At 39.9% G+C, this 144,179-nt stretch overlaps 1 protein-coding gene across 1 annotated transcript; it reads left to right on the forward strand.

Moving 5' to 3' along the window:
* Window positions 1-2,505: 2,505 nt before the first annotated feature.
* CENPC (centromere protein C) lies at window positions 2,506-90,443 on the forward strand. The gene is made up of 13 exons (XM_083377155.1): window positions 2,506-2,565; window positions 4,307-4,353; window positions 8,138-8,202; window positions 11,506-11,641; window positions 31,698-31,768; window positions 37,517-37,582; window positions 46,354-46,458; window positions 53,841-53,933; window positions 56,054-56,143; window positions 74,750-74,904; window positions 82,746-82,836; window positions 85,060-85,131; window positions 90,058-90,443. The coding sequence occupies exons 1-13, from the start codon at window positions 2,554-2,556 to the stop codon at window positions 90,063-90,065; spliced, it is 1,011 nt and encodes a 336-aa protein (XP_083233281.1). The 5' UTR covers window positions 2,506-2,553; the 3' UTR covers window positions 90,066-90,443.
* The last annotated feature ends 53,736 nt before the right edge of the window (window positions 90,444-144,179 follow it).

Here is a 144,179-nt window from a genome sequence, read left to right on the forward strand (position 1 = left end):
ATTATTTTTGAGCAATTAAACTCCTTTCCAGCAGCTCGTCTTGTTTTCTTGTGGTCTTTTTCCCTGCTCGGAGGAGGGGGAACCCTGGGAAAATCTTCCAATACCCCCAAATAACAAAAGAGGCCATCTAAAAAGATTGAGATAAAGCATCAATTATCCTCTTCAGTATTACCCTAATACTTTTATGCTGATTAGGAGAGTAGCTAGTATGACTTCCTCAGCAGAGTAACGGAAAAACAACTTTTAATATTTCTTCTGAAAAAGTATTTCAGAAAAATCTGAAATCTGAAAAATCTGGTAGTATGGGACAATTAACAAAATGAAAAAAAACATTTTGCATAACAATTATATATTTAAGAATTTGTGTATGCCCTTTTTATGAGCCTTCTGTTAATCTATTGCAATTATAATTACCATTTTCTGTAATAGCTTTGTATCATGTAGTATCAATCTTGCTAACTCTTGAAAGAAGTAAATGAAAAGTCTTCAAATTTTAATATTGAAAGAGATATTTAAAACTGAATTTGCTGCAGTGGAAATTTACTGAATAGAGAAGCAACTATAATATATGGGAACTGGGAAAGGATAGCACAAAGAAAGGATGTAAGTGAAATATGTAGGAAAAAATTAGCTAGGTCTTAGAGTGGGAAAGGAAGAAGACAAGCTATAAAACATCTGTAAGAGAAGATAACTAGCAAAACAGGAAAGAACCTATTTTTTTCTAAGAGGTCATAAAAAGGGCCAGAACTGAGGCAACTGAGCATGTGCAATTAGTTGATTAATAATAACTGGCACACCTTGCATAAATTATCTCTTAATTTTAATGTACATGTGATGTATAATTTAGTATGTAGCAGGAAATATGTAGGAGGCAGTCTGAAAGAGTGTAACCTCATAGTACCTCAGCCAATGGGGAAAGAGGAGGGATGTGCAGCCGGGACAGACCTGTATAAAGAAGGGAATATTTTGGGTTGGAACTTTGAAAAGAACCGAGCTTTGATAGCTTCTCTCCCCACTTATTGCAATAAACAAAACAAAAGGCCTTCACTGTGTCTTGGCTGGTTATTGGTCAGGCGAGCTTGCTTCTGGTCATGAAGGAAAATAGCCAGGAGCGCATAACACTCTCAAGACTCTTCCCCCCCCTGCTATGTATTCAAAATGGACTGTGATGTATATAGCATATATTTATGTGTGTGCATGTTTGTGTGTAGGTATATGCTTATTTTCTTTTGAGAGCAAGCATCAGGATTTAATTTTTAATGTGTCAGTGTATTCACAGAAAAATGTGACAATAAGTTATCTTTTCTTTTGTGGAATCTAAGGTAGCCACCTGAGTATAGCTTAGACAGGCTACCTTGTTTGTTAGACTTGTATCCTAATTTAGTAGTCTATTTTGTCCAGCTTTTTCTTTGAGGAACACACTTATAGGAGGTAGATTTGGCTAAGCCAGTTGTTATCAACCATGGCAACTTTAAGAAGCGTGGACTTCAATTCTCAGAATTGCCAGCATAATTATGTGCTATCTCTAAAATAAACTTCCGTGGCCAAAAACGGACTTTATGCCGCAGTTCTCCGCTCCCCGTTCACGTCCTGGCCCAGTCATTAATTCAGTGACTATTCTCAGTCTATTTCCAGCTGTAACCATGTTTCTTACCCCGTTGTATTTCATAATCAGGTCACTGCAAAACTTGGGGAAGGCGCCCAGAAAATCTTAGTTTCCTCCATGAGTTCATAGACTACGAGGTCAAACTGAGCAAAAGCTCAATTCAGGGATAAAAGCTCCCTCCTGGATAGCTCCTTCCCTTTCTTCCAGGGGCGGAAAACGGTATACAAGAGAACACTAAGAGGAAAAAACTGGGTCTTTGAGGGTTTCCCCCCCCTTAATGCCCAATGTCTAGCCTCGTTTTTAAACTGTACAATGAAAAGACTAGGATTTGAACGGCAGAAATAGGTCTTACTCATCACATGATAACATTTGTTAAATGCTCTGAAAATATACTTTATTTTTCCGCAAATAGCGGAAGCTAGCAACTTTCCTTCGAGATTTATTCCAGGGGTACAAACTAGCATAGGCTTTTTCTTCAAATAGTTCTCTCAGACGTTCGTTTTTTCTGAATTGTAGACTATTGGACTCCTAAATTGCGTCCTGCTCTTTAAGTTTCCTCTATGGACACGAAACCTTCTAACGCTTCACAAGTTTTAGTAGTATAATTGATACGGAAAACTAAAACATAAATATATTTATTCATGTTTTATTAGAGGGGCAAAACAAAAATTGTAACTACGAGCCTCTTATCTTTTAAAGTCATGGCAATTTCTAACAGGTGATCCAAATGTCTCAACTGTAAACTCGCAAGCTGATCTTCTCTATGTGAGTCTAATTACAAATTTTGCATAGATCTATAAAAATGCTGATTGAGTTCGCTTTCTTCATCCGCCCTCATCTTTTGTGACGTATCGAAGGCCTGACCAACGAACTGTTCTGTGGTGCGCTTGCGTTGTGAGATACGTCGACGTTTTCAAAACGAGAGGAGCGGGACAAATTTCGGTATTATGAATTCGCTGGTGAGAGAAATGCGGAAAGCCCGCTTCGGTAGTTTCTCGAAGTTTTTGTGCCAAGATTTCGTTTGGGGGACCGGGTTTAAGAATTTCTAATCTCTTCCCCTTCTCCGTCTTTGGGTCTGAAATAAGGCGTATTGAATTATATTGTAATCAAAACATGGAGCTCTTAATAAGGTCAAACTCGATCGCGTCACATAACGTATCGTTGCGTATCGCGACGATTTTTGCCTTTGCGGAGCTGGGGTGGGCGTGACCTGAGCGTGACGTATTCGGCCCGCGGGCCACCAGTTTTTAACACTACAACGGAGACTATTTTATTACGTTTAGGTTGCTGGAATTGGGTATGTCTAGTTTAATGAAGACAAGGTCTAGGTCATGATTGCAATGTTCCAATAATCTAAGGGGCTGCCACAAAAAAGGTGGAGTCAGGCTCTTCTCCAAAGCACCTGAAGGCAGGACAAGAAGCAATAGATGGAACCTAATCAAGGAGAGAAGCAACCTAGAAACAAGGAGAAATTTCCTGACAGAACAATTAATCAGTGGAATAACACCCAGAAGTTAAGGGTGCTCCAACACTGGAGGCTTTTAAGAAAGGACTGGACAACCATTTAAACTGAAATGGTACAGATTTCCTGCCTGAGCAGGGGGTTGGACTAGAAGACTTCTAAAATTCCTTCCAATTTTGTTATTCTATCTTGTTTTCTATCTTCTAGTGGGCACCAGTTTAAAGCTCTAGGAGTCTCTTAAGCTAGTGTTGGTATAGCTAGTTCTAGTCTTCCACTGTTCATTTATCATTGGGTAGTGGAAGAAAAAAGGTTGTGACACTTATGTGAGTTGGGCAGCTACAAACATTTGTTTAAGGGTCATTCCATGTCAAGTGGTCTGGGGGTTCCTGCTTGACAATCACGGATTTTGATGAAATTTTGTGTGAACATGCACACATGTCCCCAATGAACATTGGTAAAGTGTTATGTTTGCCAATGCAATACTTGCAGAGATATAGTCATTTGTTTGACCACATACTGCAGCCTTCTACAGTATGGCTGAGGTTCCAGCAACTTTGAGACATATATCTCTGGCGATATTTTGTTGAGAGAAACAAAACTTGGCCATCTTGTACAACTTTTTTTTGCTCTATGAAACAAAAATAACATATTAAATGCTTAGCTTAACAATGTAATTTTATTCTCTCCTTAATACATTATACTGTGTAAGGTTGCTAATATATTTAGAAGAATTTCATTTCAGAACAACTTTCTTAAGGATGAATACTGTGTGCTTCTTTAATGTAAAAAATAGTGGGATGTTGTTAATAGAAGATGATATATGTTGTATTGATTGCATTTATACCATATTGATGGGATGAGCAAATGTATAGTTTTGTAGTCTAAGGTGGCATAGAACAGTTCACTGTTTTTGCCACAAAAGAGTAACAGAATGTTGCAGATTAAAGGGTTTTTTAAATTTCATCATCACTAATCCACCTTCAAGTGAAAATAGCTAATCTCAATTATAAATTATATTTAGTGGGTGATGGATATACATAACTCTAATCAGCAAGTAATTGAAAATTATGGTTTATAAGAGGAATAATTGTGTACAAATAGTTTATCAGTAGAAAATGAAAGCTCCTTCCTGATATTAAAGCAATATGTGGTTATCCAGACTAATCTGTAATCCTACTGTGCTGTATTGAACTTTTATTTTTCTTTTCAAAAAGCATTATATTTTCTCTTTTTAACAGAATCACTTAAAGAACACATATAGGCTAAGATTCTTCAATGGACTACGGTAATTAAACATTAATGTTTAATTATGTTTATTTAATAATGTTTATTTCCTAAAGTATATTGAAATAGATAAAAAGAGGTTTAATAAAATAAGAAACAATGTATCTTATAGTAAAGTATTTTATATTGATAAAATTAAGAGAAATATGCAGATGCTTCTAAACTTCTAGGTTTAATACCTTTGAGCATTTTTAATGTAAATTCTACCACAATAAATAGTAGGCTGTTTTTGAAATAAAGCAGATTCTTAGAAAAACTTTGTAACATGACATATATAGATAGCCCTTGATATATGACCATAAAGGAGTGTACCCATTACAGTCGCATGTTGTGATGGCTGTTAAGTGAAGCATCTTACTTAATAATCTCCCAATCATTGCTTTCCCAATGCAATCGATAATAATAAAAAAGCTTTGCATTTTTCAGAAGCTTTCTGCCACAATTATCAACCTTGTTAAGGCAGCAAAATAAAGCAGTTTGTCCTGTGGTAAAATGATGGCCGTTTCTAGGTTGCCACCACATTTCCAGGTTCAAATCATTCCGTTTTCTTGCCTTAATGTGGTTTGCATAGTAATACACAAACCTTCTGCAGCTTTCCATAGTACTGTGCAACCTTGTTAAGGAGGCAAAATTGAGTGATTTTGTCCCTTGCCCACGCAGCACAATTCCAGAATCATACCATGCAGCCGAGAAAAAAACTAACTCATTCGAGCACTATGGAAGGCTGCAGAACTGTTCAAAAGATGAGGAGGAGTATGTGGGACTGCTGGGGTGGGAGCCAGGTCCAAAGCCAGCAGAGAGCCATTAAGTTGGGGATGCTTGCAGGGACTCAGTTGGATGGGGAAGAAAAGTAGGGGTCATTGCAGCATCCCTGCTGTTGGTTGTAAAGATGAATGAATATGGGGGTGCTGTAGATTGAGTCATAAGTAGTTTTGGGGTTGTCATAACTTCAGATGCCCATTAAGCTATCAATTGTATGTCGAGGACTACCTGTAAATATTAGTGGTTAAAAAAGAGATAAAATTACTCTCAATGTGCACATCACTTTTTCAATTTTAATCATGTTGATTATCTTTTATCTCTTGTCCTGTTGGAGGTTTTAATTATTATTCAAACTTCGTTTACATATACAGGATGCCTTGTTTTATTGTACTTTGTTTTATTGTGCCTTGCAGATTTTTTTTCCTGTAAGTCTGTGTCACATTTTGGCATTTTTTTTAATAAATTGATGGGTTTGTGGCAACTTGCATTAAGCAAGTTCGTATATTTTTTCAACAGCATGTACTCAATTCATTGGTAATTCTCAAGTTTGGCAATATTTTACACTTTTTCATTATTAATAAGATCATGATTAGCGTTTTAAGAGTAAAGTATTTTTAATTAATGTACTAATTGTATTTTAAAAAATAACGCTATTGCACACTTATTAGACTATAGGTAATCCTCAACTTACAACCATTTATTTAGTGACTGAAGTTACAATGGCACTGAAAAAAGTGGCTTATGACCAGTTTTCCTATTTACTACCATTGCCCCATCCTCATGGTCATGTGATCAAAATACAGGCACTTGACAACTAGCATGTATTTATGACGGTTGCACTGGGTCATGTGATAACCATTTGTAACCTTTTCAGCCAGCTTCTGACAAGGAAAATCAATGGGAGAAGCCAGATTCACTTAATAACTGTGTCAACGCTGCAAACATTGGATGTTTTTGCTCAGACAATATAAGAGGCAGCCTTTTCCTTTAAACTGTTTTGCTTTGAATCAATTAAGCGGGGGGAGGGGAGAAGGAGAAGGTTGACCCGTGCGCTACAGAAAGGAAGTGAAACTTTGCATGTTAAACTCATTGGAGAATGTGATTCATGACGTGTAATTAAGGGAGGGAATTGTGTATGATACGATGTGTTCAGGGGAGGAGAATTCAGATTCTGGCATCCATCTATGAGTGCTGATGCTTCGTTCTCATTATTATAGACTTTTTAGAAAAACTGCCTGAATGTTCTTTGATCTGTTTCATTAATCGGAACCATGACAAACTACATGATTTGTTTAACAATTGTGGCAAAAAGGTCATAAATTGGGTCACAACTCACTTAACAACTATCTTGCTTAGCAATGGAACTTTTGAGTTCAATTGTGGTCATAAGTCAAGGATTACATGTATAGTCTGATAAATATAACCTTTACAGGCAATGAGAAACAAAATGTGTTATTTGTGTGATTTTTTGTGATATTCATTTTATTATGGTTGGAACTGAACCTGCAAAATCATCATGGTATACTTGTAATTTCATTCAAAACTATTTCAAAGGGCTAAAATTAGCTTCACTCCAAACTTGTGATTTATTAAATATACTTTATGTTGAAAAAATTTATGTTCTTTCAGATCTGTTTTTTCTTTCTGTAGAAATGGAATTACTCCATTTATTTATTTATTTTATTAGTGATTTCCTATAAATACAGGATACATGTATGCATTACAGTCTACCCAGGGTTACAACCTGTGTGTGGGTGTGTGTATTTTGGTCTTATTCACAGTGATCTCGATATTTATTTATTTTATTATATTTACCGCCCTTTCCCGAAGGACTCAGGGCAGTTTACAGGGTAATTAAAACAAAAAATACAAAAGTTAAAAACAGATTTAAAAAATTATATCCGTCCCTGAACAAATAAAACCCCAGTTAAAATTAAAATTAAAATTAAAATTCTCAGCCTGGGCCAGAGAGCTCGAAGAGCCAGGTCTTCAGGTCCAGGCGGAACGAACGGAGGTCGGGGGTGGTCCTAAGCTCCACTGGCAGCTGGTTCCAAAGGGCAGGCGCACCCACTGAGAAGGCCCTATCCCTTGGTGTTGTCCGCTGGCAGTCTCTTACCGGCAGTACGCTGAGAAGACCCTCCCTGTGGGAGTGCACTGTACGAAGGGAGCTTGATGCCGGCAGCAGGTGTTCCCTCAGATAACCCGGACCCAAGCCGGGTCGACAGACTACAGCAACAGGCCCTATCCAGTAAGATGAAGTTCAGTGGGTTTTGGCAGCAAAAAACAAATGCATGGTTACAGAATAGGTGGTCCTTGTCTCAGCAATAGTAACTTTGAGAGAATCTAGCTGTCCTAGTGGACTACCACTTTAATCTGATCCAGTTGTTTGTTGCAGTTATCAAAAGGCCAATGCAGTCCTAGGCTGCATCGCAAGGATAGCATCAAAATCACAATAAGAGATAATATCACTTTGTGCTGCCCAAGTGAGGCCACACTTGGAATATTGCATCCAATTCTGGTCACAGAGACAAAAAAGATGCTGAGAAAGAGTGCAGAGAAGAGCAACAAAGATGATAAAGCATCTGGAAGCTAAATTTTAGGATGAACAGTTAGGGAACTAAGTATGTCTAGCCTAATGAATTGAAGGATTAGAGTGACATGGTAGCTGTCTTCCAGTACTTGAGGGAAAGTCATAGAGATGTGGAGGTTGACTTACTCTCCAAAACATCTTAAGGTAGGACAAGAAGCAATGGCTGGAAGCTCTCAACGAGAGATCTAACCTGGAACTAAGGAGAAATTTCCTGACAGTGAGAGCACTTAACCATTGGAGGAACTTGCTTCCCATAGTTGAGAGTGCTCCATCACTGGAGGTTTTCAAGAAGAAACTGGACAGTCATTTATCCAGGATGGCTTGATTTGCTGCAATGCTGTACTGTAGTTTGACCTATTTTTGCCAATAATGCAGAGTTTGCAGATTAGAAATACTTTATAATTGGCTAACCTTGTTTTTTTTTCTATGCCAGTAAAAAAAATGCTACTGATATACAAAGAGAAAGTGTATTGGAATGTGTTGAAGACTGTTTTGAACGTAAGTTCAATGGATGAATGTAAAGTATTTTAATGAAATGAAGAGAAAATTATTGAGAAAATTATCTTATCTGAACTATGGTCCTATCACAATATTATAATTGATATTATTTCAATTCGAATCATGGGTGAATGGAAGTAATTTTCTGTAGTTAAGACTTTGAATAAAGGTGACAAAATATTTCAAGCTTGCAATGTTTGAAGTTCAGATGGATTGTAATAGGTTGAACAACCTGCTTAAAGTGCAGTTTTGACTTTAAGATGTTTTGGATAGCCCCGTTTAAGATCCATAAGTGTTGCTTAGACTGCTGCACAGTATCGCACTTGACTGGAAAAGGTACAAGTCCAAGTACCATGGGAAAGTTCAACAGGATTCTTTTTAAAATAATTTTATTAAAATGCAACAAAAAAAATCAAGAAAAAAGTATGAAGACCCCTCCATCGCCAAGAAACAACTTTCACCATCAACATAGCAAATATAAGCAATTGCACAGTCTTCATCTGCTCTTAGTTAAAACTCTTCATCCCATACCCATTTCTTCATAAAAGAGAAATCAAGTATCATTGTTTTCAATATAGTTACCAGCAAAAAATTAAAAGCTCTAAAATGTTAACATTAATTTAACATATATAAAATGCAACATTCCACATCTATTATCTATAGCAAATCCCATTTAAAAGGCATTAAATGGTCTCAATATCCTAACAATTAAAACTCTTTGGTAACATGACAAATAGAGACCATTTCTCCATTACTAAAGACAAGCTCCAGTATTCAATGTTCCAAATAACAATTTATCGTATTCAAATATGCATTCTATATCTGTCAGGACCCACCCCAATCCACATCTTAGGAAAGAAAGAACTCTTGAACCAGAAATTGTCCAAAAGGAGCTTTTACTAAAACATGTTTGGAGATGGAAATACTAGACAGGATCTGAAACTGTGTTACAGTTTGGTACTTTTTAAAGAGTCCCCGGTCGAACCCCCTCCCTTCAAGCCATCTGGTTTGTCCCAGATCAATTAAAATTCAGGTGTCAAATCCTTCCATGGGAAAGAGGGAACTCTCATGTCTTTACAACAATTACTCCCTTTAGAGATTTAAATCTGAGATACAAACCAGATCTCTTCCCCCCCCCTTCCTTTGTTGTTTTAGTTCAAAGGTTCTCCCCCTTGCTTCTTGTCCTGCGTTCAGGTGCTTTGGAGAATAGCTTGGCTCCCTCTTTATGTGGCAGCCCCTGAGATATTGGAACACTGCTATCATGTCACCCCTCACCCCTCTCTTCGTTAAACTACACATACCCAATTCCAGCAACCGTTCCCTATTTTCCTAATTCACTTTTTCACTTTTCCTAATTCACTCTAAAGCTTTCCCTGCGCAGAGCCTTAAGTAACACCAGCTGCCTGCAATTAGTGCAGGTTCGCATCCCACCAGGCTCAAGGTTGACTCAGCCTTCCATCCTTCTGAGGTAGGTAAAATGAGGACTCAGATTGTTGGGAGCAATAAGCTGACTTTGTAATAATGCTGCTTGTGGGGGTGTGTGTGTGAAAGCCCTAATAAGCAGGCATATACATAGAATGAAGGCTATTGCTAAGCACATTGATTTGTGCTTTAAATTGTAAGCCGCCCTGAGTCTTCGGAGAAGGGCGAGATATAAATGGGATTTTTAAAAAAAAGACCAAATGGGAGATCCGCTCCAGGTTTTCCAGCCAGCCTGCCCAGTTCCTGAGTCAAATGTGTCCTTAGAGCTAAGCAGCTGCTCTGACTGCACCACTCTTTCTGGAGGGAGGGCTAAAATCCCCCTTACCTCACCGTAGGAGGGAAAATGCTTAGCAGCTTAAGGTATAGAAAGTAATTAGGGTGTAAAAGAGGTAGATCTTACCCAGTCTCTTCTGTGCTGCTTTAAAAGTTGCCTGGTGGAAAATGTGACTTCGGCTGTTCAGAGCCTAGAGATGAGCCATAATGGCCGGTCCTTTCGTCCAACGGTTTGGAGGGATCGCCAGGTCTAACGGGAGAGTTGCGGCTCTCCCGCGATCCAGCGAGCACCCCTCCTTGCTGGTTGCCTCTTCAGGGCGACTTTCGGCCCTTTTCAGGTCCCCCCAGCGATGCGAAACTGGACGGGGGAGAAAGAGCAAGTCTCCCAACTGTCCATTGTGGCTGCGTGGCAAATCGGAAGCCAGAACCTTACTTTTTTCACCATTGAATTTCATTTTGTTAGATAGTGCCCAATGCCACCCCATGGATATAGGGGAGTATGGTCCAAGTGGTAGTGGTTGGAAGCCTGTCATCTGCAGCACATGGCACCCGTTGTTGATGGTGGCGTCAAAATCAGTGGAATAGCTGTTTTCACTTGCTGTGCTGCAGTGTGTGTTTACAAGCTCAAAATCTGGGCCAGATATGTGGACACATTTGTGGTCATCAGTAACAGCAACAGTAAGCATCCTACCACCCACAAAATCGGCTGTATCGGCACCCTTTTCAGCAGAGTAAACACACACTACAGCACAGCAAGTGAAAAAGCCAAGAAAGAGTGCTTTCTCCACACAAGCAGGGTAGGAGGAGAGCAGCAGCATGCCAAAATTCAAACAGCTGTCAATAAGCGTAACGGAAGCAGCAGTTGAGCAGTTGATTGCAGCAGGATGTGAGCTGAATGTGTAACTGAGAGACTAGATGCCAAATTGTGATTTTAATATAGATTTTATCTGTTATTTATTATTTTACTTTAGAACCTTTTACTAGATATTCATTGAGTGTTTTTATTTGTTTGGGTCTCTGCTCTTTGACTGTAATAAACTTGAACTTGAAAGCTGTCTTCCAGTACTTGAAGCATCTGTCACCAAGCCGAGGGGATTGACTTATTCTCTAGGGTACCTGAGAGCAGGACAAGAAGTAATGGGTGGTAGCTTCTAAAAATGAGGTCCAACCTAGAAGAAGAAATTTTCTGTCAGTGAATAATCAATAGAATAACTTGCTTCTAGGGATTGTGGGTGCCCCATTAATGAAGGATTTCAAGAATAGACTGGAAAAACCATTTGAGTGGGATTGTATAAGGCTCCTGCCTGAAGCAGCAGGTTGGACTAAAAGATTCCTAGGGTTCTTTCCAAGCTTATAATCCTATGTTTCCATATGTATAGTAAGAAAGCTATGGTTTTAAGTTAGATTGTAAGAAAATAAATCTGTCCTAAGAAAAATGTACTAATAAATTTGTTAGTTATAATTTAAGGTAATACCAGGAGAAGGTTGTTTTTCTTATCTCAAAAAGAATGATAATGTTGCACGTATTTCTCTGTCTTATCCATAAAGTAGACAACAAGGTCTCAGAAGAAATTCAGGAAAACGATATTGAGGTGTGGTCCTTAGGATCACCAATCCTTCTTGAAGAAGATGGAGAAAAAGGAGAAAGAGAAGAAGAAGATGGAGAGAAATCATGTGCAAAGGAGTAAGTTATTTCATATGACTATTAAATATTTCGTGAAAGTATTTTATTCATGTCCAAGTTAGTGTAGATAAATGATCAATTGTTGAGAGAAGATTGTTTTTTCCCATGTTTTGGTAATTAATGTGGGATGAGCCTGGGACATGCCTTTATCACACAAAGTATCTTACAACAGAAAAAGAAGAAAAAATCATTTTTTTAAAAAAAATCTAATTCTAGCTTTCTTCTTGTGCCAGGCAGGCTTCCATATCATTGCCTTTAGCTTCTCAAATATGTCTCCCTTTCTTCCTACGTACGTTGTTTGAATCCAGGGAGACCATCCAGTTATCAATTTTTCATTGAGAGTGACCCCTTTGTAGTCATTAAATTTTCGTTCCAGTAAATCCAATCTCCATGTTTAGCATAGTGCAGTTGTCATTAATTCAATCTGGTCTTCTTCTTCTTCTTTCAAATCCATCTGGCTTAGGTAAGAGGTCATGTCTAGTGTTGTAGTTGTTGTTTGTTTGGTTGAAGTCTTGGTGTACTGTATTTGAAGGCCTTTGGCATCCTCCATCCTAGTATTGCTTTCTTCAGCTTCTGTTGCTTGTTAAATTGTAGGTTTTATAGTTAAAGTCAAAGTTTGGGCATCAAGGTTCTCAGTAGATTGTACTTGTACTTTAAAGTCCTCTGTTTTGTTGTTAAATTCCTCATCTTCTGTTTGTTTTTGGATTGTCAGATCATCAATTGAAGTAAGAGTCTCATTTGGTGAGTTTGTGCTGTCAGATTTGTCTTTAGGTCTGGCTTTTATTTCTGCAGTCATTGCCAAAATTGTATCACGTATACGTTTATAGTCAAGTGGTGGAATATATTATTCCATTTCTTTAGTATTTTGCAAATAGGCCTTTAGTGGAGGCTATTTTAATAAAAGTCAATAAATGTCCACCTCCACTATTCCTAAAGGTTGTTTTCAGTCCCAGGTGTTCCCAATTTTTATCTTTAAAGATAATGTCAAGGACAAGTCTGTTAGAGCCAGATCTCAGAGTAAAAAAAAGGTTTACTTGCTATACCAGGTTTTGCCACAATATGTCCTCAATAGCTTGTACAATCATTTTGCAGACTAATATAATATAAGTCTTTTTATCCAATTAATTCATTTTAGTAGTAAATAGGGTAGTAGGTCCCCCTAAAAATAAGCAATAAAAACTTTTCAGTGGCCCAAAAATTTCACAGGTACAGATAGGGTTGCTTAGTTATTTAGCTTAGTCATTTAATTTCTTTTGAGGCTTTAAGGTTGTAAATCTGCAAGTAAGCAGTTGCCGATCTTTCAAGAAGGGGGAAAAAGATTTTCAAGTAAGTCCCACAGGAAAGTAATTAGGGAAGTAAGAAGGGTAAGGTCTCACCCAAATCCTCCAGATTCATTGTGCTTGATAATGATTTTGGCTTTTGGCAGGGAACGGCTTAGTGATCGGCCATATTAATGGCCGATCTCTTGTTCTTCAGGCCAGAGGAGCAACTCCAGATCAAACGGAGGGCTGCTGCCCTTCTGTGATCGCAGAGAGATAGTCTCACAGTGGTCACCCCTCCAGGGTGACTTTTAACCTTTTGCAGGGTCCTCCGAGTAAGAAAGACCAGACTGCGTGGAGGGAGCTTCTCCCGGAACGTCTGCCAGCACTGCATGTGCAAACCGGAAACTGGTCAGTCTATAATTTTAGTGGCAGGTTTATTTTAACAGTGAGAGAGAGAATAACAACAACAAAAATCCAGAAAAATGCATTTCAAAAAAGTTATGAATTGATTTGCATTTTAATGAGTGAAATAAATATTTGCTCCCTTATCAATCAGCAAGATTTCTGGCTTCCAGGTGTCTTTTATACAGTTAATGAGTTGAAATTAGGAGCATGTTCTTAAAGAGAGTGCTCTGAATCTCAGCTTGTTATCTGTATAAAAGACACCTGTCCACAGAAGCAATTGATCAATGAGATTCCAAACTTTCCATCGTGGCTAAGACCAAAGAGTTATCCAAGGATGTCAGGGATAAGATTGTAGACCTACACAAGACTGGAATGGGCTACAAGATATTGCCAAGCAGCTTGGTGTGATTATTCGCAAATGGAAGAAACACAAAATAACTGTTAATCTCCCTCGGTCTGGGGCTCAGTGCAAGATCTCACCTCTTAAAGTTTCAATGATCATGAGAACATTTAATTAGAATGTGCAGAATCTTAGAATGTGCAGGAATGGATAGATTAACGTTAGAGATCAAAGAAAATTCAGTTTATTATAGAACATGGGATAATTTTTACCAATGGATAGAAAAATGAACTAGTGAAAAATGAATGTGATTTGTTATTTTGAATATATATAGCAAGAAGAATGACATACAGTATATTGATGAACTGATACTGTTTTTGATTATTGTTTATTACATTTTCTACAGTTATCTATTACTATAATAACTATTGTTAATTGAACATATGTACCCGGACAATAGTCTGTTTGCTAAAGAACGAAAGTGTTATTGGGGGATAATCCCAATGTTGATCCCAACACTGTCCTAATCCCAACCCCAATCCTGATCCCAACCCCACCCTAAACCCTAATCCCTAACCTGATCCTATTTTATCCCTAACCCTATAAAATTCAATAAAATCCTTTAAAAATAAAATAAAATAAAATAAAATAGAGAAATGGTTACTAACGCTAGTTTTCATCAAGAAATATTTTGTAAAATATCTAAGTTTATTTTGAAAATGAAGTTCCTTGGACTGACCTTTTGTGATGTGTGAAAATCCAGTTGCCTGTCTTTCTTCCCTAGAAATTCAGCTACTGTAAAGCCTGAAGAATTTGAATTTTTGACAGATGAATCTTTTGAGTTGTCTTCTACATCTTGTATTTCAATTTCTCGAAAAAAACAAAAACCACAGAAAAAGAGAACATCTGCATCATTTGAAGGAAACAAGGAAGCTCAGCATAATGAAAGAGGAAAAAATAAAAGGGTATTGGAGAAAACAATTATGCCAATTCCATTGAAGGAAATCAAGACAACAACATGTAATGTTGGTGAAAGAAGTTTTGATGGATTTCAAAATGCTTCAAGAATTAAACAAGTAATGGCTGTGGAGAATGATAAATCGCAATTCGTTAGGTCTGTTGTTACCATCCAAGAAACAAGGAAGCAAATGCAGTCTAAAAATAAATATAAAGATTCAGCAGAAATACATAAAAGAAGTCACTCAATATGTGGAAAGCAATCACAAGGCCTCATACCTTCATTCGAAGCAGATCAAAAATTATCAGTCCAGATACAACCTGTAGAAACTATAAAACAAAGCTCATCTCAGAATAAACTGACCACACTTACAAAACTGCAATATGAAACTCAGCAGGAGTGCACAGTATTGGCTCTATCATCAAAGGATTGCACACAATCTAAGCATACAGATATTTATTCTGAAAATTCAGGTTCTATGCCAAGCTTTGTTCCTGTAGCTCAGCAGTCATGCCATAATACACTGGTTAAAAAGCCACAGTTACCATCCAAAAAACAATTGGGGACTCAAAAGAAAAAGAAAAGACCCCCTGTTGGACCTATGGAGATGAAGAACAGGCAATTGGTTTCAAAGAAGAGCCTTGAAGATGATCATGAAGAGCAACAGTTAGATAAAAAGAACAATCTTCATCCTTTTAAGCTAAGAGCTGAGCTAAATAGAGCAACATCTCCAATAGTAAAAGAGACTTCTGTAGCAAAGCCTCAGAGTAATATAGTACATCAAGAGGATTCTTGTGAGCAGCATGTGGCAAAAAAACACTCAAATGTTTCAGTAACACAACAAAACAGTGAAGGAGTTTTATCACAGTAAGTTATTATTGTAAAAGTATGTTTTAATTCTACCTTTTCTTAATGCAATGCAATTTTGTACATTGGGATTATTGATCAACCATGAATACTCAACCCAAGTGATTTAAATCTCTTCTGAGGTATGGACGTCTTAGATTGCTATGGAGCTTTGATAATTCCTTGAGTACACATACCAATTACCATACTTTGTTCTCTTATTATTTAAAATACTTACCGTATTTTCCGGCGTATAAGACGACTGGACGTATATGACGACCCCCTACATTTCCTGTTAAATTATAGGGTTTGGGCTATACTCGCCATATAAGACTACCCCTCTTCCAACGCACACCAAATAAAAATTAAAAAACATCAGATTTGATTTTAATATGGTAATTTTAATTCAAATGCTTATGACATGCAGGTACTTAGTAGGAAAACTGTCATAAACATAAGGCTGTTTGTCATCAAACATGTAAACATAAAACAGTGCAAGTGGATTAAACTTAATAATATAATAATAATAATAGTAATAATAATAATAATAATAATAATAATAATAATAATAATAATAATGTTGGAAGGGACCTTGGAGGTCATGTAGTCCAACCCCCTGCTAAGGCAGGAAACCCTATACCATTTCAGACAAATGGCTGTCCAGTCTCTTCTTAAAAACTTCCAGTGTTGGAGCATTCACCACTTCTGGAGGCAGGTTGTTCCACTGGTTAATTGTTCTAACTGTCAGGAAGTTTCTCCTTAGTTCTAGGTTGCTTCTCTCCTTGACTAGTTTCCATCCATTGCTTCTTGTCCTGCTTTCAGGTGCTTTGGAGAATAGCTTGGCTCCCTCTTCTTTGTGGCAGCCCCTGAGATATTGGAACACTGCTATCATGTCACCCCTCACCCCTCTCTTCGTTAAACTACACGTACCCAATTCCAGCAACCCTTTTCCTATTTTCCTAATTCACTTTTTCACTTTTCCTAATTCACTCTAAAGCTTTCCCTGCGCAGAGCCTTAAGTAACACCAGCTGCCTGCAATTAGTGCAGGTTCTCATCCCACCAGGCTCAAGGTTGAGTCAGCCTTCCATCATTCCGAGGTAGGTAAAATGAGGACTCAGATTGTTGGGAGCAATAAGCTGACTTTGTAATAATGCTGCTTGTGGGGGGGGGGTGAAAGCTCTAATAGGCAGGCATATACACAGTATGAAGGCTATTGCTAAGCACATTGATTTGTGCTTTAAATTGTAAGCCACCCTGAGTCTTCGGAGAAGGGTGGGATATAAATGGGATTAAAAAAAAAAGACCAAATGGGAGATCCGCTCCAGGTTTTCCAGCCAGCCCGCCCAGTTCCTGAGTCAAATGTGTCCTTAGAGCTAAGCTGCTGCTCTGGCTATGCATTCCCCACCTGCCTTTCAAGTTGCTCTTGCATTCCCCACCTGCCTACAGCTGCTCTTCAACTTTAGAAGGAAAAAAGCCCAGACCCCAGCCTGTAAAAAATCACAGACAGCAGCTTCTACTCCAATTGGTCCCGCTTTCCCTGCACAGACTAAATGGAAGATCCACTCCAGGTTTTCCAGCCAGCCCTGTCCCTAAAGTTTCAGCACCCCTGACTTTTGAGAAGATTTTCATGGGTTAAAAAGTAGTCTTATACGCCGGAATCTACGGTATATGCTTGTATTTATCCCTAGGAATCCTTAGGCATTTTATAACAGTTGTAGACAGTTCTAAGATAAGCTAAATTAAATAAAAGGAGAAATGGCTGGAAAATGGTAAGAAAAAGGGAATATATAAAATATACCTGAAAAACAAAATAACAGAATTGGAAGGGACCTTGGAGATCTTTTAGTCCAACCCCCTGCTCAAGCAGCAAAACCAATACCATTTCAAGCAAATGGTTGGTTCTCTCCTTGATTAGTTTCCATCAATTGCTTCTTGTTCTGCCTTTGGGTGCTTTGGAGCAGGGCTTTTCAACCATGGTACTTGTGGTACATTGGCACCTGGCAGGTGGTATGCGACCATCCTAGAAAAGTGGTAGCGGGGGAGGGGAATGAGCTGAACCAGTGGCAGCACTGCACAAGCCTGAGCGAGATGGCTGAAGCTGTAGGGCTGTCAGGGCTCAGCAGAAGCACCAGGATCAGCGCCAGGCTCCAGCTGGATCTCAGCGCTGATCCTGGTGCTTTGCTAAGCCCAGAAGAAGTGCCAGTCAGGCTGGAATATTGCAGCGTCTCCAGGGTCTTGTGATTTACATTCATATGCTTGGCAACTGATTCATATTTATGACTGTCACAGTGTCCCAGGTCATGTGAAGTGACCAAAACCTGCTGCAACTACCCAGCAAATGGGGGTTGGGGGAAATAAAAACCAAACACCTCCCCACCTCTCCCCCACTGCCAATCCTCAACAGAAATGCTCACAACAATGAAAACCTTGAGCAGGAGGAAGAGCACCGCCGGGCGGGCAGGTGCTTTGCTCGGCTGTGGCTTGGGGGGCACTTTTTTCAGTGCCGTTGTAACTTAGAACAGTCACCAAGTGAACTGTTGTAAGCTGAGGACTACCTGTACTTCATCACATTTTTCCTTTTTTTTTTTTTGGTCATCAAGTTTTTGACACCTTGCTAGGCGACTGGTGGTCCTTGGATGTTGCCATATCCTAAAAGTGGTACAATGCGTGAAAAGGTTGAAAAGCCCTGCTTTGGAGAATCATTGACTCCCTCTTCTTTGTGGCAGCACTTCAGATATTGGTACACTGCTATGATATCACCCCTAGTCCTTTTCACTGAAGTAAACACCTAATTCCTACAACTGTTCTTTGTATATTTTATCCTCCAGTCCCCTAATCATCTTTGTTGCTCTTCTGTGCACTCTTTACACTACAAACATCAGCACTGGATTTGGAGTATTGTAATGGGTGCCATTGGAAAAGCCCTATATATTGCAGGCTTTGGAAAACAAAAATATTTTTGAAGTAGCCTACTACCTAAAGGCTTTGTAGATTAAGCCTTAAAGATGGCTTGGCCATAGACTGGCAAGCAGTGCAGATCGTTTAGCAAGATTTAATATCTATAAGATATTATGTCATGTAATCTAACTGCATCAATTCTAGCTAGCTATAGCTTTTAAACCAGTCAGCAGTATAGGGCAGTGATGGCGAACCGTTTAGAGATCAAGTGCCCAAACTGCAACCCAAAACCCACTTATGTATCATCAGGGGTCAGGGGACGTGACCCATTGGGTGGGTGTGGCCCATTGGGTGGGCATGGGTGCGGTGGTAACGGCAGACTGGGTAGGACTAAAAAGTTCAATCAATCAATTCCAAATTTGTGAATCTTTTTTTTCCTGCAAGAAGTTGAAATTGATTGATTGATTGAACCTCCCCCCCCCCCCACAAAAAGCGAAAAGGTTTTATAAAACCCAGCTGAAGGCCTAGGACTGGGCGACGGCGCGTGTGCCCATAGAGAGGGCTCTGCGTGCCACTTGTGGCACGTGCCATAGGTTCGCCACCAAAATTTCTGTTGCTAAGTGAGACAGTTGTTAACTGAATCACTGCATTTTTAAAAAATAATATTTTATTAACTTTCCAATTTTACATTAAATATTTAGAAAGCAACGTGGTGGCTGGGTTAATCAATAGTTCAATAAGATACAAAAATCTTTAGTACAAATCTCAGGTTACAACATCAAATATTTCCTCTCTTTTTCCCTTAATATCTACTGTTTCATATTTAAGCTAATACAGTTCTTATTATATCAACTAAGTAGAAACAACATTATTACATTTATCAATAATTTTTAGCTTATACATATCTTAATTACTTTTACATTAAATCTTTATAGATAATCAATGTCTTGTTATTGATTTTTTCCCCAATTTTTAGTTTCCCATCAATATACAAATTTAACATTTGATATTTATAATTTTCAGGCTTTAGGTAATCAAAGTTTCCCTCGTCTCAATTCATAACATAATCTAATATTCATAATACATATCTTACTTATTTGAATATAGTCTTGTTCTATTTCCCCAAAGTTATCTATTTCCCACCATATTAATAATACAATATCCTCTTTAATAAATCAAAATCATTATATATGTTGTCTGGGTTAATAAATCAAAAATATTCATATTTTTTTCTTTTGGGTCTAATTTTCAAATATTAAACAAATAGAATCCTTATTTTCAACTAGTTTCCAAATATTTTAAATTTAATGACCAAAATTCCCCTTATCTGAACTTCTCTGTTTAACCCTTTAATTAGTAATATGACATCCCCTCTAATAAATCAAAACCCCAATTTCCTTCTGCCTTATTCTGGCTTTCTTCCTTTGCCAACTAGCCTTCCATGTGAGTGCTTTTAGATCAGGGGTGTCAAACTCAATTTCATTGAGGGCTGCATCAGCGTTGAGGTTGCCCTCAAGGGGCCGGGTGGGCGTGGCCTGGGTGGGCGTGGCCTATTGGGTGGGTGTGGCTAGAGTGCATATGGCCTACTGGGTGGGCATGGCCAGCTCTACATCGTTCGCATCAAGGGTGCCTATGGGGGCCTGGGCAGGAGTGGGGCAGATCTGAGGGTCTCTGGCAGAAGGAGGGTCTCTGGGCCAGGGCCAAGGCAGTAGGGGCCATTCCCTCACTTCTTTCCAGGATGGCTTCGCGGGCCACATGAAACCACTTCGTGGGCCGGATCCGGCCCCCGGGCCTTGTGTTTGACATCTCTGTTTTAGATCATCAAATAGATCTCACTCTATTATTACATATGTTATCTGAAATAAAGGAGACCATTTGATTGCATTTTTTTAGAAGGAGTACCCCATTTGTATTCATTAAGTTGTCTCCCTATTCCAATTCCCCATGATTGCCCTTGTATGTTTATCTTCCATTCAATCTGTTCTTCTTCTTTCTCAAATTTCTTCTGATTTATATAGAAAATCTTTCCCATTTTCAGTGTTGTCACTCCCTTTTCTGGATTTTCCATTAACTGTATTTGTTGGCCAATTGAGTCCTCTGTCTTAGTATTTGATCGTTCCACTTCTTCTGTTAGCTTCTGCGTTGTTAGCTCTTTGATTGTGTCAAAATTTGGGTTTGTGTATCTAGGCTGGCATCTTGTTCTTTTATACTGGGTCTTATTTTGTCACAAGCTGAAAGAATGGTTTCATGTATTGCTTTCTTTTTTTTTATTAAAGAGTTTTACAAAAACAAAATTTTATATATCCCCAAATCCCTCCCACCCCAAACCCGCCCACTTCCCCCCCCCACTTCCCCGAGCTAAATACAGGATTATAGTTATAATAATCATATTCTAAATAAAAATTATGCATAATATACAATTAACCAAATTCATAATGTGCTTTAACTCCCCTTTAACATAACTACAAACAAAGTACCAATAACAATATCCCACTAAAATCTACTCATAAGCTAAATGGAACTTTTTAGTCCCATATTTGTTCTGAATATAATTTATCCATCTCCTCCAAACCGAAATATATCTTTCCTGTGGATGATCTTTCAAATAAGCAGAAATCTTAGACATTTCTGCAAGATTCGAAACTTTAAACACCCATTCTTCTATAGTGGGCAAACTATCCTTCTTCCAATATTGTCCCACCAGTATTGCTTTCAACCTGGAAAGGATCTTTTCCTGGTTTTCATTCATATTGAGGACTTTAAAATCAGATGTTAAAAATAATTTTATAACCAGATATGGGACTGCTATTTCACATATTTATAGGTAGACTTTATAGTAGAAGTTGTTTGTCAAGTAAAATTGTATAGTCCAAGGTATTTCATCATCATCATACAATAACCAATGTTTCTCAAATAAAGAGATAGGAAATCAATTCTCCACATATAACTCTGAAAGTCAGTAAAGGTTTACATTCATAGTTCAAGCAGGCCAGTTATGTCACCTAAAGGTTCTCTTTACAGCTGAGTTTCTCACAGTGGTCTCTATCAAAAGTCGAAAGGGAAAAACAATAGTTTTTCAAAGTTTATTTCTTTTCTTTTTAGATAAAAATTAGCATATCCAGTAGAAATAGGAATAAGAAAACTTTTAGGAAAACTTTTTAGTCCCCAAATTTCAAAAATATATGCATCCAATTAGATTAAAGTTGTTTGTATAATTGCTTTGTTTCCCTTGGATAGTCAGTCGCCGCTGTTCTTAGAGGGTGGGGCAGGAATTCCCTTCCCTCTCTCCTCACAGGGGAAAAAATACTTAGCGCATCATTTGCAGGAAAGATATTTAGAGTCTTAAAGAGAAGATCAGATCTCACCCAGTTTCATCTGCGTTGCTTTAAAGGTGCTTGATAGTAATTTTGACTTCAGCTGTCAACAGCTTAATGACGAGCCATATTGCTATGGCCGGTCTTTCCCCTGCTGGTTTGGAGAGCAGCCCTGGATCAAGCAGAAGGACTGCCATTTCCCGCGATCAAGCGGGGATCCCTTCCTCACTTATCGTCCTTACAGGGTGACTTTCAACACTTTCCAGGGTCCGCCAGTGGGATGAAATTGGACGCTGAAGATGGAGTTCGCCTCCATGTGTCCAAAGGGGCCAATGGCAAACCAGAAGTCCAACAATACGTTCTTGTCTATGATTTCAGGGAGAGCCCAAATTTGCAGGACTTTTCATTGCCTGAACTTAAAGATATTAAATGTACATTAAGAAAGCTTCATCCATATATCCATGTGTCTGGAGTCGCTGATGGCAAATTGGAATCACTGCGTTTGTTAAGTTAGTAAATTAATCTGGTTTCTCCATTGACTTGCTTATCAGAAGATTGTCAAAGTTATATTATATGACACTAAGACACTGCAACCATCACAAATATGAGTCAATAGCCAATATCTGAACTTTGATCATGTGACCATGGAGATGTTTCAACATTCATAAGTGTGAAAAGTAGTCACAAGTCACTTTTTTCAGTACCATTGTAACTTTGAACAATCATTAAAAGAAATTGAGGACTACCTGTATTACAGTAAAAATATATGTGAGGGCAGCTGTCAAGAATTTTTGTAAAAGTAGGCTTCCTCCCTAGCAGTTTTTGAAAATATATGTGTTATTTCAGTGGCGTGTAGGATGATTGTACAGAAGGCAAAGAAAAGCTGTACTTTCCAAATGGCTATTCGGGAAAAAATAACTTCCTGTCACTTCAAGCCCACATCTTAAGAAAGCAGAACTCTTGGAAACAATTTCTTTCAAGCAGGAACTTTTATTAAGAATAGGAGATAGCAGGCATAAAAAACAGGATCTGAGATTTACCATGCAAAGCAGTAGATTATAGTGTCCCCAAGCAGGACCCCACTCCATAGATCGACACCCCCTCCCGTGTGGGGTAGCCAATCCCCAAGTGTTAAGTCCGTTGTGGGAACCGAGGAGATAATATCAGCCCGGCTCCAACTCACAGGAGGGTCGGCAGCTTTTTCACACCTTTCTCTGGGAGCGTCAACAAAATCCTCCTTTGTTCTATCTCCTCCTTTGTTCTTAATTGACAGTTTAAAAGATAGAGTTCAGAGACAGAGATAATGCAGGAAACAGGATACAGGCCCAAAAAACAAAATAAGGGATTACATTGTAGTGAAGGGAAGAAATGAAAGCAATGCCCTGCAGGCACATCCCCCTCCCCCTTGGAAGCATGGTAAAACTGCAGAGAGGTGGAATGAAATTGAATTGAAATGAAATGAAATAGGAATGGGTTTTGACATCCTGCCCCCCTTAAAAATAGAGATCCACCTGTAGAGAAAAAAAACAGGTATAGAGGTTAGTCTGGCTTTTGGGGATAATTCTGTATGAAATGTCTTTAACAGTTTGGGTGCTCTGACGTGACGTTTGAGGACCCACTCGTTTTGTGAGGAGGGAACGTGTTTCCAGGCTACTAGGTTTTGTGTTGCCCTTCAACCATGATTGGAGGTGGTGGGAGGGAAGTTTAAGTTTTAAGGGCGACTGTTCTCTTTTCAGCAAGCTGCAGAGAAAAATTGGGTGTATTTCCTTGAGGTTTTGGATAGTTCTAATTCTACTGTTACTGGGTTTATGATTCTTTGATTGGACCAAGTTTTTTACAGGGCTGTAGGGATTTTAGGTATTTTGTAGACAAATATACCATTTCTCCTACAATGAATGGTTTAGGTTTGACTCTCCTTTTATCCGCTTGTTCTTTGTATGCTTGTCTAGCTTTGTCCAGGGCTTTCCTAACTACTGGCCAGGTGTTTTGTAATTTGTGCTATCAATTCTTTCAGTGATGGGATTTCCGGTTTGTTTGGGGTTAGTTCTGGCATAGGTTGAAACTTTGACCAGTGGCTACCTGAAAGGGAGTGTAGCCTGTGCTAGAGTGGACTGCGTTATTGTAGGCAACTTCTGCAAAAGGGAGTAGGTCTGTCAGGTTCGTTTGCTGGAAATTAATAAAGCATCTTAAGTATTGCTCAAGTACTGAGTTGGACCATTCAGTTTGGCCGTTACATTGAGGATGATGACTAGATGACAGTCCCTGAGTGGTTCCTAAGAGGGATAAAAACTCTTTCCAGAATTCTGATGTAAATTGCACTCCCCTATCTGATATGATGAGTTGGGGTGCCCCATGCAGTCTGTACATGTGCTGCATGAAAGGTTTCACTAAGGCTTTTGAGGTGGGAATCTTTTGGCAAGGGATGAAGTGCACCTGTTTGGAGAACAAGTCCGTGACCGTCCAGATTACAGTATTCCCATTGCTTTCTGGTAATTCCACTATGAAATCAATGGCTATTTCTTTCCAGGGGGCTGAGGGATTTGCCACTGTTTGTAACAGTCTGGGCGATCTCCCTTGCAACCTCTTTGCAGTTGCGCAAGTTGGGCAGCTGGCCACGTAGCTTTCTATGTCCTTTTTCATGGATGGCCACCAAAATTGCCTTTTAATTAAATGTAAAGTTTTTACAAATCCAAAATGCCCTGCTGATTTTGTATCATGGCACAGCTGCATGAAATTGACCCTCAGGGTGGCTGATATATATATAACCTCTCCCCCACCCATGGCAGCCCATCCTTGATTATGCACATGTCTGTTTTTCTACAACCATTCATCTGTTTCTAAAGTCTTCTGGAATTCGATTCCGGTTTGGCTATTCAGCTGTGGCTTTATTTTGGCTTGGCTCTGGTGGTTACTGGCACTGCCAGTTGTGGTTCGGGCATGAGTGATTTAGAATCGATGGCTCACTTGCTGTTATATTGGGGCATGCGACACAGTGCATCTGCCAGGAAGTTCTTTCCCCCCGGCAAGTGTTTGAGCATGAAATGGAATTCGTGAAAGTGCTGAGACCAGCGGGCTTGCTTAGCAGTGAGTTTTCTGGGTGTTTTTAGTGCTTCCAAGTTTTTGTGGTCTGTCCAGATCTGGAAGAGGATTTTATTCTCTTCAAGGAAATAACGTCATGTAAGTAATGACCACCTCACAGCATACGCTTCCTTCTCCCACACAGCCCAGCGTTGTTCTGTCTCATTGAGTTTCCTGGACATATACGCACATCGTTGCAGTGCCCCATTGTCATTTTCCTGTAATAATACAGCCCACATCGCTTGCGTCCAGCTGTATTACGAAAATTCTATCCAGGTCCAGGTGCCTCACTACGGGTTCGGCAGAAAAAAAGTCTCTTTAACCTCTTGAATGCTGCTTGGCATTCCATTGTTAAGTTCAGTGGCTGGCTGGGTTTCATTGAGCCCTCCCCCCCCCCGTTTTTAACAAGTTCGTAAGGGGCAGGTCTATTTTTTTAAAAATTCCATTTATATCCTGCCCTTCTCCAAAGGCTCAGGGCGGCTTACAAGCTTAGCAGTAGCCTTCATTCTATGTATATGCCTGCTTATTAGGGCTTTCATACACCCCCCAAGCGGCATTTGGGTGAATGAAGGGATGAACAGGCGGTAGAAATTTGCAAAACCCAGGAAACTTTGTAATTTCTTTCTTGTGTGGGGTGGTGCCCATTCTAGTACTGCCTTGACCTTCTCGGGGTCCATTTCGATGCCTTGTGGGGATACGTGATACCCCAGGTAGTCTACTCTTTCCTAGTGGAATTCACATTTCGTTAACTTGACATATAGATGGGCAGCTCGCAGTTTTTTAAAAAACAGCTCTGACTAGGTTGACATGCTCCTCTTTGGACTCGGTGAAGATAAGGATGTCATCTAAATAAACCAGGACCCCCTTAAATAGGTGCTCCCTTAGCACTTCATTGAATAATTGCATAAATACTGCAGGGGGCCCTTGCAGTCTGAATGCCAAAACTTTGAATTGGTAGCACCCCATTGGACAATTAAATGCGGTCTTCCATTCGTCCACTTCCTTGATCTTAATGCGGTAGTACACTTTTCTTAGATCTAGTTTGGTAAAAATCCTTCCTTTCGATAGGTGGGATAACATGTCCTTCATGAGGCATAGGGGATATACAGCTGAAACTCGAAAAATAAGAATATCGTGCAAAAATTCATTTATTTCAGTAATGCAACTTAAAAGGGGAAACTAATATATGAGATAGACTCATTACATGCAAAGCAAGATAGTTCAAGCTGTGATTTGTCATAATTGTGATGATTATGGCGTAAAAAGGTAAAGGTTCCCCCACACTTGCATGCTAGTCATTTCCGACTCTAGGGGCCGGTGCTCATCTCCGTTTCAAAGCCGAAGAGCCAGCGCTTGTCCAAGGACGTCTCCGTGGTCATGTGGCTGGCATCACTGGACACCAAAGGCGCACGGAACACTGTTACCTTCCCACTGTAGTGGTCCCTATTTTTCTACTTGCATTTTTACGTGCTTTCGAACTGCTAGGTTGGCAGAAGCTGGGACGAGTAACAGGCGCTCACTCTTGTTATGTGGCACTCGGGATTCGACCCGCCAAACTGCCGACCTTCTGATCGACAGGCTCAGCGTCCTAACCCACTGAGCCACCGCATGAAAACCCCAAATCCACAATCTCAGAAAATTAGAATATTACATGCAATCAATAAAACAAGGACCTCTGAAAAGTATAAGCAGGCATATGTACTCAGTACTTGGTTTGGGCCCCTTTTGCAGCAATTACTGCCTCAAAGCGGTGTGGCATGGAAGCTATCAACCTGTGGCACTGCTGAGGTGTTATGGAAGACCAGGATGCTTCAATAGCGGCCTTCAGCTCTTCTGCATTGTTCGGTCTCATGTGTCTCATCTTTCTCTTGGCAATGCCCCATAGATTCTCTATGGGGTTCAGGTCAGGCGAGTTTGCTGGCCAATCAAGCACAGTAATCCCATGGTCATTAAACCAGGTTTTGGTGCTTTTGGCAGTGTGGGCAGGTGCCAAATCCTGCTGGAAAATGAAGTCAGCATCCCCATAAAGCTCGTCTGCGGAAGGAAGCATGAAGTGCTCCAAAATCTCCTGGTAGACGGCTGCGTTGACCCTGGACTTAATAAAGCACAGTGGACCAACACCAGCAGATGACATGGCTCCCCAAATCAACACAGACTGTGGAAACTTCACACTGGACTTCAAGCATCTTGCAGTGTGTGTCTCTCCATTCTTCCTCCAGACTCCGGGTCCTTAGTTTCCAAATGAGATGCAAAAGTTTGTCTCATCAGAAAAGAGGACTTTGGACCAATGAGCAACAGACCAGGTCTGTTTTTCTTTAGCCCAGGTAAGACGTTTCTGACGTTGTTTGTTGTTCAGGAGCAGCTTGACAAGAGGAATATGACATTTGAAGCCCATGTCCAGGATCCGTGTGGTGGCTCTTGATGCACTGACTCCAGCCTCAGTCCACTCCTTGTGAAAGTCCTGAACACTTTTGAATGGCCTTTTCCTGACAATCCTCTCCAGGCTGCGGTCATCCCTGCTGCTTGTGCAGCTTTTTCTTCCACACTTTTCCCTTCCACATAACTTTCTATTAATGTGCTTTGATACAGCACTTTGGGAACATCCAACTTCTTTTGCAATTACCTTTTGAGGCTTTCCCTCCTTATGGAGGGTGTCAATGATGGTTTTCTGCACAACTGTCAGGTCAGCAGTCTTCCCCATGATTGTGATTCCTACTGAACCAGACTGAGAGACCATTTAAAGGCTCAGGAACCCTTTGCAGGTGTTATGGCTTAATTAGCGTGGGACACTTTGAGCCTAGAATATTGGACCTTTTCACAATATTCTAATTTTCTGAGATTGTGGATTTGGGGTTTTCATCAGCTGTACGCCATAATCATCACAATTATGACAAATCACGGCTTGAACTATCTTGCTTTGCATGTAATGAGTCTATCTCATATATTAGTTTCCCCTTTTAAGTTGCATTACTGAACTTTTGCATGATACTCTAATTTTTTGAGTTTCACCTGTAGGTTACTTTAACTGATAGCATTCAAGGCGTGGTAATCCATGCACAAATTGAAAGTGCCATCCTTCTTTTTCCTTAAGAGAACCAGGGCGGCCACTTTGGGTTTGGCAAGTTCAATGAATCCCCTTTCTAGATTTTTATTTATGAATTTTTCCATCTCCTCAATCTCTTTAGGGCTCATGGAGTACAGTCTGGGCTTCGGGAGTTTTACCCCGGATTTGATTTCTATAGCACAGTCAGTGAGGAGGGAGCTCATCTTCCCGTTCCTCTCTGAAGACTTCAGCAAGGCCCTGGTATTCCCTTGGTATTTCTGGTAACCCCTTCTCTTCTCCCACTGATGCTTTCTCCTCTCCTAGGGTTGGTGGTGGCCTTTGGGGTGTTAGGTTTGCATGATCCCCCTCCATGAAATTGAGCCCTGCCTTTCTCCAATTTACCCAGGGGTTCCATCTCTTTAGCCACTCCAACCCCAGGATCATTGAGCATTCCATGCCTGGGATCACTACAAATATTATGTCTTCTTCGTGGTCCCCCAGGAATAGATGCATTGGTAATGTGGCTAGGGTAGCTGGTACCCCTCCTGCTATGGACCCATCTAACTGGCTGAATGAGATCGGTTGTCTCAGCCTCCTCACCGGCATGCCCAAGTTCCCCACTAGCGTTGGGCTAATGAGGCAGGGGGAGCAGCCAGAGTCTATTAAGATTTTTACTTTGACAACTTTGGGCATGGAGGGAGCTAATATACTCACTGTCTTGAGGATAGGGGCAATGGGTCCACTTACCAGGGGTTCAGCTTCTGAGTTGTTGTCCGAGGTATCTGCCACTCATGCGGTATAGGGCGGAGTTCCCTGCCCATGCGTGGCAGACGGTGGGGACTCTACAGCTCTGTTGTCTTCATGGCAGGCTCTCTTGGCTTGGCTGGAGACTTCCCCGACTTCCTGGCAGGTGATTGGCCTGGGTTGCATGGAGGGACTTTCGAGCGGCACTCTAAGGCGCGATACCCCTCTCTCACGCATTTGAAACAGCCTGTTGATTTCTTGGCCATGGCCGGTGGTTTTGCTGGTTTGTGCGACAGCTCAGGAGGCAAGCGGCCCCATGGTCTTCTCGGTGGTGTCTCGTCAGTAGATCGATTTCTGCTTCCTCCGCTAGGACATACCATTCGTTGAGTCATCATGAGTCATAATTTAGCCCGAATAACAGAATAACAGAGTTGGAAGAGACCCTGGATTTCTTCTAGTCCAACCCCCTGCTCAAGCAGGAAATCCTATACCAGCAAGTCCCCAACCTTTTGGGCACCAGGGACCAGTTCCATGGAGAAAGGGTCTTCCACGAACCAGAGAGTGCATGGTCTTGTGTGCTGCCTGCATCCCAAGGATTGTGCTTTGCTTGTTTGTGCGGACCAGTTGCTGGCATGCTGAGGCCCAGTACCGGTCCACAGACTGGGGGTTAGGGACCCCTGCCCTATACCATTTCAGACAAATGTTTGTCTAATCTCTTCTTAAAAACCTCCAGTATTGAAGCATCCAATTGGAGGCAAGTCATTCAATTGATTAATTGTTCTAACTATCAGAAAATTTCTTCATAGTTTTAGGTTGCTTCTCTCCTTGATTAGTTTCCATCCATTGCTTCTTGTCCTGCCTTCTGGTGCTTTGGAGAATAGGTTGACACTCTCTTCTTTGTGACAGCCCCTGAGATATTGGAACACTGCTATCATGTCACCCCAGTCCTTTTTTTCATTATACTAGACATACCCAATTCCTGCAAGAGTTCTTTGTATGTTTTAGCCTCCAGTCCCCTAATCAACTTTGTTGCTGCCCCAAAGGTATTGAAACTTCCTGAAGCAGCCTAAAGCAGATAGAAAAAAATATTGTGTTGTAGCAGTAGGTCTCACAAGGAGCAGTAGTTGGAGGAATAATAGGAGGTATAGTAAAAATAGGAAAGAATGGAGTAATGAGCAGTGATACTAGCTTTGGAGTGCTTGTGTTCTGTCCCAGCCTACATGAATACTGCTCAACCACTTACTTGCAAGGAAAACACCTTTTCATTGAACAAGGCATGACTTTATAAGAAAAAACACCTTTTATTTTGACACAGCTTTTATGTAACAAACTCCAACCCATCCTTTAGCTGTTAAAACAAACAAGATCAGTCTCTGAGTTCTCAGCTGAAATGCTCAAGGTTCAAGTCACTCAAACACACAGAAATCTGACAAACCTGGTTAATGTCCAAGAATCCTGAGGCAAGAAATCCAACAACAGAAACAAGAAGCCATACCTTTGGCAATCAGCACCTCCCACACCTCTCCTCTTTATAATCCAGCCAGGATGTGGCTTTTTAGTGACTTACTTTGCCTATGGAGCCACCCCACTGCCTTCTGTTGTCTTGCTTGCCTCTCCTCTCTGTGTATTCGTGCATCCGGCCCCAGCTCTTCCTCCTTGTCACTTAGTTCAAGCCCCAAAACAGCTGTGTCTTTGCCTGAGTGTGAGTAGATGGGCTAGGCTCCATGTCTGACTCTAAGTCTTCTTGCTCCTCCGAGCCTTCTACAGACTCCAATGTGAACCCAGGCACTTCCTCTTCCTCATCTGATTCCTTGGATTTGGCTGCTGGATCTGCTAGCGGGGAAAAGCTTGTGTGTATGTTGACTATGTACCTGTGTTGTGTTGGTTCTCTTGGGTTTCGAAGCCCACTGACTTGGATATGCCTAAAAGAATCCATAATGGTCTTATTCTTTTTATTTATAATTCTTAATAAAATTATTTGGAAAAAAATGCATCTAGACTGTTGTTTTGATATGTAGGGGTATCATAGAATTCTTTCTAGAATGACTTGCTTACAGAATATTTTAGCTGTTAAGCATATCTAATAGGGCAGGTGCTCTGTAGCTAAATATTTGTTGGCTTTAATTCATATATAGGGTATGAGCCAGGATATTGAAGACCCAAGCTGACAAAATTGCCCTCATTTCTTCTAACTATAAAATATATGACCAATTGTGGATGATAATGAATTTAAGCTAAGTCCATATGCTACAAATCCAGTTGAGTAGTGACATCTAGTAAATTGATAATAACATCAGTTGCTTTTGCATGTAACCCCTTATATTTAATAATTATAAAAAATCTTACAAATTCAACTGTTATTTTTTTATTTTTTTTCCAGATCTTGTGCATCATGAAAATATGAATAACATCAGATAATTTTTTGAAATATTTCCAGTTTGGCCTGCCTTCCTTCCTTCCTTCCTTCCTTCCTTCCTTCCTTCCTTCCTTCCTTCCTTCCTTCCTTCCTTCCTTCCTTCCTGCCTTCCTGCCTTCCTGCCTTCCTGCCTACCTACCTACCTACCTGATATGTTTGATTGAAGAAGCTATTTTATTCTGACTGAATTAAAAATATTTGTCTGAGATACTATTATGTGTACAGTAAATATGTGCAGATCGTCTATGGAAAGTATTAGTTTCTGAATATTATGCCCAATGTCTGATTCATAGTAATACAAGCATATTCAATAAGGTAGGATGAAAAAATTGTGAATGTGCCACATAATAATACAGGTAAATTTTTCCTTTAATTAAACTGTTTCATGCTAGTTGTGGAATTTGTAGAGTTGAAATCCCACATCTTAGAGTTGCTAAGTTTGAAAAACACTGGTTTAGAATAATATGGAACATTCTGGAGTAATTTTGGGGGGAAACCATGAAATGATGTTAGAGAAATAGGTTTAGTATTGCACTGTCCTCTTAGGACATAAGTTTTCTGATGACATTTTTAGACTTTAGTTTTGTATTGTCCTTTTAAAAGAAAAACAGCTTGGGAAGATAAACATTTATCAGCTCCATAAATATAGAATATTATACTTGGAGATGTTATGTCCCCTGATTTATGGCTACATCAGATGGTATAATTTATTAATATGATTTAATCTGATCTAAACATTTTTTTATTCTAGTGGCCCACTTTGTAGTAATGAAGTGTTTAGAAGAGAATGGAATCCATTTAATACGGATGATTCTGATTCAGGTAACTTGTCAAAGTTAATATTTATGTTCTGCTTCTTTTTCTCTGTAGGTGTGGATACCACTGTGGTTCACCCAAATTGTTAAGACATTGTGTAGTTTCATATGGGGTGTGATCTATGCATTATAGCTTACTATTATATTGTGGGAAGTCAGCCCCCCCCGAGAAAGAAATATTTTTGGGAATATTAAAAGGTAGAATATTATATTTTCCCAAAGGATCTTAAAGGCAGAAAACCTTCCCCCCAAGTCTCTCTGCCCCAAACAAAAACCAGGTCTGCAGAAATGCAGATGTGATAGTCTTGTCAGAAAGATTGGAGTCAGGAAGCTGGGATCAGAAACAAAGATCCCTAAAATCAACAATACCTCACACCAAAAAATCCCACAGCCCAGGGAAGCAGGATATGACCTTTGGGACATAATAGGTTTAACCCACCACCATCAGTATACCAGAAAGGCAAACTCAGGTCAAAGTTCATGCTACAGGAACAATTCCAAACAAAAGCCCATGAAGGTATAAAAACCCACTCCCTACTACAGTTTTTCCAGAGCCATCTTTCTGTCTGGCTCTCCTCTTCAATAAACTGCAACCTTCTCTCTGAAGCAGTCTCCATTTTGATTATTCCCAGCTTGGACTGGACCCTGATGAAGATTTTTCTTTCAACAAGATGTAGACCAAGTACAGTTGCAAGAAAAAGTATGTGAACCCTTTGGGATTACGTGGAGTTTTGCATGAATTGGCCATAAAATGCGCTCTAAACGTCATGTAAGTCACAATAATAGAAAAACACAGTCTGCTTAAAATAATACTACACAAACATTAGCTGTTGTCATGTTTTAATTGAACATAAGATGGAAACATTCACAGTGCAGGATGGAAAAAGTATGTGAACCTTTGGACTTAATAACTGGTTGACCCTCCTTTGACAGCAATAACCTCAACCAAACGTTTCCTGTTGTTGCAGATCAGACCTGTACAACGATCTGGAGTAATTTTGGACCACTCCTCTTCACAAAACTGTTTCAGTGTAGCAATATTCTTGGGATGTCTGGTGTGAATCACTCTCTTAAGGTCATGCCACAGTATTTCAATCGAAGGCGTATTCTGTTCTGTTGAAGTCATTGTTTTGTTGAATTACTTGTATGCTTTGGGTCATTGTCCTGTTGCATCACCCATCCTCTGCGGAGCTTCAGTTGGCGGACAGATGGTCGTATGTTTTCCTGCAAAATGTCCTGATAAACTCTGGAATTCATTTTCCCATCAATGACAACAATTCGTCCAGGCCCTGAGGCAGCAAAGCAGCCCCAAACCATGATGCTCCCTCCACCATGTTTTACAGTGGGGATGAGGTTTTGAAGTTGGTGTGCTGTGCCTTTTTTTCTCCACACATAGTGTTGTGTGTTTTTCCCAAACAACTCAATTTTGGTTTCATCTGTCCACAGTATATTTTGCCAGTAGTGCTGTGGAACATCCAGGTGCTCTTTTGCAAACTTCAAACGTGCTGCAATATTTTTTTGGACAGCAATGGCTTCCTCCGTGGTATCCTCCCATGTACTCCATTCTTGTTTAATGTTTTCCTTATTGTAGATGTGTCAACAAAAATGTTAGAATGTGCCAGAGATTTCTGTAGGTCTTTAGCTGACACTCTAGGATTGTTCTTTACCTCATTAAGCATTATGCGCTGTGCTTTTGCAGTCATTTTTACAGGATGACCACGCCTAGGGAGAGTAGCAACAGTGCTAAACTTTCTCCATTTGTAGACAGTCTGTCACCGTGGACACATGAACATCAAGGCTTTTGGAGATACTTTTGTAACCCTTTCCAGCTTCATGCAAGTCAACAATTCTTGATCGTAGGTCTTCTGAGAGCTTTTTTCTGCAAGGCATGGTTCACATCAGACAGTGCTTCTTGAGACCAGTAAACCCAAAACAGGTGTGTGTTTTTAAAGGGAAGGACGGCTGTCAGCAACACATCCAATATCATCACACTGGTTGGAGTCAAGGTTGGCTCACTCCTGGCTCCAATTAGCTCTTGGAGAAGTCATTAGGCTAGGGGTTCACATACTTTTTCCACCCTGCACTGTGAATGTTTCCATCTTATGTTCAATTAAAACATGACAACAGCTAATGTTTGTGTAGTATTATTTTAAGCAGACTGTGTTTTTCTATTGTTGTGACTTACATGACGTTTAGAGCGCATTTTATGGCCAATTCATGCAAAACTCCACGTAATCCCAAAGGGTTCACATACTTTTTCTTGCAACTGTAAATATGGTCTATTCCTTGTCTATGGAGATTTTCACTCATAGGCATAGGTGCCTTTTCAAGAGGCAACCAGACTTTCTTGTTTTTCTTTGAAGACGTTTTTCTTCTCGTCCAAGAAGCTTCTTCACTGGATGGTGGGGAATCAAAGGATTTATATTCCTTGCAGAAAACTGATCATTTGCATTCTTTTAGAGCAGGGGTAGGCAACCTCGGCTCTTTCATGACTCATGGACTTCAACTCCCAGAATTCCTGAGTCAGCTATGCTGACTCAGGAATTCTGGGAGTTGAAGTCCATGAGTCGTAAAAGAGTCGAGGTTGCCTACCCCTGTTTTAGAGAGTTGTTGAGGCCACTTAGTTTATCTGTGTCCTCAAGGTCACCTGAGTGGTGCAAATGGGTCTGGAGTCTTATTGGAACTGCTGAAAGGACTGTATTGTGGACTGGAGATAAATTGTGTTGTATCCCTCCCCGTCAGTTGAGAGAGAGCTGTTCAGTTTTGACATAGATGGCCTCTTTGACCCTTCTTTCAAACCAGCTCTGTCCAAAATGTGGACTTGGCTGTCTTCAAAAGAATGGCCTTTGTCTTTTAAATGTAGATGGACTGCTGAATCTATGAAGTGGTTGTTTTGTTTCCCCAATTTACAGATCTGCACATGTCTTATTTCATTGCTCAGTTTGTGTGTGTGTGTTTTATCCTTGGGGTGGACAAGTTTCTGCCTTATGTATTCTTGGGTTTAAAGTGTGCATGTATGTTGTGTTTGTTGAAGATCTCCTGAGCTTTTTAGATATTCCTGCAATGGCATTCTATTCCTGCAATGGAATGACAACATTGTTTCATTTATTTTCTTCTATTATGAAGGAGCTCCTGGTGGGATTTTTTTGGGATTTGATGAAGGCCTAGTTGGGATAGTCACATGTTCTGAGGGGTTCCTTGAGTGTTTTAATTCTTTTTCTTTATGTTTGCTGGTAGGCAGGCCTGCAGCTTGGTGGTGTAGAGTTCTGATAACTCCCATTTTGTGCTCTAGTGGGTTGTGAGAATGAAAATGTAAACATTGTTCTCTGTATGTGGGTTTTCTGTAAACTTTAATGTTAAGGCTTCTGTCTTCCTTAATGTGTATTGCAGAGTCCATGAAGCCTAGACTATTTTCCTTAACATCTTTCCATGTGAATTTGATGTATCTGTTCAGAGTTGATATGACTTGGATGACAGAATATCCATAGAAACTTTCAGGCAAATGGTGTTTCTTGCAGATCTTCCAGTGAACCATTATTACTACTTTGTTATGTCATTTTTTGTAGTCAGTGCAATCTTCTTGCAGCCGCAAACTAAGAAGTCCACTGTTTCTTAAGCTCCTTTGCGGGAATGGCTTTTGCAATCAATTCTGGCTTTATTGTATATGCGTTCATAATATATAGAAATATGTGAAATTACAGCTGCCAGTTCTTTAGCCTGTATTGGTTTTCAAGTTCTACCCAAGAACCTAGGATTTCAAAATAGTATATGTGTATATGCAGATGGCCTTTTGAACTGAAATTTTGTAAGTCACTTGATGTATTTTCTAAATGCTTTTTTGGGGTATGATATCAATTGTTCCAATAATCACTGAGATCACCACAGTTGGTTTATGCTGTAGTTTTTCAATTTCCAGATCTTGACAGTTCATTATCTCCAGTTCTTTGTCTTCTATTCTACTGTACCTTGCTATTGCGAAGTTAGTTTTCCATTTTTTCCTCTTTTCAACTACCGTTAAAATTTGGTGTGTTAGGAGCTAGTTTGTGTCCACAAATCCCATATTTCATCTTGCTTATTTTGAGTACCTTTTCAATTTTGTGTTCCCACTGATTTTTTATTATTGACACATAATAATTTTTATAAAAATTATAAAAAATCCCAGTGAGTCATTTTGATGACTGTGTTATGTTATTATTTATAATCAATTTGTTATCTAACGTATATGGGCCAGATATTGGTGGCTTTAATTAGGTTTTCACAATTCAATTTTGTCTTAGCCACTTTTCTCACTTCTTAGATGTATTCTCTACTAAACACATTTTTAACTTGTTCATGCTTAATGTTATCCAATTAGGATTGCTCCTAATGATTTGGCCATTCAGTATTTCAGTTCTTCACACTTCATGATTTTACCCTGATTTATTGCTATTGTAGCACATATAATATAGTTAATGTATATAAATAACAAACTTCTTTTGTTTTTAAAATATTTTTTATTATCTCTTGTGGTCCATATTACTAGCTGTGCAGGGCCAACACACTTGCTCTAGGCCAAAATCCATTGCTATATCCATCGCTAAAAATTCTTATAATATTGTCGATGACTGGATATCAATTACTGAATTTCTATAAAGCGTTAGATCATCCATATAAAGCAAACAAGAAATTTTATTAACAATTTTTGAGGCTTGGTAGCCAAAAATTTGTTTTCTTCAAATTCACTGAATAGGATCATAGCAATGACAAATAAGGGTAATAATGAATCTTTCTTAATGTTGTTCTTAATATTGTCAATCTCATATTTTTATTTCCAACCAACCATTCTCTTTTAGATTTCAGTATTTTTTAAATATTTTTATTGAGGCTGATTGTTTCCAAATGTTTGATGATTATGTGATTATGCGGTAATGAATCAAACATCTTTTTATAATCCATACAGTATGGTTTATTAACTGCAATTCTCAAACCATTTTATCAATCAGGATTTGATCTTTTGTATCTCTCCTTTTTCTTTCATTTTCTTTCTGTTCTACTGGGAAGATGCGATTTTCTTCTAAGTAATCTTGGAAGTTGTCTGCTCTTATGCCTGAGAGTAATTTAAATATTGTGGGAAAGATGTTATTGGCCTATAGTTTCCTAGTATTTTCCCTTTCACTAGGTGTTTTTGAATCAAATATATTTTGCCAACTATTAACCAGCTTTATCAATACTTTATTGCTTAAGCTATAAATGGAGGTTAAGGTATTTGAGCTAAATCCAAGCATCTGATCATTTCCAAAAGATGTCCAAATCTTAATCGGTTTCATTCAATTTTTAATCATCTCTGTTATTTTTGCAATTGATTTTTACTAAATTCATCTTAAACTTTTATCCATCTGGCATTTTTAATACAAGTAATCCTCAACTAACAACTATTTGTTTAGTGACAGTATAAAGTTAACAATGGCACTAAAAACAATGACTTACAAGTGTTTTTTACATTCCACCAGGCTTCCAAATTATTTTATCCACTCATAACAATTAAAGTTACTGTTTTGTCCAAGGGGGGGGGGTTAATAAAAAAGTAAAGTGCAAGACAATTACCCAAATTCTCAGGGTAATTTGAAACATTATATTTCAAATTTTGAATGGGACACTGAACAGTTTTTCCAAGCTCAGACTAATTTACACTTAAGTACATCCATAGTAATATTGCATCTGGCACTCTTCTAATTTTTTCCTCTTTATATTTTTTTATATTCTTTATTATTTTCAGATAAATCTGCAGATTTGGAAGAGAATCTACATCGCTCTGTATCAAATTCATTAAAGCATAAACTAAGTAAGTTTTAATATTGTAGCTCAGGGTTGAAATGAAAGATACTTAGTGCTCTCTGAGCTTGATTGTTTTCTTGCAGACATTTCATTACCCAAACTAAGTAACATCATCAGTGGTAGTAAGGAGCGGGGTAATAACCTATTCTCCCACAAGAGAAGCTGTGTAAGAATTCTATTTAGACAAGCACACACTGCAGTAAGTCTGAACAGCAGTAAAAGGAAACAGATCATCTATACAACATCTTCCAATAAAATGGATTTCCAGGCAATTTCATTAAAAAGTGCCTGACCGCTTAACCCAATATAGCACAACCAACATGAGCCATAAAAAGGATAACAAAATGCATCGAAAACATCTCAGAAACCACCAAAAGACTATTATAACCACATGGAATTGGTGTAACATGCAAACCATAGTCCTCCAAAACATCCTAAGTAAACCAAAAGACCCAAAAGCCACAGAAGAAAAAATGAGAATCATCTACAGCATACAATGTAAAGAGTGCAACAGGCAGAAGACTAACAGAATGCATCCATGAATGTCAGCTAAAAGTCAAAATGTGATAAAAACATGATAAAATTTCTTTAATTTTACAACATAGAAAATCATAGTTTTAACTAAAAAACTGATCATCTTAGACCAACTCAAGTCCAAAAAAGCTAGAGAATTCCTGAAAACTTGGCATGCTGATAAATTGACCATCAATAGACACATAGACATAAGTAACATCTACATACTTTGCAAAAGAGAGAATTAAGAAGCCAAAAAGTGAACAAAAAGAAAAAAATATCTTCCCATCAGCAATCAGCACTCAGATGAACACAGATTAACAAGATTAACAGACCAACAATCAAGAAGTAAACAATACCCCAATCAAAGAACTGCCAAACAAGCTAACAGTAAACAGCCCAACCAAAGAATCTCCAAGACACTTCCACCAATACTGTCTGAACAAGTCTCTAGAATATAATTTGAGAACAAACCCCACTCTTTAGTAACCCAGCTGGTCCATTGGCATTGGAAAGAAAGATGATTGGGAAGGGAGGACTAAAGGAATAATTCTCATCTGAGGCAGCCGACAATGTGAATGGCAAGAGGATCTGGAAGAGCTCAGATATGAAGAGGAAAAAAGTGGCAAAGTCGATCACACTGACTTCCTCATGAGGCAAAACATACGCACCATGATGGAAGTATTTCAAAGCCTCAAGGCACGTGAGACTCTAGCCACAACGATATCTGGGGATGCTCGTCAAGCCCGAGAGGAGGAGGATGGTGGGAGAGCCTCACCATTAGATACCATAGCAGGAATCTCAGCAACCCCTGCTGGGGCAGTGGCAGCTGCAGGGGCAAATCAGAGGAGTCCTATCAGAGCCACCGCACTGAAGGGTGCTGGAACTGAAGCTCACAAAAAAGGAAAGCCCCACCGCTGGGTGTGAGATTTGATGGGAAAGCCCAGCAACTGGGATTTTCCTGGCTCACGTCCTAACCTATATGCAGGAGTATGGGCCAGAAATCATTACCAAAGGTGCCAAAGTGAGGAGTGTCATGTTGGCATTGGATGGGACAGTCACTTGCTGGATGGTGACCCTCCATAACACTAACCCTCCTGAACTGAGGAACTTTGACCGTTTTATGATTGTGCTCTGCCACCAGTTCGAGGAACCTCTTGCTGATCTAGAAGCCAGAGATTGCATTAAAACTATGAGGGAAGGGCGCAGAGCTGTAGTGGAGTACACCAAAAAGTTCCACAATCTGGCATGCTTACTTGACTGGTCAAAAGACATCCTTGTCAGCTGTTTTAAAGATGGGCTGAATGATGATCTTTACAATGCTTGTGTGGCCCGAGGAGCCCCTGCAACCCAACACAACCAGTGTGTGTTTGCTGAGGAAGTAGAGATCGATCAAACCCTGTATAAGTACCGAGCAGTGAAATCCTGCATTCGGAAGTAATGAGGTTCATAGTGGCACCTGGAATGGAAAGGCCCCTCCCTAATCCTAGGGTTGGCTGGCTGAAAAAGTGGAACCCTTATGTGAACTTGAGGAATGGACTACTAAAGTTTCAAATAAACTCCTCCTCCCAAATCCAACAGAAGCATAGTAAGGCGATTACCCCAAAACATGAATTAGGGGCTGTCATGCAGGGAAGCGATCTCCCTGTTATCACTAAAGAATATCTAGACCTCCAAGAAGTATTTAGCAAAAGGGGCTCGGATGAACTCTTCATAGACCGATGGACTGTGCTATAGAACAGGGCTTTTCAACCTTTTCACAGATTGTATCACTTTTAGGACATGACAATATTTGAGTACCACCAGTGCTTAGCAAGGTGTCAAAAACTTAATGACTTAAAAAAGGGGGGGGGATTTTGGCTTTTACTGATTAGATTCATTTGTTGTTATAGAAATGGTTAGTTTATAATATGGAAAAGTGAAAAGCTGAGGTTCAATGTTAATGTTTCCTTCTACTGCAAGAGAGGAAGTCTGTTCTTTTTCCCTTCTTCCCCTCACTTTTTCCCCCTTCCCCCCACTGTATCCTACTATTTGCTTTTGTATTTTTGTATTTTATTCTATAATAAAATGTTAGAAACTGTAGAAAAAAGTTAAAAAGTACCGGTTTTAATTTCTTCGGTGGCTGTTCCTTTGCTGAATCACTTTCCCTTAACATTGACAAATGTATGATGAATTTATCCATGTTTATTAATATGCACCACTACCAGCTAGCTCAGGGGTCTTCAAACTTGGCACTTTTAAGACTTGTGGACTTCAGCTCCCAGAATTCCTCAGCCAATATGGCTGGTTGAGGAATTCTGGTAGTTGAAGTCCACAGGTCTTAAAGTTGCTAAGTTTGTAGATCCCTGAGCTAGCTGGTTGGTCCTTCTCCCTCCCTCCCTTTCCTCTTCTTCCTCCCTGCCTTCTGAGCTCTACTTACACAGTGTAGTAGGAATGCACTCCCCCCCCCCTCAGTCCCTTCCCTGTACCCTTAAAGACACAGCAATCAAGCGCAAAGCAAGAAAGGCTCACAAAAGCCTACCCAGAAACACTGAGTACGTTTTTTTTTCTTTCTTTAAGCTGCCCCAGCTGTGTCGGTTTAAACAATGTAGCAAACTGGCTCAGCAGTTGCAAAAAGTGATAACCTTAAATTAAGCCTGTTTAACTACAAAGAAAACTTGCTAAAAGTCATAGACAGACTCAAGATAAGGAAGTAAAACTAATTACGTTTGTTTAAAGGGATTAAACATACGAAGCCAACACTTTGGACTCATTGCTAGCCTTTGTGAAACAGACTAAAATATTCCACTAACCAAAGCACACAAACTGAGCCTCTGAATTACAAGATGCTGTAAAAACTGTAAAAAAATCCTTATGGTAATCTATTCAAGTTGCCAGTTGACCAAGAACCCACTGGCTTCCGAAATAAACTCACCTCCTTTACGACATGCTCATCTGCCTGCTTTTTATTTCATTAGTGCTGATTGCATTCTCCTGGCTGGAGAAAACAAACCAGGGGATGTTTTCTTCCAGCAACAGCTGCTTCTTCTTCCCTGTCTCTTTTTCCTTTCTGCCTGCTGAGCTCTCCTTCCACAGCTTCTTCTCTATCCTCTTCTCTTTCCCTGTTGTCTTTTTCCCCCTTTCCTGCCAAAACCAGCTCCCTTTATAGCCTCTTCTTCCCCCCCCCCCTTTTCTTCAGTTCACCTCCAGCTCTGCGCTGCTTGTGGAAGTGCCAATCATCTGGAGCCCTGCTGGTGCTCCTGGGGCTTCTGCTCCAGCTGCCTCTCCCTGGGACGCTTCAGCTCATTCCCCTCCCCTGCTACACTTCTCTAGGATGGTTGAATACCATGTGCCAAAGTACCACAGGTGGTATGCATACCACTGGTTGAAAAGTCCTGCTATAGAGATCTGGCCAAGCCTGGTGCCAAATTGCCAAAACCAGAACTGTCATCAATGAGCCCTAGAGAGCTGGAAGAACTCCAGTTGCTCATTGATAAAAATCTGGCCTAAGGCTTCATTCAGCCAGTGCGACCCAGGGTGATGGCAACATTCCTATTCTGGGAAAAGAAAGATGGGACCATTTGTCTATGTATGGACTATAGAGGGTTAAACATTGTGTATGTTTACTTCCTACCTCTGATGAAAGACATGCTAGTCCACCTTGCCAAGATCAAGATCTTTACTAAACTGGACTTTCAGGAGTTGGATTACTGCATGAGGATCAGAGAGGGGATGAATGGAAAACTGCTTTTTATTGCTTGCTGGGCTGTTTCTAATTTAAAATGCTCCCTTTCGGACTACAGAGGACCCCAGTTGTGTTTATGCAATTGATTAATGAAGCCCTGCATCTATACAAGGGGGTGCTTGTGTATTTGGGTGACATTTTAATCTACAATGAAACCAAAGCAGAACATGTGAAGCTCATGAAAACAGTCCTCCAAAAACTACAAGATGCCAAGGTGTATGCCAAACTCTCTAAATGCAAGTGCCATTGAAGTAAGATAGACTATGTAGGCTACCATTTCTCGCATGAAGGGATTGAAATGGACCTGGAAAAAGTCAGGCATGCTGGATTCGGTACTACCCCACACTAGGAAGCAGCTACAAAGCTTCCTAGGATTTGCAAACTTGCAAACTTTTACTGACAATTCATTCCTTCATTTGCCCAAATAGCTCTCCCCATTACGAATTTACTTAAAAGGAGGGGACAAATCTAAACCTAATCAACTGCTTAAATGGTTGATGGAATGCCAAGCTGCTTTTGAGAAAAGATAATCAAACAATGAATCAGCAAACACTTAGAGGCAAACAAAATCATTACTAAAAGCCAACATGGGTTTGTCAAAAACAGATCATGCCAGACAAATCTTATTGCATTTTTTGACCAAGTGACAAAATTAGTGGATCAGAGGAATGCTGTGGATATAATTTACTTGGACTTCAGTAAGGCATTTGATAAAGTAGATCACAACCTACTACTTGATAAGATAGAAAAATATGGGTTAGACAGCATCACCACCAGATGGATTCGTAGCTGGCTGACTGGCCATACTCAGTTCATGGTCCTCAATGGAGCCGCATCTACATGGAGGGAAGTGTGTAGTGGGCTGCCTCAGGACTCTGTTCTGGGCCCAGTGCTCTTCAACATCTTCATCAACGATTTGGACAAGGGGATAGATGGGGAACTTATCAAATTTACAGATGACACCAAGCTGGCAGTAATAGCCAATACTCCAGAACACAGGCTTAAGATACAGGAGGATCTGGACAGACTTGAACACTGGGCGCTATCTAACAAAATGAAATTCAATAGTGAAAAAGTAAGGTTCTACTTTTAGGCAAGAAAAAACAAATGTACCGGTATAGTATAGGGTGTACCTTGCTCAATAGTAGTAACTGTGAGAGGGATCTCAGAGTCCTAGTGGACAATCACTTAAATATAAGTCAGCAGTGTGCTGCAGCTGCCGAAAAAGCCAACACAGTGCTGGGCTGCATTAACAGAGGGATAGAATCAAGATCACGTGAAGTATTAATACCATTTTACAATGCCTTGGTAAGGCCACACTTGGAATACTGCAAGTATTTAATTTAATGAAGAGAAGGACGAGGGGGGACATGATAGCAGTATTCCAATATCTCAGGGGCTGCCACAAAGAGGGAGTCAAGCTATTTTCCAAAGGTCCTGAAGGCAGGACAAGAAGCAACGGATGGAAATTAATCAAGGAGAGAAGCAACCTAGAACTAAGGAGAAATTTCCTGACAGTTAGAACAATTAATCAGTGGAACAACCTGCCTCCAGAAGTGGTGAATGCTCCAACACTGGAAGTTTTTAAGAAGAGACTGGACAGCCATTTTTCTGAAATGGTATAGGGTTTCCTGCCTAAGCAGGGGGTTGGACTACATGACCTCCAAGGTCGCTTCCAACTTTATTATTTATTATTAGCTTAAGTGCTTGTTTGTGGCTGAGCCAGTGTTAAAGCCTTGACCAGGTGTAACCATTTGTTATACAAGCTAATGCAAGTGATATGGCTGTGGGAGCAGTACTACTAAGGAAAATGAAAATGGACAACTACAGTTTTGCGCTTACGCTTTGAGATGGGCACTTCTGACCTGGAGACACTTCTTAGAGCTGAATAAAATACCTTTTGAAGTATGGACTGATCACAAGAATTTAGAGGCACTAGAAACTCTTCACAAGCTTTCTCCTAAACAAGCATGATGGACACAGTGTCTTAACCGCTTTGACTTCATTCTGCGCTATCTTCCTGAGGGGAAGAATTTTTTGGCAGACACACTGTCAACGGATGCCACAATACAGTTCCTCCAGAGCAGAAATAATTAAACCAGTGGTCCTCCCCCATCAGTTGGCCACTCAAGTGACCACCCAAGCCCAAGGGAGAGAAAAAGGTCCAGTACCCAAAGATGTGACTTCTACCCTAAAAGTCACCCTGAAGGATGATAAGTGGTTTTAAATTCACAGCAATGTTTGTTCAATCCGAGACGGAGTAGCCTGGGTGGGGGCAAAACTTCATGCTCCAGAGAGTCAGAAACTCATGGTTTTGAGGAGCTGCCATGAGTTAAAAATGGTGGGATATTTTGGGTTTGTGAAAAAACTGCACTTAGTCAAGAGACAGTTTTGGGGGTCATCCCTCAAGAAAGACATTGAGGGCTATGTTGTGCAGTTCGGCAAAGAGGCGATAAGGGAAAGCTCCAGGACTCCTTCAAACAGTAGCTGAGCCATCAGCACCTTGGAGAGAGATTTCTATGGATTTTGTTATACAACTCCCTGAAAATGCAGGAAATACAGTAATTTGGGTTGTGACTGATTTATTCTCCAAACATGTGCATTTTATCCCTTGCCAAAAGATCTCTTCCTCTCGAGGTCTTACAAAACCATATTTATCGACTACATGGAGCACCTCAACACATTATTTCAGATAGGGGGAGCAGTTCACCTCCAAGCTCTGGTGAGCCTTCTGGGAGATATTGCGGACTAATCAAGGACTTAGTTCTAGTCATCACCCCCAAATGAATGGGGTATGTGAACAAACCAACTCAATATTGGAACAATACCTTAGATGCTTTATTAATTGTAAACAAAATAACTGGAATGACCTTGCCATTTACAGAAGTGGCATACAATTATTGTGTATTCAGCAGTACTGGTTTCACCCCTTTCCGAGTGGCTACTGGTCAAGATTTCAAGTCTATGCCTGAGCTCCCTGTTGATGACCCTGGGGTGCTGTCTTTGAAGGAATGGGTCTCCCAACTTCAGAACAACTGCCCATCGTACAAAAAGCACTTGCAGAGGCTCACAATGCTTATAAAACACAATCTGATAAAAAAAGAACCGAACCAAAATCTTTTAAAGTGTTTACCTATCTACTCATCTGCACTCACTTCAGTCCTCTAAGAAATTGGGACCTAAGTTTGTGTGGCCTTTCCTCATTAAGCGCCTTTTACCATGGAACTAGACTTGCCAAAGTCACTTTGCCGAGTTCATCTGATTTTTCATTGCACTTTATAAAACCTGAAGTTTCCTCACCCCTTAGACCAATTCCTTCCCGTCTTTGAATAATGATAGAGGGTGAACAACATTTTGAAGTGAAGGCGATTTTGGACTCTCGCAAACATAGGGGAATCTCCACTATTTAGTGGCATGGAAAGAATTTCCTACCAGTCAGAAGGAGTAGGTTGATTATAGACCTGTTAAAGCCCCTAGATTAGTGAAATGTTTTCATAATCAATATCCTGATATACCTAAGTGATCTAATTTTCTTTTTTCTACCCTGTTTTCTGCAGGTTTAATCCCTCTCTTTTGAAGTGGCACCATATCATGTTGGCTTCTTAGGTGCCCTACTATTCTGATGAAGGGGGGAGGAGGATGCTTTGGGGCCACATTCTTTGCACACTTTCACTTTTGCAGTAACTGCATGGAAATTAGAGAGGGGGATCATTTTTGAAGAAGATGTAGACTTCTTCCCAATCAGTTCCACTTCACCCTGAGGATGACCCATTATATAGTTTGTACCTCAGCACTCTCAAAACAACCTTGCGGCATTGTATTGGCTGCCGATGGACTGGTCAAGGGGTTGGGTTTCAAAGTGGGAAGAATAGCTTGGTGCCTTGTGCCGGAATGTTAGATTTTATTTGACTTTATTGCATCTACTGTTTCTCAGTAGAAATTCTTTTGATTAACCACATGATGTTAAGTTGTGCTTTCCTGACTGGGACAGCTGTGTTAGGTCCTTACATGTATATTTTGAGAAGTGGCAAAAATTGCCAAATTGAGACTCCTGAGGTATTTCATCAGTTTTAGCATCTGATGAAATAAGCTATAACGCATAAGAGCTTACGGCTTTTTATAAAATTTCTTAGTCTGAAAATATATCTGTATTTTTTGCCCTTTAATATTAAAACATGCTTGAGGACTTGCAAAATATTTGCTAAATTCCAAATACATCAGACAAATATAAAATTACTACTATATCACAACGTGTTGAATCTTAAATTTAGCTACAAGGGTGATGGAATGATTGAGCTATTAAGACAGATTAAACAGGTTGCAATGGAAACTTGTATATATAGTGTGAAGGAAAGAAACATTGAAAAAAATATTGATGTAAACCTTACAATTAAAAACAACATGGAATTATGAACCATGTTGCATAAGAATGACTTAACAAAATTTTGTGTATATGTGTGTGTACATATATGTGTGTGTATGTATGCATGTATGAATGATTTACCTGAAATGCATATTTTTATATATTTCCTTTCTATTAGTATTGCCGACAAACACACCCAATGTTCGTCGGTCCAAAAGAACACGTATTAAACCATTGCAATATTGGCGAGGAGAACGTATTGATTATAAGATAAGTCCTTCAGGTATGTAATTCAAGGGGTTTGAATGGGGAAACTGTTATTATTTTTGATGAAACACTAATATTTTTAGAAATGCAAACTGAAAAATCTAAAAGATGGCTTTATACTTACTTTGAACCTAAGTATTCTGTTTCAGCCAAATGCATACTGCATAGAGGTTCAAGTTATCTAAATTGTTGCTATATACATTTTTCTGAAACTCATATATCTCTAAATCTCTACAATGCAAAGATCCAACATTGCTTTCATGCTGGAGCTACATGGTAAATATATGTATTTATATAGATATACTAGATAATCAAGCTGAGAGAGAATGGGCCAGGTCAAACAGCTGTTTTTTCATACCTAAAATGGGACTAGAACTCATAGTCTTCTGGTTTCTATGCCTTAACCACTACACCAACCTGGTAAAATTTGGATTAGAAGGACTTGGATTATATTTTGTATTTTTAATACAAAAATTTTAAAAAATTAGAACCCATAATTGTCTGAATAACAATGAAATCCCATGAGACCGTTTGCTTAAAGCACAAAGATTTCTACTCCAGATTCCATTCCAATTAAGAAATGGATTCATTTTCTTTTTCAATCACATTATTCAGGAATGTTGTAATAGGAAGTCTATGTACACCTACAATGATGGGGAAAAAATATTTGATCCCCTGCCGATTTTGTACATTTGGCCACTGACAAAGAAATGATCAGTCTATAATTTTAATGGTAGGTTTATTTTAACAGTGAGAGAAGAATAACAGCAAAAAAAAATTCAGGAAAAGGCATTTCAAAAAAGTTATAAATTGATTTGCATTTTAATGAGTGAAAGAAGTATTTGACCCCCTTCACAAAACATATCTTAGTATTTGGTGGCAAAATACTTGTTGGCAATCACAGAAGTCAAGACGTATCTTGTAGTTGGCACTAGGTTTGCACACATATCAGGTAGGATATTGTCCCACTCTTTTTTTTTTTACAAATTTTATTGATTTCCTTTCACAATTGTTGTTTCAAAATTTTCAAGGTTATGTGTCTTATCTATTTCTCTGGGCTATCAGCCAGGCCCCTGAAGAATAACCGATTAAAATAACAAATTTGACCACACAGTGTCGCCTCTACCTTTTAAAGTTTCCCTTTGAGTCCCAAGGTTTTTGACCCTCCTGCGCATGTCCAAGATGGCTTTCCACTGGCTTTGAGCTTTTTAGTACGGTACAGTTTTCGGCTCTGCTGGGTGGCCATGGGGCTTTCTGCTATCATTTTGGCCCTCTTCGGTTGGCTGAATTTCTGGTGGAGCATTGGCACCCTCCCCCGTCTGGCTACAGCTTAGAATGACAAAGGACGGAGGAGGAGAAGCCGACCATTTAACACTTCGGTGAGAGGACGATGGCGGGGCCTCCTGACTGCTTCCTTGTTGTGCTGAGCGGAGCTGGACCGAGTGAATTTGAGCCGGAATTTGGGCTCTGCTCTTGCTTGTTTGCTCTATTGTGAGCCCCAGGTTATGGCTGGGGGGAAGGGGGCTTCGATGTCGTGTTCCCCCCCTCTGCCACTCGGCGAGATTGGCTCTGTGAGCGCAGTGGACCTGGTGGTGCTGTGGTGGCTGTGGGGTCTGCCACTGCTGCTGTTCCTTCTTGCCACCGCGGAGGTCGCAGCTGTCCCTGTCGTGCTTGAACCTGTTGGCTTGGGTCCGTCGGCATTGTCATCGGGCTGCCCCCCCCTTCTGGACTTGTCATCTTTATTTCATTATGACTTTTGCTGACGCCGCCATTGATTACTTCATTATCATCATGATTGTGGCTTTGGGACCCGCCACTGGCTGACTGAACTTTTCATCGATTCCATCTACTGCCACCCTCCATTGCCCGATGTCACCGTTACTGTTTCACTTTATATGCCAGCGTATACCTCTGGAGAACTTTACTCACTGCGAGATTCCCCCCTCTCGCAGGAGCGTCCATCTATTTTAAAGAAGATCTTTCTTGATGACGGGTTATGGGACCCTGAAAGATGGCATGCTGCAAAGAGGAGTTTGAGGGGGTTTTATTGAGATTTTTAAACAAAATTTTAAGGGGATCCAGGAGGGGGGAGGCCCAAAGGATCCGGAATGAACTTGGGGGAGTTCAATCTGGACAGCAGTCCAGACCATCAGAGGGTTGCGGGGGGAGTAGGGGCTTGGGGGGGGACTCAGCTCCGAGTGAAGAGGGTCTTCCCTTCCCAACGGTGATTGGGAGGGGCAGAGAGTGTGGGAGCAGAGGGCTTTATCGTAACTGGGGAACAGGCCACCACTGTCTTCAAGCGGTTGCCTGTTCCCGCCCTCGTGGCTCTTCTTGCTCCCCCAGGGGCATAGGATTGCAGGACCATGGGCTCAGGTTGGTTTATTTCAATGCTAGGTCCGTGATGAACAAAGCTTCCCTCATACATGATCTCATTGAGGAGAACACAGACCTGGCCTGCATCACGGAGACCTGGTTGGGCCAAGAGGGGGGTGTCCCCCTCTCGGAGCTATGCCCACCGGACTTCCGGGTGCTTCACCAGCCACGGGCCCAGGGCAGTGGGGGGTTGGCGGTTATTAGGGAGAGTCTTTGTCCATGAGTGGCCACTGTCCCTCAGATAGGCGGGTGTGAGTCTCTCCTTTTGAAGTTGGGTCCTAGAGTTCAGTTGGGCCTATTGATTACGTACCTGTCTCCCAGCTGCGTGTCATCGGCCCTGCCCAAGCTCCTCGACATCTTGCCCGGGTTGGCGATTGAGTTCCCCAGGCTTATAGTTCTGGGGGATTTCAATCTGCCTTCCATGGGTGAGGTGTCTGAGTTGGCTCGGGAGTTCATGGCCTCCATGACAGCCATGAACCTGAATCAAATAATTCAGGACCTGACCCATAATGGAGGGCACACACTCAACCTGGTTTTTATCTCTGGGCAGTAGATTAATGATCTGGGTAGGGGGGATTTAACTATCCATCCCCTGTCATGGTCCAGTCATTTCCTTCTCTGGCTAGACTTTCAGTACGCCACACCCCGCCGCTGGGAGGCGGAACCAACCAGGTGGTTCCGCCCCAGGCGCCTGATGGACCCTGAGAGGTTCAAGATGGAGCTTGGGACATTTCCTGCTTCCCTTGCTCACGACTCTGCCGAGGCCCTAGTGGTAGCCTGGGAGAGGGCTGCTGCTGGGGCCTTGGATTGAGTTGTGCCTTTGTGGCCTCTGAACCAGCGCAGATCCTGGGTGGCCCCCTGGTTTACTGAGGGACTCTGAGAGATAAAGCGCCAGAAAAGACGCCTAGAGAGCTGTTGGTGGTCCAGCAGATCCGAATTTGATTGAACACAGCTAAGAACTTGTCTTAGATCTTACCTAGTGGCAATGGAAGTGGCAAAGCGTGTTTAGTTTTCCGCTCTCATTGCATCCGCAGATAATCACCCTGCCACCCTGTTTAGAGTGACCCGCTCACTGCTTAACCAGTGACCGAGGGATGACCCCTTGCAGGGTAGGGCTGAGGAATTTGATCAGTATCTTCAGGACAAAATCGCTCAGATCCAGACTGGTTTGGACTCCGACTGGGCGGAATCTGACGGAGTGGAGAGGGCAGGTCTTGGTTATACCATTTTGGGTGAGTTTGACCCTGTGATTTTGGATGATGTGGACAGGATTATCCGTAGGCTGAGCGCTGCAACTTGTTTATTGGACCCATGTCCCTCCTGGCTGGTTTCGGCCGCCGGGGCGGTGACGGGGCTGGCTCCAGGCAGTTGTCAATGCTTCATTGACAGAGGGTGTCTTCCCCTCCGCCTTAAAAGAGGTGGTGGTAAGGCCCCTCCTCAAGAAGCCTGCTCTGGACCCGGCCTCGTTGAATAACTATCGTCCTGTCTCCAACCTTTGCTTTGTAGCGAAGGTTGTCGGGAGTGTTGTGGTGCGTCAGCTTCTGCAATTCCTGGATGAAGCGGACTATCTGGACCTATACCAGTCCAGTTTCATACCCGGTTACAGCACGGAAACGGCATTGGTTGCACTGGTAGATGATCTCTGGCAGGCCCGGGACAGGGGTTGCTCCTCTGTCCTGGTCCTACTTGACCTCTCAGCAGGTTTTGATACCATCGACCATGGTATCCTGCTGCGATGGCTCGAGGGGTTGGGAGTGGGAGGCACTGTTTTACGGTGGTTCTCCTCCTACCTCTGGGGCCGTTCGCAGTTTGTGGTGGCAGGGGGGCAGAGATCTACCCCGAGGCCCCTTGTGGGGTACCTCGGGTCGGTTCTCTCCCCCCTCCTGTTCAACATCTATATGAAGCCGCTGGGTGAGATCATCCGTGGCTTTGGGGTGAGGTATCACCAATATGCTGATGATACCCAGTTGTTTATCTCCACCCCGAGCCAACCCAGTGATTCCTTTGACGTGATGTCCCGGTGCCTGGAGGCGGTGCGAGTCTGAATGGGAAGGAACGCTCAGGCTGAACCCCTCCAAGACCGAGTGGCTGTGGAAATCGGCATCTCATACTGTTCAACAGGTTCCATCTCTTCTTATGGGGGGAGCTATTGCCCCCCTTAGAAAGGGCCCACAACTTGGGTGTCCTCCTGGATTCACGGCTTAATTTGGAAGATCATCTAACTGCCGTGACCAGGGGGGCTTTTGCACAGGTTCGCCTGGTACGCCAGTTGCGCCCCTTTTTGAACCGAGATGCCCTGTGCACGGTCACCCATGCCCTTGTCACTGCTCGCCTGGATTACTGCAATGCTCTCTACATGGGGCTGCCCTTGAAGTGCGCCCGGATGCTTCAACTGGTGCAAAATGCGGTCACACGGGTGCTTATGGGAGTATATAGATACTCCCATGTTACACCACTCCTGCGCGAGCTGCATTGGCTTCTGGTTGTCCTCTGGGTGCAATTCAAGGTGCTTATAATCACCTTTAAAGCCCTACATGGCTTAGGCCCGGGGTACTTGCGAGACCACCTGCCAATGTCAACCTCCCATCGCCTGGTTCGCTCCCACAGAGTTGGCCTCCTCAGGGTGCCGTTGGCCAGGCGTTGCCGGCTGGCAACCCCCAGGGGGAGAGCCTTCTCTGGGCGCACCAACCCTCTGGAACGAACTGCCGCCAGAGCTGCAGATGGCCCCTGACCTTCAGTCCTTCCGCCGTGACCTAAAGACCTGGTTATTCCAACAAGCGGGCCTGGACTGATCATGGTTTTTAAATTTGATTTTTTTATTGGTTTAAATTGTTCTTATTTCTTACATTGTTTAATCCTCTTTTAATTTTTGTATTTATATCTTTTAACTTTTTATTGTTGTGAGCCGCCCTGAGTCCTCAGGGAGAAGGGCGGCATATAAATTTAATAAACCTTTAGACCTTTAAAGTTATTTTAATCTTTTCAGTTTTTCTTCTTTTTTATGAGGAAAAACTCAGATTTTCAACAGAAGTAGATAATGAAAAATAAAAAGTAAAAAGTCTTTCAGTCCACAAGCTTTAAGAAATAAAATTTCAATTGGGATTCAGTTACTTTTTCAACTTTTTAAACTCTCCTGGGTGGTTGGTCGCCACTCTTTCTGGAAGAAAGGTTAAAATCCCCCTTCCCTCACCACAGGGGGGAAAATGCTTAGCAGCTTAATGAGGTACAGAAAATAATTAGGGTGTAAAAAAAGTAGATATCACCCAGTCTCTTCTGCGGTGCTTTAAGAGTTGCCTGGTAGAAAATGTGACTTTGGTTGTTTGCAGCCTAGGGACGAGCCATAATGGCCAGTCCTTTCATCCGTTTGTTTGGGGGGATTGCCAGGTCTAATGGGAGAGTTGCAGCTCTCCCGCGATCCAGCGAACACCGCTCCTTGTTGGTCACCTCTTCGGAGTGACTTTTAGCTCTTTTCAGGGGAGAGAGAGCCAGTTTCCCAGCTGTCCATGGCGGCCGCATGGCAAACCGGAAATCTCCTCTTTGTAGATCCTTTCCAAGTTATTAAGGTTTTGAGGCTGTCATTTGACAGCTCGAACCTTCAGCTCCCTCCACATATTTTCTATGAGATTAATGTCTGGAGACTGGCTGGGTCACTACAGGAGCTTAATGTGCTTCTTCTTGAGCCACTCCTTTGTGGTCTTGGCCATGTGTTTTGGGTCATTGCCATGCTGGAATACCTATCCATGACCCTGAGGGAAGGAGGTTCTCACCCAAGATTTGACAGTACATGTTCCCATCTATCGTCCCTATGATGCAAGGAAGTAGTCCTGTCCTCCAAAGAATAATGTTTTCACCTCCTTGTTTGAAGGTGGGGATGTTGTTCTTAGGGTCACAGGCCTCCTCCTCCTCCAAACATGGCAAGTTGAATTGATGCCAAAGAGATCAATTTTGGTCTCATCCGACCACAACACTTTCACCCAGTTCTTCTCTGAATCATTCAGATGTTCATTGGCAAATTTTAGACGGGCCTGTACATGTTCTTTCTTGAGCAGGGGGACCTTGTGGGCACTGCAGGATTTCAATCCTTTACGGCGTAGTATGTTACCAATTGTTTTCTTGGTGATTATTGTCCCAGCTGCCTTGAGATCATTGACAAGATCCTCCCGTGTAGTTCTGGGCTGATTCCTCACCATTCTCATGATCCTTGAAACTCCACAAGATGAGAACTTGCATGAAGCTCCAGACCGAGGGAGATTATGTTTCTTCCATTTGCAAATAATCGTATCAACTGTTGTCAACCTTCTCACCAAGCTGCTTGGCGATAGTCTTGTAGACCATTCCAGCCTTGTGTAGGTCTAGAATCTTGTCCCTGACATCCTTGGACAGCTCTTTGATTTTGGACATGGTGGAGAGTTTAGAATCTGATTGAATGATTGCTTCTGTGGACAGGTGTATTTTATACAGGTAATAAGCTGAGATTAGGAGCACTCCTAATTTCAGCTCATTACCTATATAAAAAGACACCTGGGAGTTATAAGTCTTGCTGATTGATAGGGGATCAAATACTTATTTCACTCATTAAAATTCAAATCATTTTATAACTTTTTTGAAATGCGTTTTTCTGGATTTTTGTTGTTGTTATTCTGTCTCTCACTGTTAAAATAAACCTACCATTAAAATTATAGACTGGCCATTTCTTTGTCAGTGGGCAAATGTACAAAATCAAGAGGGGATCAAATAATTTTTTTCCTCACTGTACGTTATCACCTAAATACTGGTGACTTCGATAGCCTATATTTCGCCTTATGTTGCCTCTCCATTATGGAACTTTTAATGAAATAATCTCAAAATTCTCTTCATTTGAGAATGCCATTATGAAATTATGGGTGAAAACAATCATTACATTATAGACTTGGTAGTAATTTGCTATAGATAACCCAATTATTCCAGTAATTCCATCCCATTTTGAGTAAAACAATTTATAATTAGTATTATATAGAATACAATTAATTTTTTTTATTGTTTCAGGAGGCTTTGTAATTGGTGGAATAATATCACCTGAACAAAGAGAATCTAGGAAACCTAAAGCGAAAGTTGCTATGAAATCTGTTTCAGAGATGGGTATGGTCATCAGAGCATTATATGTGTAGATCAGACAGTCTTTCTAAATTACATGTGGTTCTTGAAGTTCTGGACATCCCAGCATTCTAATAATTGTGTCTAATCTGGCAACCATCTTACATTAGCATGACATGCTCTCACATGCTCTATTACAGGCACCCTAAGTCCTACTGTGCTCATGCTTGCTTCTGTTACAGTCTCCTGCATCCTGTAGTAGCCACTGCAATCTGAACCACTGTGATCCTTGCACATTCTCCCCACCCTGCAGCAGCTACTCTAAGGTCATTTGCATCACATATGCCCCCATGAACTTTCCTCAAGTTGTACCTGCCCTTGTGTGCCCTCCACCACCGCTCAGCAGCCATTCCAAGCCCTGCTGTGCACATCTGTCCCTGCCCCTCATATGCCCTCCTGCAACCTGCATCAGCTAGCCTATGCCCCCCACACTTGCACCAAACCTTCCCCTCATTCGCCCTCCTGCAGTAGTCCCAAAGCCCCATTATGCTTATGCCTGCTAGCCTGCTTGTGTACTGCCTGGGATTCCTGTCGTCTTTTCCACTGACTTTAGTTGTTGAAAACTGGGAGAAGATTGCAAGGAGGTCCTTGGTTAATGAAATAGGGACTGCTGACATTTCGGTTGCTAAATAATGTGGTATCTGGATATCACACTTTTCCAGGAATGTAAATAAATTTCCACATAGAATACTACCACCCATTTTACTTTGTAAAATGCTTATAGGAATATAGGAATAAAGTAATGCTGGAGAATAATGCTTTGTTCCTCAGCCCTTTATAAATTATTATTTTAAATGTAAAAAATTAAGTATACAGCTTGGAAGATATCAAGAAAAAAACATATTAGTGTAGAGACAGACTAATTGATATGGTTTATTCAAAATACATGATGTATAAATATATTATCTTTTTGATCAGTAAAAATAATCTCAGCACTTGCTGTGCATCTGCTACAATCACCAGAATTGCAGCAATGAGTTTCTGTTAACAAGATACAATGGAACTTTTCTGCAATCATCCTGAGTTTCGGAATACCTCTGAAATTCAGAAAAATCTAAAAGACCATTTTCCCGGAACATATTTAGTATGAATTTCAAAGTTAATCAAAATTTATGAGCTCTGCTGAATTTGAAGTAGAAAAATAACAGGAGATCTTCCAAATCTACCTATTAACCGTGGAAACAGCAGTGTTGGCAGTTAAATAAAGCAGGATATTTCAGAGTATTTCTATTTATCCACTATTATTAGTTGTAAGACATTGGCAATCCTGATTAGAGGCTGAGGGGTATGTAGGGGAAGATTAATGATCAAATACTTTTTCCATTCCAGCAGTCATATAAGAAAGTTGTGTTATATAGACAGCACCACTGTTTTCTCTTTCTCAGTAATCAAGACTCACATGCATTTATAATATGAACCTTGGGAAGTGCCGACAGGTAGTTAGATATGTCATGATGATATAATATCTATATAGATCTGGAAATTATTCAGAACCTATGTTCCTTGAATTGGGCAATGAGTTTAAGAGACTGGGGACTTAATTATTTGCATTTTGTAGCAATATTGTTTGCATCAGAATAATCGAGAATAAGCTCAAATTAATTTTGCAAATGTTTTATGGCTGATTTTTCCTGATGGATATATAGTGTATGACTTCATTTGTGTTTTATATAAACAGAAGTTACAAAGTAGTTGGGCCTCACCATTGTTTGAACAATCTCCTATGATTTTTGCTTAAATTTGAGCTAGTAAAATTTCTAGGCCTGTTTTTCAATAGAAGCTAAAGGTAGTCCTTGCTTAGCACTTAAGGAAAGATTTGTGATTTGGACTAATAAATGATTTCCTGTCGACTTCCCCGTTGACTTTGCTTGTGGAAGCAGTAGGAAGTCACAAATCAAGGGCAAGTGAGAACCTCATTTAACAACCCATAATCCTCATTTAATGAAGCAATGGGGATTGCTGAGATTGCTGTTGCTAAGCTATGTGGTTACATGACATTGCATTACACAATTGCATCACTTAGCAATGGAAATTCTGTTCCCAGTTAGGGACTACTTGTAACTATGTCTGCCCTTCGGCCTAGTCCTCTGTATTTTGTTTTGCAGAGAATTTACATAATAACTCAATTTTCATGGAAGATTTTTCTCAGCCAGCTGTTGTTTTTGATAAAGCATCTAATCAACAAATTCTTCTAGGTGAGTGACGCAACATAGTTTTATGATAAATATGAGATTTATTTAGTGTATGGTATAAAATACATACAGTGATGTGTCGTTAATTTTGTAAGATATAAGAAATTCTATAAGAAGTTATACATTAAGTTACAAGATAAATTTTAAAATAAGTTAATTCATAAAATAAGTGTTCTGTATATTAATATCTGGGCCATTTATCAAATTAAGCATGGTATTTATTAATTGGAGGAAGTGTACTTTTCCCCTGTATAAGCTCTCAGACAGCAGTTAGTCACTATATGATCCAGTGTTTTCTGAGCAGCACCTTGTATAAATATGAGAAATTGTGCTTTATTCTAATACAAGTCATTCAAAAACTACACTCGTTTTCTTATGTGGGTACTCATATTTTATGTTCTTTTGCTTGGGTCCCCCTGATTTTTATCAGCACGTACATTGATCATTTCCAATACTATTTGTAACATTTTTCCTGAAGGTATACCTATCTGGGCTCTGAAGATTCTCTCCCAGCTAAAAAAAAAAGAAAAATATTTACTTTTAGCTGATCTTTTTTTTAATAATATTTTATTAGTTTTTTAATTTTACAATTAAGTATTTAAAAAGCAATGTGGTGACTGGGTTAATCAATAGTTCAATAACATACATAAATCTTTAGTATAAGTCTCAAGTTACAACATCAGATATTCCCTCTCTTTTTCCCTTAATATCTGCTATCTTATATTAGGCTAATACAGTTATTATTATCAACTAAATAAAAACATCTTTGTTACATTTACCAATCACTTTCAGCTTATACATATCTTAATTGTGTTGGCATTCAATCCTTGTATATAATCAATGTCCTTTTATTGCTTTGTTTTCAAGCTTTAATTTCCCATCAATATTCAAATTAGCATTTGGTATTTATAATTTCCAAGCTTCAGGTAACCAAAGTTTTCCTTATCTCAATTTCTTCCTTTTTCCCTTTTCATCACAAAATCTAATATTATAAATATACATCTTACCTATTTCAATATAGTCTTCTTTTGTTTTCTAAAAGTTCTCTATTTTCCACCATATTAAGCCATCTAATTAATAATACAGTATCCCCTCTAATAATTCAAAACCATTACATGTATCGTCTGGGTTACCCAATAAATCAGTAATATACATAAATTTTTTGTTTAGGTCTAATTTTTAAAAGCTCAAATACTCCCTCAAGGTTCTCAAGGAACTGGCAGATGTGATCTCAGAACCATTGAACTATATTTTTCAAAGATCCTGGAGCACTGGGGAACTACCAGAGGACTTCAAAAAAGGGGGAAAAATGGATCCAGAAAATTACAGACCTATCAGCCTGACCTCAATACCTGGGAAGATTCTGGAAAAGATAATCATACAACGAATCAGCGAGCACCTAGAGGCAAACAAAGTCATTACTAAAAGCCAACATGAGTTTGTCAAAAATAGATCATGCCAGACAAATCTTATTGCATTCTTTGACCAAGTGACAAAATTAGTGGATCAGAGGAGTGCTGTGGATATAATTTACTTGGACTTCAGTAAGGCATTTAATAAAGTAGATCACAACCTACTACTTCAGGGCTTTTCAACCTTTTCACCCATTGTACCACTTTTAGGATATGGCAACATCTGAGTACCACCAGTCGCCTAGCAAGGTGTCAAAAACTTAATGACCAAAAAATAAAAAAGGAAAAAAGTGATGAAGTACAGGTAGTCCTCGACTTACAACAGTTTGCTTAGTGACTGTTCAAAGTTACAATGGCACTGAAAAAAGTGCCCCCCAAGCCACAGCCTGCCTGCCTGGGGGTGGGATAGTGTGTGTTTGATTTTTATTTCCTCCCCCCCAATCTGTTGGGTAGATGCAGCAGTTTTAGGTCACTTCAATGACCCTGGGACACTGTGACCATCATAAATATGAATCAGTTGCCAAGCGCTGAATGTAAATCACAAGACCCTGGAGATGCTGCAAAATTCCAGCTGATCGGCACTTCTTCTGGGCTCAGAAGCACCAGGATCAGCACCAAGCTCCAGTTGGAGACTGGCGCTGATCCTGGCGCTTCCACTGAGCCCTGACAGCCCTGCAGCTCCAGCCGTCTCTTACTCAGGCTTGTGCAGTGCTGCCACCGGTTCAGCTCATTCCCCTCCCCCGCTACCACTTTTCTATGATGGTCGCATACCAGCTGCCAGGTGCCAATATACCATAGATGGTACCCATACCACTGCTTGAAAAGCCCTGTACTACTTGACAAGATAGAAAAATGTGGGTTAGACAGCATCACCACCAGATGGATTCGTAGCTGGCTGACCAGCAGTACTCTGTGTGTGGTCCTCAGTGGAACTGCATCTACATGGAGGGAAGTGTGTAGTGTGGTGCCCCTGGGCTTTGTTCTGGGCCCAGTGCTCTTCAATGTCTTCATCAACAATTTGGACAAGGGGATAGATGGGGAACTCATCAAATTTGCAGACGACATCAGGCTGGCAGGAATAGCCAACACTCCAGAAGACAGGCTTAAGATACAGGACAGACTTGAACACTGGGCGCTATCTAACAAAATGAAATTCAATAGTGAAAAAAGTAAGGTTATACATTTAGGCAAGAAAAACCAAATGTACAGGTATAGTATGGGGGGTACCTTGCTCAATAGTAGTAACTGTGAGAGGGATCTCGGAGTCCTAGTGGATAATTACTTAAATATGAACCAGCAGTGTGCTGCAGCTGCTGAAAAAGCCAACACAGTGCTGGGCTGCATTAACAGAGGGATAGAATCAAGATCACGTGAAATAATACCACTTTACAATGCCTTGGTAAGGCCACACTTGGAATACTGCATCCAGTTTAGGTCACCACCATGTAAAAAAGATGTAGAGATTCTAGAAAGAGTACAGAGAAGAGCAACAAGGATGATTGGAGGGACTGGAGGCTAAAACATATAAGGAACGGCTGCTGGAATTGGGTATGTCTACTTTAATGAGAAGGACGAGGGGGGACATGATAGCAGTGTTCCAATATCTCAGGGGCTGCCAGAAAGAAGAGGGAGTCAAGCTATTCTCCAAACTGCCCAAAGGCAGGACAACAAGCAACAGATGGAAACTAATCAAGCAGAGAAGCAACCTAGAACTAAGGAGAAACTTCCTGACAGAACAATTAACCAGTGGAGCAACCTGCCTCCAGAATTGGTAAATGCTCCAACACTGGAAGTTTTTAAGAAGAGACTGGACAGCCATTTTTCCAAAATGATATAGGGATTCCTGCCTGAGCAGGGGGTTGGACTAGATGACCTCCAAGGTCCCTTCCAACTTATTATGACTATTATTATTATGACTATTATTATTATCATTATCATTATTATTATTAAACTTTTATTCATAAAATAGGAAACTCAGTCAACTGAACACTCAAATTGACAGGCACTAATGGTTGACACTGGAGAAGGAAATGGCAACCCACTCCAGTATCTTTGCCATGAAAACCCCATGGACAGTACCAAAAGGAAAAAAGATGACGCTGGAAGATGAGCCCCTCAGGTCAGAAGGTATCCAATATGCTACTGGGGAAGAGCAGAGGGCTAGTACTAGTAGCACCAGAAAAAATGAAGCGACTGGGCCAAAGCCGAAAGAATGCTCAGCTGTGGATGTATCTGGTGGTGAAAGTAAAGTCCGATGCTGTAAAGATTTTTTCTCCATAGGAACCTGGAATGTAAGATCCATGAATCAAGGAAAGCTGGAGGTGGTCAAACAAGAGATGACAAGACTGAACATCGACATCTTAGGAATCAGCGAACTAAAATGGACAGGAATGGGTGAATTTAATTCAGATGACCCTCAGGTATACTACTGCGGGCAAGAATCCCTCAGAAGAAATGGAGTAGCCTTCATAGTCAATAAAAAGTAGGAAAAGCAATACTAGGATACAATCCTCAAAATGACACAATGATCTCAGTTCGAATCCAAGGCAAACCATTCAATATCACAGTAGTCCAAGTCTATGCCCCAACCACCAGTGCTGAAGAGGATGAAATTGACCAGTTCTATAAAGCCCTACAGCACCTTATAGAACTAACACCAAAAAAATGATGTCCTTATCATCATGGGGGATGGAATGCTAAAGTAGGAAGCCAAAAGATAACCAGAATAACAGGTAAGTTTGGCCTTGGAGTAAAAAATGAAGCAGGGCTCAGGCTGATAGAATTTTGTCAAGAGAATATGATGATCATAGCAAACTCTCTTTTCCAACAACCCAAGAGACGGCTCTACACATGGACATCACCAGACGGTTAACAGAAATGAGATTGACTATGTACTCTGCAGCCAAAGATGGAGAAGCTCTATACAGTCAGTAAAAACAAGACCAGGAGCTGACTATGACTCAGACCATGAGCTTCTCGTTGCAAAATTTAGGCTTAAACTGAAGAAAGTAGGAAAAAGCACTAGACCACTAAGGAATGAACTAAATCATATCCCTGATGAATATACAGTAGAGGTGACAAATAGATTTAGGGAATTAGATCTGATAGACAGAGTGCCTGAAGAACTATGGGTGGAGGTTCGCAAAATTGTACAAGAAGTAGCAGCTAAAAGCATCCCAAAGAAAAAGAAATGCAAGAAAACAAAACGGCTGTCTGAGGAAGCTTTGCAAATAGCTGAGGACAAAAGGGAAGTGAAAGGCAAGGGAGAAAAAGATAGATACACCCAATTGAATGCAGAATTCCAGAGAATAGCTAGAAGAGATAAGAATGCCTTCTTAAATGAACAGTGCAAAGAAATAGAAGAAAATAATAAAATAGGGAGGACTAGAGATCTTTTCAAGAAAATTGCAGAGATGAAAGGAACGTTTCATGCAGAAATGGGCATGATAAAGGACCAAAATGGCAGGGACCTAACAGAGGCAGAAGAGATTAAGAAGAGGTGGCAAAATTACACAGAAGAACTATACAAGAATGAGCTTAATGTCCCTGATAATCACAGTGAGGTGGTCACTGACCTCGAGCCAGACATCCTAGAATGTGAAGTGAAGTGGGCCTTAGAAAAGCTGAGCAACAACAAAGCTAGTGGAGGTGACAGTATTCCAGCTGAGCTATTCAAAATCTTAAAAGATGATGCAGTAGAAGTGCTACACTCAATTTGCCAGCAAATTTGGAAAACTCAACAGTGGCCACAGGATTGGAAAAGAACAGTTTACATTCCAATTCCAAAGAAAGGCAGTGCCAAAGAATGTTCAAACTATCGCACCATTTCTCATGCTAGTAAAGTTATGCTTAAAATCCTACAAGCTAGACTCCAGCAGTATGTGGATCGAGAACTACCAGAAGTACAGGCAGGATTTCGAAGAGGCAGAGGAACTAGAGATCAAATTGCTAACATACGCTGGATCATGCAGAAAGCTAGGGAGTTCCAGAAAAATCATCTACTTCTGCTTCATTGACTATGCTAAAGCATTTGATTGTGTGGATCACAAAAAAAAATGTGGCAAGTTCTGAAAGAGATGGGCATACCAGACCATCTTGTTTGTCTCTTGAGAAACCTAAATGCAGGTGAAGAAGCAACAGTGAGAACTGGACACGAAACCACTGATTGGTTCAAAATTGGGAAAGGAGTCCAGCAAGGCTGTATAGTGTCACCCTGCCTATTTAACTTATATGCAGAGCACATCATGAGAAAGGCAGGGCTAGATGAATCAAAAGTTGGAATTAAGATTGCCGGGAGAAACATCAACAACCTAAGATATGCAGATGATACCACTCTAATTGCAGAAAGTGAAGAGGAACTAAAGAGCCTCTTGTTGCGAGTGAAGAAGGAGAGTGTAAAACTTGGGTTGAAACTAAACATTAAGAAATCCAAGATCATGGCATCCGGCCCTCTCAATTCCTGGCAGATAGATGGGGAAGAAATTGAGGTAGTGACAGATTTTTATTTTCCTGGGCTCCGAGATCACCAGGCAAGGACTGCAGCCAAGAAATTAAAAGACGCTTGCTCGTGGGGAGGAAAGCCATGGCAAATCTAGACAGCACACTAAAAAGCAGAGACATCACCCTGCCAACAAAGTGCATATAATCAAGGCTATGGTCTTCCCAGTTGCAATGTATGGCTGTGAAAGTTGGATCATAAGAAAGGCTGAATTGAAGTCTTTGAACTATGGTGCTGGAGAAGACTCCTGCGAGTCCCTTGGACTGCAAGTCGATCCAACCGGTCAGTCATAGAGTAGATCAACCTGACTGATCTTTAGAAGGCCAGATCGTAAAGTTGAAACTCAAATACTTTGGCCACCTAATGAGAAGGAAGGTCTCACTGGAGAAGAGCCTAATGCTGGGAAAGGTTGAGGGCAATAGAAGAAGGGGACGACAGAGAATGAGGTGGCTGGATGGAGTCACTGAAGCAGAAGGTGCGAGCCTAAATGAACTCCAGAAGATGGTATAGGACAGGAAGGCCTGGAGGAACATTGTCCATGGGATTGTAATTGGTCAGACATGACTTTGCAACTAACAACAACAACAACAATGGTTGACACGGGTTGCTTCCAGCATCCTAGGTATCAACCTGGTATCTCCTTAAAATGTAAGATGTTCCGAGTAGTGCAGTTTTTTGTAGCTTTGCTGGAGTTATTGCAGGAAGGTGCAATTTCTTGATGTATTTTGCAAAGTTTTTGGACATAGTTGCCAGTGCGTAATAATAATAATAATAATAATAATAATAATAATAATAATAATAATAATAATAATAATAATAATAATAATAATAATAAAAATATTATTATTGTTAAACAGAATTCTTTTTTTTTTATTGAAAAGTTTTAACATACATTTTTTCTTTAACAGTCCCCCCTCCCCCACCCCTACTCCTCCCTCCCTGCCCCTCTCCCCCTCCCCCCCGACTTCCCAGAGCTAAGTACAAGGTATAAAAGCAAAAAAAACCCAATCATAAGCATCCATATGTTAACAACCATAAACTCTAAAATCTATCACTCTCTAGCTCGTATAGGATAACTACAAACACTATTAATATTAAATATATATATATAAAAGGAAAAAAGAAAAAGGAAAGGAAGACTTATTCAAATGCTACATGAAACTTTTTAGTCCCATATTTGTTCTGGATATACTCAATCCATTTTCTCCACTCCATAATATAACGTTCTTGCGAGTGATCTTTCAAATAAGCCGAAATCTTTGCCATCTCTGCCAGGTCAGAAACCTTTAAAGTCCATTCTTCTATAGTCGGCAGTTCCTCCTTCTTCCAATACTGACCTATTAAGAGTCTTGCTGCCGTAATTAAATTCAACATCAACTTAGTGTCCACAACCGTAGCATCTGTAATTATTTCCAACAAAAAAAGTTGCGGACAAAACTTTATCCTTTGCTTGAAAATCTTCTGCATATTCCACCAAATTTTTATCCAAAAGGCCTTAACCTTTTTACAAGTCCACCATATGTGAAAATATGTTGCGTCTTCATCGCCACACCTCCAGCATTTGGGCTGATAATTCGGGTACATACTTGCAAGCTTTTTAGGATCTAGATGCCATCTATAAAACATTTTATAAAAGTTCTCAAGTTTTGAGCTTGTGTAAATTTTACGTTCCTCACCCAAATCTTTTCCCACGTGTCCATTGTAATAACTTCTTGGATGTTTTGGGCCCATTTTATCATACAATCTTTAACAAGTTCTGTTTCTGAATCAATTTCTATCAATGCAAGATATATCCGTTTAGTATGTGCTGGACCCTGATTTCTAATTTGCTTTATCAAATTTTCATCAGTCATTGTAAAACCAGTTTTCTGATCTTCTTTCCACCTGGCCCGTAGCTGAATATATTGAAACCAAGTTTGAACAATCTTCTCATCTCGCAAGACGCTGTATGGTTTCAGACACCAGACATTTCTTTCCAAGCTTAAAATCCCCTTATACGTAGTCACATCATGTTTAAAACCAACATTTATATTTTCTATTGCGTGTTTTGGAATTGCCCACAATGGTATCTTACAGTCTAACTTATGTCTATACTTCTTCCAAACTCTCAACAATGCCTGTCTTAAAATATGCACTCTAAACACATTATCTACCTTCTTATCATACAACAAATATGCATGCCAGCCAAACAAGTCGTGGCCCTCAAGATTTAATAATCTCTCTTGTGTCAAATTAATCCAATCACTTATTCCTGCTAACGCAGCAGCTTCATAATATAATTTAAGATTGGGCATTTTAAGACCACCTCTTTCACGAGTATCCTGCATAATCTTAAGTTTAATTCGTGGCCTTTTCCCTGCTCAAACAAATTTATTGATACCTCGCTGCCATTCCTCCAAATTAGAATCTTTCTTAAGAACCGGTATCATTTGAAATAAGAATAAAAATTTAGGCAGGACATTCATTTTCACTGCTGCGATTAGCCCCAACAAAGACAATTGCAATTTTTCCCAACTCTCCATTTCTTTTTGAATTTTTCCCCATAATTTTTCATAGTTATTTTTATATAACTTTGTATTAGAGGGCGACAGAAGCACCCCCAAATATTTGACCCTTTTAACAATCTCAAATCCAGTTAATCCTTCTAAAAGAGCCTTTTGCGATACTGTCATATTTTTGGCCAGAATTTTAGTTTTTTGTGCATTAACTTTAAATCCAGAAACCTTCCCATATTGCATTATTATCTCCATCAGGTCCACAACAGAGTTCTCCGGCTGGGTCACTGTAACAACCAGATCGTCTGCGAACGCTCTCAATCTATAATTCTGATCTCTAATTTGTATACCCTTAATTCTTTCCGAGTTCTGTAATTTTACCAATAATATCTCCAATGTTAACACAAATAACAAAGGCGATAACGGGCACCCTTGCCTTGTGCCCTTCTCAATATTACATGCTTCTGTCTGTTCTGAACCAGCCCTCTTCTGGCCTTGTAAAGGCAAACCCCTATTTAGGAAGAAGAGACTGGAGAGCTTCCAAGGCTAAAAGGCATCTGCCAAGATTTAATTACGCAGTTAACAAAAACACAAGAGCTTGTCTTCTCAAGCGGAAAAGTTGCTTTCAGCAACCAGCCCCTCCCCAAACACTCCTTTTATAGAGAGCTCAGGGCGTGGTCTCCCTGTGCCTCCTCCCGAGGAGTCCCATAGCCTTTCTTTGTTTGTTCCTGCTCGACTGCCTCCTGCGTCGGGCGTCCTTGAACAGGGCCAGCTGTGGGTCATCATCCTCCGCACTCTCGGGCTCACGCAGCTGAGAAGAGGTCCCCGGCTGAGGACTCTGCAAAGCCTCCAAACCATCATCAGCCGGTTCGTCTCCCTCCTCCCCCTCATCTGAGTCCTCCGATACATCGGACCCGGCTGTCGGACCCACAGGCTGGCCCTGAGTCACAACACTGTCAAGCTATTGTTAACTATTATTCGGGCTGTTTGTTTTTGATATAATGCCCTAATTGGTTGCAAAAATTTATCCCCAAAATTCATTTTATCTAAAACTTTCATCAAAAATTGCCAGTTCAATTGATCAAAGGCTTTTTCAGCATCTAAAAAAATTAGCGCCGCAGGGATCTGGTTGTTCCTTTCCAAAAACTCTAACACATCAACTATATGCCTCACGTTATTTTTCATTTGCCTACCACTAATAAACCCAGTTTGGTCCCCATGAATCACCTGTTGCAGAACCCTCATTAATCTATTAGCCAACACCTTAGCAAATATCTTGTAATCTGTATTTAAAAGTGATATCGGTCTATAGTTTTTTACTTGAGTAGCATCTTGGTCTTCCTTCGGAATCAAAGAGATAAAAACAGTTCTCCAAGACGGAGGCACCTTTCCCCCTCTCTGAATTATCTGGAACAGTTCCTTTAACGGTTTTATCAACTCTAATTGTAAATTTTTGTAGTAAGCCGCAGTCAAAGCATCCGTACCTGGTGCTTTATCCACCTTTAATTCCTTAATTGCTGTAAGAATTTCTTCTTCTGTAATCAATTGATTAATCTCCTCTTTTTGTGCTTGCGTAAGAACCGGGATGCTAGCATTCTCCAAATATACATCAATGTCTTTTTCATTAATCTTCTCCTTAGCATATAATTTAGAATAAAAATCCACAAAGGCTTCCTTAATATGATCCTGTTGAAACACAACCTTTCCCTTATGCTCAATTTTGTCTATATTAGAAGCCCTTTGCTTTTTCCTTAGTCTGTAAGCTAGCCATCTACCTGGCTTATTAGCATTGCAAAAAGTATTATGCCTGGCAAACCGCAAATTGGTTGCCACCTAGTCAGCCATTAGTTTATCGAATTGTCCTCTTAATAGCTTAATAACCTCCTTAGTCTTCACATCCAATGGGTTCAAAACAAGGCCTTTTCTTTTTCCTTAATTTCATTCTCCAATTCTTTCCTTCTGGCTTCCAAAGTACGTCTGTGTTTATTATTCATATATATCAACGCCCCTCTCATATAGGCCTTGCTAGCATCCCAAACCATGTCCATAGAAGTATCCTTATTCATATTAATTTCAAAAAAATCCTTCATCCGCTGTTTACATTCTTCCACATTTTTCTGATTTCTAAACAAATTCTCATTTACGCGCCACGAGCGCCTATCTCTATTGTCCTTATTGATCTCTAACCAAACTGGACTATGGTCAGAAATAGCTCTTGCACAGATCTTTACCTTCTTAATCCTAGAAAAAAAGTCATTAGTCAACAAAATGAAATCAATCCTGGAAAAAGATTGATGTCTATCAGAAAAAAAAGTATAATCCTTTTCATGCAGGTGTGTGTCACGCCAAATATCTCGCGGTTCCAAATCATCCTTCATTTCAAAAAAAGATTTAGGCAATCTGGCATGACTCGGAGCACGCTTAAAAAAACCAGCCTTATCCATCTGTACATCCAAAACACCATTCCAGTCTCCCATAAAAATAAACGATTTGTAATCCAACCGAGTAAGCTTTGTATGAAGTAAACTAAAAAAGTCAGCTTGTTGTTGATTAGGAGCATACAGTCCAACTAAAAGCGTTTTTTTGCCTTCTAGCAACAAATCTATCATAACATATCTTCCATGCTTATCTGCTTCAATTAAGTCCGCTGTTAAAGCACTTTTAACATAAACAACCACTCCATTTTTCTTATTCATTGCAGAGGCAACAAATTGCGTGCCCAACCTTGAGTTCGATAAATACTTTTGGTCCATAACCCTAATATGCGTTTCTTGCAAACATATAACATCAATCTTGAATTGTTTTAAATATTGAAAAACTTTCTTTCTCTTCTGTGGTGAGTTTAATCCATTAACGTTCCAGGTTAGAAATTTAGTCGCCATACGTGCCATCCCGAAGCTGTTGGAGCACATCTTTAATAGCCCCTCTATCTCCTTTGGGCCACGCTCCTCCCACTGCTTCGCTGTAAGTACGCTTTGAAGGTTCCATAAACTTCTGCTGGTCTTGTTCTTTTATTTGTTTTGCTCGTTTTAAAGCGGCACGCGTCACCCTCTGCTCTCCAGCAACAACCAACGAAGCTATAATTTGATCCCCTCCAGCACCATTCTCCTCTGTCTGTCCATCTTCGGTCTCTTGAGATTTCCCTTCTCCAAATCCCTTTGCAGCTTCCAGAAGTGATAGTGGGGTTGCTTTTAAAACATTATTGTAGAAATCACGCGCCTGTGTCACAGTAACCAGACGGTATCTTTTTCCTTCATGCATCACCACCAATCCGACTGGAATCTGCCATCTGAACTTTATATCACGTTGCTTAAGTTCCTGCACAAGAAATGCAAAATCCTTCCTTCTCCTTAAAATCTTTGGAGGAATTTCTTTTAAAACCAAAACTTCTTGGTCAGCAACCACAACTTTAGTATCATAGGCGGCTTGAATAACTTCATCTCTAGTTTCTCTCTTTGTAAAATAAACCACCACATCTCTAGGTAGCTTTCTCTGTCTAGCAATCCATGAGTTTACACGAAAAACTTTATCCATGCATCCCTTTATTTCAGATGCTGGCTGACCCAATACTGCTTCCAGAGCCTCAGAAATCAGCTGCTTTAGGTCTTCTTTAGTATTCTCTTTTAAGCCTCTAATTCTAACAGCATACTGCATCTGATGATACTGGACAAGACTCAATTCTCTGTCCATTTTGTCCCTTAAATCTTCATTCTCCAGTACCTTTACTTCTAATATAGCATTCTTTTGACTCAGGTCCTCCACTTTTTCGTCCAAACCTTGCACACATTCAGCCACACTTTCCACTGTAGACAAAATGTCTACCCTCATCGCACTGAACTTCTCTTCTATCCTCTCCTCCAGTTTCTCCTCCACCTTTGCCAACTTATCACCCAGCATTTCTGATATTACCTGGGATTGTTTTTCAAGAGCATCTTGTAAGTCCTTCGATGTCAATGCAGCAAGAGGAAGCAAAGCTTGCAACGATGTCTGTTGCACCGGGGAAGTTCCCGCACTCCGAAGAGTTTTTGAGGGAGGTTTAGCCGCCATCTTTTTACTTTCACTTGTTGCGCACTTTCACTTTAAGTTTATAAAGTCCATTAAGCTAGAGAGTAAGAATAAAAGTCCTCTTCACCTTGTCCTCCTGTACCGCTCTGCCTGCTCTTTTTATTCCAGGGTCTTTCCTTCTGGCAGGGGTGGTCGCAAACGCCTGGCTCTGCTCCAAAAATCCCGGAGCAGAGACGCTGAACAGCTGGGAGCAACCCAGGCTACGGGGGAGTTCAATCCTTCAGCCGCCCAAGCTTTAAGCTCAGGCGGCCCCGGAGAACTCAACCCCTACCTGGGGCCTCACCCCCTCCTCTTCTCCCGAGGAGGGGGCTTCAAATCCACCCGAACAGCTGATCGGCGCTGTTTCGGGTGAAAACAACTCAGCTGAGCAGCGGGCAGACCGAAACGGCTGTCTCCGGCGCCGCGCCACCACCGGAAGTCCTCTGTTAAACAGAATTCTTATTTTAACTGATTTCCAAATATTTTATATTAGGTGACCAAAATTTCCCTTATCTCAACTTGTCCCTTTTTCCCTTTTCATACCAAAGTCTATTAATTTTATTACCCATCTTACCTATTCAATTATAACTATTTTCTAAAAATTCCAACATATTCAACCCTCTAGTTAGTAATATGAAATCCCCTCTAATAAATCAAACCCCTTATTTTCTTAAGCCTTACTCTGGCTTTCTTCCTTTGCCAACTAACCTTCCATGTTAGTGCTTTTGAATCATCAAATAGTTCTCCCTCTATTATATATATATTATTTAGAATAAGAAAGACCATTTGGTTGCAGGTTTTTTGGAAGAACTAGCCCATTTGTGTTCATTAGATCGCCTCCCTATTACTCCAGTTTCCCACAGTTGTCCTGATAGGTTTATCTTCCATTCAGTCTGTTCTTCCTTTTTCTCAAATTTCTTCTGATTTTGTAAAAAGTCTTTTCCATTTTCAGTGTTATCACTCCCTTTTCTGATTTTTCATTAGCTGGATCTGCTGGTCAATTGAGTCCTTTGTCTTAGTGTTTAGTTGTTCCACTTCTTTTATTTTCTGCATTGTTAGTTCTTTGTTTGTAGTCAAGATCTGGGTTTGTATATTTAAGCTGGCATCTTGTTCCTTTATGTTGCATCTTATTTTGTCACAAGCTGAAAGAATGGTTTTGTGTATTGATTTCAACATGGGAAGTATTTTTCCTGATCTTCATCCATATTCTCTTGATAGTATGTTAAGTTGAAGACTTTAGAATCAAACGTTAAAAATAGTTTTTTGTTTTTATAGCTAGGTATGGAACATCTATTTCATGTATTATAGGTTGTCTTTATAGTAAAAATTGTTTGTCAAGTAAAAGTTTATATTCCAATCTATTCCATCATCTCGTATAATAACATATGCGTCTCATGTAAAGAAATAGGAAAGCAGTTCCCCATGTATAGATCTGAAAGTCAGTAAAAGTTTACATTCATAGTTCAAACTGGCCAGATATGCTGTCCAGAAGTTCTTTCTTTGCAGCTGAAGTTTTCACAGATGGTATCTGTCAAGGTCATAAAAGTTTTTTCTGGATTCTGGGCTTCAAGCCAAGTCTCTTTTAGGCAGTAAGTTGTAATACCATACTTCACCACAAGATGTCACCAATGCCATTTAAACCTTTTTAAGTCCAAAGTTTTTATGATAGTTTTTCGGGTCTTATTTCTTTTTTTTAGATAAAAACAAACATCTCCCCAAGTTTCAAAAGCATATACATCTAATTAGATTAAAATTGTTCTTATAGCTGCTCTGTTTTCCCTGGGTAGTTAGTCATCGCTTTTCCGGTTTGCCATCACAGCGCTGCGGATGCTGGAAGACGAGCTCCGTCTTTTGCGTCCAAATTCGTCCCACTGGGGGACCCTGAGAAGGTTTGAAAGTCGCCCTGTAGGGGTGATGAGCAAGGAGGGGACCCCCATTTGATCGCGGGAGGGTGGGAGCCCTTCTTTTTGATCCGGGGAAGCCCTCCAAACTGGCAGGGGAAAGACTGGCCATAGCAATATGGCTCATCACTAAGCTGCTGACAGCCGAAGTCAAAATCACCACCAAGCACCTTTAAAGCAATGCGGAAGAAACTGGGTGAGATCTGATCTTCTCTTTAAGACTTAAGTATTTTTTCCTGTAAAAGCTGCCCAAAGTATTTTTCACACTGTGAGGAGAGAGGGAAGGGAATTTCTACCCCACCCTCTACTTTTAGCTGATCTTACAGATAAATAGAAATAGGTAAATTATGGCTGCAGCCAAATAACACATTTTAAATAACAGCTGTGAAATAAAAAAAATCTATAGTGTTAATATTTTAAAAAGGTAAGTACCAAAATCTATAAAAATGTACCAAACTAGTATGTGAAGCATCTTTAAGAAGCTCTGTGCAAGGCAGTTTTATCTAAAATTGGTAGACTGCTAGATACAAGGTAACACCATTGCAAAAGAGCAAACTGGGCTTTCAGAAGGCAACTCAACCATCAACTATTGTAAGTTCTCTAGTATCTAACATAAATATATACTTAATGGCAAATTTGATATAGGTAAAGGTAAAGGTTTTCCCGCACATGCGTGCTAGTCGTTTCCAACTCTAGGGGCCAGTGCTCATCTCAGTTTCAAAGCCGAAGAGCCAGCGCTTGTCCAAGGACGTCTCCGTGGTCATGTGGCCGGCATGACTGGACGCCAAAGTTGCACAGAACGCTGTTACCTTCCCACTGTAGTGGTCCCTATTTTTCTACTTGCACTTTTTACGTGCTTTCGAACTGCTAGGTTGGCAAAAGCTGGGACAAGTAACAGGAGCTCAACTCTGATATGCGGCACTCGGGATTCAACCTGCCAAACTGCCTACCTTCTGATCGACAAGCTCAGTGTACTAACCCACTGAGCCACCACATCCCTTTCAAATTTGCTATGTTGTTGTTAGTTGCGAAGTCGTGGCCGACCCATCGTGACCCTATGGACAACGTTCCTCCAGGCCTTCCTGTCCTCTACCATCTTCTGGAGTCCATTTAAGCTCACACCTACTGCTTCACTGACTCCATCCAGCCACCTCATTCTCTGTTGTCCCCTTCTTCTCTTGCCCTCAATCTTTCCCAGCATGAGGCTCTTCTCCAGTGAGTCCTTCCTTCTCATTAGGTGGCCAAAGTATTTGAGTTTTAGCTTCAGGATCTGGCCTTCTAAACAGCAGTCAGGGTTGATCTCCTGTAGGACTAACCGGTTTGATCGCCTTGCAGTCCAAGGGACTCGCAGGAGTCTTCTCCAGCACCATAGTTCAAAGGCCTCAATTCTTTGGTACTCAGCCTTTCTTATGGTCCAACTTTCACTGCCATACATTGCAACTGGGAAGACCATCACCTTGACTATACGTACTTTTGTTGACAGGGTGATGTCTCTGATTTTTAGTGTGCTGTCTAGATTTGCCATTGCTTTCCTCCCCAGGAGCAAGCGTCTTTTAATTTCTTGGCTACAGTCCCCATCTGCAGTGATCTTGGAGCCCAGGAAAATAAAATCTGTCACTACCTCCATTTCTTCCCCATCTATTTGCCAGGAATTGAGAGGGCCAGATGCCATGATCTTGGTTTTCTTAATGTTTAGTTTCAACCCAAGTTTTACACTCTCCTTCTTCACTCGCAACAAGAGGCTCTTTAGTTCCTCTTCACTTTCTGCCATTAGAGTGGTATCATCTGCATATCTTAGGTTGTTGATATTTATTCTGGCAATCTTAATTCCAACTTTTGATTCATCTAGCCCTGCCTTTCTCATGATGTGCTCTGCATATAAGTTAAATAGGCAAGGCGACAGTATACAGCCTTGCCGGACTCCTTTCCCAATTTTGAACCAATCAGTGGTTCCGTGTCCAGTTCTCACTGTTGCTTCTTGGTCCGCATATAGGTTTCTCAAGAGACAAATAAGATGGTCTGGTACGCCCATCTCTTTAAGGACTTGCCACAGTTTGTTATGATCCACACAATCAAAGGCTTTAGCATAGTCAATGAAGCAGAAGTAGATGTTTTTCTGGAACTCTCTAGCTTTCTCCATGATCCAGCGTATGTTAGCAATTTGATCTCTAGTTCCTCTGCCTCTTCGAAATCCTGCCTGTACTTCTGGTATTTCTCGATCCACATACTGCTGGAGTCTAGCTTGTAGGATTTTAAGCATAACTTTACTAGCATGAGAAATGAGTGCAATGGTGCGATAGTTTGAACATTCTTTGGCACTGCCTTTCTTTGGAATTGGAATGTAAACTGATCTTTTCCAATCCTGTGGCCACTGTTGACTTTTCCAAATTTGCTGGCAAATTGAGTGTAGCACTTTTACTGCATCGTCTTTTAAGATTTTGAATAGCTCAGCTGGAATACTGTCACCTCCACTAGCTTTGTTGTTGCTCAGCTTTTCTAAGGCCCACTTCACTTCACATTCTAGGATGTCTGGCTTGAGGTCAGTGACCACCTCATTGTGATTATCAGGGACATTAAGCTCATTCTTGTATAGTTCTTCTGTGTAATTTTGCCACCTCTTCTTAATCTCTTCTGCCTCTGATAGGTCCCTGCCATTTTGGTCCTTTATCATGCCCATTTCTGCATGAAACGTTCCTTTCATCTCTCCAATTTTCTTGAAAAGATCTCTGGTCCTCCCTATTCTATTGTTTTCTTCTATTTCTTTGCATTGTTCATTTAAGAAGGCATTCTTATCTCTTCTAGCTATTCTTTGGAATTCTGCATTTAATTGGGCATATCTTTCTTTTTCGTTGTCTTTCGCTTCCCTCCTTTCCTCAGCTATTTGCAAAGCTTCCTCAGACAGCCATTTTGCTTTCTTGCATTTCTTTTTCTTTCTGTTTTATTTGCTACTTCTTGTACAATGTTGTGAACCTCTGTCCATAGTTCTTCAGGCATTCTGTCTATCCGATCTAATTCCTTAAATCTATTTGTCACCTCTACTGTATATTGAACAGGGATATGATTTAATTCATACCTGACTGGCCTAGTGCTTTTCCCTACTTTCTTTAATTTAAGCCTAAACTTTGCAACGAGAAGCTCATGGTCTGAACCACAGTCAGCTCCTGGTCTTGTTTTTACTGACTGTATAGAGCTTCTCCATCTTTGGCTGCAGAGCATATAGTCAATCTGATTTCTGTGTTGACCGTCTGGTGATGTCCATGTGTAGAGCCGTCTCTTGGGTTGTTGGAAAAGAGTGTTTGCTATGACCATTGTATTCTCTTGACAGAATTCTATCAGCCTGTGCCCTGCTTCATTTTGTACTCCAAGGCCAAACTTACCTGTTATTCCGTTTATTTTTTGGCTTCCTACTTTATTTGATATACTTAGAGGCAAATGTTATGTCATTTTATTGACTTAAAAGTATGGGTCTGACTCAGTCAAAACTCAGAACCAGTTTGGTCAAGTGGTTAAGACACTAGGCTAGAAAGCAGGAAACCATGAGATCAAGTCCTGCCTTGGCCATGAAAGCCTGCTCGGTGACCTTGGGCCACTCTCAGCTCAATTCATCTCACAGAGTTGTTGTGGATAAAATAGTAGGAGTAATACTAGTAGAAAGTAATACAGTAATACAGTAGAAAGGAACTGGGTACAGACCAGGGCAGACAAAGGGAACTGTCCAACAAACAATTCTCCAAACAAAGTACTAAGGGCACACTTTTATGTAATAGTTACATAAGAGTATGCCCTTGGTTCCTTGGTTGGAGAGTTATTCGCTGGATAGTTCTTTTGGCCTGCCCTGGTCTGTTCCTCTTTCTACAGCTAGAAGCTGACTCTAGAATTCTGAACTCAGTTCTGCTGTGTGAATTATTGAATGAATTACTGAAAGAATGAATGAATATCTATATCTGTCTATATTTATTTATATCTATCTATACGCATACATTCATATATTCATTCAGTAATTCAAGTGGCAGAACTGAGTTCAGAATTCTACAGAGATCAGATATGTATGTATGTGTGTGTATATACACACACACACACACACACAGCGAGAGAGACATACAATGTGTGTGTATATGTACGTGTACATGCATATAGTTTCTTTGTCATTTTATGAAAACATAAACAGATTCTTGCCTATGAGTGAAAGTGTGAGAATGCAGTATGTATTATCTAATATTTCCTTCTGTGAATATTGTTCTTTTCTGATTTTATAACAGAGTGCATGAACAATGGTAGTTCACCTGTGTATTGCATTAATAATGAAAAATTGTCCATTTATAAATACTTGAATACACCTTCCTTTTCTTCTGGAAAAATAATATTAAATCCATTAAAAGAAAAGGGATATCAATATTCCTACACAGACACATTGGTAAGTATTTTCTTTCTTTTCTTTCTAATTTGTATTTGCAAGATTAATAGTTAATATTGCATTGCATTTTAGCCAATTATCATTTTCATAGAGCAAGGATTAACTATTTTTCTTCCAATCTTATATTAAAAACACTTGTTTCTTCCCACTACTGTGGGCTAATAATTTTGATCCTTTATGTTCTTAGTTTGTCTGGTACCTTTATGCATGAATATGTTTTTGTTTTTCCATTCATGAGGGATGATCTAAACAGTTAATCACAAGGAAATGAAAATAAGTGTGTTTATAGTGTATTGATAGAGTGTACAGTTTGGGCTGAAAATAACTTCTATGTTATAGATTTCTGGAGTTCAGCTATTCTTTTAGCTTAATTTTAAATGGTGTTCATGTATAAAACACTCAAGACAATGAAATTATAAATAAAAACAGGTATGTTATTTTAACAGATAATAGTTAATATTGAAAATTTTGTTGATATTAACAGTTGAAAATTAAAATTTTCACATTTAGGAGCATGTAATGTAAATTGTAACTTCTGAAAGCTAATATATCTCAGCCCAACTCCTCTCACAGGTTTATTGTTGTAGGAAAAATATTAGGAAGAATGTGTTGGATATGTTCACCACCTTTAGTTATTTGTAAAAATAATAAAGGCAAGTTACAAATACATTAAAAATGTTGAGATGTGCAGAGAAAGAGCAACAAAGATGATTAGATGATTGGAGACTAAAAACACGAACGGTTGCAATAGTATATCTAATGAAAAAAGATTAAAGTGACATGATAGTAGTCTTCCAATATCTAAAGGGCTGGCGCAAAGAAGAGGGGTCAGCCTATTCTCCAAAGCACCAAAAAGCAGGACAAAAAACAATGGATGGAAACTAATCAAGGGGAGATCCAACTTAGATTGGCTGCAATGTCTGGAGGAGTGGGAAGGAAGAAAGGGAATTACTGGAGATGGAAACAGCATCGTGCTCAGTGTTTTGAGCAGAGAAGGCAGCATTTCGGGTGACGGGCAGAGTGGGGTGGCAGCCATTGCAGCTGGGAAGTTTCCCTCCATTGCTCACCATCTTCAGAAGAAAAGGAGAAGGTGTGACCAAAAGAGGAAACGTGGCTAAAAGCTAAACCATACAGACTGGCATTTCCATCTATTTTGTTTGCAAATGATCTCTCCTTAGAGCCAAAAATAGATTACTTGAGGCTAGATTTAACAACAAACTGGCAGATGAGAAACTGCTATGTCGTCCTTGCAACAGAAAAGCCCTCTGTCCCAGATAGTGCTGTTAGCTTGATGTGAATTTCAACATTTCAGCTGGACTGGAGTTTTGCTCTTTGTGGCAAATCCTGGGGAGGGGGTGTCTATTTTTATATAAATGACAGATGGTGTAATAATGCCAAGGTGCTCTCCTGATATGGAGCTTCTGACCATCAAATGTAGACCCTTCTATCTGCCTAGAGAATTTTCTGTTATCATTATCACAGCTGTGTATATCCCCCCAATGCAAACAGAGAAGAAGACCTGAATGTTCTCTAACAAACCATCAGTGATTTACAAACTGCTCACTCAGAGGGTGCATTTATTGTAATGGGGGACTTTAATCAAGTTGATTGAAAGCTATTCTGCCACATTTTCATCAATATGTGGACTTTGCAACTAGAGGGGACAATACACTGGATCTTGCTTATTCCAACATCAAGAAGCTATCCCCCACCCTCATCTGGGCCCCTCTGACCATCTCTCAGTGCTGCTTATTCCAGTATATAAACCTTTATTAGTCAGAGTGAAACCTAGAGTAAAGCAGTTGAGGGTTTGGACAGAGGGAGCTATAGAAGCATTGAAAGACTGCTTTGAGTGCACGGATTGGGGCACTCAAGAAGCGGCTACTGATAACCAAGATATAAATGTTGAGGAGTATGCACCACAGTGTCTGCATATATCCAAAAGTGCATAGAGGATGTCTGTGTTCTTAAAAGCATTGTTGTGAGGGCAAATGAAAAACCATGGCTGACTTATGAGGTCTATAAGATGCTGAAAGTGTGGAATGTGGCTTTTAAATCCGGTGGCATGCTGGCACTTAGAACAGCCAGAGCTAATTTGAAAAGTGCCATAAAGCAAACATATTGCCAGAAAATTCAGAACTTTTTTCAGGACCCAACATATACTAAGCGAATGTGGCAAGGAATCCAGGCCATTGCAGATTATAAAGTAGCTCATCGAGATGCAAGGATGACACAGACTTCCTAAACAAACTAAATACATTTTTTTGTAGATTTGAGGCATCAAATAGTACTCCTGCTAGAAAAGCTGTGCCCCATCCTGACAAGCAAGTGCTTAGCTTTTATGTCATCTCTGTCCGGAAAACACTGCAGAAAGTTAACATTTGAAAGACAGCAGGCCCAGATAATATCCCTGGCCGTGTTCTTAGGGAATGTGCAGATGAACTGGCTTCTGTTCTCACAGATATTTTCAATCTCATTGCAGCAGGCAGTGGTCCCGTTGTGTTTTAAGACCGCCATCATTTTGCCAGTGCCAAAAAAGTCCTCAATTACAGGCCTCAGTGATTACTGTCTAGTTGCACTGACATCCATCATTATGAATGCTTTGAGAAGCTGATAATGGGGACTTACCAGGGGACTTTGCAAAAAAAAATACAGTGTCCGACAACGAGGCAGGAAAAAATGAACCCACCATGAAGGGGGACCCCTCCCTCAGCCGGGACCCTGCCAGCAGTCAGGATCCGAAATGTCCTACTTCATGGAAGAAGAAGAAGTGGGAGAGACGCGCAGCCACAAACCTCAGTGGTCGATGGGCAAAGAAAGATAAGTGGGAGAAGAGATCAAGGAAGGTGAGACACGGCAGCCACCAACCCGGATGGAAGCAAGAAATGGAGAGATCCCTTCACCTTCAGTGAAGAGAAAGGAGATCGCATGCAGCACTCGAATTGGATCCTAGAGAAAGCTATTGACCTGATGCGGAAAACTCTTGGCGTTCTTGGGGATGAGAAACCTGAACCCCCCGGCCGCACCACTTCCTTGAACCGCAGCCAGAGAGACATGAGGGGGAATCAGAAGCTGAAGTCCTGGGGATGTCCTCTGAGGCAGCAGCTACCATTTTGGCAGCCCCCACTCCCTGCCAACCCACAATTGCTGATCAGGATGGGAGACAGCACTTTTGGCGGTGAAGGTAACGGTCCATCCAAAGATTCCCGCCGCTGGATGCAACATTTCAAATGCAGGAGAGAGGGGCATCATGACGTAGAGTGCAACCCAGACCGATCACCAGCCAGGAAGTCGGAGAAGTCACCAGCCAGGAAGTCGGGGAAGTCCTCAGCCAAGCAGAGAGCCCACCATGAGGGCAACAGAGACTGTAGAGTCCCCACTCTCTGTCACGCATGGGCAGAGAACTCCGGCCTACACTGCAGGGGTGGCGGATACCTCGGACGACAACACAGAAGGTGAATCCCTGCTAAGTGGACCCATCGCACCCATCCTCAGGACAGTGACTGTATTAGCCTCCTCCAAGCCAAAACCTGTCAAAGTGAAAGCCTTAATAGACTCTGGTTGCACCCGCTGCCTCATTAGCCCGATGCTAGTGGGGAACTTGGGCATCCCAGTCAGGAGGCTGAAACAGCCGATTTCATTTGGCCAGTTAGATGGGTCCATAGCAGGAGGGGTACCCGCTACCCTAGCCACTTTAACAATCCATCTATCCCTGGGGGATCACAAGGAAGACATATTATTTGTAGTGAACTCAGGCTTGGAATGCCCAATGGAGTGGCTAAAGGTTGGAGTGGCTAAAGAGATGGTACCCCTGGGTAAATTGGAGGATGGCAGAGCTCAATTTCCTGAAAGGGGATCATGCAAACCTAACACCCCAAAGGGCCCCACCAATCCCAGGATGGAGAAAGCGTTGGTGGGAGAAGAGAAGGGGAAGAATACCGAGACCTTGCTGAAGTCTTCAGCGAGGAACAGGCGGATAAGCTCCCTCCTCACTGACCCACAGATTGTGCTATACAAATCAAACCCGGGGCAAAACTCCCAAAGCCCAGACTATACTCCATGAGCCCTAAAGAGACAGAGAAGATGGAAAGATTCATAAATAAAAATCTAGAAAGGGGAATTATCGAATTTGCCAAACCCAAAGTGGTCGCCCCAGTCCTCTTTAGGGAGAAGAAGAACAACACTTTGTCGCGCCCTGAATGCAATCAGTGAAAGTAACCTGTATCCCCTACCCTTCATGAAGGACATGTTATCCCACTTATGGAAAGGAAGGATTTTTACCTAATTAGACCTAATCCTAATGTGGTAGTACGCTTCTGTATTACCACATTAGGATTAAGGAAGGAACGCTGACTAGAAGGGGCCCCCACAGTATTTATGCAATTAATCAATGAAGTGCTAAGAAGCACCTATTTAAGGGGATCCTAGTTTATTTAGATGACATCCTTATCTTCACCGAGTCCAAAGAGAACTTGGTGTCAACCTAGTTAGAGCAGTTTTTAAAAAACTGCGAGCTGCCCACCTATATGCCAAACTATCGAAATGCGAATTCCACCAGGAAAGAATAGATTACCTGGGTTATCACATATCCCCACAGGGCATCGAAATGGACCCCGAGGAGGTCAGGGCAGTACTAGAATGGGGACCACCTCGCACAAGGAAGCAATTACAAAGTTTCCTGGGTTTCTCAAACTTCTACCGCCAGTTCATCCCTTCGTTCACCCGAATAGCCCTGCCCCTCATGAACTTGTTAAAAACGAAGGGGGGACCCTCAGTGAAACGCAGCCATCCACTGAAATGGACAATGGAATGCCAAGCGGCATTCGAGAGGTTAAAGAGACTTTTTTCCGCCAAACCTGTACTGAGGTGCCTGGACCCGGATAAACCTTTTGTAATACAGGTGGACACAAGCGATGTGGCAGTGCAGACTGTATTATTACAAGAAAACGACAATGGGGCACTGCAACCGTGTGCGTATATGTACAGGAAACTTACTGAAACGGAACAACGCTGGGCTGTGTGGGAAAAGAAAGCATACGCTGTGAGGTGATCGTTACTTGCGTGGCACCATTTCCTTAAAGGAAATAAAATCAGGTCTGGACAGACCACAAAAACTTGGAAGCACTAAAAACACCCAGAAAGCTCCTTCTAAGCAAGCCTGCTGGTACCAGCACTTTCACCAATTCTGTTTCATGCTCAAAACACTTGCCGGGGGAAAGCACTTCCTGGCAGATGCACTGTCTCACATGCCCCAATATAACAGCATGCGAGCCACCGATTCTAAACCACTCATGCCCGAACTACAACTTGGGCCCAGTAACCATCAGGGCCCAAGCTGAAATAAAGCTGCAGCTGGATAGCCAAACCGGAATCGAATTCCGGTAAACTTTAGAAACAGTTGAATGGTTCCAGAAAAATAGACACATGTGCACAATCAAGGACGGGCTGCCATGTGTGGGGGAGAAGTTATATATATCAGCCACCCAGAGAGTCATTTTCATGCAGCTGTGCCATAATACAAAATCAGCAGGGCATTTTGGATTTGTAAAAACTTTTCATTTAATTAAAAGGTAATTTTGGTGGCCATCGATGAAAAAGGACATAGAAAGTTACATGGCCAGCTGCCCAACTTGCACAGCTGCCAAGAGGTTGCAAGGGAAATCGCCCGGACTGTTACAAATCCCATGAAAGGAAATATCCATGAATTTTATAGTGGAATTACCAGAAAGCAATGGAAACACTGTCATATGAGTGGTTACAGACCTGTTCTTGAAACAAGTGCATTTTATCCCTTGCCAAAAGATCCCCACCGCAAAACCTTAATGAAACTATTTGTGCAGCACATCTACAGACTGCATGGGGCACCCCAACACATCATATCAGATAGGAGAGTGCAATTTACATCAGAATTCTGGAAAGAGTTTATATCCCTCTTAGGAACCACTCAGGGACTGTCATCTAGTCATCATCCTCAATGTAACGGCCAAACTGAATGGTCCAACTCAGTACTCGAGCAATACTTAAGATGCTTTATTAATTTCCAGCAAACGAACCTGACAGACCTACTCCCTTTTGCAGAAGTTGCCTACAATAACGCAGTCCACTCTAGCACAGGCTACACTCCCTTTCAGGTAACCACTGGTCAAAGTTTCAATCCTATGCCAGAACTAACCCCAAAAGAAAGAATGGATAGTACAGGTATAAAACACCTGGCCAGTGGTTAGGAGAGCCCTAGATGAAGCTAGACAAGCATACAAAGCACAAGCGGATAAAAAGAGACTCTAACCTAAACCATTCATTGTAGGAGAAATAGTATATTTGTCTACAAAATACCTAAAATCCCTGCAGCTCTGTAAAAAGCTTGGTCCAAAATATATAGGACCTTTTCCAATTAAAGGAATCATAAACCCAATAACAGTAAAATTAGAACTACCCAAACACCTCAGGAAAATACACCCAATTTTTCTCTGCAGCTTGCTGAAAAGAGAACAACAGTCACTCTTATGGCCAAAACACCCCCCACCACCTCCAGTCATGGTTGAAGGAGAACAACACTTCAAGATAGAAGAAATCTTAGATTCTAGGAAGTATCATGGGGCAACTCAATACCTAGTAACCTGGAAACACCTTCCCTCCTCACAAAACAAGTGGGTCCTCAAACATCACGTCAGAGCACCCTAGCTGCTAAAGAAGTTTCATACAGAATATCCCAACAAACTAGACTAACCTCTTTACCTATTTTGTTTTCTCTACAGGTGGATCTCTTTTATTTTTAAGGGGGGCAGGTTGTCAACCCATTCCTATTTCATTTTATTTCTATCTATCCTCTCTGATCTAAAAACAAATCCCACATTTCTCTGGGTTCTGCCATACTCCCAGGGAGGTGGGGGGATGTGCCTGCAGGATTATTACTTTCACTTCCTCTATTCGCTACAATGTAATCCTTTACTTTGTTTATTGGGTCTGTATCCTCAACCCGCCCGCTGAAATATAACAACTTTTTTCCTGCATTATCTCTCTCTCTGAACTCTATCTTTTAAACTGTCAGTTAGAACAAAGTGGGAAATAAGGAATGTAACCTCAGCACCTTGTTTATGTCTACGCTCTGAGAGGAAGGTGTGAAGAAGCCGCTGAGCCTCGCTGCATGAGTTGGAGATGGGCCGATATTATCTCCCTGTTTCCCACAATGGACTTAACACTTGAGGATTGGCCATCCCACATCGGGCGGTTGATCTATGGGGTGGGGTCTTGCTTGGGGATACTATAATCTACTGCGCTGCGCAGGAAATCTCAGATCCTGTCTATTATGCCTGCTATTAACTACTCTTAATAAAAGTTCCTATTGGAAGAAATTGTTCCCAAGAGTTATGCTTACTTAAGATGTGGAATTGAAGTGGGTGCTGACACTTACCCTGAGTGTACTACTGCTGATTTAGATTTTTACTTATATGATTTGCACACTTCTAGGCCTGCAGGCTGCTATCTCATTCACTAGACTTTGTCTCAGTCCCCCTCAATTCACAGAAAGCAGCTCTTCCCAACAGCCTCTGGGAAATTCAAATGCTACGCAGATGCAACCAGCAGCTCAGCTTCCCAGTGCTTACCTCGCTCCACTGGACTTTGTCTCAGTCCCCCTCAACTCACAGCTAGCAGCTCTTTCCAGTAGCCTCTGAAAAATTCAAATGCAATGCAGAACCAGCAGCTCCACCTTATTTTTATGTAGACAGACTTAAGAATTAAGATTCAGATTAATTTAAAAATTAAAGAAAATAATTTGCTAACATGTTTCCAGGGAATAAAATATGCAATTAAAATTATGCTTATGGCTCCCATTTTTCAAGGTTTTTTACATTAGCTGTGGTAAACTTCTTCTAATGCTGTATGATCAAAGCTATTGTTTGACTGCTGGAAACTACTTTTTTATTCCACCAGGTAAGTGAACTGATATTTTTCCTATTAGAAAGGGTGAAAATAAAAAGAAATGCAAATTTAATAAAGTAAATACTTTTATTTTTTTAGTAATAGTATCATCATACAGGTAATCCTTGACTTACAACCATTCATTTAGTGAGCATTTTAAGTTATAAGGGCATCGGAAAAGATTACTTATAACTGTTTTTTACATAGCCATTGCAGAATCTTCATGATCAAAATTCCAACATTTGGCAACTGGCATGTATTATGTTTGCAGTGCCTTGGGGTCATGATCACTTTTCATGCCCTTCTGACAAGCAAAGTCAATGGGAAGGCCAGATTTACTTAACAACCATGTTACTAACGTAACAATTGCAATGATTCACTGAACAGCAGTGGAAAGAAAAATTGTAAAATGGAGCAAAATTTACTTAATAACTGTCTTGCTTAGCAATGGAAATTTTGGGCTCAAATGTTATAAGTCAAAGACTGTATTTTTGTTACGCATATTTGTCTGATTAAGAACAATGGCTTCTGTTCATAAGAAACCACAAGTAGCTATTTGTTTATTTTCAATTCTTTATGGATCTTGAACCAAGAGAAAGATGAATGCTTTCTTGCAAAAGGGTATGTACATACTCTCTGTCTCTTCACATGACATGGGAACAGGTACAATTAAAATTTCTAGTCCTTTCTTGAAAATGTACAAGGAATCTTATCTAGAATGTTTTGAATTGGTTGTGTTTTATCAGGAAAAAACATCTTAAAAGTTGTTCTTTGGAAAGTTTAGATGTTTGAACAATTTGTGAGTATTCCAATCACAGAAAGCAATAAGAACAAAAAGCTGTTTGGTTTTTCCCCCCCTTATTTTTGTCTGTTAGGCCTTTATAGTAGATATTGAAGTAGTCAATTCCATCTGCTCTAAGTCTGTTTATTTAAAAGAAATCTACCAAGAAATATTTTTAGGACAGTGTTATGCTTTGGATTTACGTGGGAGGTAAACAATCCATATTTGCATCTCTTTAAATCAGTAAATCTTTTGCAGGATAATGGATCAGTTGTTTCTCATCACAAGTTCTTCAGGTCAGACTATTCCCAGCAGAAACTGGGAAAAATGTCCATAATGATACAACCATATTCTACCAGAAGCACCCCACACTGTTGCCTGCACTGCTTATCCCTTTAATATCCATGGCAAATGCCTGTACAGAAGATCAAAGATAGTAGGACACAACACAGAAGTGAAAATCATCCTGTTAGACCAGCCAGTGGCTGTGTTTGATCATGTGAAATGATACTGATAAAAAACAAATGGACTCTACATCGGCGGGAAAATTCTAGGAAGAAGAGAGATCTGATGTGTATACTCTAAGCTTTCTTTGGAAGCATCTTTTTGGAACCAAACCCAAACCATTGCACACTCTATTAACTTTTAAAAGCTTTTAAAAACATCCATTATAGAAGTATGAAAGACATTGTTTTTCCCCCTTTGTTCTGGAGACATATAATTGAAAAGAACATGCGAAGAGATTTAAAAGAATACTTTTTAAAAAGGAATGCTAGTCTGTATTCCTGCTGCTTGAAAGTTTTAGTCAGACAAAAGATGAATTCTTCTGAGCTCACTGACATAAATGGTTTTTTCCAAAAATATTTTAAACTTCTGTATTTTCAATCTTTTACTTTCAGTCACTTGGAAGAGATCCAATCCACTCTTAGTCTATAGATTCAGCTGTCAGTTTTAGTTTTCCTTCCATCCTTTCTTTTTTACAGCCTAGTTAAGGAAGGCTCAATAAAATAGGGAGAGGAATATAGTTCAAAAGGACATGAATAAATGAGAATATTAACATTAATTCTTACTCAACACCTTTCTGTATAAACAATGTAGAATGAGGCCAGATAAAATGTAATTCAAGGTCTATTGAAGAATTTGAGCATTAATGTTAACCCCTCTTCCCCATAATGTAAGCAAAATAGGAATCTAGTTCAGTACTCCATTACTTGTTAAAATGTGCATATCAAACAGCAAGGTTACCAGGAGACATATGTATGAATACTTCATGATAGCTAGTTCATGAAAAAAAACCAACCAGATTATTCTGGGTAGTAAATTAAATTTGGAAGGGTTTTGTTATTTAATATTGAAATGCTTAGGAGGAGTCTCCAAATGTGACTAAGTAACTATGCATCTTATTTTTGAAACAGTTGAATTATTTGTTCTATAATGAAACTATTTCATTGTAGGGAATGTATACAATATACGCAATCTCTTGAATAAAGAATGTGTCATCTTCTTCACACAGTTGAAAGGAAAAGGTATGAAAAAATGTTTTGTTAGATTTAGTTTTAGTTGAAGTAGATTTATTGAAATCAAGAGATAGAAATTCATGACTAGCTTAAGTCCCATTGATGCTCTTTGTGATAAATCTGGATACTCTGCTTTTCAGACTCATAACACTTTTTATTCCTAACTTGCAATGTGGGGATTGTTACTAATCTTAATTATCTCCCTCCTATCCTTTTCCTCTTATATTACATAGTAGTTTCTCCTCAGGTGATTGACAACATCTTAAATTTCCTCCCACCTCCCAATTGTAGTTTTAAGTTTTTTGCACAAAAACTGGGTTCTTAGTATTCTTGTTTTTCCTTACTTGTGTTCAATTTAAAAAAAACTGTACCTGTATCTAAGACACAAATTTTAATAAGATTATAATACACAGTTGTCCATGACTTCTTGATTGTTTTTTCATTCTGCTTATTTGATTTTCAGCCACTTAGATCACAGTCTGTAATATAATATTTATAAAATAGACTGCATGCTTGTTTATCCCCCCTATAGTTTTGTCTTTGGGGGCAGGTTTTTATAGCTCTGAGCAATTTTAATTATTATGTTTTAACTCTATTTTGGCATAGAGGTGGAATACCTGAATGGGGATTTCAGTCTCCTTCAAATCAAGTTTGCATCCATGTGGGTTTTTTTGGGCAACAATACGGAAGTAATTTGCTATTCCCATCTTCTGGCATGGGACTGGGTACGTGTATGGGGTTTGGGTTTTTTTGGACTTTTCAGGCTACTCTTTTGCTCAGGGATTTCCTACTGGTCTTCTATACAAGAATTTATGCAGTTAGAACCAGTTCAGTTTTTTGAAGATCAGCCAAGGCTGTCTTGATAATACTACCCTGTTTTCCCCAAAATAATACCCAACCAGAAAATAAGCCCCTGTGATTTTTCAGGACACACGTAATATAAGTCCCACTCCAAATATAAGCCCCAGTTAAGATCGTCAGCCAGATGGATGCATTTAGCACTGTATTTCACTGAAAATAAGACCTAACCAGAAAATAAGCCCCAATGCTTCTTTTGGAGCAAAAATTAATATAAGACCCAGTCTTATTTTCAGGGAAACATGGTACTTGCTGTCATAGATGTTGAGAAATTATTATGTCAGAGTTTATCGGGTGATGATTCTGAGCTGTCAAATTCCTTCATATATCCTGTGCTTTTTCACAGAACTTCTTGACAACTAGGAAGTATGGTTATGGAACAATTAATTTCCAAGTTAAAAAAACTTGGAACTTTTTGAGCTTGGGAAGACTAGTCTTCACTATATCTCAGCTAACTTAGAAACAACTGTATTATAAATACAAAAAAAGAAGAGGGAAATGATTAACAGAACTGACAAATTTAGAAAAGAAGCATGGTTTAAATCACCTGATTGGTATAAACTTACTGCATGGAGGAGAGAAGCTCTGCAGTAAATGAGCTTTGTAGTCACCTTCATGCAAACGGGAAAAGATTAAGTGCCTAGCTAAATATAAAAGATTGATCTCTTTTGCACATCTGAAAAACTCAAGAATCTGCCAAATGTTAAACAGAAGGAAAATTCCGTAAGTGCAGCCATCCTTGAAAATGCCTGATTAATTTGAGAGATCTTAAGTTTTTCTTTTTATACTTTTACTTTTTATACTTTTACTTTTTATACTTTCTTTTTATACTTTTACTGGACCTCTGCTAGGAATATATGGACATTTTTGCATAATAGAAAACAAGCCAGGAAAGGCTTGTTTTCACTATTTTCTTCTGCTTGAAAAGCCTAGTAAAACCTTGCTGGAAAAGGCTTATAAATTGTAATTAAAATACAGAAATAAAAAATAGATTTTTAAAATGTCAGGATGGTGAAACGGCAATATATTACTTGAACGAGCTCTCCCTCTAATTTTAGTTAATTAATGAGTGAAAAATTACCTAGCTCTTAAGTGCATAGCTCAGTGGGTTAGGATGCTGAGCTTTTATTTATTTATTTATTTTATTACATTTATATACCGCCCTTTCCCTGAGGACTCAAGGCGGTTTACAGGGAGTTAAAAAACCAGCAATACAAAAGTTAAAACCAATTTTAAAAAGATTAAACTAACCCTGTGCAATTAAAACCCCGATTAAAATAAATTACTTCTCAGCCTGGGCCCGAGAGCTCGAAGAGCCAGGTCTTCAGGCCCCGGCGGAATGACCGGAGGTCGGGGGCAGTCCTCAGCTCCACTGGCAGCTGGTTCCAGAGGGCAGGCGCCCCCACTGAGAAGGCCCTATCCCTGGGTATCACCCGCCGGCAATCTCTTACCGGTGGGACCCTGAGCAGACCCTCCCTGTGGGAGCGCACTGGGCGAAGGGCATTTGATGCCAGCAGCAGGTGTTCCCTCAAATACCCCGGACCCAGGCCATGTAGGGCTTTATAGGTAATAACCAGCACCTTGAATTTCACCCGGAGGGCAACCGGAAGCCAATGCAGCTCGCGGAGTAGAGGTGTTACATGGGAGTATCGGGAGACCCCCATTACAACTCGCGCGGCCGCATTCTGCACCAGTTGAAGCCTCCGAGTGGTCTTCAAGGGCAGCCCCATGTAGAGAGCGTTATAGTAGTCCAAACGGGAGGTCACGAGCGCATGAGTAACTGTGCGTAGGGCATCTCGGTCCAGATAGGGACGCAACTGGCGCACCAGGCGAACCTGTGCAAAAGCCCCCCTGGTCACGGCTCCTATGTGGTCTTCAAAATTGAGCTTGTCAATCAGAAGGTCGGCAGTTTGGTGGGTCGAATCCCAAGTGCCGTGTAACAGAGTGAGCGCCTGTTACTTGTCCCAGCTTCTGCCAACCTAGCAGTTCGAAAGCACATAAAAATGCAAGTAAAAAAATAGGGACCACTACGGTGGGAAAGTAACAGTGTTCCGTCTGCCTTTGGCATCTAGTCATGCCGGCCACATGACCACAGAGACGTCCTCGGACAAGCGCTGGCTCTTCGGCTTTGAAACAGAGATGAGCACCAGCCCCTAGAGTTGGAAACTACTAGCACGCATGTGCGGGGGAACCTTTAGCTTTTTATACATTATTTATTTATTTATTTATTTATTTATTTATTTATTTATTTGATTTATATACCGCCCTTCTCCTGGAGGACTCAGGGCGGTGTACAGGGCAATAAAATAAGAATACATTAGATAAATAATTTTAAAACCCAAATCCATCAGGCCAGGCCAGCTTGTTCGAATAGATAAGTTTTTAGATCACACCGGAAGGAGCGAAGGTCGGGGGCCATCCGGAGTTCAGCTGGTAAGCGATTCCAAAGGATTGGTGCACCCACCGAGAATGCTCTCCCCCTGGGGGTCACCAGCCGACATTCTCTGACCGGTGGTACCCTGAGGAGGCCCTCTCTGTGGGAACGTACAGGACGGAGGGACGTTGACGCCGGCAGTAGGTGCTCCCGTAGGTAATCCGGACCCACGCCATGTAGGGCTTTGTATGTCATCACCAGCACCTTGAATTTCACTCGGAAGGCAACTGGAAGCCAGTGCAGCTCACGGAGCAGAGGTGTAATATGGGAGTATCGAGAGACCCCCAAAAGAACTCGTGCAGCTGCACTCTGTACCAGCTGAAGCTTCTGAGTGGTTCTCAAGGGCAGCCCCATGTAAAGAGCGTTGCAGTAGTCTAGACGAGAGGTCACAAGTGCCTGGGTGACTGTACGCAAGGCATCCAGGTCCAGATAGGGTCGCAACTGGCGCACCAGACGAACCTAGGCGAAGGCCCCTCTAGTCACAACTCCTATATGATCTTCTAAGGAGAGCTGTGAATCTAAGAGGACACCCAGATTGCGAGCCTTATCTACGGGGGGTAATAACTCGCCCCCAATATTAAGAGATGGAATAATCTGAATTTCCTGACATGCCGGTATGTACAGCCATTCAGTCTTGTCCGGGTTGAGTTGAAGCCTGTTCCTCCCCATCCATTCCCGGACCGCTTCCAGGCAATGGGACATCACGTCGAGGGCATCACTGGTGTGGTTTGGGGTTGAGATGAAAAGCTGGGTGTCATCAGCATACTGATGATAACCCACTCCAAAACCACGGATGATCTCACCTAGCGGCTTCATATAGATGTTAAACAGGAGAGGTGAGAGGACCGACCCCTGAGGAACTCCATAAATGAGAGGCCTCGGGGTCGATCTCTGCCCTGCGCCACTACGCTCTCAACAGTCTTGTCCGGGTTGAGTTGAAGCCTGTTCCTCCCCATCCATTCCCGGACCGCTTCCAAGCAATGGGACATCACGTCGAGGGCATCACTGGTGTGGTTTGGGGTCGAGATGAAAAGCTGGGTGTCATCAGCATACTGATGATAACCCACTCCAAAACCACGGATGATCTCACCTAGCGGCTTCATATAAATGTTAAACAGGAGAGGTGAGAGGACCGACCCCTGAGGAACTCCATAAATGAGAGGCCTCGGGGTCGATCTCTGCCCTGCGCCACTACGCTCTCAACAACCTTCGCAAGAAAGCGAAGGTTGGAGACCGGGCGAAAGTTGTTTAAAACAGCTGGGTCCAGGGAAGGCTTGGATGGATTCAAAATATTTTAGATGAGACTGACATATACTCAGATGACAGCATTTTTAGTGCATATTTACTTCCAATTATTACATATAATTTGATTTAAATTAGCAATAGAGCATGGGTGTCAAACTTGCTGGGTCACGTGACGTGTTGCAATGTATTGCCACTTTTTTTGCATTGCCAGAGCTGAGGGTGTGGCCACCACATGATGCAACCAGTCCACGGCCGGTAATTTAACACCTCTACATAACAGCAACAGCTATAAATTCTGTTTTTATTGTCTAATGATTATGTGGGAGAACTAACATAATTGGAAAATGTTGTGAAATATTTGTAGGTTAATATAAACAACCCCATTATCTTATTTCCAGAAAAGTAATCTCTAATGTAACCTTGAATCCATAATTCTTGGATTGACTTGAAGATCATCACCTGCTTAAAAATTGAAGAATTCTTGAAATCCCTTTATTCACCAGATGTTCTCTAGTTTTACTGTAATAGTTAGGATATAAACAGTAAATTTATGGCTATTTTGTACATTTTGATGGTATATACCTTCTGTTCTACCTTTTTTTAAAAAGAACAAAGTTGTTTAAAACGTTACATAGAATTAAAATAAAGTCTTGTTGGTAAATATTTATATGAATTTCTTGAAATGTAGGAAGTTTTATTTTCAGGAATGTAGCCTACATTTTTGTCAGAATTGTTTATGTTAACTCTTATTTTTTGTATGTAAATTGTTTATTTAATAAAAATGTTAAACACACTTGTGTAGATTGATTTTTCAAAAACGGTAGTTTTGCTACATGATAAAATTTAAGGAAAAAAGCATGCTTCCATAGTATTTGCAGAACAGATCCTGGAGAAGTAAAAATCATATTTAAATAGAGTATGGCAAAGAATGCATAAATTATTATGAGATGTGTTTATTTTCCTTTTAGATTTATTAGCCTCCTAAGTAGACCAGACAGGCAACACAATGAGCTAACTATATATTATAAGTCAACCTTAATAGAAATTTGCAAGTCTAAAAGTACAAATTTTCTGCCACCATTTATCATCTGCTTAGTTAGGCTGGATCCTTTCTAAGTTTCTTTGATTTTTATTCAAGTGCAGGCTCCTACCTCTTTATCTGATCATTCCCTAGTCAGCACTTCTTCACCCTTCTTCCAGGATCATTCCCAAATTCCATTACATATCTGGATTGGCAGACTTTGTTTCCTTAATTCATTGCATTCTGATTAAGTAATCCTAATGGAGATATAAAGGTGCTTAATTGAGGAACTGATCCAAGGCCGAAAAAAGCTTAGTCTAATTCACAACAAGTTGCTTAACCCTTCCCAGGAGTATTTACTGTCTATATAATGAACAATGGGTTTGCTTAATGATCATGAAGGTCACTTAATGACCATCATGAAAAAGATCTTTTAAAATGAGATTGGTTATGGGAGTGATCCTTTTTATGACTGTAACAGCTTAGCTGGCTGTGATGGGTAGGCTCCATTACAGTTATAATTTGAGAACCTGTACTATTAGCATAAATTGATCTGGAACAGGACTTGAAAAATCAGGTTGTCTTTTATGGTGGCATGGGGTAATGATATATGGCAGACCTGGGCATTTTATGACCTGCGGGCCACATCCAGCCAGAGTGGGAATGCAGTGGCACATAAACCTAGTTTCTCATGTGGCCCCTTGGGAAAATTAATTGCCCATCCCTGATATATGGGAATGATTTTGGGAGACTGGGCCCAAAGATGCTACATAAGGAATGGTCAGAGAAGAGACAGCATAGTCCTCAGCTGGATAGAGGCTCAGACAATCCTAATTTCTCAGATGTAAAGGAGAGTGTACTTTCAGACTTGGAGGACTGGGAGCCAGAGGCGGCTCCAGAGCCGCAGGTTGCCAACCCATGCTATAGACAATAACATTTTATTCAAGAAATGTAACATTTCAAGTAGATGCATGCCAAATTGTATCCTGGGAGGAAATGCAGAATATGAGTATTTGCCATGATATTAGTATACCCTCAATATTTTTAAGAAACATTGAGAATTTTAAAGCTGATTTATGTATAAAGAATCAAGGGTCTATACGTGTAGGACATACCCACTGTAAAATCATTCTGAATTTAGGAAACTCAGCTATTCCAGGGTGGACTGATAGTAATAGGTATGGAAAAGTTCAAACAGGGATTGCATTTTTATTACAAATAGGAATATTTATTATAGGAATAGTTTGCTGTTGCTGTTTGCAGTATTTGCCTAGTATTATTTCAGTATGTAGAGAATAAGTTCTTTTAAGAGGGCAAGAAACAATTATGCATATAATGTTAATACTGCTAAGCTTGTAAGCCGCCCTGAGTCTTCGGAGAAGGGCGGGATATAAATGGATTTTTTTTAAAAAAAGTAAAATCCACAAAATAATCTAGAGGAGCAGGCAGAGTTAACTTTGCAAGAATTCAAAAGATACTGATTTGTGGATAATTTCAAGTAGGGAAAAAAAGAAAAAGGGTGGATCATGAAATGTATGATTTCTAAATCTTGAAATTATATAGCTTACTAGCATCATTCTGTAGATAAACACCATTCTAAGTTGGGAGGGTGTCATAGTCAAGGAAAAAAGGAAAGATAATATGAGAAAAAAGAACAGTCTAGAAACTTGTTTTTAGGTGGTTAGAAAGCATGTGACCAGACTGGATCTATCAACTGGGTTTGGAAAGGAAGGATATAGTGACATTCTACAAGACAGGTATAAATGTTTATGCTAAACTAATTAGAATTTTATTTAGAATTCTTTGTGTAAAAGGCCATTCCATCCCTATTCTCTTTTTTGGGCATGTCGACTTCATGACTGGGATCTTACTTGAACTTAATGACTTGACCATGAGTTATTTCTATTGTTACTTGAATTTGCCTTGGTTCACATATGCTAAATGATGATTCATTAAAAAGCCCTAATTGCATGGGTTCATAAAACACATCAAGCCCTAAATTTACAAACCACGATGATCAAGGTTATTTCATTATCAAATGATGAACAAACATTTGAACAATATCAATAAAATATTTCAATGATTACTGTTAATTATTTTCTCTGAGCAGAGTAAACAGGCTTTTTCTGATGATAAATTTAGGGTTGGTCAGTATAAATCTTTAAAATCTTGATTAGTTCATATAGTAATAATACTAACATTGTCAATCTATGCCATAGGTTAAATACAGGGTGAAACTTTATTAAAAGTCTTTGCACTGATATCTGGTATCCAGCTGTATAGAAGTTTTATGCACTTACACAGGCTAATTTGAAGAAATTATTAGCCAATTGCTACCTCCTGTGCAAAATTGCTAACAACAATTTCATGGTATTAGGTTCTTGCTTTCTTTCATGCAGGATAGCAATAAGGGAAGCTAACCTGAATAGGAATTATGGAACTGCATTAATAAGAGAATTGGCGCTAGTGAATCAAGGCCTTTAAATAAATATTTCTATGGGCAGAGCAATAAGGCAATTACTAGTGCTAAGTTTCAATTTGAGTTGTATAATTAATGGAGTGTGTGCTGCCTTTCTTTCCCTCAATGCTGTTTGAGTTAACTGCTTTTATCAGTGTGAATGGAAGAGTCCATTTCAATTCAGTGCCTACAGAATCTCACAAACATTTTGGAAACAAAAATAACTGGATCAGATTGGAGTGGCTGAAATGTGCAAAGCTAGTGCAATTGTAGTCAGAGGTGAGGATGCACTGAAAGAGTCCAAAATATCAGGAATAAGGTTTTGGATGTGGATTAAAAAAAAGTTACCAGTTTTGCTTGCACTCACCAGTGCTTAGGAAAGGCCACTCTTCTTGATAGAACCTTTTTTGCAGGGCTCCTATCAGTGAGCTCAGAATCCAGGAGAACTCAGTCAGTTCCAGTCACACCTCTAGAAGACAAATATAAAACTATATAATGTCATGTTTTAAAGTAATTTTATTAAATATTATAATTACAATAGTAAAAGCTAATACAAACTTAAAGATAGAAAATTAGGAAGGAACTGCCAAAGTTGCAAAAGTGTATACTAAGGAATATACCGGTACATACATACATACATAGATTTTGCTTCTTTTATTCATAATTAATCCAAAACTCTCACTTTAATGCAATTATTTATTCACTCCACAAAATTAGTTCACCTTTATTTAAATCTATTTCTCTTCTTAGAGTTCCCATTCTTATATATGATAGTAGATTCAGTTGTTTGTCCCACTTACTGTTTATTTGGTTTTAACAGTATGTTTTTAATATTGCTGATTTCCCCCTTTTTTGTATGCCACCCAGAATCATTGCTTGAATTGGGTGAACATATAAATGCCTATAAATAAATACATTTCTAATAATTTTCTCTAACCCATAACAGAATAATCTGTATGTAATTCAAATGAGACTTCAGAGCAATTGATGAGCAGTGACAGAGGGTGAGGTATTGACTCTTATCAGGAGCAATGGTGGTGTAGCATCAATGAGATCAGGCACACAAAGCAGTTAGAGTGGAGAAGAAGGAGAGGAAGGAAGAGGAAAAGTAAAGATAAAATAAGGTTAAGGTTGAAGAAGCAAAAGGAATAAGAAAAAGGTGCAAAAGTAGAAGGAAAGATGTCAAAATGGCAGTGGGATATGCAGTGTGGCAGCTGAGAATGGAGGAAAGGCAGTATGCAATGGTGGTAAAATAGCAACCACACTTTAAATGACAAAAGTAAAGGAAGGAAGAATTAGAAGGACAATATATTATTTTAACACTTTTATATTAACTGCAATCATATTTTTTATTTTCATATTTTTTATTTTCTCAGTACAAACATTCATTTCAATACTAACCACAAGAGGGAGCTGAGGACTAACTTTATGTATTATTTCAGCATTGACCTCAACAGAGAACAAAAGACCAATTTTCGGGAAAGGGAAGGGACCTAGGGATTGTTAAAAAATAAATAAACAAATGAAAAATAAAAATAAATAATTTTTAAATTATTTTTTAAAATTGGATTTTAAAATTAAAAAAGAAAAAAGAAACTAAAGATCCTTCTGAATCTGGGGCTTTTCTTCTAAATTGTTGGCTATTCCCCCCAACTTGGTATCATCTGCAAATCACATAAGCTCCCCTTCTATTCCCTCATCTAAGACCATCGGGGGGGGAGGGGATGGTTGCATGAGAGTGTTGGGCAAGTGTACATACGGATGCTCACCCACTGCTCACGTAAGTGGAGATGCACACATGCTTACCCGCCCGGTAGTGAGCAGCAGCCTGGTGACTGGGGACCCCTGATCTAAATCATTTGTGAAGATGTTAAAGGGTACTGGCCTCCATACAGAACTTTGAGGAAATCTACTTGCATGCTTCCCTCCATGTTGTGAGGTATACAACAAATATATATTATGACCCTTTGGCTGGCTCAGTTTTGCAAGACTGTTCATTTCCTCATGAACTTGTTAAAAATATGATTTATTACAGATCTGGAGACACTTCTTCCCCTTACCATCCTAGTACTAAGGTCCCCCCCAAAAGCCAATACTGTGGCCTCGTAAGAGATGACTTGGAAGGAACAAACACTAGCACATGCCCTGAGTTAACTGCAATCTTCAACAGTTCATACACAACATGTCTGACTGGTATGGAAAATGGGGAAGGACAAATCAGATATGTTGCAATCCTGGTTGTAATCCACATTTTACCTGGAGCGATGCTTTGATTCCTTAGTCTCCATCTTTAAGTGAAATTAAGATGAAGATATGAAAATCTCTTTGCTTTATTCCATGTCCATCATTTCCTCTTCTCCCTTTGCCATTCCTGTTATAAACATTTAGACTGTCAGCTTATAGCCACCTGATCCTATGATAACTGATTGGATAGAATTAAATTTACTTAAATGACCAATAATAAAACAATAATGAAAGTTAAAATGAAACTTAATATTAAAACTGAAATGCTGAGGATGGATGGATATTATGTGTTAATAATCAGAATTCTGGGCGATTTACTCTGCAAATTACTTTGCATAGTTTTTTATTTTTGTCATATGGGCACTAAATATGCAGAGAATTGAATGACAGTCCTATTTTTTTTTAATTCAGCTGTCCTTAGGCAAATCAAGATTGATATCCCACTGTTTCATGTTTGGGGGGAAGGGCCTTCTACAGAATTGCAGTACAAAGGGCAAGAATTCTTAGCCCATGTTATACTTGGAGAAGAAGCAGTATGGCTGTGATAAAGAATATTTGCAAATTCTCAACAGAACAAGGAAGCAAGAAATAAAAATAAACTTTGTCCTAAAAACTTCCTTAAAAGTTCCCTAAAAAGAACTATCATTCCAAAGCAATAAACTATGTTAAGTTTTGTCTCCAGAGATTCCTTAATGTCTGCTTAGGGCTCAAAGAGCAGTTATTTCAGTCTCCAGATATGTGCATCTTCTTGGTAATTTGGGGAAATGTTGTTCCCAAAACTGGGTCTTAGCTTGGTGTTGAAGCCAATTGATCACCAAATCCAAGATGTGGAAAACAAAAAGACTTTTATTTTATTTTTATTTTGGTACCAAAATGAAAGTGACCTCAGCTTTGAAAGCTACCAAGGCCCCGATTACAGTTTTACAGCAATTTTTATAATCAAAGGTGATTCTCATATACCCCTCTGCCCTCCCAGCACACCCCTTTCCCCTCCCCCCGATAATACATGCATAACATATAATATTGATTGGTCACCTGGATTGCAGCCCCCTAAAGCTTTCTTGCTTGCTAAGCAAAATAGCTAAATGTCACGCCACCTCTTACCCACCTCAGGAATTCATACACAACATGTCTGACTGGTATGGAATCTTGGCGATTTACGGGAATCTTGCAAAGCTTCTAGTTTCCTGTGCCAGCTATGTGGTTTTAGCTTTTATTGTAAATGAGACTCAACATCCTGGCTAAGTGGTTGAACATGTGAATCTGTCTCACTTCATTGTCCCTGAAGCCCCCATGCAGCCCCCCTCACGCTGCTCAACTGCTTGTACTGCAAAACCCTCAGTGAGCAGAAAGGAAAAAAGTTGTTAAAGAAAAAGTTGTTTCTTCTCAGAATTCATCTTCCACACTCCCATGTCCATCACAACCACACCTGGGTCCTATCTACACATATGACCCTTCTTCTGATCCCCAGGGCCTCATCTTTACATACATTCTTTCATCGGACCCTTCAGAAATTGTGAACAGAATCAAGTCCAAAGGAGCTAGAATTTAATATTGGAATAATCCAACTGAGGTAGATTATTTTTAAAAGGGCATGAAAGGATATATTTCTAGACTCTAGAGTGTACTTTCCTCTATCAATATTTGTGGTGTGGGGAAATGAAGCTTGCCATCTTCCTTCCTTCCTTCCTTCCTTCCTTCCTTCCTTCCTTCCTTCCTTCCTTCCTTCCTTCCTTCCTTCCTTCCTTCCTTCCTTCCTTCCGTTTGATTGTTATGAGTCACCCACAGAAGTGTTGAGAGTTATGGTTTGTCACACAGCCAGATGTTCAGACTGGATTTGCCATTTTTGTTCACTTATCAAATTCTTCCCAAGGATCTGGGATAGGCAGATGTTGATGTTTGATAATCTTAAAGGTGTCAACGTTATTATTGTTAGGGCTTTTTTTCTCATAGAATGCTCAGAATGGCATTCCAGCACTTTTTTTTGCACACAAAAAATGAGCTTTTGCACAAGCTGTGCTACTCCCTCTATTGGCTTTCAAAAGCATATTGGTTTTCGAAATCCAATAGGAATTGCTGCTGAGTGTGGCCAGCAAACATTGCACAGGCAAGTTGTCTGCAGCGAAGGTGAGTTGTCAGGAACTTTGCACTTCTCCCAGCTGCCCAACTACACAATCTCAACTAGGTAAGCAAGAGAGGGCAAGGAATGGGAGGTGCTTACCCATGTCAGCCAGGCTGGTGGCCTACCCGGTGTTGGACCTGGGGGGGGATGTTAGCATGCATCTCCGAACTATGTCCACGTTGGTCTTTCCTGGCTGTGCCTTCCTTGCATGATGAAACCCAGACACGGTACTTCAGCTGGCATCATTGGTAGAAAGGGGGCAAGTGGGCATTGCAGTTGAACCCCACGGGCTGGGAAGGGGGCTCAGGGAGGCATCCCGGAGTGGCTGCATCAGACACCTCGCAGCCCTGCAGCCCATAAATAGCCACAATGTCCAGGAAGTCCCCCAGCAGGTGCTGAAGGCCAGTGTCCAGCTTCCTTGGCATGGTGGTGAAGGCAGGAGGCTTGGTGTGCTGTAGACCAGGCTATTTCAGGGTGCTGGCATGGCCCCCATCATGCAGCCACCTCCCAGGGCCAGCCCCAGCCGGCTGGCGGTCCTGCAGAGTGTGTCAGGCGAGCCGGCACAGGCGGGCGTCCATCCAAGGGGTGCCAACGGCCCTGGCAGGCAAGTGGGGGAGAGTCTGCTGGGCTCCTGGCTGGCCCAGCTCCTTCGCCTCAGCCGGTATTTGTAGTCTGGCTACTTGAGCAGAGTCGCTTGGCCTCATCGATGAAGGGTTGCTTCTGGGCAGCCTCAAGGTGCTGCCAGGTGGCGCCCAGTTGCTTGGAGATCTCTGAGTTGTGCAGCCGGGACTGCTCCTGTGTGATCCACCACCACTGCGCACATGACCAGACCATGAAGGTGTTCAAGGGCTGCTTCACCTTCTCCAGTTGGGCTGTTGAGGGCAGTGGTGGCGGGGCTGGGGCTGGCTGGAATGGGCCCACCGCCCAGCCATTGGCGGGTGCCTCTGGGGTGTAGAAGCCCATGAACATCTTCTTGCCCATCAGGGAGGGCCCGACTAGAGAGCCTCAAGAGGTCCCTCAGCTGGAGCAGTCGGCAGCAAGCGAGTCGCAGAATGTGGGTCCCAATTTCTACTTTCCAAGGTCAAGACAGTGAAAAACAAACTAGTTCTTGCCTTGCTCAGCAGTGCAGGTTGATCCCTTTCCATTGTCCCACCCTTTCGTTCCTCACATAGCCTGTTACTCGACTACAAAGAGCTGCTGCCCAGCACATTAGATCACAATGAATCCCTGGCTGACTTCTACCTTCTGGCCTGTATCAATCAGATTATTGAATCCAGATGTCTGTGAAATGCAGCCATCTAGCACAGAAATCCAACCCACATGGAGTGGAGCTTTAAGAGCCAGAGTAGAGTTTACAGATGCTCACTTTTTATAAACTAAATCCTTGGCCAGGAGGCAGAATCATGCATCACCTTCCTTGTGATCAGAGTTACTGATAACACACTATGCAAATAAACAGATCTGGGTCAGTAAAGAATGCAGATAAATAGTCTGAAACTTAGTATTTCTTATTTCTTTGAATCCACAACTAATCTTTGAATTGGACAGCATATCACATACCTGTGTCTGATATTATTACACAGTTATAAAATAGACTGCTAGTCAATAAATAATTATATGAGATTTTAGATCTGTCAGCCCAGTTCATCTCGGGTCTGAATTCCCATGCAGTGAAAAGGAGAGGAGAGGGCTTGCAACTTCTGGTTGTAGTTATCCATGTTTCTGCACACTGAGATAATCAGCCATTTGTACAAATACAGAGCCTATCATGCTTTTATATTTATATGGAACAGAAAATTTAGGGGAGAAAAAATTGTGTATATATGTATTTTAGTTCTGACTTTAGAAGCATTTGGCATGTCTGCACTGCCAATTGTACTGTCAATTATATTTGTTGTTGTTGTTGTTGTTGTTAGTTGCGAAGTCGTGTCCGACCCATCGCGACCCTATGGACAATGTTCCTCCAGGCCTTCCTGTCCTCTACCATCTTCTGGAGTCCATCTAAGCTCACGCCTACTGCTTCAGTGACTCCATCCAGCCACCTCATTCTCTGTCGTCCCCTTCTTTTATTGCCCTCAATCTTTCCCAGCATTAGGCTCTTCTCCAGTGAGTCCTTCCTTCTCATTAGGTGGCCAAAGTATTTGAGTTTTAGCTTCAGGATCTGGCCTTCTAAAGAGCAGTCAGGGTTGATCTCCTCTAGGACTGACCGGTTTGATCGCCTTGCAGTCCAAGGAACTCGCAGGAGTCTTCTCCAGCACCATAGTTCAAAGGCTTCAATTCTTTGGCGCTCAGCCTTTCTTATGGTCCAGCTTTCACTGCCATACATTGCAACTGGGAAGACCATAGCCTTGACTATACGGATTTTTGTTGACAGGGTGATGTCTCTGCTTTTTAGTGTGCTGTCTAGATTTGCCATGGCTTTCCTCCCAAGGAGCAAGCGTCTTTTAATTTCTTGGCTACAGTCCCCATCTGCAGTGATCTTGGAGCCAAGGAAAATAAAATCTGTCACTACCTCCATTTCTTCCCCATCTATTTGCCAGGAATTGAGAGGGCCAGATGCCATGATCTTGGTTTTCTTAATGTTTAGTTTCAACCCAAGTTTTGCACTCTCCTTCTTCACCCGCAACACCAGGCTCTTTAGTTCTTCTTCACTTTCTGCCATTAGAGTGGTATCATCTGCATATCTTAGGTTGTTGATGTTTCTTCCGGCAATCTTAATTCCAACTTTTGATTCATCTAGCCCTGCCTTTCTCATGATGTGCTCTGCATATAAGTTAAATAGGCAAGGCGACAGTATACAGCCTTGCCGGACTCCTTTCCCAATTTTGAACCAATCAGTGGTTCCGTGTCCAGTTCTCACTGTTGCTTCTTGGCCCGCATATAGATTTCTCAAGAGACAAATAAGATGGTCTGGTATGCCCATCTCTTTAAGGACTTGCCACAGTTTGTTATGATCCACACAATCAAAGGCTTTAGCATAGTCAATGAAGCAGAAGTAGATGTTTTTCTGGAACTCTCTAGCTTTCTCCATGATCCAGCGTATGTTAGCAATTTGATCTCTAGTTCCTCTGCCTCTTCGAAATCCTGCCTGTACTTCTGGTAGTTCTCGATCCACATACTGCTGGAGTCTAGCTTGTAGAATTTTAAGCATAACTTTACTAGCATGAGAAATGAGTGCAATGGTGCGATAGTTTGAACATTCTTTGGCACTGCCTTTCTTTGGAATTGGAATGTAAACTGATCTTTTCCAATCCTGTGGCCACTGTTGAGTTTTCCAAATTTGCTGGCAAATTGAGTGTAGCACTTTTACTGCATCGTCTTTTAAGATTTTGAATAGCTCAGCTGGAATACTGTCACCTCCACTAGCTTTGTTGTTGCTCAGCTTTTCTAAGGCCCACTTCACTTCACATTCTAGGATGTCTGGCTCGAGGTCAGTGACCACCTCATTGTGATTATCAGGGACGTTAAGCTCATTCTTGTATAATTCTTCTGTGTAATTTTGCCACCTCTTCTTAATCTCTTCTGCCTCTGTTAGGTCCCTGCCATTTTGGTCCTTTATCATGCCCATTTTTGCATGAAACGTTCCTTTCATCTCTCCAATTTTCTTGAAAAGATCTCTGGTCCTCCCTATTCTATTGTTTTCTTCTATTTCTTTGCATTGCTCATTTAAGAAGGCATTCTTATCTCTTCTAGCTATTCTTTGGAATTCTGCATTCAATTGGGCATATCTTTCTTTTTCTCCCTTGCCTTTCGCTTCCCTCCTTTCCTCAGCTATTTGCAAAGCTTCCTCAGACAGCCATTTTGCTTTCTTGCATTTCTTTTTCTTTGGGATGGTTTTGGTTGCTACCTGTTGTACAATGTTGCGAACCTCTGTCCATAGTTCTTCAGGCACTCTGTCTATCAGATCTAATTCCTTAAATCTATTTGTCACCTCTACTGTATATTCAACAGGAATATGATTTAATTCATACCTGACTGGCCTAGCGCTTTTCCCTACTTTCTTTAATTTAAGCCTAAACTTTGCAACAAGAAGCTCATGGTCTGAGCCACAGTCAGCTCCTGGTCTTGTTTTTACTGACTGTATAGAGCTTCTCCATCTTTGGCTGCAGAGCATATAGTCAATCTGATTTCTGTGTTGACCGTCTGGTGATGTCCATGTGTAAAGCCGTCTCTTGGGTTGTTGGAAAAGAGTGTTTGCTATGACCATCGTATTCTGTTGACAAAATTCTATCAGCCTGTGCCCTGCTTCATTTTGTACTCCAAGGCCAAACTTGCCTGTTATTCCAGTTATCTTTTGGCTTCCTACTTTAGCATTCCAATCCCCCATGATGATAAGGACATCATTTCTGGGTGTTAGTTCTATAAGGTGCTGTAGGGCTTCATAGAACCGGTCAATTTCATCCTCTTCAGCACTGGTGGTTAGGGCATAGACTTGGACTACTGTGATATTGAATGGTTTGCCTTGGATTCGAACTGAGATCATTCTGTCATTTTGAGGATTGTATCCCAGTATTGCTTTTCCTATTTTTTTATTGACTATGAAGGCTACTCCATTTCTTCTGAGGGATTCTTGCCCACAGTAGTATACCTGATGGTCATCTGAATTAAATTCACCCATTCCTGTCCATTTTAGTTCGCTGATACCTAAGATGTCAATGTTTAGTCTTGTCATCTCTTGTTTGACCACGTCCAGCTTTCCTTGATTCATGGATCTTACATTCCAGGTTCCTATGGAGAAAAAATCTTTACAGCATCGGACTTTCCTTTCACCACCAGACATATCCACAGCTGAGCGTCCTTTCGGCTTTGGCCCAGTCGCTTCATTCTTTCTGGCGCTACTAGTACTAGCCCTCTGCTCTTCCCCAGTAGCATGTTGGACGCCTTCCGACCTGAGGGGCTCATCTTCCAGCGTCATATCGTTTTGCCTTTTGGTACTGTCCATAGGGTTTTCATGGCAAAGATACTGGAGTGGGTTGCCATTTCCTTCTCCAGTGGATCACGTTTTGTCAGAACTCTCTGCTATGACCTGTCCGTCTTGGGTGGCCCTGCACGGCATAGCCCATAGCTTCATTGAATTACGCAAGCCCCTTCGCCACGACAAGGCAGTAATCCATGAAGGGGTCAATTATATACCTATAATAAATACATCACTCGTGACATAATCTTTGGAATGTGTAAAAAATTTGAACCAGCCCAGAAACTCATTTCCCATTGTTTGTGTATATACAGAAAGTAAACCCTGAAATAGATTTGAAAAGAGCAAGGACTTTAAATGGAAATGTTGCTAAGCATAGAACTGTTGAGTTAATTTGCAGCTGTTTCTGCTGTTTTCTTTTTATGATTTTACATCGCATTTTAAAATCAGCTAAATTGCATAGGAATAAGATTGTGACTGAAAGAATACTAATTCTGAAATATAGTAAATATCTTTAACAAATAATGTTAAATTTAGCTTTAGTGTAATTTGCTTGCATACTATAGCTAAAACTGGAAATTATATTTCTGGATCATTGAAAAGAATGATTTAATATTTATGATTCAAAAATATAAATGTGTGAGAAACATGTTTTTAAAGACCTTTGCAGCTTGTTCTCATATATACCCTGCCAAAGGAATAATTAAAATTATGAAGTTTAGAATCTACCAAGCTTCCCTCCCATGGACAGAAGACAATCCATGGAAAATGTGAATCAGTAATCCATGGCTTTAGCAGCAATAATAAATCTAATTATGCTATGCATATTTATGTTAGCCAGACCCTGGAGCAGTGGTAGCAATCTTCTATCACAATGGCAAGCCCATTAAGATTATATTTTCAAAGAAACAATGGAACCCTTGGCAGAGGCACTGGAAGTATAACTTATGTTATGTGTAAAAAAAAATGAATGTCAGCTTCCATGCATTCCTTCAGTTTCAATTTACACTACTAAAAGAACTGGGAAACTTAAAAAAAACCATAATTGCAGGACTAACTAATTTTTTTTTACTTTTTTTTCACTTTTAGTGTAAAAGTGTGACCCCAAATTTAAAGATGAAAAAAATCACTAATTACTTCTCAACCACCTGTGCTGCTAACAAAAAGGCCAGAATATTAACAGGCATAATGACAGAACACACAGAAATAACAATGTCTGTTAATATTTCTGTATCTGATCTTGAGAAGCAGAGCCAAACCACAAATGACTGGCCAAACTGCTGGACCTATGAGCAAAGAAAAGATTTTTGCTTGAAGAATGAATGGCTCTGTGTTTGTAACATGAAACTTGGCTGTACAGCTTGTAAAAAAGTTGTAACTCTTGGTGTTGAGTCAAAAATGGGTATGAAACTTTCCAAAGAATGGATTAACAATGAGATAACCTATTCTGGCACAGATAGGAAGCAACAGTTGACCTCACTTCAAAAAAAATTTTTGATCACAGAGAATCTGCTGCACATAAAGCAGCATTAAAAATAATTGTTGAAAGCAAAACAATGACTCTTGAGAATGTTTTTAATGTCATTATCTCGTGAAAAAATAATAACTGGAAAAAATTTTCAAGCTGCATATAAAGTAGCAAAGGAAAATCAATCATTACATCATTTTGAAACTGAAATTGATCTGCAAGAACAGAACAGAGTTTAATTGGGTCGTATTCTTCATTCTACAAATGCGTGTATTAACGTTGTTAATCCTATAAGTGAAGAAATGAGGAAAACTGTGGTTAAAGAAATTGTTCAGTCCAATAATAAAATTTCATTGATAATTGATGAATCAACCACAATAAGCAAAAAACTACCCTCATAGTATTTGTTCGATGCTATATCAAAGATATGGGAATGAATTCACCAGTAAATTTGTTTTTGGACTTGGTAGAACTTGAAAAAGTAACAGCAGAAGGAATATTTGATTCCTCACTCCAATGTCTTCACTCTTATGGGATGACAAGATTATTTGAAAAAATATTTGATTTCTCTGGCATGTGAGGGCGCTGCTGTGATGATGGGATGTAAAAGTGGAGTGAAAAAATTGCTGTCAGAACTTTTTCCTTCTATTATAGTATGACATTGTGCTGATCACAGACTAGAATTATCATTAGATGCTGCTGCCAAGGAAACTTCAGGAATAAATAGATTCCAATCATTTATTGATAAACTGTATGTCATATACCATGCTTCAGCAAAGAATAGCAGAGAGTTGCATTCATGTGCAGAATTACTGGGGGCTGAGCTGCTGAAAATTGGAAGTACCCGATGGGTGTCATCTAGTTTGCGTACAGTTTTGGCTGTATGGAATAATTTTGAATCCCTTGTGTATCATTTTGAACAAGCAATGCATGATCCTACAAGAGATAAAAATGATAAATGCACTTATGATGGCTTGAAAAGAAAAATAACATCTACAGAATTTTTATTGGACCTAGGATTGATGTGTGACGCTCTCCAAGAATTGTCAGATTTAAGTTTGGATCTACAGGACCTGTATAAGACAAATAAGAAAATAAAAATACTGGTACAAGTTTTTGAAGAAAGAAGACATAATTTTGGACCTTATTGTAAATGTGCTGTTGCTGTTGTACGTGATCTTCGCTTTCGTGGAGTTTTACTTCACGAAAAAGATTCAAGAAAGGATCCTCCCATTGACCCAAGTATATTTTACAGAAAATTGAAAGAGTTAATTGAAAAAAGATTGCTTGATAACAAAGAGGATGAGCTGGTGTATTGGTCTTGTGTACTTGATCAAAAACATTGGCCTGAAGTTGTTAATACTCAACTGACATTTAGAGAAGTGGAAATTAGAAACTTGTCAATCAGACTGCAACTAAATGAAAGAGAAATGATTCGTGGATTCCGTGAATACATTCTCAAAAAGACATATCCAGACAAACTGTTGCATTTGATACGGACTCTGAATACCATTCCTATTTCTTCAAGTGAATGTGAATGTGGGTTTTCACATATGAATCTAATTGCCACCCCAACAAGAGCTTTGTTAAAGACTAAGACAATTTCAGCACTTTTGTTCATCAAACTTGTCAGACCACCTCTGAGACTTTTTGATCCTTCAAAGTACGTTGATCTGTGGTTACTCAGAGGACGACATTCGCCTATAGATACAAAGAGCAAGGAAAGGAGTTGAGAAGATTTGCCAGATGAGAATTGGACAAAACTTTGGAATTTACTATGAACATTTTCCTTAAATACCAAAATTTAAATGTACATAAAAGATTAACAAGATGAGCATTCCGGCACCTTTTTTTAAAAGGAAAAAAATCACTGATTATTGTTATTAGCATATTCAGGTGAAATGTGAAAGAATGTACAGTGCTGGCAAATTGGAAAGGACTTCTGACAGTGGGCCAGAGAGTACTTCTTCTTCTCAAAGTTGCACTGATGCATCAATTGGAGAAGCTAATAGACTGGTGCAAAGCCAACAACCTGTCTCTGAATGTAGACAAAACAAAAGAGATGGTTGTTGACTTTAGGAGGACAAAATATGACCGCTCTCCACTGAACATCGATGACTCCTTCATGGAGATTGTAAGGAGCACCAAATTTCTTGGTGTTCACTTGGCAGAGAATCTCACTTGGTCCCTCAACACCTGTTCCATAACAAGGAAGGCCCACCAGCATCTTTACTTTCTGAGGAAACTGAGGAAGTCACAGCTTCCACCACACATCCTCACAATCTTCTACAGAGGGACTATTGCGAGCACCCTGAGCAGTTGCATTACTGCCTGATTTGGAAATTGCACCGTTTCGGATCACAAAACCCTACAGCGAATACTGAGGATGGCAGAGAAGATCATTGGGGTTGCTCTTCCCTCTGTCATGGATATTTAATCACACATTGCATCCATAAAGCCAGAAAAATTGTGACTGATTACACACACCCTTCATACACACTCTTTACTCTTTTGCCATCTGGAAAGAGGTACAGAAGCATTTGGGCTTGGACATCCAGATTGTGTAACAGTTTCTTCCTAACAAGCCATTAGAATTCTCAATATGAAGAAACTGGAACTATAAATACTTGCATTTGTAGTTTTTTTAAAGTTTTTAGTTTAGAGATGTGTAGTTGTGTTCTGTTCTTTTTTGATTCGTGTCATCCGATGTAGCACCTTGGTCCTGGGGAAACGTTTTGTTTCACTGTGTACTGTACTGTATATTGTTGAAATGACAATAAAATCTACTACTACTACTACTACTACTAATTGCTCCATCACAAAAAGCCTAAACCTGCCTCAGAAATGGTTAAAGTTCATGTATCAGATTTTATATTTGATTATGAATGGATTATGAAAATGAACTTACACCTCTCCCTTACCTAGAAGCATGCAGGGTCCTGATTCTGGAACAGTCCTGTTGCCCATGGCGTGGGTAGGTTAACTCTCCTACATCCTTCTTTGATTCCAGAATCCCTCTCCCCCCACCACATTTGAGAGACTTAACAGAATGAAATGGCATTCTATTGCTCTCAGTAGAGGGCCTTTTATAGAATTCCCAGACAACTGAAGAGAATTCAGAAACAAAGCAGCAATGAAAGGGGTATACATTATCCATGTCAGGCCTGTTTTAGCTTCAGGTAAAAATTAAAAAAAAACCTTCATGAAACAGATGACTTCTGCCTATATTGTTATTGTGACTAGGATTCCAAAAGACACATGCCTAATTCATTGAATAGATTTTACCTGTGGCTATTGAACAATCTAAAAAAAGAGTTGCCCAAAGAATTAAGGATATAGAAGCACAAACTGATATAGCTATCCTTAGTAAGGTGGGTAACTTGAAATGGCTGAGTAAATACAAATGTACTTTTCAAGTGGACAGTTATTTGAAGTTACAACTCCCAAAACATCTTAGGGAGATATTTACGAGAGTGAGATTCAAACAGCTTGATACAATGGTCAGATATGGGAGATTTCATGCTATACCGTACAATGAGCGTCTCTGCATTTGCGGAGCGGCAGAGGTAGAGGACCTGGCTCACATCCTATTTGACTGTTGTCTGTATAAGAGGGTGAGAGACAGGTATCTTGGTCTATATACCAAACGAATGACCCATTGGGATCCCCATATCAAAATAACTTACCTTATGTCCGGCCAGAACTTGAAAATAACATTCAACATAGCACAGTATTTAAACAAAATGATCCGGTTAAGATCTGCATATGTGGGACTGATTGGGGTAGATTGTAAGGGCGACTCCGAAATATGTTATCATATTTTATCTATATCTTAAATTTGTATTTTATTACTATTTCAACTTAAATTGTATTTTAATTCCATTTTAAATTGTATTTTATCAAATTCCATTTTGGATTGCTTTTATCAAGTTTTGGTGACGGTTTGTTGCTGGAACTTTGTACTTTGATATGGCCCAAGGGCTAATCAATAAAGTTCTTGTTGTTTACCTGTGGCTATTATGTTGCTTGGAGGATTTTAAAAAATATTGGGCAAAAATTCTGGGGAATAATTAAATCTAAATAAACTTATTTTGGGATAGAGATATCAGGAAAAACATGGACATGTCATTTACTGCTATTTGGGCAATCCTTCAATAAATGAAATTGTTTTGATGTGCCACCAGTAATCTAAATGTTATATTATTGTACAAACCTGTCCCTTCCAGAATAACCGTTATTCTGTTGTGTAGCTGGTTCTTTGCAGGCAGTAAGCAAGATGGAAGGTTGCAAACTTGAACATTGCTTTATTGAGGCAAACAGTAACAGAACTGAAACAGAGGCTGCTGCGCAGCTACTTACACGGTTGGCCACTAGGCGGTGGCCAATAGGTTTAGGAACCCATTTCCACCCCAAATCATCCAATGACCTTCTTGGAGACCACAAGTCTGGTTTAGTCAGTGACCGTTACACAGATATACCATTGAGCAACCTTAAGCAGCATTCAAACAGACACTTGAAACAGTTCAAGTAAAAATCCCAATACATTACGTATTCTATATTCTATAAACAACATTCCCTCTGATTATTTCCTGAGTTTAATTCACAGAGTATATATAAAAGTTCTAGAGGGAAAATAAAAGTCTCAATTAAATGATTAAATTCAGCTCCACAATGTTTATTGACATTGGTTTTTTCTTTCTCCTGCACTATATTCCAGCTGTTAAATTAAGTGCTTCTTTCACCCTCTTTCAGAAAGTGGTGGGCCAGTGTCACTGCATGTTATGGCAGAAGGTGACACTGTTCCACTGAAACCAGATCCACTGCTTAACTCAGCAACAAAGGATAAAGTGGTATTACATATATATGTTATTATCTGCTTAAATATTCAGTGATGAAGCTTTTGAAAAACCAAGCAATGTTTCAGTTTATTATAGTTCTTTAAGCTAGGGTTGCCATCATCAGAACTGCAAGAATCCAAGAAATGGCAGCAAGTAGGCAGAGTTTTCTATATCTTGTCTCTGCCATCTTGTGACCACTTTTCCCAGACTAGCAGGCCTGTTTTAATCTCACTTAAATTTATAATAATTCCTTAAAAACTACCATTCTTTCCCAATCAGAGAGCCATATTATAATTCAAGTGCTCACCTCTGTCTTCATAATACCCATATCATTTCACAGTGCAAGGATGGTTCATATGTCTAAGCACCTCTCTATGGCTACACAAGAAACTAGTCAGTTAGAATTAGTTTTCCTGAGATGCTATTTTTCTAGATGCAGGAAACATTTTTGTCCCTGCAAGCATTTTGCTATTTGATTTCTCACCTACACTCAGCAATAATTCAACCTCGAAAGAGCTTATTGTCATCATAGACAGTAAAAGGGATGGCCATGAGGGAGAGAGAGAAGAGCCAAAGAGACAAGAAGTAAGATTGGGATGTGTAGAAAGTTGCACAAATTTTCTCTCTGGTAGATACCCCCCTATTTCATATGGTATAAGAGGAACAAGGCGGAGTGCAATCAGATTTGCAAATAAAAATAATAAAAACAGGGTTTAGTGTTCTCTGGAATTTATTTCTTGGCCTGCACTTTAGATCAGTTTCCAGACATTTTTCCAAAGCTGGAGTATTAAAAAATATATAGATTTTTGACAATTGCTAAAGCAATTGATGCCTCATATTTGAAGAAATAACAATTTATAAAGAAGGATTTAGCCTGAGATCCAATGGGCTTCAAATTAAAGTATCATTTTCTTATATCAGTTGCAATACTTCTTTTTTTCTGCATCAAGAGAGAGATGCTAATCCAAAGGATATCTTTTCCTTCTTTTTAATAAACAAATGCTGCCTTCCCTCTGGAATTTCATTTACTTAAATAGCTTCCAGGGTTTCTAATTACTGCTTCAGTGCAGATGATTATTTCTCATTATAGCTATTAACCTTTGACTTATTTGAGGTGAAATACCAGCACACTAGGGATTCTTTGTCTATGGAGATTCTCAGTCATCCAGGTCATGGTTGTCCCAAAGGTGCTTTTTCAAGAGGCAACTGGACTTTCTTGTTTTTTTTTAAGATGTTTTGCTTCAGACTGGATGGTGAAGAATGGAAAGATTTATGTTCCTTGCAGACAGCTGGTCATTTGCATTCTTTTAGAGAGTCGTTGAGGCAACTTGGAGATTATCTGTGTCCTCAGGGTAACTGAGTAGTGCAAATGGGTGTGGAGCCTTCTTGGAACTGCTGAAAGGACTGTGTTGTAGTCTGGAGATAGATGATGTCATATCCCTCCCCCTGTGTTGAGAGACAGCTGTTCAATTTTGACATAGATGGCCTCTTTGACCCCTCTTTCAAACCAAAATATAGATTTTGCTCTCTTCAAAAGAGTGGCCTTTGTCTTTTAAATGCAGATGGACTGCTGACTCTTGTCCTGATAGGTTTGTTCTCCTATGTTGTGCCATGCGTTTGTGAAGTGGTAGTTTTATTTCCCCAATGTACAGATCTGCACATGTCTCATTTCATTGTACTGCATTCACTACATTGCTCACTTTGTGTCTGGATGTTTTATCCTTGGGGTGGACAAGCTCCTGCCTTAGTGTGTTCTTGGGTTTAAAGTGTGCATGCTTGTTGTGTTGGTTGAAGATCCTCCTGAGCTTTTTAAATATTCCTGCAACGTATGGAATGACAACATTGCTTCTTTTATTGTTCTCTTCTGTTATAGAGGAGCTCCTGCTGGGTATTTTTTGGCTTTTGATGGAAGTCCAATTGCGATAGCCACATGTCCTAAGGATTTCCTTGATGTGTTTTAGTTCTTCTGCTTTCCCATCTTTCTGGTAGGCAGACCTTCATTTTGGAAGTATGTTGTTGTTAGTTGCGAAGTCGTGTCCGACCCATCGCGACCCTATGGACAACGTTCCTCCAGGCCTTCCTGTCCTCTACCATCTTCTGGAGTCCATCTAGGCTCACACCTACTGCTTCAGTGACTCCATCCAGCCACCTCATTCTCTGTCGTCCCCTTCTTCTATTGCCCTCAATCTTTCCCAGCATTAGGCTCTTCTCCAGTGAGTCCTTCCTTCTCATTAGGTGGCCAAAGTATTTGAATTTTAGCTTCAGGATCTGGCCTTCTAAAGAGCAGTCAGGGTTGATCTCCTCTAGGACTGACCGGTTTGATCGCCTTGCAGTCCAAGGGACTCGCAGGAGTCTTCTCCAGCACCAGAGTTCAAAGGCTTCAATTCTTTGGCGCTCAGCCTTTCTTATGGTCCAGCTTTCACTGCCATACATTGCAACTGGGAAGACCATAGCCTTGACTATACGCACTTTTGTTGGCAGGGTGATGTCTCTGCTTTTTAGTGTGCTGTCTAGATTTGCCATGGCTTTCCTCCCAAGGAGCAAGCGTCTTTTAATTTCTTGGCTACAGTCCCCATCTGCAGTGATCTTGGAGCCCAGGAAAGTAAAATCTGTCACTACCTCCATTTCTTCCCCATCTATTTGCCAGGAATTGAGAGGGCCAGATGCCATGATCTTGGTTTTCTTAATGTTTAGTTTCAACCCAAGTTTTGCACTCTCCTTCACCTGCAACAAGAGGCTCCTTAGTTCTTCACTTTCTGCCATTAGAGTATAAGAAGTGTAGGGTTCTGATAACTCCCATTTTGTGCTCCAGTGAATGGTGAGAATCAAAATGTAAATATTGATATCTGTGTGTGGGTTTTCTGTAAACTTCAATGTTAAGGCTTCTCTTCTTCCTTAATGTGTACTGCATAGTCAAGGAAGGCCAGACTATTTTCCTTAACAATGAGGTGGGGGGATACAACACCATCCATCTCCTGTCTACAACACAGTCCTTTCATCAGTTCCAAGAAGTCTGTATACCCATTTGTATTATTCAGGTGACTCTGAGAACACAGATAAACCTCCAAGTGGACTCAACAACTCTCTAAAAGAGTGTAAATGACCAGTTGTCTGCAAGGAATATAAATCCTTCCATTCCCCACCATCCAGTCAGAGCTGAAGGAGCTTCTTGGATGAGAAGTCAAATATCTTCAAAGAAAAAACAAAAAAGTCCAGTTGCCTCCTGAAAAAACACTTTTGGGATAGGGATTCTGTGGTGCATATATTATGAAAAAACTGGGGCATTTTTGCACAAAATATACTACATTATTTTATGAATAGTCCTATCTGTTCTCTAAAGGGCAAAATAGCGCCAAATCCTCAAATGACACAGCATCCAAAATAAGCCAGTTTTGCTTGTTTCCTAAACCCTCTATTACTAATTACATTTGCCTTGCTAAAGTAAATATTTGCAATACAATTAGTTTTCTCTATTTTTCCTATGAGTCTTACAATTAAGATAATATTTCATCTTGAGCCAATCACAATGACATTTCATATACATAGCAAGAAATCCAAAGTCACAAGCTGAAACAAGACCCACTGTAGATCCATTTTGCTTAAAAGTATCAGATTCCCCCCCCCCAGAACTATCCTGATGTATTGGCTACAACTACCATCACTCTCAACCACTAGGATCAATATGATGATTACATCATCAGTTTTTACCATGACAAGATCAGCAAAATCTTCCTTGGGCATGTTATACAATATTCATGAGCCAAACAAAAGGGACAGAAATCTGGCAACAGGGCCTCCCTATACAAATGTGTTTAACTAAATGTATAATCATTAAGTTTGTACATAGAGTGGAAAAGCAGGCAGCATCATAAGAACATGATGGGTTTACACTTTGAAGTCTGTCACCTTAAAGAATTTTGCCCTAGATTATTTTAAGCATTATTAGATTTTAATTGCTGGGATTTGTACACTATCCATAACATCTATGTGATTCTGGACAGTTTACAAATAAAACCATATAATCATATAGAATAATACATTTAAAAAACAAAGTTAAAAAAACAGAATTAAAACAAAATTTAAAAACTGATCAGTAAAAAAGTTTTAAAAGCAGATGGAGTGCCTTCAAATCACCAGCCAGCCCAGGTTTGCATGCCACCTAGAACACCATGCCAGTTGGCAGAACCAGACCTTGATGTTTTTCCAAAAGGCTAAGAGAGTAGGAGCATATGTAGCCTCCAGAGGCAAGGTGTTCCATAGGGCAGGGGCAACAGCAATGAGGGCTCTCTTCTTAGATCCTGCCAGTCAAAAATCTTTGACCAACAAAGTCTGCCACATAATTTCTCTGTTTAATTTGGTGGGATAAATTGCTGAAATAGAGATGAGACTGTACCTTAGGTAACCTGGTTCCATGCCAAGCAAATTGGTACCTAATGCAACTGACAAAGCAGAGTATTACATGTGCAAACCTAGGGGCACCCAAAATTGCTCATGCCACCACATTTTACATCAGCTGTAACTTCTGGATACTCTTCAAGGAGAGTCTCATGTAGGGTGCATTGCAGTAGTCAATACTGGAGATAATCAGGGCATTAGTGACTGAAAGTTGAAAGATGGGGATAAACATGTAATTAAGTCATCAGTTGCATTCATTAAATTTTTAACTGATACAGACAGCAAAACGAGTCAACACCATCTTAGGGTTGAATACAGACTTTTTGGTAAATCCAAATAATGCCATGTTCCAGTGGTAATATTTTTTTTCTCAGAGTTTTTTTTTTTTTACCAGAGGGAGACAGAAGAAAAATGTCTTAGCCAACCATCAACTGCAGTCAATTCTTAGAATACAAAAGTTCTGTTGGAAGCATATTTATGCAAAGTGTTTGCTCTGCTCATGGTTTATCCATTCTTTGTTGGCCCAAAATATTTTTGACTCTTGATTTATTAAGTCTATATTTACAACCTTTACAAAATATGATGAATTATATTTTACAGGGCAGAAGGATACCAGAGATTTGGAATATTAATATTTAAAGGGAGTCAAGATTTTACTTCAGTAAGAAGTTACAGAACAATACCATTATAGGTATATAGGTGAAACTGATTTATATTTTACAGGAAGCACAAATAATCATTAATGGATGTTTAACTAAGTATGTGAGTTTGAGAAGTCCTTGGTGCTCTCTTGAGTTTGGTTGTTTTCTTGCAGATGTTCCATTACCCAACTAGGTAACAGCATCAGTGATAATGTTTGGTTAATGAACTATCTGCAAGAAAACAACAAAGCTCAGAGAACACCAAGGACTCCTCATTTCAACCCTGAGCTACAAATATTCTCCTTGATTGGTCATGTGAGATACAAAAGGGAGTAAGACAAGGCTGCTCACTGTTTTCTCTCTTACATATTTTACTTCTGGAAATATTAAATAGAGATATAACAAAAGATGAGAGGATCACAGGTGTAAAGATTAAAAGACATACAAACTAAGAGTTTTTACAGATGATTTGGTTTCAATTTGTTAATAAGTAAATAATAAGAATTTAGGTAGTAGTTTTTTGTTTAATAAAAGAAGACAAAGATGTTAACAAAAAATATGAAGTTACAAAACCAAACAGAATTAATGAATAAAACAGGTTTCAAGACTGAGAAAAAATAAAATATTTATATATATTTATGACAAATATAAAGTGTATATTTCAAAACAATTATGTTATGACATGGAATGAAGTTGGAAAAGATATGTCAAGATAAGATAAAGTATAAGATAAAGTACTGGAGAGAATTTCTTTGATTAAGATGCTTTATTTAAGAATGTTATTTTTGCTTCAGACAATACCTGTTTTGACAACTGATGAACTATTTCCAAGAAGCTTGGGAAACTCTGAAAAATATGATAATAAAAGACCATGCCAGCTCAATACACTGAAAAAGAAACACAAGAAACCCAGCAAGAAGAAACCAACATGGTTACACAAAGAACTCTCAGATAAACTGAAAGACAAAAAAATCTAAGTTAAAAAAATGGAAAGAGAGGCACACAACTAAAGCAGAATTCCAACAAATAGCCTGAACTTACAAAAATGAAGTCAGGAAAGCTAAGGCTCAGAATGAAGTAAGACTTGCAACAAATGTTAAAAATAATAATATAAAAGTTTCTTTTAATAGGTAAAAAACAAGAAAAAAGTCAAGGAAACAATCGATCCACTAATGGGAAAAGATGGCAAGGAAGTAATGGGCAGTAGAGAATAAGCAGACTGCTTAAGTCATTCTTTGCATCTGTCTTCATGCAAAAAGATAATACAGCCCAGCCTACCAAAAACATAACCATAAAAGACAGACTAGGAATACAAATTAAAATAAAGAAGAAAAAGGTAAGAAAACACCTGTTCACGTTAGATGAGTTCAAATCACTGGGACTTGACAGATTACATTGCAGAGTTCTGAAAGAACTGGCAGATGTGATCTTGGAAGCATTGAACCATATCTTTCAAATATCCTGGAGCATTGTGGAATTACTGGCAAACTGGAAAAGAGCTGATGTGGTCCCATCTTCCAAAAAAAAAAAAGGTGTGTGTGGGGGGGAGAAAACAGATCCAGGAAACTACAGACCAGTCAGCCTGACACCAATACCAAGATTTTGAAAAGATAATCAAGGAATAGATCTGGGAATACTTAGAAGCAAGTAAAGTTATAACCAGAAGTCAACACAAGTTTATCAAAAACAGATCATCCCAAACAAATTGTCAAGGTTCCAATCAATAAGACCAAATAAATCAGAACTCCAAGGCAGGAAAGTTCCTCAATAACCATGTTTATTGGATACAAGATATCGGCATGTTTAAAAGTGAAACCAGATGTAAACTTTTCCTCCAAGAATCAAAGTATTACAATGTAACCATTCCCACCCCTCTATTCATACTACCCAATTGAACACCTTGGCAGGTTTTCTGCCTTAATGATCCTCCTCCTTTTCCCTGGCATGGAAATGTTTTTGGTTCCCACAAGAGTTGCTCATGTTTAGACTACCAGAAATATTATCTACCCCCTCCCCTTCTTGTGGCAACCTAGAATGAAAAAAATGGTTGCAGCTAGGTTCGTTGTAGAGTTGTCAGACACCCCCCCTCCAAGGTGAAAACAAGTCCTGCAGAAGAAGCAGAAGCACAAGTTATGAATCCTCTCTAGGTTTTTAAGATGTATATCATAGAATTAATCTTTCTCCCTTCACATCACCACTTTTCACCCAAGTAGCTTATGATAAAGGATACTCTTTCCACTGCACTAGGTATTGCAATTTCCCTTTATACAGTCTGGACTGCCCCCCCCCCCCGAATGTACTTTAAGTTGAAATTTTGTGCCCATTGAACCTGTTTTGGAAATAATCTCCATGGGGTTTTTAGTGCCTCTAAGTTTTTATGATCAGTCCATACCTCAAAAGGAATTTTGCTTCCTTCTAAAAAATGCCACCATGTGAGTAATGCCCATCTCACTACAAAAGCTTCCTTCTCCCACACCACCCATCACCTCTCTGTGTCTAATTTCTTTGAGGTGTAGGTGCATGGTTGTAGGTTCCCTTTGTCATTTCTTTGTAAGAGCATGGCACTTACTGCAACATCACTGGCATCAGCCTGGATGATGAATTGTTTTTTGAAGTTGGGGTGTTTGAGGATTGGTTCCTCTGCAAATAGTCTCTTTAGCTGTTTGAACGCTGCTTGGCATCCCATGGTCCATTTCAAAGGTTGACTGTGATGAGGCTTCCCTCCCCCCCCCCTTACCTGTTTTTAGCAATTCAGTGATCAGTAAAGCTATTGCGGCAAAGTAAGGAATGATCTGCCAGTAAAAGTTTGCAAAACCAAAAACTTTATAGCTGTTTTTGAGTTCTTGGAGACTGCCATTCCAACACAGACTTGACTTTGGCAGAGTCTATTTCCACCCCCTCATTGGAAATCTGGTACCCTAAATAGTCAAGGTGGGACTGGTGGAATTCAAATTTCAATAGTTTAACATAGAGGTTTGTCTTTAAAAGCTTCTTGAGCACCTCTCAGACTAACTTCACATGCTCCTCCATGGGTGCTGTGTAAATGAGGATATCATTAAGTTAGACTAACCCCCCCTTGTAAAGATGATCATGCAGCACTTGATTGATCAGCTGCATGAATATGATGGGGACCCCTTGAAGGCCAAAAGGCATTACTTTAAATTGGAAACTTCCTATGGGGCAATTGAAAGAAGTCTTCCACTCGTCTCCCTCCTTGATTCTCATTCAATAATAAGCCTCTCTTAAGTCCAGCTTGGTAAACATTACCCCCCTTGTGAGGTGAGCTAACATGTCCTTCATTAGAGGGAGAGGGTAACAGTGTTCAATCCTTTAAAATCCATGCATAATCTCAAAAACCCATCTTTCTGAGTTGAATTCTGGTGTCCAATCTATGGTGGTTCTTAACAATTATATCAATTCTCCCCTCCCCCAGAGTCTGTTATCCTCTTGACCTGTCTGGTCTTGGAAAGTGGAAGGAGCCCTGTTACTAACCCTAAAGTTCTCACCCCATTCTCCCACCAAATAGTGGGGCACCACTTGTCAAGCTACACTAATCCCAGGATCATGGTCTCAGCCATTTTTGGGATAACCACAAAACAGATGGTTTCCCAATGCTGTCCCATCTGTAAACTGATCAGCTCAGTTACATGTGCTGCAGGGGAACTTCCTGTTAAAGAGCTATTTGCCTGCTTGAATCTCATTGCTATGGACAATAGCTTGGTGCAAACTTCTACCTTTAGTACAGCTGGGAGACTGATCAGGCACCTTGAGCAACCCAAGTCTATTAGGACATTCAAGTCAGTCTGCACCCCAGTCTTTGGCACTATAAGCTTGGCAGCAATGGCAAAAGGTGGTATGGGCCAAGTTACCATTGAGTTATCCTCACCGTCGTCATCACTGTTATAGGGTGCTGGCAGTTGCAGGTGATCAGCCAGAGCTCCCTCTCCCTCCTGGGTAGGAGGGGGAAGCTCAATGGCTTGGTTGTGGCACACCCAGTTCTATCTCTCTCACTCTTTCCATGGTGTCTTTTTGGGCTTGGTGATGGTGGCACGTGTGCTTCTACCCTGAGGTTCAGGAGCCAGGCAATCAGTGGCCCGATGGCCCTGTTGGCCACATCTGAAGCACTTGATGGGAGCTCTGGTTGCCGGAGACGCTAATGGTCATTGCCCAACTTGATGCTTCTCCTGGCCACATCATGGTGTTGATTCGGTGGCACTGCAGCAGGCCAGTTTGATGTCCATGGTCACAGCCATGCAATACCACTCACAGAGCTGATCAATAATTCCCCGGTCGGTGCAGACCTGAAAAAAAAATCACGGTCTCTCCCCCCCTTGAAATAATCGATCAGTGATTGATATGGCCACTGTCTGATCCTCCCAGCAATTTTTTGTACTCATCCTTGAACTGGGGTCTCAGCTGGCCCATGAATAGGTACTTCCCTGCTGCCTTGAAAGAGGCAGTGGTAAGGCCCCTCCTCAGGAAACTTGCATTGGATCCAGCAATTTTAAATAACTTTCATCCTGTCTCCAACCTTCACTTTCTTGCGAAGGTTGTTGAGACCGTGGTGGCATGGCAGCTCCCTTTGGTCCTGGAGGAAACTGAATATCTGGATCTGTACCAATCGGGTTTCAGGCCCGGGTATAGCACGGAGACAGCATTGGTCGTGCTGGCGGGCCCAAGATAGGGTTCTTCCTCTGTCCTGGTCCTATTAGATCTCTCAGCAGCTTTTGATACCATCGACCACGGTATCTTGCTGTGACGTCTTGAGGGGTTAGGAGTGGGAGGCACCGTTTTACGGTGGTTCTCCTCCTACCTCTTGGGCCATTCGCAGACTGTGTTGTCAGGGGGGGCAGAGGTCAACCCCTAGGCCCCTTAGTTGTGGGGTGCTGCAGGGGTCGGTACTCTCGCCTCTCCTGTTCAACATCTATATGAGGCTGCTGGGTGAGATCATCCAGGGTGAGGTATCATCAATATGCTGACGATACCCAGCTTTTCATCTCCACCCCGAACCAACCCAGTGATGCCCTCGATGTGATGTCCCATTGCCTGGAAGCGGTACAGATTTGGATAGGGAAGAACAGGCTCCGGCTCAACCCGGCCAAGACTGAGTGGCTTTATGTACCGGCATCTCCTTTAGTCCAAGAGGTTCCATCTTTGGTTATGGGAGGAGAGGTGTTACCTCCTGTTGTTAGAGCACACAATCTAGGTGTCCTCCTGGATTCATGACTCAGTTTTGAAGATCATTGGAGTCGTGGCTAGGGGGGGCATTTGCCCAGGTTCACCTGGTATGCCAGTTGCGCCCCTTTCTGGACCGAGATGCCCTACGTACAGTCACCCACGCACTCATTACCTCCTGTATAGATTACTGCAATGCTCTCTACATGGGGCTGCCCTTGAAGACCACCCGGAGGCTTCAACTGGTGCAGAGTGCGGCCGCGTGGGTAGTGATGGGAGCACCTCGATACTCCCATATTACACCCCTCCTGCGTGAGCTGCATTGGTTATCGGTTGTCTTCCGGGTGAGATTTAAGGTGCTGGTACTTACCTTTAAAGCCCTACATGGCTTAGGCCCGGGATACTTGCAGGACCATCTGCTGCCGGGAACGACTTCCCATCGCCCAGTGCGCTCACACAGAGAAGGCCTCCTCAGGGTACCGTCGGCTAGACAATGTCAGCTGGCGACCCCCAGGGGGAGGGCCTTCTCTGTGGGAACACCAGCCCTATGGAATCAGCTCCCCCCTGAGCTTCGGATGGCCCCAGATCTCCAGTCCTTTCGCCGCGGCCTCAAAACACTCCTTTTCCACCAGGCTGACCTGGACTGACAGGGATTTTAATTATGTTTTTAATTTTTAACTTTAATTTTTAACTTATTTTAATTTTAATTTTAATTTATTCTACAGGGCCATTAATTTAATTTTTCTTTTAACTTCTGTATTATTGTATGTTATTGTTGCTAGCCACCCTGAGTCCTTCGGGAGATAGGGCGGCATATAAATCCCATAAATAAATAAATAAATAAATAAATAAATAAATAAATAAATAAATAAATAAATAAATAAATAAATTTATCACAGTTGTGGTGCTAGCTAATCATGCAGACTGGTCACCTATTCCACCACTTCTCCTTCTAGGTTTGCTGCTACTGCATGGCAAGATAAACCATCTACTATACATAGATGGCTTAAAACTGTATGCAAAAAGCCACACTGAACTTGAATCAATACTCAATGCAGTTCAACTGTTTAGCAGTGACATCAGAATGGACTTTGGACTTGGAAAATGTGCTGTATTATCCATGCAGTGAGGAAAAATGGGAAAAATAGAAGGAATAGAACTGGGAAACGGAAGTATTATGAAAGCTCTAGCAAAGGATGGTGGTTACAAATACCTAGGCATATTGGAAGCAGATAACATCTTGAATGGAAAAGTCAAAGAGTCAACACAAAAGGGCTATATCAGGAGAGTCCGCAAAATACTAAAATCAAAGCTGAATGCTGGAAATATAATTAAAGCACTGGGCAGTCCCAGTGATATGCTACCCAGCTGGAATGATCAACTGGACTTTGGCTGAATTGGAACACATAGACTGGAAAATGCGTAAACCTTTGAATATGCACCACGCTCTACATCCACAAGTGACATCGACAGGTTGTACCTGCCAAGAAGAATAGGGGGCAGAGGGCTACTGCAAATCCACCAAACTGTAGCAGAAGAAAGATGAAGTTTGAATGACTATGTAAACCAAAGTACAGAAAAATTGCTGCAGGCTGTGAAAACAGAGAGCATTATAAAAATAACAGAAACAAAGGCAGAATATAAGGAAAAACAGCTGGATGACAGATTAAATAGATGGAAATCCAAAGCTCTGCATGGACAGCATTTGAAAAACATTGAAGGAAAATGTGATAACAACTTGACATGGGCATGGCTTAAGATGGGAACCATCAAGAAAGAAACAGAAGGCTTAATACTGGCTGCTCAAGAACAAGCACTACAAACTAATGCCATGAAAGCAAACATACAAAAATCTACTGACAATCCAAATTGCCGACTTTGCAACGACAAAGTTGAAACTGTTTCACATTTAATATGTGAGTGCAGCAAAATCGTGCAAACTGATTACAAAGCTAGACATGACCGATTTGCTAAACTAATCCACTGGGCATTGTGTAAAAAAGAGGACTTGCCTGTGTCCGAAAAGTCGTGGGAACATAGGGTGGAAAAAGTTGTCGAGAATGAGAGGGTGAAGATCTTGTGCGACTTCCAAATACAGACAGATCACCATTTGGAACACAACACGCCAGATATCGCAGTCATAGAGAACCAAAGCATACAGTTGATTAATATAGCTGTACCAGGAGATGCCAGAGTTGAAGAAAAAGAACTGGAAAATTTTTTGAAATACCATGACCTGGCCATCGAAACTGCACGATTATGGATGAAACGTGTAACAGTGATACCCATTGTCATCGGGGCACTGGGAACTTGACATGGGCATGGCTTAAGATGGGAACCATCAAGAAAGAAACGGAAGGCTTAATACTGGCTGCTCAAGAACAAGCACTACAAACTAATGCCATGAAAGCAAACATACAAAAATCTACTGACAATCCAAATTGCCGACTTTGCAACGACAAAGTTGAAACTGTTTCACATTTAATATGTGAGTGCAGCAAAATCGTGCAAACTGATTACAAAGCTAGACATGACCGATTTGCTAAACTAATCCACTGGGCATTGTGTAAAAAAGAGGACTTGCCTGTGTCCGAAAAGTCGTGGGAACATAGGGTGGAAAAAGTTGTCGAGAATGAGAGGGTGAAGATCTTGTGCGACTTCCAAATACAGACAGATCACCATTTGGAACACAACACGCCAGATATCGCAGTCATAGAGAACCAAAGCATACAGTTGATTAATATAGCTGTACCAGGAGATGCCAGAGTTGAAGAAAAAGAACTGGAAAATTTTTTGAAATACCATGACCTGGCCATCGAAACTGCACGATTATGGATGAAACGTGTAACAGTGATACCCATTGTCATCGGGGCACTGGGAACTATGTCCAAAAACTTTGCAAAATACATCAAGAAATTGCAGCTTCCTGCAATAACTCCAGCAAAGCTACAAAAAACTGCACTACTTGGAATATTTTACATTTTAAGGAGATACAGTACCTGGTTGATACCTAGGATGCTGGCAGCAGCCCGTGTCAAGCATTAGTGCCAGTCATTTGACTGAGTTTCATGTTTTGTGAATAAAAGCTTTTAATAATAATAATAATAATAATAATAATAATAATAATAATAATAATAATAATAATAATAATAATAATAATAATAATAATAATAATAATAATAATATAATGATGATGATGATGATGATGTTGAAAGGGAGCTTGGAGGTCAAACCCCTGATCAGGTAGGAAACCCTATACCATTTCGGACAAATGACTGTCCAGTCTTTTCTTAAAAACTTCCACATCATAAAAGTGGTACAATCTGTGAAAAGGTTGAAAAGCCCTGCTCTAGGAGACTGAGAAGTTTAAAAAGAAATTTGTGTTTTTGATATAATAATTTGCTAGGTGATCTCTTGTGACTCCACAGGCATTATTCTAAATAGAGATGATGCTAAATGGTGATACTTAGCCATATAATCCTCCAGCTTCCTATTTTTAAAAGAGTCTAAATCAGCTATATCAGGGAGCTGGGTGGCCATCAGCAGATATCAATGGATATCATGTTCCCTATCCCTGTTTTAGTGAATGTGGGACAGGAAAATAAGCATACTTTCATGAGGATTCAAACTTTTCTTGGTAGGATTTGCTTATATATTATTTTATAAAAATTCTGCTCTGAGATTAAAATCTGTAAGGCCTAGTAGCCACCTTGTCTGGCTGTACATATATGAAAAATAAATAAATATAAATTGTCCCATATTTGGGCTGGCTTCTGGACGAAAAAATATTTATAGGCATCATTATCCTTATTAAGAGATTATCTCCTAAGAATTGTTGAAAATTGTAACAGTTTTCACTGAGATTCCACAAAAGCATTTCTTGATGCAGTCTCTAATTATTACTAATGTAATAGCAGGCAGAGAACAATAGCAAATCTGTTTTATGAGGAATTTAGGTAATATAATATAATTAGTATAGTATAGTATAGTATAGTATAGTATACCGTAGTATAGTATAGTATAGTATCGTATCGTATCGTATCGTATCGTATTGTATCGTATCGTATAGTATAGTATAGTATGAAAATTAAGGTTTTTTGAGAGATGTGATCAAAGTACTTAAATATAAATGGGTGAGGGAACTGGATAGTTTCTGATTATTGAGATAGATCTAATTGTTTTTATGTAGTAAGAAGTAGAAAGTAGAAGTATTAAGTATTTTCTTTTCATGGGAAAGATGCTGTAAACTAAAATCAAATGATTGCTGTCACATCCTCTCTGAGTTAAGAAATTTTTTCTTGGTGATCATAGTCAGCCTTGTTGATACCATATGTTGACTGCAGCAATAGTTTTCAGTTTGATTTTGATGGCTGGAGACCTGATTTTCAATTATTACTAATAACCACACTTTAAAAAGCTGGTATGATTGGTAGGTTATAAGTTAAGTATCACATCTATTTCTGCAAAAGAAAATGCAGGCAGGAGGTGAGGAGTAGCAAAAGGAAGAAGGAAAAATGAAAGATACTATCAACTACACCTTAATATAATGTAAGGCTACTTTATATTAATTCAGAATTAGGAATTTGGGATAGGAACCAATTGACTTCATCTTTGCAGGTTTGGATATATGCTGATATTCTGTCTTAGATATGTGCCCCTCTTTCCATTTTTATACTTGTCCCTTTTGTCTTTCAGTTTATTAGAGAATTCTTTGTGCAGCCATGCTGGTTTCTTCTTGGATATCTTGGTTTTTTTCCAGTTGTATTGTGCTAGACTGCGCTTTTGTTATCCTATTTTTCAGTGTTTCCCATGCTTCTTGGGTTGTTTTCTCCTTGGTGATTTTCATCCATGGAATCCTAGCACTCTCTAAATTTGGAGAGAAAAGTAAGGTTTTACACTTAGGCAAGAATAGGTAATAACTGGCTCAATAGCAGTAATTATGAGAGGGATCTAGGAGTCATAGATAGATAGATAGATAGATAGATAGATAGATAGATAGATAGATAGATAGATAGATAGATAGATAGATAGATAGATAGATAGACAGACAGATAGATAGATAGACAGATAGACAGATAACCTTTATTGTCATTTTTAGTGTGGGCACATTAAAAATAAAATTTTGTTGCTTACTCTCAAAAGTGAACACATACTGTACATAACACACATTTAAACATGCAACATACAACATGTATAAACCTACATCCTTACATATAAATAAGATATAAATATTAATCACATTCAATCTTGAATACATAGCAGAAAGAGGAAGCTTTAGAGTTCACAAGGTGAATACTGTATGGAACAAAACTGTGACTGAATCTGGATGTTTTGCTTCGGATACCACGAAGCCTCCTCCCAGAAGGTAACAAGGAAAACAGGTCGTGAAGAGGATGTGTAGTGTCCCAGACAATTTTGTGGACCCTGCTCAAGCAATGCTTATATGCTATGTACCAGATGGAAGGGAGGGAACAGACAATTATCTTTCCTGCCATCCTCACCACTCTGTGCATCACCTTCCTGTCTGAAGCAGTGATGCTTCCAAACCAGACAGTAATATATATGACAGGATGCTCTTGATCATCCCTCTGTAGAAAGTGGTAAGGACAGTGGAAGGAAGATCTACTTTTCTCATGTGATGCAAATAATGCAGGTGCTGCTGTGCTCACTTTACCAGTGTCTTGCTGTTGAGCTGCCAAGCCAACCTACTCGTTAACTGCACACCCAGAAATTTGATGTTGGTAACCATCTCCACAGGTGAATCTTTAATACACAGAGGAGTGTGGCTCTGGCTGCCTTTTCTGAAATTGACAATGATCAGTTTGGTTTATCCAGTGTTTAGAACTTGGCTGTTTTTCTTATATCAGTTCACCAAACCCTCAACCTCCTTGTGGTAAACACCCTCATTGTCATCTTGAATAAGGCCCACTACTGTTGTATTGTCTGAATACTTCACAGTGTGGTTGGTAGCTAACCTAGCACAACAGTTGTGGGTCAGCAGCATGAACAGCAGCGGACTTAGGACTCATCCCTAAAGAGAATTTGTGCTCAAGAAAATAGTGTTTCCTTGCCACATGTGTCTGGTGTTTGTTGGGTACTGAAAAAGTTCTGAATTTTCTGGCAATGGGCTTGCTTTGCATCTTTTATGGCATTTTTCAAATTAACTCTGGTTGTTCTAAGTGCCAGCATATCACCACATTCCACGCTTTTAGCATCTTGTGAAACTCATAAATCAGCCATGGTTTTTCATTTGCCCTCACAACAATGCTTTTAAGGACACAGACATCTGCTATGCACTTTTGGATATATGTGGACACTGTGGTGACATACTCCTCAACAGTTATATGTTGGTTATTGGTTGCTTCTTCTTTAAACATGCCCCAATCCATGCACTCAAAGTAGTCTTGTAATGCTTCTATAGCTCCCTCTGCCCAAACCCTCACTTTCTTCACTGTAGGTTTCACTCTGACTAATAAAGGTTTATATGCTGGAATAAGCAGCACTGAGAGATGGTCAGAGGAGCTAGGTGAGGGTGGGGGATAACTTTGAATGCATTCTTGATATTGGAATAAGCAAGATCCAGTGAATTTTCCCCTCTGGTTGTAAAGTCCACATATTGATGGAAATGGGGAAGCGTAGCTTTCAAAACAACTTGATTAAAGTCCCCCACTACAATAAATGCACTCTCTGAGTGAGTAATTTGTAAGTCACTGATGGTTTGATAGAGAACATTCAGGGCTTCTTCTCTGTTTGCATCAGGGGGGATATACACTGTGTAATGATAACAGAAAATTCTCTAGGCAGGACCTCCAATTTGCCACCACGGTCACAGCAGACATTCAGAAAGCGAGCTCCGTCTTCCATTTCCAATTTTGCACTGCTGGGGGACCCTGGAAAGGGTCAAAAGTTGCCCTGTAGGGGTGGCCAGCAAGGAGGGGATCCCCGTTTGATTGCAGGAGGGTGGTAGCCCTTCCGCTCAATCTGGGGCAGCCCTCCAACCGGAGGACGGAAGACCGGCCATAGCAGTATGGCTTGTCATTAGGCTACAGACAGCTGAAGTCAAACTTACCACCAGGCCCCCACAAAGCAGGTTGAATGAGACTGGGTGAGATCTACCTCTCTTCAATCCTTTTTTTTCCACCTGTATAAGCTGCTCAAAGTATTTTCCCTCCTGTGAGAGAGGGAAGGGAGATTCTATCAGTGGCAAATTACTATCCAGGGGAGTTTAAAACATTACAAGAATAACCTGATTCTGACTGGATCTTTATCTTTCTAAAATTTGTGGACTAAAAGATTTCTTATTCCTATTTGAGTTGAGTTTTTACTACAAAAAGAAGTAAAATTGGACAAAGGATTATAAAAATTTTGGACTTAAAAAACCCCAAACCCTAAATAGTATGGGTGACATATTGTGGCTAAACCTGATATTACAATTTGTTATTGCCTAAAAGAGACTTGGCATGAAGCCCAGACTATAGATAAGACTGCAACCTTGACAGATATCAGCTGTGAGAAGCCCAGCTGTATTCTATATTCAGTGACAAAAGTATTTTCATTCTCTGATTGTAAAGCTTTTAACTTAACACTCTACTAAGAGAACATGGATGAAGATCAGGAACACATTCTGTTTATGTTGAAAGCAATTTATGAAATTATGAAATAAGAAGCTACAAAAAAGAACAAGATGTCAGCCTAGATATACAAACTCAAACTTTGATTACAACTAAAGAATTAACTACACACTGCCCACACTGCTGAGCACAACACTGACTCCACCTCCAGTTATCCCCTTTCATCCTTCCCACTCCTCCAGATATTCCAGCTGATCTCTCACCCTCCATGTGAACCACCAGTGCCTCCGTTGTTGACTCTCTCCCCTGTAGTAATCTGAGACCATGCAGACTCACCAGAACAGTTCTCTGGACTGTTCCTCTCTTGCTAAATATCTCCAAATCCAGTATGACTAATGATCAAGTGGCAGTTTAGCAATCCAACTCTGCCTTCTTGTCTCTATTTTTAAAAAGTTATTCAGTCTGGATCACTCATTCCCCTCCATAACCCAAACACTTTTGAGAGCTGAAGCAGCCACAGCCAAGCAAGGCACTGCCATCTTTATTCTTTATTTGATTTTCCAAATAAAGTGGAGACCAGGTCCGCAGCATGCTAGAAACCAGTGTACGCAAACAAGTGAAGCCCCATTCGTGGGATGCAGTCACAGGAAACCATACCCCCTCTGGTCCACATAAAAATTCTCCATGGAACTGGTCTCTGGTGCCCAAAAAGATTGGGGGCCACTGTAGTAGACAGCCACTTAAATATGAGCCAGCAGTGTGCTGCAGCTGCCAATAAACCCAATGTAGTCCTAGGCTGTATTAATAGAGGGATAGAATCAAGATCATGTGAAATGTTAATACCACTTTATAATGTTTTGGTAAGACCACACTTGGAATATTGCATCCAGATTTGGTCACCATGATACAAAAAAGATGTTAAGACTTTAGAAAGAGGGCAGAGAAGAGCAACAAGGATAATTAGGGGACTGAAGGCTAAAACATATGAAGAATGGTTGCAGGAATTGGATATGTCTAGTTTAATGAAAAGAAGGACTAGGGGCGATATGATAGCAGTGTTCCAATATCTAAGAGGCTGCCACAAAGAAGAGGGTATCAAGCTATTCTCCAAAGCACCCGAAGGCAGGACAAGAAACAATGGATGGAAACTAATCAAGGAGAGAAGCAACCTAGAACTAAGGAGAAACTTCCTGACAGAAACAACAATTAACCATTGGAACAACTTGCTTCCAGAAGTTGTAGGTGCTCCAATAGTGGAATTTTTTAAGAAGTAATTGGATAACTATTTGTCTGAAATAGTATAGGGTCTCCTGCCTTGAGCAGGGATTTGGTTTATTGCTTCTCAGTTTATGAATATGAAGAACAGTTGCAGGAATTGGGTATGCCCAATTGTGAAATAAAAGGACTGGGGTGACATGATAGCAATGTTTCAATATTTGAGGGGCTGCCACAAAGATGAGGGGGAGTCAACCTATTCTCCAAAGCACCAGAAGGCAAGACAAGAAACAATGGAAGAAAACTAATCAAGTAGAGAAACAACCTAGAACTAAGGAGAAACTTCCTAGCAGTGAGGACAATTAATCACTGAAATGGGTGCTCAATCACTGGAGGCTTTTAAGAACAGTCATTTGTTGAAATGGTATAGGGTCTCCTGCTTGAGCAGGGGTTTGGACTAGAAGACCACCAAGGCTCCTTGTAACTGTTATTTTATTATTGTTATTAATCATTTTCAACATGTTAGTTGAGTGTCTAATATCACATTTTTAATGTGTTAATACTAATGAATGCTCTATTTGTGAACAGAAACAAATGAAGTCTGCATAGATCTCTCACTTTTTGGGGGGTGGGGGAGGTGTCTATCTTGACATACAGCATTAGGACATTGTAGTTCTTGAGAGAGATTGATTCTAGCACATTCATAACAGGCTTATTATTCCCTTTGGATTGTTGTAAACAAAATCTATCTGCACTAATGACTGCAGCAATAAATTCAATCATCTGTCATTTGGTAACAATCTGCACTTAGGCAGTTGGAGTTCTGACAGAGAATAAAAGAATTTGTCCTTTTAAAGTTGTAAATTACTAAGAAAATGCTTAGCCTTAATTTCTTGGTTATTTTTAAGCTGTAGAAATATTGGTATTACTTTCATTAAGCATACTATTAAAATAAATAAACAGTATTTATTGCTGTGGCTGAAATAAGAAATGCAGGTTGCCTATTTATCATGTCTAGAACCCTCCTGCACATTTGTAGAGAGTGAGAAAGGAACATCAGTTTCATGGGTTAAGTCTATTCAGTAGCTTAAGACTTGGGGAAAGATAAGAAAAAGGTACTTGCTAAGCAGGACATGTATGGATTTGGGATCAGTGTTATGTGTTCAGTAATCTACATTCTGGCAAGACAAGTCAGCAGTAAGTAGCGGAGATACATTTATTCTATTGGGCTAATACACATTGATATGTGTACTAGCCTATGTGATTCAATTTTACATAATTCAAGGGGATAATCCTGAGGGAAAATATCTTTAAAAATAAAATAAAAAACACAGCCTTTTCTTATATTATTTATTTATTTATATCCCATCTGTCAAGGTCCTGACTAATGATCCCAAACAAATCAGAACTCTAAGTTTCCTCAAAGAACATGTTTATTGGATAGGTAATATCAGCACAATCAAAAGTGAAACCAACTTTAAATTTCTCTTACAGATTCAATGTAACTAAAAGTAATAATGCCCTCCCCCTTCAATGCCAGAGATCACACTATCCAAAGAGGGCAAATGGTGGGCTCCTTGACACTCCTCCTCTCTGGTTTCTTGCACCTATGCAGATAACCTTGGTTCCCACAGGATTGTTCTGTGTTATGTCTAGTGATATCTTCACTTTTCTCACCCCCTTCACAACCTACTGTATGTGGCAACTGAGAACAATAGAAAATGGCTTCAGCCAGGTTCATCTCAAAAGTTGATAGTCTTCCAGTTCCAGATCACAGCACTGCTAGACATTTGAGGCAATCTCTCCTCACATCATCTGGCTTTCTTTTACTGGGGGGGCCCTGTAAAGGGGTCGAAAGTCACCCTGGAGGGATGACAAGTGGGGGAGAGGACCCTCCAATCGATGGTGGAAGGGTGGCAGCCCTCCCATCAATCTGGAGCAGCTCTTCGGACCGACAAAGAAAGGATTGGCCACTCCCATGGCCCATTGCTTCTGCCGTTTCCTGCCGAGGCCAATCTTACAATCAAGCACTTGAAAGTACAGTGGAGGAGCTGGGTGAGACCTGCCTTCTCTTTATTCCAACTTTTTACTTTTTCCTGTCAAAAGCCTCTTGAATCTGCTTCCCCTTGCAAGGAGAGAGGGAACTTTTCCCCACCCTCTTAAATGGCAGCATTTGATTACACCAGAAAAAAAAACCTTGAAAAAATATAGCTAACTAATTGGACCTACATCCCTTTTATATTTGGCAACCCAAAAACTCCTATCTTCACAGGAACTGGCTACCTTATCTATTTGATTAAAAAAAGGAGAAAAAAGGAAAAAAAGACATAGAAGGATTTAAATTTGATAAAAATTTACTCTGTCTGAAAAGGATTTTAAACACTCTGGGGACATCTTCTGGCTAAGCCTGGTACAGCAAGTGAACATTACTGGCAAATAAATCTGTTTATAATTTGGATTTGTCCTTGGCACTAGCTAAAGATAAAAACTGAAACAGCTGGCAGGTGAATTTAGTTTTCAAGATCTGTGGAGGTGAACATTTACTGGCTCTTGTTTAAAAATTAGCCTCCACTAAAGGACTATCTATAACTATTCCAGAAATGGAGGGAGACCAGCCACAAACTTTGATTGACTATAAACTCATACTTGAAAAAATTCTCAAAGCCACTGAGATAATTAACTCCAGATTGAAAGATAAAGGTGTTAGCTTCAGTCCACAAACTGAAACCCAGACTCCAACTAAAGAACTTACAATCCAGAAAACAACAAAATTGGAACAAACTACTATTAAAACAGAGGAATATAAGGAACAACAAGAAGATATTGAAAAATCTAATATCCAAATCCTGACTCCATCCAAAGAACCTACAATTTTAAAAGTACAAGGAACTATCACTAAGACAGATAACTTTAAGGAACAACAACAAAGTATGGAAAAACTTAATATTCAAATCTTGACCTCATTTAAAGAGCCTACAACTCCAGAAGTATATCAAGAGGAAGACAGTAATGCCAAAATAGAGGATGCCAAAGATGAACAAAGACAGCTTATTGAAAGCCAGGATAGCCAAGCAGCAACTACAAAATTGGATAAGACCCTCTGCTCAAATCAGATGAACCCATAGGAAAGAAAGAACCAGACCGAATTGAAGACACCAGAGCAGATACAGAGATTTGATTCAACAGAGCAACAACCTAATGATTACAAATGGTTTAGCTTCTGTGGATTATTGATGGTTACATGGTCTCCTTTGATTCAAATAATATGTGTTGGAGTGAAAGGAGACCTATCTGGCAACCTAAAGGTTTCTGTCTGGAAACCTGATTGGCAGAAAAAGAAAGCTAGAGTTAGATTTTTTAAAAAATGAGTTGTTAGAGAGCTACTAAAGGCTATTCCTTTAGTAATGTGTGATCTATTAGGATCTGAAGTAGAAAATGTTTATGAGATAAAGCTAGAATGTGATTATGTATTTATCAGGCTTATCTTAGATATTATAATTTGTGTACTGAAATAATGGAAATTTGGCTTATGGATCCTATGGTTGATGTTAAAAGATATTTGAGTATTTTAACTAAGAATTAAGAATTAGGTAAAAATTAAAACAGAATTTGGTTATGTATAAGTAGAAGTAGACTGATAAATATAGGTTGTTCTATTGGTAACAAGTGATGTATCAGGATGAGAAACAGAAAATGTTTATTAGGTAGAGTTTAGTTATTCAACTATTGTGTCTATATTACATGTTACAATTTTTGGTGTAGTGAAATAAGGGAAATTTGGGTTTTGAATATTATTTTGGATGTTAAAGTTATGATAAACTTAAATACTATAACCAAAATCAAAAATTAGGTAAAATTTTAAAACAGGACATGGATATGTTTAACTAAAATTGGACTGACAATTTTTTAAACTGACCATGTTATTCTTAGAAATTTATTCGTTTAAGCATGTTTAAATGTTAAGGGAAATAGAGAAGGATGTTTTGATAATATAACCTGAATTATGTACTAAAAACTCTGTTACTGAATTTTTGATTATCTAGTCACCATGATGCTTTCTAAATATATAGATGTTAAACTGGAAAACCAATAACACTTGTTTGTTTGTTTTTTAAAAAGTTGACAGTCAGACAACCCTAGAGAGAAAGAAGTATCTGGAAATAACAAGCATAGATACACATTAGTCTTTTGCTAATCTCATACATTAACACCTGGAGGCTCTCTGGGCTTTGGGGGATGTTTATGGTGGAATTTCTGAAGTGGTCTATCTTTACTCTTTATCCAAGTAGCTTCTAATAAAGGATAGTCTTCCCACTAAACTAGATACCATAATTTTCCTTCCTATAGTCTGGAATTAAAAATTCATTTTATTTCATTATGGGTCTTACCTTCCACTATAATGGGACCTGGGGCTACTTGAGGTACTGGTCTCAAGGTTGATTTTATGACTGGCTTTAATAGACAACACTAAAAAAAACTGGACATATTTTTCCCAATAGTCATGGGAGTTTTAGCCCCAATAACAGGGTTTATAATCTTTATGATGGGAAAGGACCAATAAATTTATGTCCTAGTTTTTTGCATAGGAGCTTTAATCTTAGGTATTTGGTTGAGAGATAAACTTTCTCTCCCACATGAAATGGTTTTTTGGGGGACCGCCTATTATCTGCTTGCTCCTTTTGAATCTTTGTGGCTTTGGCTAAGGTATGTTCTACATTTGCCCAAGTGCACTGCAGTGAGTCTACTTACTCTTTTAGCATTAGTGAGGAAGGGGGCTCTTGGGGATACTCAGGCATGGGAATGAACTCCCTGCCAGTAGCTACTTTAAAAGGAGTAAGTCCAGTACTGCTGCACAAAGTGTTATTGTATGCCACTTCAGCAAAAGGCAGGTCTGCCCAATTAGTCTGCTGATAAGTATCTTAGGTATTGTTTAACCATTGTGTTAGCTCATTCAGCAGCTCCATTCATATTCAGATGAAAAGCTGAGTACCTGGGTGGATCCGATCAGTTTTATAATCCCTCTGGAATTTGGCTGTGAACTGGACCCCCTGGTCCAATATGATCTTTCTTGGTGCTCTATAGAGTTGATAGATGTGCTTTAAAAAATAGTTTCACCAATATGTGGGAAGAAGGAAGAGCGGGGCAGGCTATAAAGTGAGTGTGCTCGGAGAAAAGGTCAATAACATTCCAAATTACATTTTCTTGGGTATGTCTAGTTTAATGAAGAGAAGGACAAGGGGTGACATGATAGCAGTGTTCCAATATCTCAGGAGCTGCCACAAAGAAGAGGGAGTCAAGCTATTCTCCAAACTGCCCAAAGGCAGGACAAGAAGCAATGTATGGAAACTAATCAAGGAGAGAAGCAACCTAGAACTAAGGAGAAACTTCCTGACAGTTAGAACAATTAACCAGTGGAACAACCTGCCTCCAGAAGCTGTGAATGCTCCAACACTGGAAGTTTTTAAGAAAAGACTGGACAGTCATTTGTCCAAAATGGTATAGGGTTTCCTGCCTGTGCAGGGGGTTGGACTAGATGACCTCCAAGGTCCCTTCCAACTTTACTATTATGATTATGATTGACTGAGCTCCTTTATTGAACTAAGCTAGCAATTTCTAACTTTTCCTGTCTGCATACCATTATATGTTCAACAAGAGCTTTTGATGATACCACAATGTGCCAATGCCACACACAAACCATATGTGAATCAGACAGCATATAAGACTCCAGAATTATATAAAATAACACTAGATCATAATTTTTCATGGAATTTGGTGTCTCTTCTTGAAATCTTGTGAGATTTGGGGGCCAACTCTTCCGAGAATTCATAAGATTATTGGAGTATTTTGTTTTTTAAAAAAATATTTTTGCACCTACACCATGGCAATCTTAACAGGCTACAACAGTAGTACCTAAATCATATATTTGAGTACTGTGTTAAGTTTAGGCCATGAATTATACACAATTCCTAGATTCACATAGTGCATCAATCCAAACCACATTATGAATCAGCTTAATGTATAACTGAGCCACTGTCTCCTTATAACAGTAATTAATATTAATATCTACTGTTATTGGATATGTGGAAATTTAACCTTTCAAATGACATTTCAAATAATGTTTATGCACAAGAGACTTGAGACTGAATGACCAAAATTAGATGTGGATGCAAAGAATTATTTTATTTGGCCTCATACTTTGTTTCATGAGAATATTACTCATAATCCAGCCTTTATCACAGTCCAGGGTCAGCGCAGAAGCAATTTGTATTCATTTTTAGCAATTTAATCTTTTCCATTTTCTTCTGCTATGAATCATGGCAGACAAATGGTCTGGGGTGATTCACTCAAGTATCTTGGTGGTAAAATCAGACTGATATTTGTAGAGTTCCCCTCAGCTGGTTGAAAGTGTTAAGGACAGAGCAGTTCACCCATTCACTGATTATTTCCTTTCATGGACATTTTGGCCTGGGCTGTAGCAGAAATCAGACAACTGGTTTCTACACAGAATATGCCTGATTGCTCTTTACAAAGAAATTCCTAGACTTTTTATATGCAGTAGTATACCAATTTTCTGGAAGACCAATAGAGATGTTGTGAAACACCTGTTCAGAGATCTTTGGAAAGCATGTTGGAATATTTGGGAGCTGAGGTGAAAAGATAAAAGATTCACCAATTTTCCTCCTTGTTCAAGTGAGTGGAAAAGAGTATTCTGGAAGACCAGAAAACCTCCATCTCAAAGTAGCTCAATTGACAGGTCAATTGCTGCAGAGCAGTTGGAAACCTTACCCCAATGTCCCACCAACCTATCAGCTAAACTAGTTTAGGAAAGTGCTTTACCATTCTTCCTTTCACTAAGGGTTCCTGAGGACTGGTAGACCTGTGTTTTGAAATACTTTGAGAAACATATAGTTCACTCAGCATTTCCATGCCTTTGACCTGTTAGGAATTTTAAAAGTCTTCTCTCTTCCAAATAGCCACCCACACAAGTCCAAACCTGCCCACTTCACTTTCAAGAAAGTGTTTGGTGACATTTTCCCTTGTTAGCAGCTCAAATGGAATGTCTGCTTCAATTATCCAAAGAAAACATGTACGGACAGGACAGTAAGCTCTGTTACTGAAGCAGATTACTGATGCGTCATCAGAACACTAAAACTTATGGCCATATATTTTTTTTTCTGCCTGCTCAAGTACTTGAAAAATGCACATTGAGGCAGACATAAGGAACAACCATAAAACTCCAATCCAGACTTCTGGTTTGCATTGTGGCAAGATAGGACACAGGAAGGCAGGGCTCTGCTTCTGTGCCCGATTTTGCCCTGCTGGTGGCCTAAAAAGGGCCTAAAATTGCCCTGAAGAGGCAATGAAGAGGAGGAGTGCCTTGTTGATCATGGAGAGATGGTGATCTTTCTGTTTGATCCAAGGAACGCCCTCCAAACTGGCAGGGGAAAGACTGGCTACATTCCTGTGGCCGGCCATTAGCTGCTGACAACTGAAGAAGAAAAAAGCACTACTTAATACATTGTAAACATTATGTTTGGAACTGGGTGAGAATATTGATCCTTTTTTTTTACTATTTTACAATTGAATTTCCTGGGAAAGGCTCCCAAGAAACTAAAAATCTCCGAATGTAATCTTTATGTTATGAGGGACAGAAACATACAATGTTGAAGTGGAAGTAACATAAAGCTACAGTTTTGATAAATTTGAGAACTGAGATAATTGTTAAGATTTTCTCTTTGAAGAAAAACTTTGGGGTGAAATATAAGAAATCAATCCTTTGTTTTAAGAGTGGAAAATGGTCTTTGAATGACATCTAGTGGTGGATTTGTGTATAGCATTATAATTTGCTTCCTGGCTGTTTGGTGATTCTTCGCTTGAGAGAACAGCTGGCAATAAAGGAAAATATTTTGGCATACTTATCATCCTGATCTTCTTGGATAATAAATACCTACTGGGCTTGGACTTTTAACTTCAAAAGCCAGTGGAAGAGAAAGGAAAATTTGACCTTGGACTATGCCTGCCTGGGAGACAGTTTTGAGCTGTTTTCAGAGAGGTTGAACATTTTGAACACTTTGAACATTGTGGATTACAACCTTGCTTGATTGTCAATTTTTGGATACTTGAGACAAAGGATTACTATAAAATATTGCTTTCAGAACTGAATCTATACTTTGAAATCTATTGGATTATAAAGGATACATATGAAGACCAGAAAACTAGAGGAAACTTTGATCTATTCTTACTGAGTCTGGTGATATTAGAGGATCTCCAGGAATAATGCCTCAAGAAAAAACAAACAACTTTCAGAAAGAAATATATTCTATGCTGTAACTAATTCACCAAACAATTGTTGAACACAAAGAGGACATAAAAAGAAACCATAATGAGATTAAAGACAATTTAGTCAATATAAATGAGCAAATCTCCAAATTAAATCTACAACCAGAAAGTTCCCAGATAATGACTAATCCAGAAATCAGAAGATGAAACAGAGGAAATGGATTTAGAGATGGAAGAGATAAAAGAAGGGGAATATAAACAACTATATGCAAACAAAATACTGCAAGACTTAGCTACGGTAGTGGCCAAAATTGTGGAAACCTTTTGGGAAAAGTGTATTTTTGAGATTTGATGGCTAATAACACTTTTAAAGTCCACTCTTCTATGGTCGGCAGTTCCTCTTTCTTCCAATATTGGACTTTAAAGGGTTCCGACCTGGCAGAGATGGCGAAGATTTGAAAGATCATTCGCAAGAACGTTATATTATGGAATGGAGAAAATGGATTGAGTTTATCCAGAACAAGTATAGGGTTAAGAAGTTTTATGTAGCATTCGAATAAGTCTTCTTTCGTTTTTTTTTGTTTTTTTTATTCTAGTTTTTTATATATATTTAATATTGTTAAGGTGTGTTTTATCCTATATAAGCTAGAGAGTGATGGATTTTAGAATTTATAGTTGTTAGTATATGGTTGTTTATGATTGCCTTTTTATATATATATACCTTGTATTTAGCTCTGGGAAGTCGGGGGGGAGGGGGGGGGAGGGAGGGGGGGAGGGAGGGAGGTTGGGGGGAGGTAGGGGGGGAGCAGGGAGGGGGAAGGGGGGTTTTTTAAAGGAAAACTGTATTTTAAAACTTTTCAATAAAAAAAAAGTATAAAAAACAAAACAATAACACCAGGGTTTTTTGGAGTAGCACCATAAAATTATATATCAATGGAAAGATAATTTAATCAAGAATGTGATGCAACAAAGTTTGTTCAATTATCTGTACTATGAAAAGTTATAGCCAAATAACCAGAAAAAGGAGGCATAACTTGTTTAGGTTGATAACAGGTAGCTTTCCTTCATCTGATTGTAGTCAATGAGCATGAGTGTTTAGAAAGCCAATCAGGTGTCATCTTGTTTGGGCAATGAGCCAATCAGATCACAGAAGGATTAGTTATTGATGTCATGTATTGAAGCTGAGAGGAGGACTTTTGTCAGTGCATTATGTGATTGCTATCAAGTTTTTTTGGGTTTTTTGTGTTCTTTCATTTAGTGAGCTTGTAAAATGTAATAAAATTAAAGTAATGGTGCAAAGAGATGACTGGTTGCCCAGAAAGCAATGTAAAATAGTATTATTAAGTGAACAAGGCTAAAGTTAGAAAGAAATTAGAAGAAAAATTGGTGGAAACTTAACCAAAGGTGGCATTTCTACTGTACACTTTCCCCAAAAGGTTTCCACAATTTTGGCCAATACTGTATAACAATGAAAATGCAAAAGACCTTTAGGTCTGCAAAATATATCTGATGGCAAGGAAGAAATTTTTAAAAAAAAGGGAATATAGAGCTGTTAACAGAAATGGCATAACTTGGGAGACAGGAAATGAAAAGAACTGGGGAGAAAGGAACTGGGAGCTGTTTAAGGAATATAAATGTATGGATTTCCCCCCCCAAAAATACCCTACCTAAATTGTCTTCCTCATGCCAAGCAATTTTTACAAAAAAAAATAGAAAGAAAATTCCTGGGCAATCAAATTGCCCTGGCTTGGAAAGCGACTTGGCAAAGAAAGAAAGTGAGAGTCAGATTTAAAAAACAGAAGATTTGACCTTTTAGAGGGGGCATTATATGTTTAAATACTTCTCTGAATAAGATTAAAAGAATGAATGACCCTTAGATATAATTAGGTTTTTATAATGAAAGATATGATTTAGAATTAAGATATATATTTTTTTTCTTTCTTTTTTGATATGGGAAATATGAAGATAAGAGGAGGATTGATTTGAATAAATTTTTTAGCTATATACATGTAATTAATATTGAGAAAATCATAACTGATAAAGATATTTCAAATACTGATGGGAAATCAAACCTTAACAAGAGCACAAAAACAGGATATTGATTAATGAATTGACATTATTGATTTATGAATTGATATTATTGTTATTTATATGTTATTAGTAAAATATGATGAAGATGCTTATATCTAACTTTGTATACATTAACAGTGCCAAAAATTGTAAGGATGTAATGAGGGAAAAACAGAAAAAAATTATGGAGAAGAAAGGAGGATCAAGGATTGTGTAGTATGGATTGTGGATTGTGTAGTATGGAACAGATTTATATTGAAGAAGTTAATGTTAAATATTTGAACCCAGATAACATGTTGTTTACTAAGCATTAAAGACTGTAATTTTAAAAATAATAATAAAACTGTTATTAAATAAACCCCTCCAATCTGGTTTTACTTCTGAGTAGTGTTACGGTCTTTCTTGTTAGAATGCAATAGCTTCAAAGCCATGTAGAACCAAATCAAGCATGTTTTTGTTCAGGGTCACTGTAAAAAGAATAATGAAATATTTTTCCTATAAATTAGGAATAGCCAGTTTTTCACACTCTTTGTTATATTGGCACTTGGAAGTCAGTTCCTCAAAAGGCTCATTTGGCCCTGGTATTAGAATTATGTTTTCATTGCATTAACAGCATACTCAGAACTGGAGAGCACTGTGACTCTATCTGATCATATGCTATGTCTGCAATTTTGCCTATGAAATTTCTTTTTCTTCCCCTTTCATATATGCTCCTTGGATTAGGATTTGCAGGGACAGTCATTGGTCTCAAAAGAGCAGGCACAAATGGGCAATCACAACTACAAATATTTTTAATGTGTATTGTATACATTACACACATTAGAAAAGATAAGCCTCCAATTGAATGGCCATGTCTGACATTTTGAAGTCAATGACTGTCATGCAGATGTCCCTGACTTTAACCATCATTGAGATATAACAACATTTTATTGTGCATTGTATTTGATCATACATTTTGACTGCAGTCTTACACCCACTTATCTCAAAGTAAGCCCCGAGAATTTATTTTCAGCTAAGCACATATGGATTTGTAGTAGAATTGATTTCTTGGTATCGGTTTAATTTGTGTCCTATTGTAATAATTCTGAGAGTGTTGGGAAGATATGATCAAATTACTGACTCTTATTCATCATTTAGTTTTTGCAATGCTGTTTAAATATTCTTCCTCAAATGGACTATTAGTGTCTCAATTTTCATAAATTCTATTACAATTATTGATAGTTTATGACTATCGGTTTTTCATTGCTGAGAAAACCTTTTATAACTATTGACATTCAGAGTGTTTGAAATTCTCTAATTTTTATCATAAGTCTACTTCATTTGCTAGTAAACTTTCCTTGCACCTCGGTCTGAGATCATTCTCCTTCTTTTTACATCAAACAATACAATGACTAAAAAAGCCAAATACTTAAATGATCACTGTATGGCTGCAGCCAATCTAATTAATGATTCATTGAGGACTGGTGTGCTTGAGACCAATCAATTATGACTTAGGTTTACAGACTTGTAGGAGAAGAGGCAAACTGATCCTCATTTACTGGAGTAATCTGAAGTAGTTAGTAAATGACCCTGGGGGCAGATATGAATAGGGTCTTGTAAGTAATTTCCTTTTAATTACAGATCCAATAATCAACACCACTTTCATATCTTTGAAGAAGAACGGAAGCCATTTTCAGAAGAATTTGTAGCCTGATTCTCAGTCTTATTCAATGTTATGAAAGCATAGCTATTTTAATATTATTTGTATTCTAGTATTTTACACTGATTTCTTTTAAGTAAATCATTCAAAAAATCTCATTATAATCTTGGGAATTGAAATATTTTAAATTATATTTACATTATTAATTTCTTAATTAAATACACATTCTGAATTTAAATTTATTTTTGTAAAAAATAATTTGTTCCCTTTTAGGCATGGTGATGATTGCTTTCCAATTTCTGAAGAAGTATTGGTTTAGGAAGGATGCATTGCATGGAAAGAGTAGACTTAAAAGTCAGTAGGTTATATGCTGATCCTACAACACACATCATTTAACTATCATGGAACATCCTTTGGAAGAGCAGACTCTTAGCAGGTCAGCCTCATCTCCAGTTGTCTTTGAAAAAGGTTGGGTATAATTGTGCTCCTTTTGGCTTTTCTGATGCACAGTATTCTTAATTCTATATTACAGGGAGAGAGAAGATCATGACATCCATAAAAATTAATACTATCATTTATATAGTAATATACTGTAACTGGATAAACCTGTAATTTCACCACTGTGCCTCTTTAGGATAGAATGAAAGAACCCTTAGGTCTGATGGAAATGGTACTGGGTGAGATTTTTGAAATGTGACAATCTACCAAGATGATGTTGAGAAAAAATTGTTGTGGCAAAAATAGCAACATTCATTCCAGTAGCAATTTCAATAGTTGAAGTACAATATATCACTTTTGTTAATGGAATTAAGGAATAGGTAGTTTTATTTACATGTATAAGAAGCAAATTTTTAGGAAATAGAGTACAGAGAAGAGTAACAAAGATAATTAGGGGACTGGACACTAAAATGTATAAGGAACAGTCAGGGCTTTTTAAAAAAAAAAAGGTGCCGGAACTCTTATCTTGGCGGGCGCAGGAGATGGGGGGGGGAACAGTGCTGATGTGGTCATGGGCATGAGGGGTGTTGGTGGTGGGCTGCCCCCTGGGGCCAGAGCATGCACGGCTGGTGCTGTGGGAGCAGCGGGGCCCGCTCTATACGGTGGGGCTGCATTGGGCGGGCGGCGGAGGCGGTGTGGGCCAGGTGATGCAGGGCAGCCACTTAGGTTTGCAGGGCGAGGTGACGGTGGTGCAGGTCCAGTACTGGGTAGGCCATCAGCCTGGCTGACCAGGGTGAGCACAAGGAAGGAGTGTGCATGGACTCCGCAGAACCCACCTCCCACTCCTTGTCCTCTCTTACTTACCTAGTTGAAATGGTGTAGTTGGGCAGCAGGGAGGGATGCAAAGTTCCTGCCAACTCACCTTCTCTGCAGACAACTTGCCGGTGCAACGTTTGCCGGCTGGGTTGTTTGGCATGCTCAGCAGCTAATAGGCTTTCAAAAGCCAATAGAGGGAGTAGCATAGCTTGTGCAAAAGTTTTGTGTGTATGTGTGTGCAAAAAAAAAAAGGTGTCAGAACGCCATTCTGAGCGTTCTATGAGAAAAAAACCCTGGTTTTATGTTTTAATCTTATGATTTTAAAAATCAATGATTTGGTGACTAGAGGAGCATCTACAGTGTTGGAGCTTGTGGTCATGGTGAGCCATGGAGGCATTAGACAACATGACTTTCAGGGCAGTGGTGGTGATTTTATTACTTTTTTTTAAAGTCTGTGCTCTGTCCAAGGGTGCTTGGTAGGCTGCATGTACAGGCCTGGTCTAGAATTTATTTATTCGATCAGCCACGTGCAGAGCTTGCAGAAGGACAGGCCACATTGCAGTGGTTTGCAGAGCCCACCAGAGAGACCGGCCACCCAAACACCAGTCGGAAGAACCGACTAGGAGAAGTACTGGGGCCCAGGGTCCAGTGAGTGTGGGGTTTTTCAGAAGCCATAGAAGCGTATGCCGCACTGGGGCTCGACGCCCCCTCAAACCCAAACTTAAGCTCATGGTAGAGCTACAAGGAGTTCCATGTAAGATGGAATTGGACTCCGGCTCTGCAGTCTCAATTATTTCTCAAGACACTTTTAACTTCGTGCATAGGCGCAGTAACAATTGGGCCAAACTAAGACCCTCAGATATAATCCTAACGGATTTTCAAAATGCTCATGTTAAAGTTAAGGGAGAAGCCACCTTGTTGGTAAAGTTTAAAGGGTTTTTGGGGCACCTGGATGTAATAGTAGTAGGGGGCCAGAGAACGAGTCTCATTGGACTCGATTGGTTTGATGCCTTAGGTATTCAGATTATTATATATTTTGCTGTTCAGAGGGTTCCAGGCATTTTTCAGCATATTGATTGGTATGTTTTCTATATCAAAAATTCCCCAGGGGCAAATAAACCCAGTAGTGACCTTTTTCAGCAACGGAAATGGAGGGCAGCAGGAAAAATAATGAGAATCAAAGATATCAGATCACCCACAACTTATTTCAAGACAACATAGCTGACAGCAACATCTATTTTCACACTATGCATCCCCTGCAGTTGACATTTTGTTCCATTTTGGAAATTTGGTGGCATGACAGTATTATGAGTACAGGTAATCAATATATTTCAAGCTGCATCTGTAAAGAAAGGTTATTACAACAAGGTCAGCTTTATGGGTGCTGTAAAATCACTAAGTATTGTCAGACTGTCATCTAATTAATTTGTCTGCAACACGTTGATATGAATAAATCTCTAAGGACATGCAAAGTACAAAGATGGAAGGGGGAGCACAAGAATAATGTACTTTGTAAAACCACAGCAACAACAGAAATAATTTCCTGGAATGATTTGTCTCACAGGCCCACCTCCTAAGTTATGCCAAGGCAAAAGCTGGGTATACTCTTCAGCTGCAACCCATCTTTCTGATATGACGCAACATCCATATATTTCATGTTGTTGAATGTGTTGAGTTCAGTTCCCAGAATTCTCACAGCAACCATGTTTCCAAGCATCTGGAATCCATATGGTTTAAGGAAAATTGCCTGAGTGTTTATAAAATTGGATATACAATATAAAAAGGTTCATGCTCAATCAATGGAATCACCAGTTTCATAGCATTCACAAATAAGTGGACCAAGGGGAAGATCTTCCTAGTGGAGAGGAGTTATATTGCTTTCAATATTACTGGTAAGATTTTCAGAAGAAAGAACACTGGTTGTACTTTCTTGAACTAAGATATTTTATTAAATTTGTATAATAAAGTTTCTGTGAAGTGTGCTGTAGTTCACAATGCCGGTTAATGAAATTTGTTAAAAGGTGCAGCCAGACTCTTCCTGAGTTTTTGGTAATATAGACTAATATAGATTTTCTTCTACAATGCCCAGGATGATATTTTTTTATTCAAACTAAATATGGAAGAATTTTTCGTTGAGAGAGCAACCCATGAAGAGGTTATTAAGTTTGTCCTCCTCAAGAACAATTATTAGAAATTTGGTCATGTTGCAAGGCAATCCCTTGGTATTAAAATAGAAACAGTAGAAAGGCTTCTTTTGTGGGAGATGCCATAGAGAGGAGATGCTTTCTTCTGAATAGACAAATATAAGATACTATTGCTATTTCCACTGGGACTGTCTGTGGCTAACTCATATCAAATCACATGAGACTTACCATGGGCTTGTTATTGCAAACAAGTGTCTTTTTTGTTTTTGAAATGATGGCTGTTATGGCTAAAGCTTAAAATGAAGTTTAGGACTAAAAATAAATATGAATACAGACTTCCCCCAAGATGATGTACTGGGTGGCAGGGCGATCTTTTTCTCCTGCCAATGAACAGCTGATTTTACCATCAAAGTGGGTTCTTTGGCAGTCTGCTCCCTAGACTGAAAGAGGGCAGCCAGGAATGAATGACCCAAGGTGACTCTTGGATGATCATGGGCACTCCTGGGAAGAGGAATTGTGGAGGCTGCAATTCCCCAGTAGAAACAGGCAGATAGTTAGGTCTCCATCATTCTTTTCAACTGTTCATTTTAAAAACATGCCTTGGCTTTTAATTGCACATTTTGAAGTTTTTTTTCTTACTTTGTTTCCTATCTTTTCTTTTGTTTCTTCCCTTTTTTTCCCCTCCTGGTTGTGAATTACTTTCACTTTCTCCTTAAGAAAGCTTATGGTGATTTCCCCGGTAGTGAAACTGTTTAGACTGGATTTACATCTATATTAGATTTTCACTACAGTTCTTGTTTTTTTAAAAAATTGTTTGATAGAACTCTCCCCTTTCCTTTTTTTTCTTCACATCTTCATTGTGAGAAATATTATTTCAATGTTTTCTGCAGCCATAATATCTAACTTCTCTGTCATTGAAAGGAATTGTTTTATTTGGTTGTGTCTCAGATACAGGAGAATCTGAGGTATATAAAAAATGCAAACAATGCACCAATTTAAAGATAAAGCCTTATGGGAAGCCTTTGGAAAAAATGCTTTTTATTCTACGAGATCAAACTGAAAAAATTGTA

Source organism: Vipera ursinii (assembly GCF_947247035.1).
Source record: "Vipera ursinii genome assembly, chromosome: Z".
Lineage (NCBI taxonomy): Eukaryota > Metazoa > Chordata > Lepidosauria > Squamata > Viperidae > Vipera > Vipera ursinii.

Coding starts and splice junctions, on each gene's coding strand:
- CENPC (XM_083377155.1), top strand. Junction 56,144..74,749: donor TAATCAACAAATTCTTCTAG/GTGAGTGACGCA, acceptor ATTTTATAACAG/AGTGCATGAACAATGGTAGT. Junction 74,905..82,745: donor ATTCCTACACAGACACATTG/GTAAGTATTTTC, acceptor CCATTTTTCAAG/GTTTTTTACATTAGCTGTGG.